Genomic DNA, 132703 nt, shown 5'->3' on the forward strand with positions numbered 1-132703 from the left:
TGTTTGGCTCATCCTTTTTCTGTTTCATATTTAATTCTGTACTGAAAATTCAATGACCTATCTCAAGAACAAAAACAGTAGTTCCAAAAGCTTCACAGTAGTAAATAAATACATAAAAGCAATAACTTCAAGCTTCCCTTTTCTGATTACACAATGGAGTAAACCTGATGAAGCACCGCAGTCTTGAATATTGTCTCATACTGAGGAAGCTCCTGAGATGTAGGTCAACTGATTTCAATGAGCAGAGAACTCTGTGTCCCAGGAATGAGGACTGGGCTTCACATGTCTAATATTCATAGTTCCAAGACCTAGCTAGGAAGGTTCCAGATAGCTATGATTTCTAGACTGAATGTGAAAAATTAATTAACCACATAATATCTTAACRTAAACACACTGAAAAAGACAGTGACAAAAGAATGCTGTTTATATTTTAGGTGATAAAAAATTCCTGCTAACATTTAAGGAAGTTTCAGGTCCTAATAATTGAGGAGCTCTGTTTTTCCACTGGAAGCTTCGTTTTTCTCATGCCCCACTAGGGCTTTCACACCCATGCACAAAGAAGAGGAGAACTTTAACATGTGGTGGGCACCAACATGGGCCATCATAGCCCTCTAGCAGGTTCACCCTGTGAAAAACGACTCTTGGAAGAGCCAGGGAGCTGATTCACAAGCACGGAGCATTTGGCAGAGGGGAGAACTGTGACAAATCAGGATTTTACTTTGCCTAGATGTGATAGGACTATTTAAAGCTTCTTTGAAAAAATAGTATAGAAAATTACTCAAGAGCCTCCGAGACAGCTACATAAAAAAGTCACCTACAAAGAAGCTAGGTGTAATCTGGCATCCATTCCGAAGCTTCACTTCAGAAAATTACTATTCTGGTCCCAATGCAGCAGTAGGCAGATCAGATCTTAACAAAACCATAAAGATCAGTTATCCAAAGCAAATCTATTTTCATTCGTGTTCAAAAAAACCAAATACACACATGAATACAGAATTACATCATGGGAAATACCTATGTTTACATATGCACACACACACTAGCCAATATACTTTACTGGATATAAAATATAACAATTTTACAATAAAGTTTTCAATTCCAACCACAGGGGAATCCACAAAAGATTCCATAAGTTGAAGAGATAATATGTATACCTGGAGGCAGGGAAATGGACAGCTACACGTGAATACAGACATGTATAATCTGAAGTGGAAAAAGCAGCTCTGACACCAGACTGCTGAACTACAGAATGAAAGAGGGTTCCTGGTGCCTTCTTAAAACTTATTTGCTGGACTTTGGTCCAATAATTAATGTGAAATATCAAGAACTGACACTATCTCTACATGAAGTGTCCTGCTGTATACTAGGACAGAGTCTTGCAGAGGACATCTAAAATTCTCACACATTCTCATAATTATTAGATCTAAGAACAAAGACCAATGTCTTACCAGTAATTACATAGGAGAAACTGTCCCATATAAATTCTTAACCTTAGAAAATGAAACATTGATGTAGTTCTTACAGATTATTACTTTCATAGATACTCCACATGTTTTCATTTTCTTCCACAAGCTGCAATAGCCAATTCTATTAAATTAAAATAGGTCRACTTGGAAAGAACCAGTTCCCAACATAATCCAATGGGAAGCCTAACTGTAATATTTTTCTTTTATTGAGGTACAAAGAATTCAAAATCATGACTCTTAAAATAAAGGTAGATGAAATAGAGACTGGAGGAAAAAAAAAAAAAAAAAAGAACGAACAAGAAAAAACTATTTTTTAAAAATACTGCCAAATACATATCTCTGCAAAACAAGACTAAAACTAAAGGCAATGGGGCCACTCGGCTGCTGCCACTGCTCCCAAGATGAGTGGGATTGAGTGATGCCAGGCCGAACCAAACCTTATTTTCCCCATGTACCAGGCAATAATTCCTGGTTTTATTATTTCCCAAATATTTTTGTAACAATTCTGGCAAAATTAGAGATTGCATGGAATAAGTCACGAAATATAAATGCAAGGGTAAACAAAAGCGGCCAAAAAAGCAAACTGGCAACCTAGTAAAATGGCCTCAATTCATCCTTTGATAAAAGAAAAGTAATACAAAAGAGAAGCCCTACAGAATGTACATAATCATTTAAAAAGATGAACTTACACTCTAATGCATAGAGATTTTTTTTCATCCTGAAACAGTTGCTAAACATAGAGGTTAAGTCAAGATCTTGAAGTGACTCAAAAGGCAAGATCAAGCACCTATGTATTAAAAAAAATCCTGCAGGTGAACATCACCAGGAAAAATGTTTAAAACAATTAAGAGTACTGATAATTTGGAAAATAAAAACAAGAACAAAAAAGCAAATCAAACTGATCAATCTCATTAAGACTAAATAGTTATTAATGAAAAAAAGGTCTCTCCAGAGGCCTTCATTAATAAAATATAATATTTCTATTCATCCTTTCTTCTAGTTTTTGTTGATAATTCTAAAAGGATTAATTTGACTACAGTTACTTTAAGAATTTTTAAAATTATTTGTTAAATTCTCTCCCTCCAAAAAGAGGAAGCAACCTGTCTTTACAGCACACGTATATGGTCCGTTTTCTAAGATATTATGTGTGAGCAGAAAGGAAAAAGGAGGGAAATTAGTGAATTACAGTCATTCTTACCACCTTCTACTATGCCAATATTCTGACCCAACTGGTAACGTCAAGGGAAGCATGTAGTGCTCCAGGAAATAACTTACATAAATGAACTTCTAAGCATTACACTCTGTACAAATGACTAGAATTTCAAACACTGAGAGTACTTGGAAGTTTAAAGTCTATTCATCTATCAAGTCTACTCATACAACTGGCTTTACTTTTTAATATTCACACTTTAATATTAATCTTAGCATTTTCTATAAGYTTAATTATCATGGACAGTAAAGTAGGTAATAAATTCCAACATAAAATATGCATTATTTGGTATTCTGTATGACAGCCATATAATTTCTTTAGAAATATAACATTGTCAAATGAAGGGATATTTCCTCATTTAAGACACTTAACTGTCCTAAAAGTTACTATAATATTTGCACTTTTCTTTTTGAATGTAAAGCTGCTAGAACAAAGTAACAAAGAAAAAAAGAAAAGGAGAAAAGAACACACACTAACAGAATTTAATTTAATTATGTCCCCAAACTGAACACACATGCTAGAGAAGAGTTAATGATATGTATATCGCCTGATGGCTCCCCGAGGAGCAATTTGCCAATACAGCTCCATTACATCAGACATAATAAAAATGTCTATGTTGACCAGTAAAAGCCAGGTCTGGTTCTCTTCAAACTCCATCACTCTGGTGGTGTGTGAGTCATTCTTCCTTTTCCCTCAATCCTAGCAAAACTAGCTCTTCAGTAACGATTTACAGCTAATGTCAGGAAAGAAAATTTCATGAAATTCATGACTTTTAAAGATTAACCTAATAAATTATCATTGCTAGCTGCTAAACAGACAAAGCATCTGGCACTGGCTACCGTGCATGTTCTGTAAGAGCTGACTAATGAACTAGTGCAAAGAACTGCCCATTTTATGGAAAAATAAACTTACCTTCACTAAAATTTTAACAAAGTCCACAAGCCCAAGTAATATTAAATACAAATTTTTAAATTACCAGTTTTCAGCTAGCAAGAGGGTTTGAACTGCGCTTAGATTAAAATACACAACAGCTAACAAGGGAAAAAATAAGGCCTTGGATGACAGAAAGGAAAGCTATATGCTACAAAACAGAGGTACCTGAGAGCAGAAAAAACAAAAGGATTTTTATATTTTTTTCCACTGCATCAATCTTTGATATCAAATTTTTGTTTTAAGCATATATCTATATTGAATGCAAATTCCAATTGAAATTGTTGGGCTCGCCCACATAAGACTCCATTCATTTCAGCTTACAGTTTGCTAATACAGCTTGATGATCCTAGTACTCAGGAAGGAGATGGAAAACAGTTGTGGAGGAGCTAACTAACACAAACAGTTACTATAGAAATCATAATAAAATAATTGAAATAAAAAAAATTTAAGGCCTACACGTCACTTACTTTTGTCAGTGAACATTACCTAGAAGAGAATCAGCACAGAAAGTGAAATATGAAAACTAAGATATGGCAAACGAACCTGCATGTCTCTTCTCATACAACTTTTAAAGGCTATTCTCTGTGAATGTATAAATACTGAAAACGTGTGGTCCCAGTTCAAGGCAAGGAGGACCATATGAGAGCAGGTGGTTTTGAAGACGCCTCCAAGCACCACAGCAAATGCTGATTTCCAACCTGGGCAAATGTGCAAAAAAMCACCAGAAAAAGGGGTATAACAGTAACAGTCCCCAACCTAGTGAGGCTCCACGTCTGAACAAGACACTGCAGAACCACAGGAAATCCACAGAGACAATGAGGTCAATCTCTGCCCTGGCTTAACGGACTCTGAATACCAACAAAAGCAGATGAAACTACATTAATTTAATTTTAGATGGAGACCAAGTGGAAAAAAAATGGGTCAACAATAACACACTTGGAGCAAAGCTGCAAGTCAGAAAAGAAAATACAAAGAGGAGCAGAGTATCTCGTTTAGGAGGCTTTAGGAAGTACTAAGTACTAGTCTGTGTGTTTTTAAAAAAAAGCAATAAACAAACAAAAGGCCAGGGACACTTTGCTAATAAATACACAAATGGCCATGTTAGAGAAGTTAGAGCAAAGAACATCGTTAGCTGGAAACAGTGTCATGTCTAGCATTAAGAAAACATTCTCTTAGATCCTCTCTTCTCCTTTTACTACTGTTTTAACCTTATTATTTCTAGTGCTCGAAAATTACATTTTCCATTCTTCTTACAATCTTCTTATAAGATGTGCTTGGGGAAAAAAATAAAAAAGCTAAACAATAACAACTTAAAACATACAGAAAAAGTTTAATGTTCTGAAAGAGACTATTTTGAAAACTTTCACCCAGGCCAAAACATATTTGGGCAGCTAAGCAGATCAAGAAGGCAGTTTCTTACATGCATTCAGGAGAAGGATGTTGGCAATCAAAAAAATTATCTGCAAATAAATATACCTGTCCATGTACTTACATCCCCAGGAATATTTACCATATTATCAATAAATTTCCACAAATGCTATTTTTCAGAGTTGTTACTTACCCCAGTTTTATCACATAGACGTAAAGTATGAAAAGACCCAACAGCAAATAATTCTCCATCCATAGTCCAGGCAACAGATGTTATAGGATATTCATGGGGCTGGGAGCTGAACAGTATACGCCCRTAACTGTCCCAAACCTTAAAACAAACAAACAATAAAACAAAATATTCACACATACTCTGTATGTGCTTTTACTTATTCTAGAAGTATCATTTTCCCCTCGCRTAAGTTAATCATGCAGTATGTTTTCTCTATTTTGGATATACAATATTCAAACCATATAATTTCCCAAGATTTCTAGTTATTACTATAGCAAAAGTATATTCCTATAACAGAAGACAATTATCTCCACTAATTTTAAAAATTCCTTACATTTCTCAGTACACATTATAGTTCTACACCTTTTCACATTTCATTTGGCAGATTGTTTCAACTACATTTTACTTATTTTTATTCTGGCATATTTTGTCTAGCAAACATTTGCAATGCTACTCAACAGAGTGGGATGTATTAACAAATAATACAGCTTAATACATCTTGAGGTATTAAGTTTTTCCTGAAAATTGTAAGACTTCTCCATTAAATTTGAGCTTGAAAGTGTTAGTAAAATTATAAAACATCAGACTGCCTAAAAATATCCCTTTGGGTAATTTTGATTCCCCTGAGAAGTTAACAAATACCTTGTATTTACAGTCTTCACCTGCAGACAGAATAAGATCATTGACTGAGTTCCAGTCAATTTTTAAAATAAGTCCATCATGGGCTTTCCACTGAAATGGGAGAAAATAAATTAATTACAGATACAGCGAGTCTAACAATTCCTAATATTTATCATTTAATAGCATTCAAATGCACAAAATTAAGGGTTTCCAACTATACAAATGCACAGACATTATTCGTTCTGCAAAATAACAGATTAAATACAGTCTAGAACAAGGCATAACAAAGCATAAAAATTTATACTAACATAATGTTCCAAGCTATAATTTCTGTACTGTTTTTCCTTTTCATAAAGGGTTCTRCATTTTCTGCCTTTATTCTTAAAAAAGGAAATGCTTACTGAAAGGCCTCAGGCTTATTAGGAGCAGAAATTGTCAAATAAATTTAATTTAGGAAATGAACAATTCCCTTATTCTCAAAAAATGAAGAATTCTGGTTAAAAGAAGAGAGCGAACAAGAGYGGCACATATGCTACATGGAAAATTCCAACACAAAATGTTTTATGTTTGGCAAGATTATAAAAACTGAAAGACATTTTCACATGGGAAGTGTGAGACAACCTTAGCAATATGTGGTATTATCAGATGTGTATATGATTAATATCAAATCACAATACAGTTTGAATTTAACAAAACAAAGGCATTGCAAAAAGTCAAGAGTGGGACATGACGTGCTAGAATCGCAGGCAGTCATTCTCCAGATGTGCTAGTTTTACCCTGAGAACTGGACTAAGTTCATTCACTGACTTGAACACAGCCCTGATTTTAGCTCCCTTTAGTTTTCACTTGATTCCAAATTAATATACATTTTGATTCCAAATTAATATACAATTCCAAATTAATATACTGACCTCACATAGGTCAGTAAACACATAGTTTTATATTAATGATACCTGCAAAACTTTGGCATTTGGCTGGAGAGGTTTAATAACCAGCTGCTTTCCTGCCGTGTAGAGAACCTTTTCAGAATCAGGTCCCCAGGCCACTGAGTACACTGGTGTTCCTGTAGAGAGCATGAAAGAAAACATTTCTTATGAAGACTTGTCTGATCAAATGGCACAGCAAACGGTACAGCCACTGCAAGCTGGTTACTTAAAATCATGCATCAAAACCCAAGTGTGGGGGAAGGCCAACCTAGGGGCAACTGTTTGCCCCCAGGACTTGTATACAACTGCAGGTAAGTTAGCAAACAGTAAAATACCTACTAATTCCAACTGGACCACTTTGCAACAATTAACAATTTAACACTTATTAAATCAACTACAGACATCATACACACACAAAAAAGACGAATCAACCACTTGTCAAAAATTATATATCAGTTATTGAAAACATGTATGATTTCCCTGCTACTATAGCTACCTAATACACTATGCTCTCCTTTGCACGTGCTGCACCTACCATCTAACTTTTAAGACCTACTTATTTTATCCCACTTGCTCTAGCTATGTTTACCACTTGCTCCTTCAGTTCATGCCTGAAAAAAACATACCTAGAAGAACTCATATCACCAGATATACACCAGATTTCTTATTTTACAAGATTTCCTTTTCTTCTTCTTCACTCAAACTGTCTCCATAGCAAAACCATTCCACTGCTCTGGCTCCACTGAACCTCATGTCTACACTTCCATTTCCTACTTCTCCTCTCAAACAAACAAACAAAACACCTCACCAATTTCTTGCAAGACTTTGAGCAAAATAAATAAATAAATCTTCTATCGGAGCCTTAGGGAGTCTTTGAGCTTTGAGGTGCTCCTCTCCTACTGGGAGGTATGTTCGCCTTGAGCTCATGGCAGACCAGGACACCACAAAGATTTTTGTTGCCCTTCTCCATTTGTTCAAGCTTCTCTACTACATCAGACAAAACCTTTCAGGGCTAATTTACTCGTAAGGCCTATCAGCATCATGACATGTTTCATTAAATACTAAAATGTTAACTCTTCCCATTGATCATCCCAAGGTCAAGCCTTCAATGTCCAGGTCACATCTTCAGAGCTCTCCTGCTTTCCATCGGATTTGCAAATACTCCGTATAAATACTTACAAAACATTTCATGTTTTGAAATGTCCCCTGGAACTTGTTTGCCAGAATACCCACAACACAATTACATCAAGTACCAAGACCACTGCCACTGGTCAATATCTAATTTAAAACCAAGAAATATCTGCATTGAAAAGAAAATAGAAAATCAGGTAGATGMTCCCCCCAAACCATCACCTGGCATTTCAGCGCTGTACTCTTAATATCCCATCTTTCTCTAACACCATTTTAAACACCATTGTCATTTATAGTGCTATTTATTTGTAAAATCTTTCACAATTCAAGTCCTACGCAATTCCAAAAAATCAAACAATAATAGCTACAATTTTTATTTATTTGACTTTATATTCTTTGATGCAATTGATCTTATAGTTGCCATTTAAAAGAGAAAAAAAAATCAGCATGAAAACAATCACGCCAAAACTAATACTCATTGCAGGTATAAAGATGCTTTGTACTGCAACTGAATTATTCTTTGGAAGCTGTTTAAACTTCATAATTAAGTCATTATCATAAAGCATTTTTTGTTMTGATGTATAAGAATAATCATCCCATACATGAGCTACTTAAAAATGAATTAATGGCTGATCAAGCTAGCAGAAGCAGCCTGCAACCTTCACAGATTTTTCCCGATGAAGTGGAAAGATTTTTTTGTGGATTAAAAACTCCAGAATAAGGTAGCAAAATAAAATTGGTTGTTTTGTTCTGAAAACATATAATGTTGCCATTTTTAAAGATATTTGTGAAATCAGAAGTGAAAAATTACATGGAAAAAAAATCCTGAAAAAAMAGATTTATCGTATTTGCCAACTATGCAAGTATTTTCCTTAGTACTTGAAAGAACTGCTCTCCTCTGAATACAAAGAATCAAAGTATTACTCTGCTCAATTCCATGCAAATAAAACTAAGAAAATTAAATAAAAAGCATGTCCAAACATTTATTTCTGTCACAGCACAAGCCCTGCAGCAACGGATAGCAAGTTTCAGCATAGCCTCAATATTACAAGACAACAGGAAACAGTGAATAAAAACTGTGAGGAGGTGGACTGGGTAATAATCCACTCCTGTCCGATCATTCTTTTCATTTTTGGTAGAACTTGCTGCTGTACTTTGGGAAATGGGAAAGAGAATGCCTAGTTCAGGATTCTTTTTCATCTAACAAACTTTATAGTCTCATTGACAGAAAAGAGACCCTTCAAGAAGGGGAAAGAAACTTCCTCCAAGAAACTTGATGATCTAGAGTGGGGCGATGTGCCTGGTGTACCCTAACATATCCGCATGGCACTTATAGGCAAGACATGGGACCTTAAGGAAATCCATCCCTTTCTTGAATAGATCTGGAGATTAGGCAGAATAACCTCAGGAACCTCAAAGGCACACTTCAAATCAAGGCAGCTAGAACTGCACCACAAAAAATCTAGAAGAGAAAACAGGAATCTTAGAAAGAGCACTTATTACAATCTACACAAACATTCGTACTTGACAGCTTAAGCATTTTAGAGAAGGAAAATAGAAACATATTCTCCTTTAGCCTCAGAAATGTGCCTCTTAAGAGATTCAAGTATACTTTAGTTTATAACTGTGAATTTGAACAGATGATTTAAAATTGAATAAATAGGCCAGGTTTAGTACCTCTATCATCTATAGTAAAATGAATCAAAAACAGTCTTCAGAAAATTATCACGGGGTAAAGTTTTCAAAGACACTTTTGACATTTTTCCATTTCTAAAAATGACTCAGGTGTTCTCCTTTGATGGGAGTCTTTGAAGGAGATTTAGACAGTTAAGTGATTGAACAAATATATCAAGTGTCCTAATGTCATCCAGTATCTTACCAGCTCTTCAAAGCCTTCAAATTTTGTCTCTGAACAAAAACTTGATTTTATTATACCAACTTGCTATCAGCTATCAAATCAGCACAATAAATTTTATCTGAGCTTTAAAACACTTAAGCTCCAAACAGAGATCTGGTGTCATTGCTCCCAAATATTCTAATTATTTAGGTATTTTGTTTTGGGAAGAGATTTGTTTTATGTTGTTTATAACTATGGAATGATGTAATTATCATGTATCTTTTTGGTGGGGGGTTGTTACTTTTCAGCCACAGTAAGTCAGTAGGAGACAATTCATAGAAACATACAACATATATTAAGTAAATCTGGCACTAACTGTTTTCCCGCTGGTAGCAATTTGTGTTGAAAATGACATAAATTCTGACACCAGCTGCAAAGAAATTCAAAATAAACTAATTTTTGTCCTGTTCTAAGGCTGATTTAACAGTCAGAAGATTTTTATATTTAAACCAAATGTTTAAATTTTTTATGATGGCTAACTACTTAACCACAATTTCCAGGGCTTAACAGCAGGAGCTGAGTTAACTCATTTCCTTCTGCACTTGGCAAGAACTTGGTTGGGAACGGACAGCCAATATATTGCATTGCTGTGGAAAGAAAAAAAAAAATCTGCAGAAAAACTGAATTGCATTGATGATAAGCACTTATTTCRGAAAAAAAATACTTCGCAAAAAAAAAGCAGAAAAAGTGGGCTGAGGGTAGATCTGAAGAAGGAACATGTGGAAAAAAAGCACCTTGTAGCTTACCGCTCATCTCRGTGCTCTGCTCGCAGATGTTAATCTCAACGAATCAATCCAATCTGTGTAACACAAAGAGCTAAGGCTGGGGGCAAGTGAGGGAGCAGTCACTCACACTTTCAACCATAGCACATTCTTTGCTAATTATACCAGGACGTCTGTATGAGAGATGTTCCACAGTAACAAAAAACATTAATTCAGACAATTTTATGCCTCTCAGCACAAAAATAGGAGTTGTGTCTTAAAGTCCCACTTCACAATAATTAATGTGTAATTAAAGGACGTACAATGCAAGTGGTGTGATTTTGCTTTCAGTAACTAAAAAGGCAACCTATGTTCCAATTATTGATGGATGAGCTAAAGAAATGGTGCTGCAGGAATAATCTTGATAGTAATGAGAAAGGCACACTTGCAGTCTCCTTCATTTTCTTCTTTGCATTGCCATGGCCAATCCCTCTGACCGAGCAGGGGATGAAGAGGGTTAGAGGGCTTCACTCCAAATAATCAAGTTCTACAGCATATCATAAAAGTTGTGCTATTAAAGTTGCTCTTTCTTTGACTCTTTGCACATCCTACCCTTTACAGCTTGGCGGCTTGGTGCAAAGGAGGAGGGATACTTTGAGCACAGTCCTGCTGCCACGCATGCATCACAGAACACGCTGATTCAATCCTGTTTTAGGCACACTCATGTGGGTTACACCAAGATATAACAAAGGAAGCTGTGATAAAATATTACCTCATTCCCATATATCAATGCACAGCATCACCTGGAAGCCCAAAGGATTGCAAATAGAGCAATTTAATTTTATAGCTTTCTGTTAAGGAGAGACAAAGGGAAGAATATAATTTAAGGATGAAAAAGCAAGATAAGACTCAAAGAACAAAGCAGTCTTACCAGCAACAGTACTGCTGGGGCTGAATGCAAGGGAGGCTGCTGGGGCAAACTAACTATTCCATGCATCAGCATGCTGGAAGGACATGGGGCCGGAATACTCTATAGAAGTACTGAAAAGGCTAAAAAAGGAAAGAAATCTATATCCATGTTTTTGTAGTGAAGAAAAATCCGAAGATAGAACAGGCAATGTGGACCATTATTCTGAGATAAGGGTCTGAAACTTTATTTCTAATACGAAGACAGGAATGAGTAAAAAGAGYGGTAGCAATGGTAATCCTTTCATTTCCTAAGAAAATAACAAAAGTGCAAAATTAGCTCAAACATAACATACTTTTTTAAACAATATCAACAAAAAATCTGCAGAATCCTATCGTGAAGCCAAGTATGTCAGCAACTTACAGAATATTCTGTAGGAATCTGATCCTACAAATTAAAAGTTTAAAGGCTTTTGAACCTCATAGGATCTTATCTTAATGCACAAATGCAGTTATTTCATGGGGACACAATTATTCCCTCACACCATATGAGAATCTCTGAGAAATCAATCGAAATTCAGCTTGTACACACTGGAAGGAGYACAATTCTAGCACACTGGAAGGAGGCTCTTGCCTTATAAGCTTCATCAAACTAAGTATGAGACCTCAAAATAAGTACAGTTAAACACAAGAAACTTAAAACACATGAATTGAGAAACACTGTAGAGTGTGTTGTGTTGTTCAATTGTTTTGTAAAAAAAAAAAAAAAAAATTATCTTTTTTACCTTGTAAGCATGAAAAACACACTGCATCTGAATATGAACTTCCTTAAGAGAACTGAAATACATTTTACCTTTACTCCTGTGGTTAAAATGCCTTCAACAGGTTGAAAGAATTTAGATAATTTGTTTTAGAAAGAGATAAGGGTCTGACATTTAACCCAACCCCAGGTGCATGTGGTTTCTAAAAAACGTCAAAAGGTCACATGATTTTAATGTATCAAGTCTGAAAAACAAATCTAGCTTGATATTTTCACTGAAATAGTATATAAATGTTAGAAATTATGATTATAAAAATTTGCACATTTTAAATAGCAAAGGTGTATAAACTGTATTTGTAGCTTGCAGTGCTACTCTTTAAAATAATGTGAATTTAAATTGACTTAAATAACAATAACTGGAATGTTCTGGTGTGCATAAAACTGTAGTTACAAAGCTAAGAGTAAGGTTAGGTCTCACTTCAGTAGGAAGTGGCTCAAGTCAATTGTTAAACCTGGGCTCTTAAGAGCTTTAAAGGACAGAGGAAGTTAACCTATAAACGCTTTTTCTCATCTTTCACACATTTAGGCAATGCTTTTATATTTGTTTTTGCCAGTTTCACCTTAAGAATCAGTGGGTTTGCATTAAAAATGAATGAATTATTTTCAATTCTTTGATTCTTTAGGCTCAGCAGAAGCTTTAGGATTCTTTAGGAACTGAAGCAGTTGCGTGAAAATACTGCAAGAATACTTTCATTTTAGAATATGTGCTTTTCTTGATAATACTAATCTTATTAAAAAACTAAAAGGTTTCCAATACATTTATAACACTAAAAACCCTCTTACGGGAGGGATCAATTTTAACAATTTCAGCCAAAAAGTAAACATTTCAAAACCTGTAACAGAAAAACTGAAAGCTGTAGCAAAATTTATTTTGTGTTCATCACAAATGCTACTTCAATTGTTACCTCAACTCAAACAGTTCACTTATTGCTGTAACAATGGTAAGCACCAAAAAAAAGATAAATATTTTATCAATTTCCTTAAATTTTGCTAACACAACCTGAGCCAAAATAAAGTAAAAACAGCAGTGGAAAGAAAAAAAATACTATGGGTTGTAGTTAGCACATCTGCATGAAAAGAATATGATTATGCTTTATCCTTGAAAAAAAGAAATCATTTGATAAGAAATTCTTAATAGATATGGTAATTTAGAAGCAGACTAAACAGACCATCAGCTGTTTTTCACTTGAGAAGCTCCTCCTTTGAAAACACTGACTAAAAATGCTGACTGAGTAAAGGAAATAAGTGTTATTGTAGTAAGACATAGAGTTACATGATAAATACTATATCTTAAATATAACAGCTGTAGTTTTTCTCTAATGGTAACAGCGATTAAATCAAAAATAATAATAGTCAATATTAGACAAGAATGGAATATCACTTCTGAGAGTGCATAATGATCTCTGGCAGGTCCACAGGAACACACTGGAAGCAGTRAAGGTACTAGAAGGCATTTAGTTTTATTCTTCTAATGATTTTACAATCTAATAATAMGTTTTTTTCCCAGACAAGCATTCTTATTTAAAAAGAGGCATTTTCAGTGTGGTTTTGTTGTGAGAAACCCCAGAAGAAAATGCACCCAAGGCCATATTTTCGCTGCTGTTGCTGGTATGAGAGAATATGGACAAACCAGCAAGTGTTACTGGGACATCATGAGAGAACACAGACAAAAGGAGCAAACGCCGGTTGAAGATGAAGATAAGGACCAGCGTATCTTCGAGGAACTGGCTGARACAGGGCAGTAGGACCAAAACAGGGTCTACTGAGCCAAAATGAAGCCATATGTGGAAGCGGCTTCCTGGAAGACGACCACCAAGGGGTCTCAACAGGACCACCAGAGACCAGCAAAGGGACAGACGGCACATGTGTGTGAGGGTGGAGTATATTGTAATTAGTTCCAGGAAATGGAATGAATACATATGATCATTTCCTTGAATTTAATGCATATGTAGATAATAGAGAAATAGATATAGATAATAGAGATAGATAGAAATAGATAATAGAGAAATAAAAAGTTTTAGCAACCAGCCCCTTGGGCATGCACCATCGGTGGAGCCATCCCCCGTGCATCCAGTGCTGCAATAAAGTGAACGCCGGTTTCTTAACACTACATTGGTGTTAAGAGGTTTATTCCTGGTTTTTGGTGAATTTCAACAATTTCGGTGAATTTCAATTTCGGTGAGTTTCAACAGTTTAACGAGAACACAGCAGTTTAACAAAACCTATGGACAAACTTCTACCTGCCAACACAAACATCCAGTTTCGACTGAATTCAACTATAGTTTTCTTTAAGTGAGCCGATCTAGGCCTTAAATTCCTTAACTAAACCATTCCATTATTTCAATAGTCAATAGCTCATTATTTCAATATGTTTTATACCAAAAATAAAAACTGCTCCGAAACTTAAGAAACTTAGCTTACCTTGCTGAGCTAAAGTGGATCTTAGCATACCRCTTTTAGACCAGATTTTCACTTGACCATCTTCACCAACTGTAAGTAGAAATTTATAGAAATCATCAATTATAAGCAATAAAAGATCTACTAATTATAGTAATTATAAATGTAGGGTGTTTTTTTTAGGAAATATTTAAAGTTAAAATATATTTATTTAAAACACCAGGTCATTCTACTGGTAAATACTGTTTAGTATCCTTCCTAACAAGGAAAAAGATAATATTTTAAGGAAAAAATATTTAAGACTGTATCACCAAACCTCTTCCTCTACTGAAACTCCCAATAGTCTGCTTACTCGAAGCTGCTCCTGAAGAGAGATCCATCACTGTTTATGTATCCCAAGCTTGCTATTTTCTAACCCAGCATTACTAGTTCATTTCATGTATTTATTTACAATTCAAAGGCCCAGGAGCCGATGAAATGAGTCTCTTTGGTATCCAAAGAGAACACATATTAAACTGGACATTTCACAGTTGATAACTGGTGAAAATGAAGATAAATGAAGGCTCCATTCAGAAAATTAGTATTTTATAATKTATTTCCATGTTACCAAGAAAATTGGTTAATTTATTAAAGATTAAGTTGTTATACACTATACAGGAAAGTTAGTTAAATGTACATAAGTAAGACACATCTCAACGTGCCAGCATATAGAAAAATACAGCTCTATATTTAAAGCTCCTAAATTCAGCTAATTGGTAAAAAAGTTCACCACTACTCTTAATATCATTTCCCTTTTGGGAGGTACTTTACTTACAAGATTCTAATGCAAATTTAGCTTTAAACCTTTAAAAAGCATAACCAAAACTATTTAGAAGATCCTATTCAAGCACATCTGACACTGCTAAAATAGAACTTCAAAGGGTATTTTAACTGATACACTGTTCTCAACGATTCCCTATTCCTCCAAGCACAGYTGCAGTGTAAGAGTAGTAGATCTTCTCACAGTACACAGTTTCGATATGGTGATGAATTCACATCTTCCCCATAAGGATCATGGAGTCTTTCCAAAAGAAGATTGAAAAAGCAATTTTGATTTTTTTTTTTTCCTTTGGAGACGTTCCTGAAGCAAATCTCTTTTTAAAAAGAACCCTCTGGGATTTAAGARGAACATGCCAGTTCCTTCAGGCAGCATTTTAGAGTCAGACTGAGTCTGGAGACAAGCAGATCCAAAATTATCTTCAGTACTTCTGGACTGACTTGGAATTTGTACAAAGAAATCAGCTGTGCTAGAACAACAGGAGGCTGCATAAAATCCTGACACCACCAGAAATCCCACTAAGGAGAAGTCTATCACAGGAAATGCAATTAGCTTCTCTTGAACATCGAGTTAGAGGTTTCTGACAGAAATGCCAAAAGCAACTAATTACCAGAAGATTTAGGACAAAAAGACACGTAGTGATACAGACGCTGGAAGATCCCTTTCCCAGCCTTGTTGGAGAACAGGATTAGTTAGCAGCTGGATTTGCACCAGCCAAATAATCAAGAAGCACTGGCACATCCAACGTGTTCCTGAGGCCTCAGTAAACTCCGGTGGCCAAAAAACTCCAGTGTCATGTGCCGGGATACTGAAGTACTGACTTAGCAACCACTTTTGTAACAGATGAGGGGGAAAAAAAGAATTCACTTAAATATGCTTCTTGAAGAAGTGTGCACTATCTATGGAAACGTTTTGATATTCAAAGCATTTATTTTCCAGTAAATAGAATAACCTTTAAGAAATAGGATTACTAAAAATRATAAATGTTTTTACTAGCTTTAATACAGATTAAAATAGTAATTAAAAATTAGAGAATATTCTTCTAAAACAGCTTTGATCAAGTATCACAAAATTAACCTCTTTCAGAAAAGATGATTATAAACTCATTTCTAACGGGAACATTAAAAAATGGAGTTACAAATTTTAATTAACTGTATTTGTATTGTGGATTTTGTGTTTCCATTCCCCCTATCTTACATGAAAATTTAAAGCTAGGTCAGTACATGAACACTTAACACACTCAGTTTACCCATTCAAAATGAATATACTTACAATACAAGACATGAAGTCTGGGTCTACACTTTTTAAATATATGTCAAGGATTTACTTTTAAGATTATTTTCTCTAAAATATTCTATTGCATTTAACCTCAGAAGTACTTCATTTCATAAATACTATTAAAGTAAGCTATGTTTCATAAATTGTGTTTAAGATTACATTTGTGTGCCCTTCCATTCTTTCAGTGCATAACATATGTCAACTTTGTATATTAAAAAAAAAAAATTAAAAAGCAGAAAGGTCTTATTTTGAAAGAGCTGTTCTGCTGTGTTAGTTTGCAAAGCCCTTGCTGTAAGTATGCATACCTGTTACCAGAGCTGTTCCTTCGTAATTCCATCTTGCTGCTAGCACGGCTCCACCGTGGGCCTCTACGCTCTTCTCTAGTCTTCCTGATTTTGAAATCAAGTGGAATTTCCCTAAACAAAAGCTCAGGTTAGAAAKAGTGTATTATTCACAACTATGGTAAGCCCAATCAATCAATCTCTTGCAGAARGACAGTACTTGTAACTCAGCTGCCATGCTGATCTTTATTTTGCCCATACATTTTACTTCCATCCCTCTAAGTGCTTGCACTTTTCCTGAGGACACAACTCCTCAGTGTTATTTCACTGTCTGGAAGGTAACGCACACAAGGTTTGATGCGCTGTACCTCACCTCAGAAAAGTCCTTGTGTTTTCTCTCATATGTTCTGAAAAACCCCTCACCACCAAAAGGAGAAGGCAAAAGGGAGCACAACCTGAGTGCCACCGAGCGCCTCGCTCCGAGGAAATGTTACTGTTTGCCTGATGGGGCTGTTGTGGAAATTCACAGAGACCAAAAACAGAGCTACTAATGAGTTCAACAGAAGCAGGAGGAAGTCTTTTTCTTTCCAAATGAGGGATGTTGCCTAAACCCAGGAAGATCAAATTTTAACTGGACCAAAGAGCAGACGAAGGAAACATGCAGCAGAACAACTGCCTGGCTTAGAATAGCTCGGTGATTCAAATTAACTACTTTAAAATTAAACTCTTTAAAAAATATTTGATCTAATCTGCAAGACAGTGAGATAATACAAGTAATTTTCAGAGTGACCAGAATCCTTGGAGATAAGCAGTACCCATGTACCTCACCCTGAGTGTGTGCAAATGCTCACCTGAGACAGGACGAGTTTTTCATTGAGAACATATTGCATAAGACCCTCTTGCCTGAGGATATGAATGAGCCTGGGCATACTGGGTTAAGCAGCAGTATCCCAGATCAGCAGCATATTGGAGAGAAGGAAGAGCATATTTTCACTTACCAAGGGAATTCTTAAGTGTTTGCAGTCCCTATGAGAGGATTTTTTTTTTAATCATAGCCCTTACAAACAAGCATGAAGGAGAACTGATTGCCACAGGTTAAGCTACCTTCTCTCTGTCTCCTATCAGGAGGAATTAGGCAGAATAGAGAAAGACATTGAGATACCTCAGCTGGACCTGAGCATCTTCATCAACCCAAACAACTTTTAAAAGCCACCAACTAATGCAAAGTTTAACGGCATTTGAACCATATAAAAATACTGTATCCAATAAGCTTACTTGAGAGAGAAGCAGAAACTAAAAACACCTTTATTTAAGAAACACACTATCTAAACTAGTATGCATGTGCAGGTGATAATAGAGTTAAATATGAGCTACACAGAAGGTAAAATGCAGTAGCCCTTCAAACCACAGGCATATTAACATCACAGTAGCCAAGATGGTAACGGTTAAGCATTAAGAAGCCTGAAACAACTTCTTTTGTCTTCTTCCCAGATTAAATTTGGCATATTTCAAAGAAAAGAAAAAGAAAACACAGCAACAACATTTGGTAGACTGGCTATCATTTAGTTAATTCTTAGATTTTTAAAGTTTTCAGTACCAGATCTTTTGAATTTTAGAATTTTAACACATTATTCCACTTTCTATTACACTTGTCTCAGTTTAATCTCAATGTATCTCGCACATACATTGTCTGACCTGGCATTACTGAATCCTCAATTACCTTCCTTCTATTAGCTTCTGTTTTGGATAGAGCAGTGCACCACTTTGCTGAACAAAAGAATATCACTGTTACAGCAGTCTGATTTGTAAAGTGGCCTTTATTTTCTTTCTTTTGAAGGACTAAAAGATATTTTTAGCTGTGCRTTTAAGAAAGTGCAAGAACTCAGAGGTTTGCAACTCCTGGTTTGTTGTACCTCCCTCACCTTCACTGTCTGCAGTAGATGGGTGCCCCATCCTATTCCTTAACTGGAAAACTTTTTGCATTTTTGATACGCAGTTTACACAGCTGCAACTGATTTCTGCATAATCTTTTTTAATTAAGGGTCATGTTGCTAGATGATACCAGATGGCCTTATTCCAAATGTCATCCTTAATTAGAGTCGTGGAATGAAGTTTTATAGAAACATTTATCATTAAGATGATGTGTGGAATATTCTCATGTTACCGGACAAAACCAAATTGTTTGCACAGAACAAAATTGTTAAAGACACATCAGACACACACTGTGAGATCTTCATAAAAGTCACTGTGAGGTCTTCATAAAAGTCATGACTTTTTTTTCAATCTCACACTCATTCATAATGACCCTAATGATAAAACCAGTAATTGAGTCTTAGAATAGCTACGTCACTCACATTAAATCCTACAGATGCAGGGTCTAAACACATAAGAAGAAAATCTAGAGATAAAAATCTACCTGGACCAGAAATCCGTTACATATCTGTTATATACTGTATAATGCAAATTCCAAGGTAGTTGATACATACCTAGCATCAGTATTGCCACCCTAGAGAGATTTTTTTGTTTTGTTCGTCTGTAGTCACAAAAATTTAAATTATTCTTTGAATACGCAATAGATTTTTCATAGTACAGGAAATCAACAATTGCCAATTAAAAATTAGTTTTGTTAGATATTCAGTAATCAAAAGATGTTTTTTTCTAGCATTATTCTCAAGATAGAACCAATAAGAGAATTCCTAGGAATTCTTCAGCTGATGCTATCTTCTGGACAAAATTGTCAAAATGGTCTTCTCTGGCTTTAAATTAATATTTTAAAAACATATATTTTTCTTTATCTGATCATCTGTCTTATTCAATGCTTGGTTTAAAAGAAGCTTGTTCATTCCTTAGCCAAGACATTTTCCATGGCAGACTTCTCAAACGCTTTTTCATCACAGAACTTTTCTAAGAATACATAATATTCGATGGCATTTTGTATATCTGAACTCTACTTTCTATTGCCCCAAGTGGAATCTGAGAGGCCTCAACCCTCCTGTACACAAACCCCTCAATGGGACACACAAAAGAATAAGTAAGTTAAAATGAAACCTGAAGTCCCATTACCAGGATCACAGCGGGAGATGTCACTGAGTACAGGGCAAAATCCTGCTATACCAGGAAACATTCAACAGATCTAACAATCTTTTGCATCCTTCCCCATTCTACAAGCTCCTACTTACATTCTTTCCCACTCTACAAGCTTCTACTTTATTCATGAGGCAGCTTCCAAATAGTGAAGTACAGTAAAGCCCAGCCTAGTAAGAAGAAGATTTTTTCATATAAGAGCAAGTTCCTCTCGGACACTATGTCAGAAGTCATCCAGAAAAACATGATCATGCATTTAAATATTTTCTTGATATACTTACGCCCAAATAGGGCCAAATCAAGTTTTCATAGATATCATCTTTATTTCTGTAATTCTGTATTTCTATATTCCTTTTCCTGTAATTCCTTTTTTTCTGTATTTCCTTTACTGTAGTAAAGGAATTTCTGTATTTCCTTTTATTTCTGTAATTCCTTTACTTTTTGAACACAATAATAGTGGTCAAATGATACGACTCATTAGATTCTGCATTTTCACACGTCATTCACACAGACAATTTGCTCCACAAGCAAAGTTTCAGTGGCTCACTCTATCTTGTTCTGTTCTTCAACTTAAACCTTGCCTTGCAGAGCCTTTAAAACTATAACTTATTGAGTTCTCATATACACTTAAGGGAAAATGTTACCTATACATTTGGAGAAGCCAGGAGTAAAGCAACTGTAACCTTACTTTAAACCTCAGACCTGCAAAATACTGGTCCTTTCTTTTTATTAAGTCCTGAAACCAGAAGCTGTTCTCAAGCTTAAAGTGACTCTCCAGTTCTGGAAGAATTTCAAGTGGGAGATTAGCAGCCTATTCAAATACAGAACATAAAACATGTATGTTTTGCTCATTAGCTTTCACAGACTCCTAAATGCTGACCTAATGTAAAACTAGCAATAACATAGAAAGTTGGGGGAAAAAAAGTTTATTTACTTATAAATTTGTGCTTGATAAGCACTTGAAAACTGAACATTTTATTTACTTTTGTAAAAAAAGGCAGCAACAACCTCAGTATGAATTAAAAGAACATATTCCACAAGAGAGATGCAACTCAGAAGAAAACCCGAGAGGATTAAATTTACATTTGCTCTAATTTCACAAACATCTGGAGTTCAACCAGGAATTAATGCAACCGTGGAAAGACATTATACTCAATTTCCATTGGGTTCAGCAAATTTCCAAGAATCCTTATCACAGAGATGAATTAGCTGTTGCAGGAAAATTGCAGGCTTGACCTATTATATAAGCAACAATTAAACAAAATTTTAACTTGAAAATGTTTTTAAAATAGTAATAAAGAAATAAAATTTGTTCATACACCTACAATGCAGTAATTCACTCAGAAGGGCATCAAAAAAAGAAATCTGTGCACGTCCCTTCTACTAATAACACTATCTTGCACTGGGAGACAAAAATCTCTGAAATTTTGCTATTAAATTTTATCTTAATTTATTCTTTCGTAAATTAGATTAGTACTTTTTTTTACTTCAATTTCACAATAACAGCAATGAATTATCATTTGCTGGTAAATACATCTTATGAGCAGTTTTTCATAAAATAAATGTTTATAGACTGAAGTCATCAATGCTGTGGGCTGCTCTCTTAGCATGAGTTACTATGCGGAACTACTCCACAAGAAAGGAAATAAAGTACTAACGGGAGCAAGGCAAAAAGTGAAAATCTCATTGCCATGAATTAATCATGGTAAAAAAATAACTCACTCCATAAATTACAGCAAACCTAACCAACTTTTGTTGCTGGACTCAGGTGTCCAAGAAGGGCTTCTGCCGAATCGTTTCCCTCACTTAGGGCATTCACAACAACTCTTCTCTGCATGAACCTTTTGCAATCCATGCTGCAAATCAGGTACTCATTAGTTTGACCTTTACCCATCACAGCAGCCCCTTCCCATGATAACTGCAGGGACTGAAGGGGCCCTCGTCTCTGGAGGTAGCTGAAACCCAACAAGAAGCCCTGAAGTTCCTTGTTTCCACCAGACAGGCCCCCTACGACACTGGCCCCAGATGCTGACATGTGGTACGTGACAGCCTAGTACCAAGGAGATGCTCTGAACAGTGGAAATTATCCAAACACAGGTCACCCAACTGAAGACCTGAGGACTGTGCCGTCCTGGGAGAAGGGGCAAGGCTGCAGGCTTTGAGCAGGCAAAACCTGCTCCAGCTACAGCACCATCAAAACGGGAAGCCCTAGCGACTTGTGAGAACTGGGCAATTCTCAGGGCCCACGCTCTTGAAAAAGAAACAAAAAAACAAAACCAACCAAACAAAAGCATTAGAAAAAAAAATCTAAAATAGCAAAATAAAAATACTGCTGAAAAAAAAACAGGCAGGGGTAACCAAATAAGTTAACACCACATGCAAGAAGCTATATTCAAAAAAACYGAAAGCTAACCAAGCTGATCTCCACAAGCCAGGCAATTCTGGGAGTTATCCAATCTAAAATGTATATGAATTCTCACAAAGACATAGCTATGTGATTGTTTATATTTTTCTTTTTTTTCATTCATTTAAAAAAAAAAATCATATGAAAAAGCATTTTTGCTGACCTTGCTYACACTACTACTCGTAGTGGAAATCATTAGACTCATTTGATGACAAATTTAGATTAAACAATGAAGGCTTCTCTAAAAAAGTCATGAGAAATTAAAGTACATGAAAACAAAGGTCTTCCCAAGAAAAACACAGGTCAACATTAAGACCTCATTTTAGGATCYGCTAGTTGCACACTATTAGAATCTACAGCAGAGCAATAAACATCAAGTGAAAAAGCCAGAATCCCTGCCCTTAAGCCTCTGCCCTTGAATCAGGTCACTTTGACAAATTTAACATCTAGCAATTAATAAATACTCTTACACAGGTATCCTAATGAATCCCAAACGAGATGCTGGGATCTGTTTTTACATRGTGCTATTCAAGAATCTTTATTCCCAAGGATGTTTTATGGCTCTTTTCCACTTAAGCCACTTTCAGAAGAGCATACTTCCTGCATACCTGCTAGGGATTATACTTCAGAACCAATCTCTTATCTACAGTTGCATCAGGCTTCACATGCAGATTGAATAAAGGTATTTCAGAGCGCACAGGTCCTATAACGTTCTTATTTGAGCACTCCATAWAAAAACAAAAAATAAACAAAAAAGATTTTCAGCCCCTCTCAACACATCTATGAACATAATTCATTTTCTTTACATATATTAGTGATATAAAAAAAAATGAGTAAAAATACAGTACAGTTTTAAGTCATCTTTTTCATTAAGGTAGTATATATTATTAAATATACTACCATATACTTATCCATTATATAGATATTGAAGAAATATCCATATATATTCCTTCAACTGTCAGAGTTCAACTGTCAAAGTATTATTCAAGCAGAATATATTAGTAACATTATTTTAAAAAAGGAAAGCTGACAGAATAAATTAATAAAAACCTGATAGGGTACAGTTGTCATGCACGTTACTACACATAATTCAGATATCTACAAATATTACAAATRAAAATACTTTGAGAAAGAAAAAGGAAAGGGAAATAAGGGATTTAGGGCATATATTTGATTACAGAAATCCCTGTATCCCATGTCTATCACTCTGGAAAAAAAAGGAAAAACTCATGCTCAAAGACAGAACTCTGGTCAGTTAACATCACTTATTGATTTTGGGGAGAAAGTCTGTGTTTAAATAACACAAAAGAAATAATATAAAACTATGTGTATGTACTATTATTAACTGATATGAATGAACCTTCCTTTTGAGTTTTCACTTTAAGAGCTCTGTGGATAGTGCATCATTAGCCCCAGCTGCCTAAAATCCACAGCAAAATTGAGCATGAGGTATTGCAAAAGTTATGATTCTACTTTGTCAAACTTTTTTCCTCATCTTCCCTTGCCATGTGCATCTAGGAAGTTATAGAGAGCCAATCTGCTAACACTGGCCAAAAGATGTCCTACTTTTGTTCCATAAGTTTAGTGCGTTTATTCCTTGGGAAGTACAGAATACCCTGAAGAAATCTTGGCCTCCGCAGCCTTTCTAATTTTTAAGTGCAACTGTTGCCAGTAGTTAGTGAAAAAGACAGAGTTTCATTCAAGGAAAGATTTTTTCCTACCTTTTTCAAATACATATTATATCTCTCCCTTTAAACAAAAAACCATGCTGGATGCATCAGCTCTAGTCTGCTAATGCCAGGTAACAAACCTTCTGTTCCCAATCAAGCTCACAGCGAAGCTAGCCAAAAAGTCTTCAGTAAGTTCCCCTCACCAAAGAAAACATATGAGAGCTACAAATTCAGTGTTCTAGCCAAAGCATGGGCAGGAGTTAGCTGGGAAACATCCATCAGTCCCATTAAAAACCCAGTAGGTCCCCATGAAGACCATCAATAAGTCATGGGCAGATGGCCACTATTCCCCTGATGGAAAGTCTCTTCAACAACTGCTTGTGATTCTTGCTGTTCTGCCTGAAAAAAAAAAAAATCCTGGTAGAGATTTACAGCAGCATCTTGCTTGCAGTTCAGTGCTGAGGAAGTCCCACCACCACCTGTGTAGAAATACAGCTTTGCCACCAATAGTTTAACCTCTGTCAAAAGACTATCAGCTAAGTTTAGAGTGTTTATACGTTATCCACTTCTTTGTGGCACATACTTGTCACTTCTCAGCAAGCTAGTTTAATTGACTAGCTTGAAGCTAAAAGCTGAAACCTTACACAGCATTTTCAACCGAAAGAAACAGGTATAAAAAGTTAGGATCTGGGTAAAGACTGTCCAACTTCATCGAGCAAATCACAGACCTCTTCCAATGCACTTGTATGCCAAGTTCCTGAATGTAGCACATGGAAATATCAGAAATCACTCATGAACTAACATGTGATTCTCCTCAGAAGGCTTTAGTCTGTGAATTATCAGACAGGCAGTCCCCAATTATACCAAGGTCTTGTTAATTCATAGAATTTTTATTTCAACATAATTTTATAAAAGGAAATTATGTAAAGGAACAGATTTTGGAGAGGATATAACCCAGGTTTCAAACCTACTATGAGCAGGAAGAAACACTCATTTGAACTATAGCTGCAACTTTGCAAGGTCTTAGTAAGAGAAATAAAAAACAGGGTCAAAGAAGAGTTTTTTTAATAGTTATTTTTCATATTCATTTCAAACAATCAAGAAGAAAAGCATCCAAGTCCCTTAATTAAAGAAGAAAAGGGATGAGGGAAGGACAGAGAAACATACACAGGAAGTTCCTGGTGGCATTGAATACTGTTAAGTTACAGTACTAAAGAAAGGAGATAACTCTGGAATTGTATGGAGTGCTTCATAAGACACATAATTGTTTGAACCTAGTGAAACTAGCTAGCTAACATTTCTTCACTGATTTGAGGATAAGTGCCTTTTATGTGCCTTCACATAACAGTTTAACTGTAAGTCGGACAAATTCGACGTCTAGTCTCTTTGAGGAGGGAAAAAAAATGAAGCAATCCATCAAACCTCTCTCCTATGAACCAGAATCCACAAACAGGAATACAGGAACTACTATATTAGACTATGCTRGTGTTAGTATGTTAGTACACTGGACAAGTTGCTGTATATTGAACAYGAGTGTGCCAATATGCTGGACATACAGTGTAGCCTTCTATTCCTCACACAGAACCAGAGGCTTCAGAAAGACATCCAGAGCTTCACAGAAGGCAGACATAAGATACTCCAGTCACATTTTGGTCACAATTAGCTGGAAATGGGATAAATTGCTTAACCATGATGTTTAATATCAATCTCACMAGCTTGGTCATCTTCAGTTTCAGTAACTTAAGGTGATTTGGTATCTGTATAGATATTAAAGCTACAAGCTTATGAACTAGAGAAATGTGAAATAAGAGCTACCAAACGCTAGAAATTGATCCTATGTAAAAAATGATMTCTCTGCTGGTAGAAGTATATTTGACAATGTTGTATCACAGAAAATCACAAGAATTATGTATGAATTTTACAACAGCTATTCACTTTACATGAGTGCAACTGGTCTACAGGTATTTGAACTTGCTTTATTGCAAATTATCTAATTGCAGATAATTTCTCAGGTATTGAGAGACATATCACAAAGTGGTTTGAACTGATAAGGACTTCTAATTGACTTACCATCAGAACTTGTAAGAACAAAGCTCTCTGCATGGGACTGCTTCTTTCCACCTATGCTTCTGGGAAACCAGTGAAGATCTATGGGATAAATATCATCCGGGAGTCTCACCACTTGAACAGTCTCACTAGTTAACAGGTTCCACTTCATAATGTGGTGATCATCACTGCAGGAATATAGCTCATCAGCTGTAGTCCATCCCACACAGCTAACTAATTCCTTATGTATAATTAAATTAAGGAAATCATGAAGCTTTGGTTATTAAAAATAAACTTATGAAAAAAACCATCCAGGCTGTACAAAACTGAAGGAACAGTATAGGAGAATTATTTTAAGAAGGCTATTAAGAAGTTTAAGGAAGATTATTTTACATAAAAAAAATCCTATATAAAAAAATGYGAGTCCTTACTTTCTTTGCTCTTTTGTGTCAAGAAGAGCTGGTAGAATTCTGAATGAAGTAGAAAAGTAGACTGAAACTATACCATGTAAAATTACCATTCTTATTGCAAGGCGTATTTATTGAAACATTGGGTTACACCTGCAAAGGGGTCTTGGTGCACAAGGCAATTGCAAACTGCCCAGCTGTCATTCAAATTGGCTTATGCTGGTTTATGTCAAGAGTTTATACCTGAGGTTGTGCTTAATATCTACTTTATTTAGATAAATTACGATCTTATTTATAGCATCTATGTGTGTGTCTTATTGCATGAACTAGATAAATCAATACTCCTGTTTACTACGTGAGAAAGCATTTAACTTATCATTATAAATAGGGGGAAAAAAAAGCACATGCAATTTACAAATATTTTACTGTAACATTTATGAGGTAAAGAAAACCTTTCTAACAAAATGGCTATGGAGATGTGACAAGCTGTCCTAAGCTTTATTCTGAGAGAAAGGATATGTTTTGGTTCTTTTAAAAGTGAAGTCTTCAGCCTCATTTTGGTTGTTCAGATGGAGCATTAAAAAAGATGGTTTAGGTATAACTGTATTAAAACAAAACAGACACATATATAAGTAGCTAAAATTAAAAAGGAAGATACCAATACCAAAATTAAAAGTTTTTAAATACATAATATTACATTAGTATCATGGCAAAATAATCATCAAAATTGACCCAAAACACTAGATGTGCTGAAGAACAAATAATGTAGAGCAGCATTTTGCTGAAACATTACACGCTGAACCACTAAACTTCTCCWATGCTCCCAGATGGTCATGAAGGCAGCTGGGAGAAACTTAGAATCACAATTTTTTTTCCAAAAGCTTTCATACCTGAATAAAGAATTGTAAGAAAATTCAGAGAAAAGAGCCATGCACTTAAAATAATCCTGTGTGACCAAATGATGACCTTACTCTTCCACGCACAATTACTTGGAAGTGTCCCTGATGTTTTACTGTGACATTGTAATTCCAAAAGATGCTCAGCTGGGTCCCACCCTCTCATTCTCTTCTCTTTGAAGAAGCTTTTGTGAGTCTGTGCCTGGCTAGGAGATAGACACTGATCCAGGTTAAAACCATTTTTTCTCTTTAGGATAGGAAGCAGCAAAAGCAAAATGAGAGAATGGGAGCAGGTAGGATACTCTGAAGAGAGCATCACGACACACAGTGTCATTTTCTGATCTTCTGGAATTTCTTCAGAATAAAAATGATTATGTGTTACTATGCAGAATTTAAGACACCTAAAACATGATTTCCTGGGCCCAAGGGATAAAAGATGCTGTTTTCAATCCTCCTTTCTCGTACCCTTATTTTAAAAATGTGTGGTGACATCAACGTTAAGGCATTTAAAAAGGGCTTAAGTTTATGCTGAACTTTAAAAGCGGCCCTTGAATTGTATTTTTGGTTTCTAGGTGGTGCTAATTGGGCTGTTCAGAACCTGCATTGCTGCTCCACATACACTATCACCAATTGGAAACATTGATCAGATATTCTGGTATTCACACCAGAAATTTCAAAAACAAAAATCTTCCACAAAAGTAACCTTAAGATTGTATATGGCAAAGAAAAAAGGCAGAGCAAAACAGTATTATATATGTCTTCTTCAGCTTAACACAGCTGAATACAAGCTCCAGCTTAACAAAATATTTCACATTTATCTGGATGCACAGACTTTACTTACCCACTTGTTTTCTGCACGTGTCATACATAAACCCACCTTTTCAGGGGCTCCTTGGGATATATTTTATTGCTTACTTTTCCTTCAGCCTTTGAGCAGGCACACTGCCACTGTCAGCTTCCAGTTTCCATTCCCACTACATAGACATCCAGACATTCCCACGCAAACTCTGTGTTCTTTTATTTCCAAAAACCAGAATTTCGTAACAGATATTTGAAAAACAGAGTATTCAGCAGGCTTTACGTGTACGTGAGGAAAAGAAAGGCTCACCCTTGTTTCAGGTATTAAACAGGCGGATTTGCATAGGGATGCAGGGGCACCCGTTGACACCAGCGGGTCGGTGGATGACTGCAGGGCAGCTTGGAGAGCAGTTCCCAGTCCAGGTGTTCGGGTGGCAACTGACTGACACTGTCCCATCAGCTGGAAGTCCTACTGAAAGCAACAACACAAGATGCCGTGATAAGGGGGAGGCCAAAAGCCGCTGCTCCCCCTCAAACGAGGCGTTTTGGCTCAGCTTCCCCTCAGCCGCAAACTCCATTTTGTCCCCTTTTTTTTTTTTTTTCCACTACAATCCCACGTATTTTCCCTCCTCGCGGAGAAGTTCTGGGTCAGGGGAGAGAGGAGCGCGAGCGAGGCGGGAGATTGAGCAAGGCTGCGCGAAGCGCACGGGGAAGCGGCGCTGCGGGAGGAGGACGAGGACGTAGATGGCGCTTCCTCGGGGGAGGACCCGTCCGGGCCGCTTCCCCGGGGCCATGCCGCGGCTCCCCCCCCCAGCAGAGAGGCGTTTCGGGAGCGTTTCGCGGGGGCCGCTGTTGCCTCAGCCGCTTCCCTGCCGCCCGCCGCGGCGCTGACTCAGCCCTGCCGCCCCCTCTCCCCCTTTACCTGTGGCGGCGGGAAGGAGGCAGCGACCGCCGCTGCCCGCAGAGCCCCAACGGCCGCCGCGGCGCAGCCCGCCCCGGTGCCCGKCCAAGCGGCGCCGTCTCTATAGCTACTTCCCGCGAGACTTCTTCCTCCTCCCCCGCTGCTTCTCCTCCTCCTCGTCCCACCGCCACCTCACGCGCCCTCGCCGAGCCAGGTGACACGACTCCATGGCGTCACCGCAACGCCCGCCAGTTCGCGCCGCTCCGGAAGCGGGCGCTGCTTTTTMTTTAATTATTTAACATTTTTTTTTTAAATTTTTTTAATATAAAAAATATATGCGGTGGCTGGTCCCCCATCACCTCTCCGCCGTCGCCGGGCAACCAAGCGCCGCCCCTTGACCTATTTCTATTAAACTAAAATAATAATAAAAAAACTTTCGCCCTGGACACACGCTTCACAGCCAAAAAAGAAACAAACACATAAAAAGACCAAAGTGGCCTCCCGAACAGAGCCTACTCCCTTCCCCCTCCAGCAAATGGGCTTATTTCGCTTTATTTTATTTATATAACCCCCATCCCCGCCCCGCCGGCGCACTAACGGAAAACAAGATGGCGCCTCCTTCGCCTCCTCCCCGCGTTCAAACCCGCGGGCGGGCGGCCGGCCCCCTCCCTTCCCAGCATGCCCCGCGCCTTTCTAACGAATTTCGGTTCGAGTTCGCCGTTTGGGCGCCATTTTCGAGTGTGGAAGCCGCCAAAGCCGCGGCGGGCGCCGGCATCTCCGCTGCCTCCGCCGCCGTCGCGCAGCCCGACCGCGGCCGGGCGCTGCCCGCCGCACTCGCAGGTACCGGCTGGGCTGTGGACGGGGGGCGGCTCGGCGGGGCGCCGCTTTTGGGGCAGAGCCGCCGGCAATTTGCCGGGGGGCAGGTGGAGCCGGGGCGGCGGCTTCGCGGAGAGGAGGCGGCGGCGGAGGGGAAAGAAGAAGCTTCTTTCGCCGTTAGCGGAGCCGCCGTCGGGCAGGTCTCTGCGGGGTGAATTTTCCCCGTGCGGAAGATGCTGCTGGGGGGCGAGTGGCGGGCTTTTTGTCCCGTGTTTTATTTTTCCCCCCCCGCCTTCTTGAGCGGGCAAAAAGGCGGCGGTGGCGGCAGCCGCTTGCCCCGGGTCGCTACTGAGGAGCACCCGCCGGTCCCCTTCCCTTCCCCCGCCGGCGGGGCGCAGCTCCCGGCCCCGCGGGTGTCGGCGGATACGTGCGAGCGGCGGCGGGGAAGGGAGCGGAGCACGGCTCTTCCCTCACCCCTTCCAGCACCTACGGCTGGACCGACCTCCGGAGGACAAATAATTCGTTTTACTCCCCCAATGTGTTTTCCCGGGCACCTGAAATAACGGGAGCCCCGTTTTAATCTGCTTACGAAGCAAGGACTCCTCTTAACTAGCTTTGCCTTCTTCTTTTATGCGGGAAGTGTGCAAGCGAAATCCTAAGGAAGTCTTTCAAATAGCTTTTTTAGATCGTGGCAAAGTTGCTGTAGCGTTCCTCAGAATGACGGATTCCTTAGAATGGATTAAAAAAAAAAAACTGCGGTAGTTCACTGACACTGGCTCTCGCTATCAAATCTGAACAGCTTTTAATAAGGGAGCCTTTCTGCCCGTCTCGCTTTTCCCCGARCCCTCAACAAAAACGACGCTTGGCAGGAGATCATTGAGAGATGCTTTTAGCGAACACCTCCGAGCTGCCTCGGAGCTAGGGCTGGACACGAATACGTTAAGTTGAGCAGAGTCTGTAGCCAACTGATCGCTCCCGCTTTCAAAGCTGAGGTCAAGTAGCTCTGCTTCTCCGTTTTGGAAAGGGGTTGGTAAGGTAAATAGGTCTATATTGCACAACTCTGAGCGGAGAAGCTTTGCAGAGGGGGGGGGGGAAAAAAGGAATCTAGTTCTTTGAGAGACTGTAATTGTCCGAGACAGCCATTGCGGAACACTTCTTAACAGGGACATAGGCTGAAATTGCCTTAAAACGAGTTCTCTCGCGCATTTCTCCCCTCCCCCATTGTCCCAAATGAAGGACTCTCATGAGAGTGTGGGTTGGGGGTAGGTCTGAAAACGTCAAATGATTGGCACCAATTGTAAGATGACTTTCTAACCACGTCAGTTTTTTTATCTTGTGAGAAGTAAACTTTCTCATGTCTGTTTTTCTCCAAACTGAACTCGCCACTTGCTGCATTTTCAGCTCTTTGGGGAGAGCTTCCCTCCTGCAGTTGCCTTGCTTTGCTTCTTATGATCGGTTGCTTTCTATTTGTATTTTTTTGGAGGGGGGAGGGCTCGGGGGGGAGCTGTGTTTAAGTGCCAGCTGATGGACTTTTGGAACGTTTTGTTCCTGATCAGATAACTTTAACATCAGAACTAGATTAAGGTATTTCGTTTCACTTACTGTGTTAAATGTTGAATGCTAACAGTGGTGGTTGTGTTATATTTTGCAAAGTTGAGGGTATTGATCTAAACTGCTTAAGAGTTGAGACTTCACTTAAATTATGCGTTTTTTTCTTAATTGGTGTGGAGTGTTGAAAATAAAATGTGTGTCAGGTTTGAAAGGTGCATGTAAAGCATTTCCAGAGCCAAATGGCTACTCAGTTTGTTACTGCAAATATGTCTTTAACTCTTTTGCCCCCAGCACCACAGTTGCTTTCTCTGATTGAAGTAATGGCTTTGAATATGGCTGTATGATTTTTTCATTAGGTAGATTCACGCTGTTTGTACAGATTAGGGTAGGTCCATCATTTGAGGGGAATGGTCTCAAATCTACTGTTGTGATGCTAAGCTTTAGTTTTTGTTCCAAATTCAGAGTTTTGTCTTCAAAATATATCTTGACTTTGGTTTCAAAATCAGTCAAACATCTGGAYGTTCATATAGATATTTTCCTTAGGGGACTGAAGCTCGATGCTTAGATCACGGGGTTTTCTTGTTTGTATTAGCAAAGGAGATAGACCCCGTCAGTAGTTTGATTGCTTGGAGTTGAAGGGGAACAGCCAACAGAAATCATGCCAAGCAAGAGCAACAAAACCTCTACAGCAGCCCAGGAGAAAGGCGGAGAGCCCTTAGAGGACTCCACCAGTGACATGGATGTGGACAAGGGTGGTGACGGACAGCATGGTGAAGTACCTCCACGAGGTAGGTTTGTGTCTTACGATTCTGTTAGCACACAAACGTGACACTAGTGCCTGTGGATTAATGGTGTTATGTTGAATTTGCAAACTGTTCCAAATACCCTGCCCTTTCTCTCCTAGAAAGGAATATTGAAAGCTTTGGCTCTTGACAGGTTTAAACTGTTTTTAAAATGGTAAGGAAGGCTTGCAGAGAGTTAAAGTGTTTGGACCAGTACTTTAGTACAAGTGCAAAAGCAGTTGGTAGACTTTCTTTTAATAWATCTTGTATTTCATATTCCTGATCTGTAACATTGTACTTAAGATTGTGGTATAACAGAAAGATTTTTCAAATCCATGCACAGCCAACGGTATGGGATTTCTTGGAATGGAATAAATTTCAAGTTTATTTACTTAACTCTTAAAATGGTTTGACTTTCTTTTTCATAAAGCAATGGGKTTTTTTTTTTCCTTTTTGAGTTGAGTTTTTGCGGGAGTTGTCTGGAAAAGCTGAGGTTAGTGAATTTTTAGATTGCCAGATATGCAATTATTAAAGCAAGGTATTTGACAAATGAATTAATATGGTGAAATTTGTGACAAGCTACTGTCTATTTGAAGAAAGAGTTGCTAGTAACTGCTGAAAAGCTGCTTTGCTTATAGCTAGCTGATATCCAGGGGGCCAGTTTGTTTTCGTAACAAACTTCCTGTCTTTGCAGAGTAGTTGTGCTGTCATTACAGCTTTCAGAGCATTGTGCAGCGATCCCCAAATCTTGCAGTGACTTGTGAGCACGCTTGAAATGTGGCTTTGCACTTATTAATTAGAAAGACTTTGCCTGTTTCGGATTTGTAGGCTTATTGTGACGGTTGTAGCTATTGTAATTGTATTCTATTAAAGAATGTTAGAATAAGAATTACATAATGAAAGAACAAACCCACTAGTGAATCGATGGGGCATCTTTGAGTATCTACTTCTGGAAGATTCAACTCGTGGCAAGAAGATTGCTAACTTCTCTTAGTTCATTTTAATAATTTCAGACAAAAGTATGTATTTGATTTGTTTAGAAATAAGATTAGCTTTTGAATTACACATCTTAAAAGGTGACTAGCAATTGAGAGCTTATAGTTGTCTTTCTGTTTCTGTTTTTTTGATATCTTTTAGCAGCCCCAAACGAGGTAGTTGATAATCGAAGTTTAGAAGAGATTTTGAGTAGCATCTCKCCTCCCCCACCACCAGCAATGACCAATGAACCTGGTGCTCCTCGTCTCATGATAACTCATATTGTAAATCAGAACTTCAAATCCTATGCAGGGGAGCAAACTTTAGGACCTTTTCATAAGGTATCTCTCTTTTCCCCCTGTTTAGAAAATACTTAGACTTTGTTGTATGCTAATATTCCTCACTGTATTTCCACATRAGCTTAGCTTAAAATAACTGAAAAATATTTCTTTCAGAATTCCTGCATTGTGATATCCTATGTTTTAATTATTGTACAGTAGAGAAAACACTGAGGTGTAGTCTTATGATACTGTGCAACTGTAATTTATTSGAAAGCCTTTAAAAAGCACCTTTTTTTTTTGTTTGCTAGAGAATTTTCAGGGGTTTTGAAAAATAAGAATATTTTATAGAGCCTACAGGAGACTTAAGTGACTAATCGTGACACTTTCTTTGCAAACATACTTGCTAAATGCAATACTGTTTTGAGTTAACRATTTAAAATTCATAAACCTGAGGTATTTTGTTGTGTGTTTTCACTTTCTTTATTTTTTCCCCCCTTTTCTTTTTTTTTATTTTTTATGGGCTGTGCTACTTTACCTTTGGTAGTAAAAAGTAAGCTATCAAAGAGTCTGCATTTTCCTGTACTAGAAATAATTATATTTTAAGCTGTCCATAAATGAAATGTGTGATGCATACTAGCTAGGATCTATTTCAGTTTAAATATTATTGTTTTTCTTCTTTTATGCAGCGTTTTTCATGTATTATTGGGCCAAATGGCAGTGGAAAATCCAATGTCATTGATTCAATGCTTTTTGTCTTTGGGTATCGGGCACAAAAAATCAGATGCAAAAAACTATCTGTGCTTATCCATAATTCTGAAGAGCATATGGACATCCAGAGTTGTTCTGTGGAAGTCCACTTCCAAAAGATCATTGACAAGGTATGTATTCTTCTATTCAAAACAGTGGAGAATTTAATTTTTAAGGGTTTGAAAGCTTAAATTTTATTATTTTAGTTCAATGTGGAGAAAACTTTAAAGCCTGAGTACTTTACCTTTGAGGTGTAAAACATCAATTTAGTGTTAATCAGCTTAAAGCTTCTTCTATCAAGTGGTGTAGTTTTTAAAATATCAGTAAGAATACTTTTCTATTTTCTGCAAGACTGATATCTGGTACATATGCATTTTAAAAGTATTTAGAAATACAGAAAAATTATTTTAGCAAGAAATCAGAATGCTGTTTTTTCTGTTTTACCTCGAGTGTATGRGTTTTTAGGGATTTTGATAATTTCAAGAATATTTTTTGTAAGTGGACATGTAGATTCTTAAATGTATAATATCAATGATACAGATTAGGAAATAAAAACTATTTAAGCAAAACTTTGAGCCAATTAGAAATATTTTATCTCAATATAAACTTAGAAAAATACAAAATGAATGAGGATATTTACACTTGTGTGCCATAAAAYATTTGTGATTTTTAACATAGATTTTTTTAATAGAAAATTCTGGACCTCACCTCATATCACTAAATATTTTTGAACCTGATGTTTTGTTTGAAAGAAATGTAGTGTTGGAAAATGAAAAAATCCTGATTGTTTRTCACTTTATTTGTTAGTAAAAACTACAAATTTTGTTGATTTATTGTGATTATACTGCAAGCTTTTTTTTCAATGTTTAAATTTAATTTTTATACACTTTTTTTCTGGCTGAAATTAGAGATTAGTCAAAAAAGAGGGAAATTTATTGAGTTTCAATATTTAATAAAATGACAATATTTAGTCTTTGACAGAAACATMAGATTTTTCTTTGTCTTTATTTGTACACCACTCCTACTTTTTTCTTGTACCTAGATCAATCAGATTCAATAATTAAGTACATTTAATAGTTTTTTTTCACTTGACTTCATATTAGTACCCAGCAGCTAACTTTATGATATGATGCAACTCCTGAATATAATAGATATCAAGTTAATTAGGCTCCTAGGGGTTAATTTGGGAGAATGGTAGGCCAGTTTAAGTTGTTACAAGAAGCATGAATCAATTTTAATATTTTAAAGCATAGTACCAGCTGTATCTTATTTGCTGCACTTCAGGTAAGTCTAAGAGCTTCTGAAGGTGTTGATGTCACATTTGTCACATCTGTATTTGATATTTTGCTTTTATATCTTCTACACTTTATTTAGAACCATACAGCTAAAAGTAATCCTATTCCTAGCACTATAAAAAGGGRGGTTAAAATGCAGACAGTAGTTAAAGTCTTTCATGACTTCCTAATGTAAAATTTAAAGGTTAGAATAGCACAGCCACTTTGATTTTGAAGTAGGCCTTTTCTTTTGTAATTTGAAACAGTAGTGAAAAGAACAAATTAAAAATTTTTAAAGCAATAGCTTGTATTGTAGATGGGAAAGACATTAAATGAGACCATTAATTTTAAGCATTTTGAAGTGTTTTCAGACTGGTTTTCAAGTTTTTTCTTTTTTTTTTCCTCCTTGGTAAGGTATGCAGCTGCAAGTGTTCCTATTTTTACTGGGCCCTAGAGTGCAGTTGACTTAAAACCTGAACTTGATAGCATTTCTAGGTTTGATTGTGAAATATGAAATAAACCTGAGATGTACTCATTGTTTTTCTGGCTTTGTTTTTCCTCAAAACAGGAAGGAGACGATTATGAAGTCATTCCTGACAGTAATTTTTATGTATCTAGAACTGCTTACAGAGATAACTCTTCTGTCTATCATATTAATGGAAAGAAAAAGACATTCAAAGATGTTGGTATTCTTCTCCGAAGCCATGGAATTGATCTGGATCATAACAGATTCTTAATTTTACAGGTAGGTATATGAATGAAAGGAATTTTAAGGGAAAAAGAATCACATCAATAGTTATGTAAAATACTATCTAGGTTTTGAGTCTTGGTATTTGAGGCCTTAAAGTACTCTAGCAGCACATCATGGTTTGCAAGCTCTAATAAAGATGCGAATCATTATTTGCTGCTTTAGAAATTTAAGGAAGAGAAACAGTTGAAGCCACTACGTACACATTTTTTTCTATTTATTAAATTGTGTTCCTGACATGTGGATGGATAGAAGAATTGATACTTGTTCCGCCCTAGCAGCACGTAAATATTGGTGTAGTAAAATAAACCATAAACCCCAATATTATTGTGCTGCTTAAGCGTGGCAGAGACTCAACAACTTGCTTATACCAGATAAAAGTGCATCAATATTTAAATCTTAATGATTCTACTTTTATTATCTACAGTTTGACATGGAGATGTGTTTTTGTTTGGTTTTTTTTCCTGCAGAAATATCAACTTTTTGTAAAAATGGAATGTGTGAAAAACCATGAAATGTAGGGTTTTTGTGCCTTTAACAACTGCAGAGGCGAGGCTTCAAGGAATGGCCAATTTTTTTAGGTATTTCAGGGTAAAAACAGTAAAACTACAGCTTACAACCAGTATTGTAAAATAAAAGTAATATTAATTTAAAAAGAATAAAGAATTTGTCAATAGCATTTATATCTACATTTGGGTTCAAAATTGTAAAGTTTGCTGCATACTTTTTTGCTTACAAGGCAACCTAAAGAGAAGTATTCTATATTCTTCTGAATTTAAAATTATAATGGAGAACTTTAGAGTGTGTGCCAAAACAAATTATTTAAAATGTTGAGTTAAGGTATTTGATGAGAATATTTAAATACTAATTAAATTGAGTAAACATGCACATACCTGTAACTTTTTCAACTACTATTGCTAACAGGTCCAGAACTTATTCTGGAGGATCATAGCCTAGAAAATGGGTGAACACGGGAAACATTTCGAGGTCTAAAAGCTTTGAATTCAGATTATTTTAGGTCTGTTTTTGTCAAAGGAGCTTCCAGTTCCCCTCTACAAAACAAAAAAAAAAATCTAGATAAGTTGGTCTGTTTGCCTCACTTCCTCAAGCCTTCTCGTGCAGTCCTTTTTTACAGTTACACCCGCAAAAAGAGGATATATCTGCTTTGAAATCTGTATGCTAATTTATTATTCCCTCTTAGCACTTCATTCCTGTACATTGTGTTTTAAGCAGCAAAGAAATACCTCCAGCAAAATAGAACTCTTTGTGCCTTCCCTCCCACCCCCACCCTGAAGCTGCTCTTCAAAAGTAGCAGTTTAGGTCAATTTCTAAAAGGCAAAGAGTGCGGAGTCAAAGATTAATCTAGGCAGAAATTATAGTACAGAAGTATCTCAAGCTTAATGTTATAGTACCCTCTTTCCTCCCTGGAAAGAGGAAAAGAAATTGTAAAATTTGAAAGAAGGAAAGGAAATCGTCAGTTTTGTGATGAAGTATAGCCAACCTTTTCCAAATATGACTTGTTTTGTTCTCCCATTAGTCCCGAGAATGCTAGTTATCAATGGAATATACCTCTTCCTGAAAGTTAGTGTCTTATTCTTCACCTGTAGCATGAGAGATGAGGGGGATGTGTAAGCAATGTTAAGACATAAAGTAATAGTTCTCTCCATGTTTTTTCCTTCTGTTAGATGTTTTATGGGTAAAATATTAGCAAGAATTGCACAGGAAAGTGCTGAGACTTCTATTTCCATAGACTTTTTGACAGCGGCAAAGTCATTTCCCTTTACATAAAAGTCTGAGTTTGTTTGTTTTTTTGTGTTATTCTTAAAGGGATTCTATTGATTGTGTGTTACAAAAAGGAGTAGTTTCCAGTTGGAAGATGTGGCAGTGTTTTCCACATAATTGCAGAAGAAYTTCAAAGCCCAAATACTAAAAAATTGTAGTTAGAAATTAGTGAGACTGTGTCAGAAGGCTAAGGCTACRTACTACTAACACAAGGATTGTCCTTTTTGTCAGTAGTGTTTTTCAAATTAAGTGACAATTCTATGTAATTTCTTACTTTCTCTTGCTGTGGTGAATCTAAATTTAGTCTGTTCTATTTTGATACTAAGTCAGAATATTTTCACATTTAAAATAAACTGTTACCTCTCTGATTTTGACTATGCCAGTAGGCTATAATTGAAATACTTCATTCTTTGTTATAGACTTGAGGTAAGTACATTAGTGATTATGAAATACTATTTTCAATCTGTGACAGGACATTAATATAAATGAAAAAGATGCAAGAGAAGATTTTCTACCTACAGTAACACATTCTTTAGTTGCTTGGTTAGTGTCCTACTAGCATAGTTAGCATTACTCAATGGAAAATACTTGCTTTTCAGAAGGCTGGTTTCTGGTTTTGGTTTCTTTCTCGCACCCCCCATTTTCCCAGCATATTTCGATGTCTTAGAATAAAATTTGAAAATTTATGCCAGACTGAATTTTTTAGAAGTTCGGTAGGTCATGGTATAGGTTCTTTTGTGGGTTGCCACTCTGAGAATATTTAAAATTAGAATAATGGCATTGAGTAGCATTACGAAGAACTCTTAGGGGTCAGAATAGATTATTAGACTAAATAATTGAAAATCTTGTTCAAAAATGGTTTTGATTACAAAAGGATATTGCCAGTACTTAACAGGAGACAAACGTCACTTCTTTATCTGTAAGTTTTAATACTACATGTTTTATGTTTTTTATAAATAGCTACGCACTTTTAGGACTTCAGGAGTAGATGGCTGTTCACTGTGTAGTTGCGAGTTTGCCAAAGGCACAAACTGCAATTAAAAAAGAGCAATTTACTACTTAATGTGCTACACCTTTCTTATCCTAAGCACTGCAGTAAAATCCAGCATCTTGCTGCTATTTTTCTCTATTTCCCACACTTAATACTCAACTTTCATAACTTGTGGATTTGTAAATAACAAATTTATACTTGTTTAGCTTTTTTGACTTGGAACCTTGGTATATATACTGAGATCTTGCGTGGGGTTTRTGCTCTGACCGTGCTGGGCAAAACTCAGAAGGTAAGTATGTTTGCTCTTGTTCGATAGTGATTCCTCCAGATTAACTTTGAGGCCAGAAAGCTGGCTTGTCTTTTTTATGTCAACTGCTATGGCTCTAAGGGGCTATCAAACAAATGGGGATAAACTGAGGGAATATGAACTGTGGATATCCTTGGGGGTAGGCACATCTAGGGAGCAAAGTATATAGACTAGACTGCAAATATTAGCAGCACTTACTGAAATTGGCTCTTGTATTTTCTTTCTTGAGAGGACAGTTTCATAGGCAACTCCCATTCAGCTACCGTGCAGATTAAGGTTATAGAAAAAGTAATAAAGTGTCCAAGACTTTGAATTCAATATCTGCTAAAAGACAGTACTATAGACTACTTTTATGAGTTGCAAAAATAACTTCAGAATCTTTGAAATAAACTATTTTTAAGAAATTATTATTTTATTAGAATATTATATCACTTAAAATATTTGACAGTTTAATTAAAATATTCTAATGTAACTTCAAGCAGAAAGAGCTACAATGATTTTTTTATCTTTACATGCATATATATATATATTTTATCTGACTGGAACAGCATTTTGTAATGTACTAATAAGTCTTATCCTATGGCAAGATTATGTTGTCAGAAAGTTCAGTCAGGTTTTTCACTTTGTGGAAATAATGAGAGTTGCTCTCATGTATTGAAGAGGAAATGAGGGGGAGCTGACTTTCTTCTTTCTTTGAGATAAGCTAGAAGTTCCCAATTGTTGAGCTGTGCTTCCCTAATGAGGCACAACCATATTTGAGCTAAAGCACTGAGTGGAGCATGAGCTCTACTGGGATTATAAATGGAGATGTACCCTGCCAACATTGGTGGTGGTAAAGTTTGTTATAAAAAGTCAAGGACAACTGGACTGTAGTGGTAGGAAGAATTCAAACAGGTGCAATAAAGTAAAAGCAGATTGTTCAAGTAAAATACAATGTAAAAATAAAGCTTCACACTAATTTGTAGAATACAAAATTTTTTCATTGCTCTCCAATTTTTAAGTTTCATGCTGTAATGAATACAGAGCAACATGAGGATATACTAATGCCACTAAATGTGCAGTTTCGAAATTCATTATGTCACTGAGAAAACTTRTACTGACATTGTTCAGATCTTTGGGCACTTTATGATTTTTGTTTTGTTAATTCTAACACGTAACCAATATTTTTAAACTTTCTTTTGAAAAATGGGGAAGTAGGGAAGCAGAAGATAATTACTTTTACCAGAAAAGTGCRTTCTGAGTGATTTACAGTGCAATAGTTTGCATAGGATGTATCAGTAATCTTAAAGCAGTCCAGCTTTATACATTAAGTTTGACAGTGACTTCCAGAATGACTCTAGATTTGCACTCGATTCAGTGTTTTACTAAATCATGTCTTTAAAGCTTCTAAAGTTAGACAGATGTGCAAACAGCTTGACAAAGGCTACTTTTAAATTATTTCCAGAATGCAGAATAGTAGTTTTATGCTAACAACAGAATATTTTATATCAGACTAGTCCTAATTTTTTCCTCACCCTTGGATAATAGTGGTCTTGTAAATTTGTGTGTTATTACTTTTTTAATTTTCTGCCTAGCTTAACACTTTCTTGGAAGGCATAGCATGAAGCTGAGTATTTTTGATRCTTCTTCCCCTCCCCCATATTTGCCAGCTGGTAAAATGAGGGATAGAAATGAGATATGACTGCAAGCATTAAGTAACAGCAGCAATAACATGGAATTGTGACTGCCATGAACTATATTAGAGTCTCATTTGTAGAAGTAATATTACAATGATATAGTTATTTGTATACATAGTTTTCAAGGCCTAGTATTATGTGGAATTAGCATTCTTGGTCATATTCTACATGGAGAGATGATTATGGGCATGCTGTTAATTTAAAGTTGAATTGAACTTTACCTCTCTAGAGAATTTAAAAGGAATTAAAATTTATCACTGTTTTTTGCTATTCTTTCCTATATTACTGCTTAAAAAGTGAGTAGTATCCTGATGAAGCAAAAGGTGCTAAGTATGAGCACTGTCCTGCTAGTGCAATATAAGAAAAGTGAAAAATGGAAGAGGGGTTAATACTGCTGAAGTAGCATTGCGAAGTAGAAAGACATACCTTGTGTTGCTGCTTAGTGAGTTATATAAAATGGAATTGTGGTCTTATAGTTTTTATAACAACAAGAAATCAATTACATAAAAATAACATTTCAAAGCAGGCAGTGTCAGATATAGAAATAAGGAATTAGGCAACTTCCAAACTAGCATTTATGAAATGATAGGTTGCCGTTGCTGACTTTCTTCTGATTTCACTCCTGTCTGACTTTTACAGCAGTTAGTTGTCAGGTAAATTTACAGAACTTACAAAAAAGAGTTTGAATCTTGCATTTAGTGTTRGTGCTAGTTATAATATGAATGATAAGAAGTGGGATAGAATAGAACACTGTATAAGGAAAAATGATAACTGGAATTTCCTGAAATTAATTTTTTGTTTGTTTTTCCTTTAAATAAAAACTTTTTTTTCCATAAAGCTTAAATGGTACGCATTTTCCTCTTAGTAATAGTAAGCGTTTTCCTCTTCAGACTGGAATCTGTTCTCATGTGTTTTTTCCTTCAAGCACATCCATGATGTCATTCGTTTCATTCCTCTGGCTGCATTAGTCATTGCTCTTCCTTATGCTGATGATGCTAAAAAGAACTCCTTGTACATGCCAATTTTGCAGCTCCTGTTTCTGGCTGGTGAAATACTTTCAATGTCTCTTGTTGACATTCCCCTTGCACTGGGAGAAATGCTTCACAATTTAAGGGATAAATTGAAATCTAGCTGTATTCTGTACAATAAGATTCATGATTCTAACCTTTGCATTCATGTTACTAAGTGAAATTTGCCTTATGGCAAGTCTGTGTTGTCTTCCTAATGTATGAGAAGTTTAGAAAAGAATTGGAATGATGTTTTAATCCTGATTAATCTTTTTCAATAGGGCAAATAAAATACAGAATAAGAGATTTTTGTCTGCTACTACTATAATCCACCACAAAACTTTGGGTTGGGGAAGTGGTTGTTTTAACTGTTTCTTGGCATTCTGGATACACTGGTTATAAATCTGGTGCTTGCTTGAATTTAGTACTTAAAGGGCAAGTTATGTTGCATGTAAAGAAAGCATATTGTTTTTCAGTTTACCATAGTTTGTGTCCTCAAAAGAGCTGTTTAAGTTTGGGAAAATTTGATTGTTCRTCTTGGAGCATTTTCATCTAAAATATTACATTATGTTTATATTCTTATACGTCCATATATAGTAATACATTGTTTACAGCTATTGCAGGATTTAGAATCACGTGAGGCCTGAAAGAATTAAATGAAACATAACATACTGACCACTTTTTGTGCATCACCTAAATGGGTGTGATGCAAGAGAACTGACTAGCACCATAAAGTTGCGAACTGTGGTTCCTTTAATCAGGTAATCTAGTCTTAAAGAAGCTATACATATTGGCAGTACTAAAAAGATTATTGTAATGTATAGTAGYGGGAATAACACTGAATTACTGCATAACTTGCTGATACTCATATATTTATTACTAAAAAATTTCTAGGCTCATTATCAAAATAACTTCACTTTAAGGGTGTTTTAAAAACAGATTTACAAGCATGTGTGTTATCAAAAGTATGCTGCACTCATAGTGAAACCAGTGCAGTTTGGTTCTGAGTCTTTAGAAATGCAGTGACTGTCTTATAATTACCAAGTAAAGACTATAGACAAAGTCATATCTAGAATTCTGTGATGGTGTAATGCAATCCTGAAACAAAATGATCTTGTTTCAGCTGTAAACTCACCTAATAAATTTCCTCTCTAAAAATAGTGTAACACTTCCGTTAGAAGGCAGGAATTTCTTTTTTTTTTTTTTTATTTTAGCAAAAAGGAATTACAAATGGAACTGATTGCAGTAACTATTCTTATTTTACTTCAAATACTGGTGGCATAAGAATTCTGAAACAACCATTTATCTTCTATTGAAGATCAATCAACAACAGATAGGAAGACCTTTTTTTGTGTGTTTTTTTTTTTTTAACATACAAGGAGTTAAATCCTAACATCAAAACTTCAGTGCACTTATGTGATTGGAAAATAGAGTGAGTAGAGCCTCAACAGTTGTCTTTTGCACAGCTCGAAAAAGTAAGAAGACYTTACTATTATGCAGGATCTCAGAGAGAAAATATAAACAGATTTTTTTTTATAATGAATTTGCCCTTATTAGCCATCATCCTCAGAATGTGTGGCTGAGCCTGGATTCAACTGAGAAAGCATGTAGAAGTTCCATAAAGATTCATAGGATTTTTCTTCTCTTTTCTGCAATCAGCAGTTGAATTAGGAAACTGGGACAAATGGGATTCTTTGCTTTCTGAGGTAATGCCTCATTTCAAGTTTCATGGTAACATGTGGAAGCCTGGAAGGTTTTTCCAGCATTGACTRTTGCAGACATCTTACTGTATTTTCTCTTAAAACTGTTGCTCATGAGTGAAACTAGTCTTAAATTTCAATTTGGAATCCAGTTAGATTTTACACTATGACAATTTTGAATTGACTAGTATCAGATTGCTCTGCTATGGAAGAAGAAACAAAAGCAACTTCAAGTRTAACACCCCTCAATTTCTGCTCCCCCCCCCAACTCCCCAAAATATTTATTACTCCTCTTAGAATTTAATATATTTCCCTCTACTGGGCTCTAAGCTGTAAAACTGCACTATTTCAAAATGTATCTTAGTGTGCACCTGCCTTAAGGTATTAAAAACTCACTTTTTTAACCTTCAGACATTCATTGAATAGGACATGCTAATCCATCTTAAAGTTTCTAGTTATTAGAAAGTTGTTTTAAAATTTGAGATTAAATGCTAGAAAATAAACAGCAACCCTGAAATCACAGGAAGTTGTTTTTGTGGGCAAATAATTACCTGTTTTATGCTATTTTTCTGTAGGACTTAGAGCAAGGTGGATCTGTTAAGACTATTAACAGTTACATTGACAAACCGATCTGCTATCTTCAAGTTARTTTCTTGCATTCTCAGAGCTTTATAGAGGCGGTGGTAATTAGCAAGCAGACATCTTTCTCTGAAGACTCACCAGAAATCCTTAGAAATAGTGCTGAGAAGTCTCTTCTTATTATTTAATATTTTTTTAAGTACAAATTCTACCTTTGTGGAAAGTTTAAGATTACTTTTAGTAGATAGACTTTGTAATTACTATTTTCAATTGGAATYTGAAGGCTCTGCTCTAATACACCTCAATCGTAATTCATTATCACAAAGCTGTTAAACACAGCACAGACTACCATCCGGGTCAATTTATGACCATTTGAATCTGGATAAAGTCAGAATTCCTGTCTTATGCTACTTTTCTTAGCTTTGGAGTTGCTACTTCAGTCCAGAGACTCCTAACTCAATTAAAAAGAGAGTTGCTGGAAAGTGGTGCTGCTGTTTCCCAGGAGCAACAAACTGGGAATTATCTGCAGAAGTAAAAAGCAGCATCCTATTTCYAGACCAGTGATGCATACCATAAAAGCTTGAATAGCTCGGATTTACASCTTTCTCTATTGATAAATCAGCTGTTTAAAGAACTAAATGTATAAATGTAGAGAAAATTGCAGTAGGAATTTGAAGCAATGAGGTAATARAGAGTTTAGACATTTTGTTGCCCCACCTTTTAAGGGCTGCTAAGGTGGGGATACTAGAGATAGGCTAGTTGTAATGAGAATTTTAGTCTAGCAAAATACATGTGCACTGCAGGAACTGAAATTTGATAAATTCAGTTGGTCATAGATTTTTTTTTGCATTGAATATACAGCATTTCCAGGGTACTCCCAGGATGTAAGTACAACTTCTGCTGCTATTCATAGACCTGAAGTAGACAGATTCCTGACTGGGCAACCTCAAAACTTTGAGTGATAGATTGTACTGCTCATGTCACTCGCTGCTTTTCTCAGTTCATGAGACATCTTCATAGCCATCCACCCACTGCATCCTCATGGGCTTGAGCTCAAGAGGCAGAACAAGTCCAGGCAGGCTGAGCTAGGGTATTTCCCACTGCTTCTTCRCCCTTGGGTTGTGCTGACCCTCTTGAGGCTTCTCAGCTAAAGCTTTGGTTTCAGACATTTCTTTTCATCACCAACAAGTCTTTGGTTGATCTTTGAAGACTGCTGCTATTCATGTGCTTGGTAATTTTACTATATATTTATGCACACTTACAAGTTATGCARATTTAAATCTAGAAAGTAACTTGAGCACAATGCCAGTTAAACAATCTCCTCAAGAGTTCGGCTATGCAAARCAAGTTCCTTGAAATTATCCCTTGTGTTTTTTGACTAGAGAAAATGACTATCGTTTAGAGTGGCTCTTGACTTCCCCCATATTTTTTTATAACTTCCTAGCCTTCTGTTAAGTGACTTTATGATTATTTACAACAACTCTCTCTTAAACAGTCCGTTAACTTCATTACTAAAAACATCTCTAGTGATAAATATTTTCTCATTAAAATTGCACTGACAGTCATTTTCTGATAACTAAACTGAGGCRTTTGCTAGAGACCAGATGTTATTTAGGCTTATATTAATATACTTTTGTATAACATTGTGTAAGTCTATATGTTAGGCTTACATTAATATTCATTTAAATCATCTACCCATGTTGCCAGTGATGTGCTAGCYTCCTAGCATAAATGAACATATATGCAATATAGAAACTGAAATTTGGTTTGTAACTCCACTTAGAATTCTTGTCTTCCCAAAATAGTCATAAAATATGTGATTGCTTAACAGTACCATTAGTGATTGCTTATAYTTCTGTAAATGTCTTGTTCTTTGTGAGCAGTTTGACAGTGTCATCAGTTTCCTAATGTTAACATCCATTTTGATTGTCTTCAAAGATTAGTTCTTTTGTATGTTACTCCCTCTCCCTTTGTGAATTCATGCCTGTGAGCCAGAGAAAGACAGCAAGACAAACAGTTACAGAGCTTTCTTGGAGGTCAGTTTGATGGCTTTTTACTTKTAGGTGTGACAGCTACACCAAGCTTGCCTGAGCATGTTTCTTCTCCTTTTCAGCAAAAGCCTGCCTGCTGCCGTTAGTTTCACTTTCAAAAATGCTCTCTGTATCTCGAAAATTCATTTGCTGTATAAATGAGCAATTTTAATTTTTTTAAACAATATAACTCCAATAATAAAAATGGTAAAATGAAAGGTACAGTTTAAAGGTTAGGAAACAGTTGTATTTACTGTATCAAGCTTTAAGACAAAGCRAAGTTGTGAAACGTTTTCCCCCATTAATCACTCTCATGATTTATTTGCAAAAGAGGAGCAGGTAACTACTTTCAGTCTCCTTTGCTAATGAAAATAGTTGGAAACGTTTCAGTTTCTTCATATATTAACTGTAGGAGATAAAGAGTTTTCTTAACATTTAGCTTGGTGAATAAGGAATAGCTATTTCATACTGTTATTATTTGATTATGGCTAATATATTCTGAAGGTTGCCCATTTTCACTTCTAATATGAAAAGTAGCTAAGTATTTAAGTAGATCATCTCTAAATCTCTTCAGATGAGAAGAATGTCATTCTAAACTTTCTTGCTTCTAAACAGAGATTGCATAGTATACAACTGGCAATACCAAGCCCAACAAGTTAATTTTTGTTCATCGTCTTTTTGACGAGTACTTCGTTGAATTCAGTTTTGCAGAACTTTCCTGTATGTGCGACTTAAACTGAGGTCTCTAGTAATGCTGCATTCCTGGTCACAGGGTGGTGTGTTCACCACGAAGACCAACAAAAGCCTAACTTCTTAATTTATGAGATTATAGATTTATATAAAATGTGACTAAATTTCATGAGTTGTGTACTCATCTTATTAGACATGTTATAGCCATGTTGCCCTGTAACGTTAGTGGGCTACAGAGAACCCTTATAACTACATTATCATCTTTCCTAGGTAGCCTTGGCTTAAAGGGGGAATTTATGCTTAGCTGGATCCAGAAAAAAAATGTTGACTTACTTTCCTTGCTTGTCTGCCTAAGATAAAGTAGAATATCCCCTGCTCGTGTTAAGTCCAGGTGATTGATTTGAACCAATTCAAAATTAAACATTGCATCAAACTGGAAGAAGTGCCCTGAGGATACTGTGTATATATGCAACTTCAGAAGATTCCTAGCAGATATGTTACTGCTTGATGGTCAGTACCTGAATTTACAAATATATATTTTGTGACTTTTTTTTCTTTTGAATGGAAACAGAGACTACTTTAAGGCAAGAGAAAACAAAAATGAGACTTGTGACAGCACTGCCAAAATTTAAACTCTTGCACAGCGTGCCCTGCTAATGAGCAGCATGTGGCTGACAGGTGTAGGAGGCGTACTTCAGTGGCATGGAAACAAACATATAATCTAAATGGTATCTAATGCAGCTGAAATGGTTATGAAACTAACTGCTTACCTTTCTGTTGTGTGTAAGCGGTAGCAATACAGAGATGAGGTTTTATCTGTCAAACCTGCTGATATTTTTGTGAAGAGTAATTTCAGAAAGTAAAAGTTCCGATGTATTTAATATCTGGAATTTTAAAATGCTCCTATTTTTTACCTCAACGCAGGAATTTCTTACGTGCAAGAAAGACTTAAATAGCTTAATACATACAAATTCTTACTTCATGTAATTTGCAAAAATTTGCTTTTCTCAGCCAAATGGTATCACCTAACTATACAAAAAGCACAGGACCACTAGGTGTCATTGTGTACTGAACAAGTAGAACAAAATCAGAAAATTTGTAGTAATTTATCAGATAAAGCTCTGAAAAAGTATCTCAACTTCCTAAGCAGGACACGGCTCTGATTTACAGTCCTTGCCTTGAACTCTTGCCCTTGACTTCTATGTCTGGGTCCTTTCTGGTTCCCCAGGTGACTCATTAATTGGTCTTCCTTGTATGTACTAGAGATTCTTTGTTGTGCTCCAAATCTGTGTTCTTTGGTAAACTCATCCATTAATTTTAATATGTTTTTAAATGAAGAACTCRAACTTTTTTAATGCCAGAATTCTAGCCCAGATTCAAGGGTGGTTTTTGCAGGGGCTTAGCTGTTAGCTCAGCCAGGACAGCTCTGTCTTAAATGAATTCTGGGTTCTTTTTCCTAGAGTAAGCTARTTTAAGACCATAAGGTTCTAAACAATCTAGAGGGCATGCTTCATTCTCCTCTTCCTTTTTTAGATTGGGAAAATACATTCTGAATCCTTAGAGAAACGAAGCAAAGTTTAGACCTGACGGTGGTTTTCAGAAGGGATGTCGCTTTTCTTGCAGSTCATCACCATGTACGCTTCGGAGGAATTTACTATTCACTTTGAGCTTTGTTGCCCCAAATATATTGCTCCTTTGATTAATCAGATTTGATTATTACATTATTTGGTTCTTTCTTTCATAATACTTGAATGTGGCCACATACCTGCATTCCAAAGATATTTGCACTTTTTTTAGGATACACTTTCCCTCGGWGGGGGAGGAAAAAAGTTGTTAATTTAGAGACATAGATTCAATGGCACTTCTTTTTTAAGGGTGAAGTTGAACAGATTGCAATGATGAAGCCAAAAGGCCAGACTGAACATGATGAAGGTATGCTCGAATATTTAGAAGACCTAATAGGATCTGCACGACTAAAAGATCCTATTCAAACACTGTGTCGCAGAGTAGAGATTTTAAATGAACAGAGAGGAGAAAGGGTGAGTCTCAAATTGTTTGCTTTATAAATCAAAAGTAACTTGCAGCATTTCTGGATTTGATTCTACTTTAGCAAAGCATTCAAAAATGTAACCACTTGTTTTATTTCACATATCTGGTATGATATTGAGCACAGAGAAATAGAGTTTTTTACACCCTATTGCTAAGGGGATTACATTGTTTTGGACATACAGAGTTAATATAAGCTTTGGGTACAGCATTGAGTCTGGAAAAGAGAAATCTTTCAAAAAGCCTTGCATTATATGATGACCTTTATGCAAAAAATAGAAAAAGGCAAGCAAAAAGTCTGTAAAAACAATTTCTTACTATCAGTAGTTCAGATCTCATTCTGACAAGATGATGATTTTAAAGCAACTTCTGGCCTAGTGAAAAAACTTATACAAACTGTACAAAAACACTCATAAATGTTCACTTTTCAAGTCAATTTGTCTTTCACAAACCTTGCACACCGATGCATTGAGAAGCATGTCAAAAGCTTTTAGGGGGATTAATACCATGTCACTGACATGTGGTAGTAGGATACAGGCAAACACTTTTTTCCTTTGTTTTGCTTGCGAATGTAGTACTGCATTGCCAAAATCCACTGTTTTCCTTATTTAATTTAAAATAAAAACAAAACAGCCCCGTGTATGAAACACTTCTTAGAACTATGAATATGATCTTCAGGTCAGACAGGTATTTTCAGTTTTGAGTTTCCATGTACTTGTAAATAAGCTGGTATTATAAAAAATAAGAACTTTGTCACTTGCAAGCTTTTCATTTCATTTCCAGTGGGGAAATGCCATGTAGAGTTAGTTGGGGAATGGTACCTTTTCAGAGGATGTGATGTGGTGGGTTTATTTTTCATCATGATTTGTTACTATGTAATACTAGCAACAAAGTCAATTCTCACTCTCTTATGTCATCCAGCTAAATAGAGTCAAAATGGTGGAAAAGGAGAAGGATGCCTTGGAAGGGGACAGGAATAAAGCCATTGAATTTCTCTCTTTGGAAAACAAAAAGGTTAAAGAAAAGAATCGTATTTCTCAATACTACATGTAAGTACTTCTGTGGGGTTTTGATTTGGCATTGGTGTTRGCCTCTGCATATATATCTGCTAATTAGAAGTATTGTTTTCTTAATGATTTTATCACTCATTTAGAATAACTGAATACATGGCTAGTGATTTGTTTCAATTGTTCTGAAAATGAAATTAAAAATTTAAAGTAACAATAGACCATTTAAAAAAAAAAAAAGCTGCTTGCCAGCTTTTACAGTGAAGCAGTTTGTCAGATGAACCTCTCAGCTTTATAAGCAAAGAGAAACTAGATCATTTGAAGATTATTTTTGTTTGAAGTGTCTAAATTGTTTTCCTTGCTCATTATTAAATTAGCAAAGCTACTCAATATTTTTTGTAATCACTTTACCACTCTTAAGATTGTCAGAAAAATACTAAAATTTTCAGCTTTAGAAAAAGATGGGGTTTTGTAATCTTCCCATAAATTTTTGTCTAGTTATGATCTACAGAAGCGAATAAATGAGATGGAAGTACAGAAAGAAAAGATTCATGAAGAAACAAAAGATGTTAATGAGAAGAGCAGCAAACTTGGAGATGAAATGAAAACAAAGAATAAAGCACTAAAAGAACTTGAAAAGTAAGTACTTTATAAATCTATAAGCAGAGAAAATGCATTAGTTATTGTACTATTTATGTTCCACATTTCATGGAACTCAGAGTAATTTCTGTATTGATGCTTCACTGAGGTATCTGGTAGCCTGCAGTCTATATTATTGATGTTTCAAGTGAATACTTTGGTTCTAAGCACTTCTGGATTTGGGAAGTGGAAGGCTGACCAACTGTTGTTATCCTGTCATTTTCTTGCTCATTTTTCTGGTTTCTTTCGGATGCTCATCTCCATGGAATGTTAACTTCCTCAATATTTGGAGAACATGGTAGCTTTTAGAGTTATTGTGATTTTCAGAACAAGCTGGGKTAATTCTAGCAAAAAAAAGCACCATCTTAGAAAGCACAAGTACATCCTAGTTGCATAGAGTAATGACCAGAAAAAAAAATATTTATTAATGTTATCTTTTTAGTTATCCTTCACCAAAAACTTGAATGATGAGCAGGGTTGCCTTGAGTATAAGAAGCACAAAAATATACAAAAATAATAAGTACCCTTTTTTGTATGATTTGTTGTTGTCAGTTGGTTTGAATAATCTGGAAATATGAATGAAATCTAYAAATAACAATAAGAAAACTTACTTCTGATAAAATTTAAATGCATACTTTTTATATCGAGTGTGCAAAAAATAATTATTTCAGATTCTTTTATATATATATATATATAAAGCTTTAATGCTTATTTACAGGAATAAGTATTTTTCTCTGACTTCCTTGATTCTCTAGCCATAGATTATGTGTGTCTATAATTGATTTGTCTGTATTTTAGTGTCAAATCTTCAATCTGACTACAGTATCAACCTTATCCTCTGAGACTGAGAAGTTTTAAGATTTGTGAACTTTAAAGAGAATCCAAGAAAATAAATTTCAGTAATTTGTGAAAGTATGGTTAGCATTGCTTTCTTAGTTGACTTCTTTYTCTTGAAGCATCAATGCCCTGAGAAAATACTATGAATATAGTAGAAGTTGGATGTGAATATTATAAACCAAATAGTACTATCTTAGAAAATGCTAAAAGTTCTACTGAAATTATCTTATAAGCTAAAAACTTGATGGTTCTTTCTTCTTCCCCTTCAGAAAACTCAATAAAATTACAAAGTTTGTAGAAGAAAATAAAGAAAAATTTACTCAGTTGGATTTGCAGGATGTTAAAGTAAGGGAAAAATTAAAACATGCCAAAAGTAAGGCTAAAAAACTTCAGAAACAACTTCAAAAGGACAAAGAAAAGGTAATGTGAACTTTCCATTTTCAAAGATGTGTATTTGATTGAGCTAGATGAGAACATATTTGTGCACATGGGTAAGAACAGCAGACAAGTTCTGCTTTGTGCAACAAAGAAAACCTGAAGCATGTTTAATTTTCCTTTGACTGGGTATTTTCTGTTATTTAAAGCATCTGGAAAACAGTCTGGTATCAAAGAGCTTTTGTTTGCAAATCACTTACTGGTGTAATGCATTATTCTTCTTCAAATCATTGTTCGTTGCACATCTTAACTGTAGAGACCATGGACCAGCAGTACTAGATTCTTTTCTGAGATGAAGACAAAGCTAGAAGCTCTCCTTCTCAGTTCTTTTGAGTGGTCTCGTGGCTTGAAAGGGGTTTTTTTGACATGTTTGAGAATTCTTRCTCTTAAAAGGTATATTTGTTACTTTTACATTAATTACCTTAAGGAGTATATTTTACCAAATGGATTGCTACTAACCRTTACAGACGTTAAATCACACTCTGGATGAAGAATCATCTTGTGAAAGGAGGTTTATAAGATTTCATGTCATGGCAGAATTTAAGGASGAGATAGGACTGTTTCACTTCAGTGGGGGAGGAAATTAAAATCTCTACTTCATATAGGTAGAAGAACTGAAAAGTATACATTCYGATAGTGAAAAAAAAATCTGCGAAGCAACATCTAAGAAACAGCTCCTTGAAAAGGAGAAAGAGAAAGAAGAGGAAAAGCTAAAGCACGTTATGGATAGCCTTAAAAAAGAAACACAAGGACTTCAAAAAGAGAAAGAGGTTTGAAATTATTTTGGCTTCATAAAGTTAATATGTAGCTCATGTATAGGTTTTATACTGACCTGCTGAGTGATCATAAGATAACTGCAAATTACTGTTTTACGTGGCAAATATACAGTTTTGGATATGAGTTCATTGGAGGCTAATTGAAAGTTTCAAAAATCAGAGAGCTATTTTTTCATTAAGTTGTTTCCTTTTTATAGTTTTTATAGATTATATGTTATCAAGTGTGTCATTCATAAATGTATATTAAATTTCATACTTTTCCATTATTTGAACACACTTTAACTTTCTATTATCTGTTCTGCAGGGCAAAGAGCAAGAGCTCCTGGAGTTTAACAAAACAGTGAATGAAGCACGTTCGAAGATGGAGGTAGCCCAGTCAGAGCTCGATATCTATCTCATGCGCCATAATACTGCTGTATCTCAGTTAAATCAGGCAAAGGAGGCCCTACAGACTACTTCAGAAACCCTTAAGGAAAGGAAGGTCACTATCAAAGATATACATGCAAAACTACCCCAAGCTGAACAGGAATTAAAGGAGGTGAGACCTAAGTTTCACACATTGTGTCATACTCAAAGAAACAATCTTGCAACMCAAAAAGCAAAGTTCCACTCTGTTYAGCAGCAATCATGGTGCAAATAAATAGAAAAACTGTCTCCAGTGAAACACCTTTTAAAAACTAAACCTTGTTTATTAAAGTATTTTATTTCAAACAGATTTTGGTTAAGCAAATGTTGCCATTAGACACTTGTAATTAAATCCTGCATAGTCTCTGCAAGGGAATTGGCAAGTATCATAATGAAACATGTAAGGAAAAAAAGAAGTAATACAATTATAATATCACTGTTAATTCATCWTACTATGCACTATGCTTTTTTCCCCCTGAACTAGGTGTACTTTTCCAAAAAAATGTAATGATTGTCTCAGAACCTCTCTGATTTTTTTTTGTTCTGCTCTCATTCCTCAAAGACAAATATCAATCAAAGACAAAAATCTGATACCTAKTCATAAGCTGATGTTCAAGTTCATAAGCTGACATATTTATAGGAAAGTGAACTTTTGGGTTTTATGTTTAATACTAAACCGTACCAACGCACATCCACACTTCTAGTAAACATTATCTACCTCTGCTTTTCAGTGTCTGGATTCATTAATTGCACAAGCACATATYTGAGTCTACCTGAGCATAGTACATTTCTTGAAGCTAAGATAACTTTTTTTTCTTTTCTCTTTTTTTCTTTTTCCCACCTCCAAACTGTTAGAAGGAGAATGCACTTGAGAAACTGGGAAGAGAAGAATCAGATGCTAAAAATCTTGTTCGAAATCTACGTCAAAAAGTAGAAGAAGCCAAAAGTTCTTTAGCACAAAGTCGCAGTCGAGGAAAAGTGCTTGAGGCTCTACTTCAGGAGAAGAAATCTGGAAGAATTCAAGGAATATATGGAAGACTGGTAAATTTTAAAAGGCTGTTAYATATTTACTCTTACAGTTTCTGGATGACAGAATAGGACTTTGAAAGAGTATGTTACTGTGATTCAGTGAAGGGTAGAATTCCTCGCTTGCCTGGTGCTATTAATTTAATCAGTAACAAATCCTGTAGATTTCTTATAAATAATAAAAAGGAGGTAATAGTTGATATTTACTTGGGACTAAGCAGAGTGGCTCTCAGAAAGTGTATCTTTTTTTTTGTAGGCTGATCCTTAACATAGAACCCAACTGACTCCATGTTCAAAGGAGCTAAGTTTTTGTAGCCAGGCATTAGTCCAGCCTGAGCTGTGACTGCCAGTTGCAGTGATGTTGATCCTGCTCATTAGGGCCACCTGTACCCCCAAGTACTTGGGTGGAATGGTGCCTTCTGTTTTCTGGTGCTACAAAAGGTGGAATCAATTAGTGTTGTCACACTTTGTAGAACTACCATGCAACATAAAAGCATATTCTCTCACAGTCTGTATGTAACTCAATGTTCTTTGTACATGAAAATGTACTAAATTTGTSATCAACTGTACAGTATTTCTTTAAAAATACATAATTTTTATCGGTGGTTTCTTTGTTTTTTTTCTATCTTACACATATATCAAAACAGAGTGGTATAATCTTTTTTAGCAATGCTTTTTTCCCGCAGTACGAAGCAGTCCATGCGTATCAGTGTAAATGTAAAATGGTCGAATGCTGCGCTTTTCTTCTCTTGCTTTTCCCCACTTCCTCCTCCAATAAGTATCTCTGTTTCAGAAAGTGAGTATGTTGCAGTAGAAGTGAAAAGGTTGTAAAGAACATAAGAACATGATGTGACTGATAAATAGGACTGATTCAGCTATTCAGAGTAACGTGGCATGGTCTGTCAAAAATATGAATAATGCTGAGCATGTGTTCTTATAACCCAGTTTATCTATTTCGTGCATTCATAGTTGAAAAAAAGTATTAAAAGCTTCATTAAAAAGGATGTAGGCTCAAAGAGCAGGAGACCACTGTCTAGTGCAGTTGGGTGTGCCCTGCTCTGTGCTGTCACTTGCTGCAGAGAGCAGTGAGACTCTCTGTGGGTAGGCGCTCTGCGAACGCACAAGGGAGTTCTTATGTTTCCTCTTTTTCTGATGGTCGCAATGTGACACACAGGAGTCGGTGACCAGCTCCATCTCACCCAGATGACCAGTGGCCGGACTGAGCCTGGAGCTTGTTAAACGATTTTTCAGGCCGGTTGGCCTTGCCAAAATGGTGGCATAGAAAATGTGGTGTGGGTCTGTAGAAAATAAATTGGTGCTACCACGTCGCCCTACCACAAACTCTGTTCAAATCCTAACATTTATGAATTTCTATTTTTAAAAAAAAGTACATTGGAAATGTGTAGATAGCAGTATGCAGGAGTATGTTCTTGTTTAAAAACTTTGAATTAGAGCATAATTTCTTCCACAAAAAGTCAACTGGAGGATTTGTTTTCTGATTTTTCACATCACTTCCCATTGCAATAATTTTAGTTATCCTTCTCTTAATGCCTAGGCAAAACATTGTTGTCAAGCTGATTAGAGTATTTCTGCTCTTTCTCCACCTTCACCCTACTTTTTAGGGAGACTTAGGAGCTATTGATGAGAAGTATGATGTTGCTATCTCATCCTGCTGTGGTGCCTTAGACTACATCGTTGTTGATACAATTGATACTGCACAGGAATGTGTGATTTTCTTGAAGAGAACAGGATTTGGATTTGCCACCTTTATAGCCTTGGACAAAGTAAGTATTGGAGCAAACACCTTCTGTTTTTTGCTTATTTTAAGCTGTGCAGTACTGATGTCTATAGATAAAGCCAAGCTAGAAAACATTTCAATCAGATGGGGATACTTCAGAGTTTTATACAGCCAAGCAATAAAGTTTATGTACTATGACTTAAAAAATCTTTTTAGATGCTTGTATGATCATCACAAATGTTTGATGCGCCTTTTAATCTATTATATCTTTATATTTTTTTAATAGCAAACAGTAATCTAGCAGTTGTATGAAATTTACACAGCAAGTATTAGTAGCTAGGAGAGCAGTGAGTTATTGGGTAGGTTTCTTATCCTAAAAATAGAGAGAGATCCCCAAGGAAGCTTTGCTATCAATTGTCAGTCTGAAGAGAATTGTAGTGATACTTTTTTTTTTTTTTTTTTTTATGTAGATGGCTCAATGGGAAAAACACCAGTTGAAAAAAATTTCAACTCCTGAAAATATGCCACGGTTGTTTGATTTGGTGAAGGTGAAAGATGAGAAGATTCGCCAGGCTTTTTACTTCGCCTTAGGTGATACTATAGTAGCTAATAACTTGGATCAGGCTACCAGAATAGCATTCCAAAAAGAGAAAAGATGGAGAGTTGTAACACTGCAAGGACAAATCATAGAACAGTCAGGTATTTAAGTACAAACTTGCAATTCTAATTCCAGCATTTTATTTTATAGATACTATCAAATCAAAATTAGAATGCCAACTTTTTTATTTTCATCTACTTTAGGAACAATGACTGGTGGTGGAGGTAAAGTAATGAAGGGAAGAATGGGGTCCTCAGTCATAATCGATGTTTCAGAAGAAGAGGTTAGTGTATATAACCTTAAATAAAAGGTGAATTTCTTAGCTGAGAGAAAATACCACTTTTTAAATCCTAGAGAGTTTGACATGGAACTTTTGTCATGTCTGTGTGTGAACTATCAAGTAGTGCTGCACTTCTAGCCATTCCGGATGGCTCTCTTGTAGAGACCAAGGAATTGAACTTTCAAATGTCTTCTAAGAAAACGTGTATTTTATTACTCCACAATTTGTTAAACTGTAACAGGGAAGAAATGAAGCATCTGGGAAAGGAGTCTTACTTCTGCCTTTTAAATGATGTCTTTGTTCACACAGAGTAGGAAGGAAAAGCTCTTTAAAGACTTGGATCATTTCAGAGCACTCCTGCATTTCTGTCCCACTCAAGTGTCGGTGTCAAGAAAGTTCAAAAAGGATTCTGTCAGCTGGTTAGAATAAGTTTCTCTGCTCTGTACTTGAAAAGAGATCCCAGGCTAAGCCATCAGTTTTGTATTTTTTGTGATGAAGATGGATTAAGAAAATAGACTACCTAATCTGTAGAGCTTTACCTGGGCACTTTTTGTGAAGTAAAATCATCTTTCTTAGTGACATTATCCTTCCTGTCTTTAAGTTTCTGAGATTCTAAATTAATGTGAAGAAAAAAAGGTTATGATGTGAAATTGAGCTAAATCTTAGTGAACAGCTATGAATTAATGGGATGTAATTATGAACAGAACTTCATGATTGAAAATATCAGAAGTGCAAAATTCATTTAATTGATTTTACAGGAGATCTCTTCTGGGACTAACCATAAAAAGTCAGCTAGCCCCTTTTCTACTTTTGTTCTGTAGGCATAAAAAGAAACATTCAGAGATATGAGAAGGCTCCTCTTTTTACCTTCATGGACAGAGGAGTATTTTGCTTTAGACTTGAAAAAGGTCAAAAAATATATAAACCAGCTCATATTTAAATCATAGTTATAGGCCTTTGCTGTTCTTATCTTCAGACTTCAGACTTATTTGCAATGTATTCTGTACACAACACGTGTTTACATGCTGAGTCCTACCTGGGCCATGATAAATACTGTGGCTCTTGAGAAAGATCAGTAACTGTAATTCAATCCTCTGATTTTTGGCTGTAGGCCATAGTGGCACATCCAGGTGGAACAAGTGTTCTGATCTGGGCATATTAAACATGTTTTAATTATGGAAAAGCAGATAAGTGGCTGAGATCTGAAATATGTTCTTGTTCTCTTGATGGTGAATTGTATGATCCAGGCTCCTAAATTGCTGCTACCTGTCTTCCCAAAATAGAATATCACAAAAAACAATAACCACTCTGCAGCTGTTTGTATCAAGTCAATAAACAATAGTATAATTGCTTCAAGCTTTTGCTTATGTGGTTTTGGATTCTGCCCTCATTATTCTGACTCTAAGCATTTCTAGTTTAATCTAGCTTTATTTCCTTGRAACCATTTTTCCGTTATTAGCTATTTTAAGGGGAATTCTTCAGCTTATTTTTGTGCCTTCTACTCTTGTATTTCATTGTCATGATTGATCTTCTCAGCCATCAGTCTGTATGTTCTTTCCAACTCCGGCAAAGTCTTTATTTTCTCCGTGCGTTTTAGGAGTCCRTAGGCTGCGTAGCATATGAATGAGATGTTGCTGTACATTGTAGCGGTGACTCCAGGCAAATGACTGTGTCTCATTTCTGTATAGGTTAGTAAAATGGAATCTCAGCTGCAGAAGGATTCAAAAAGAGCAATACAGTGTGAAGAAGAGAAAAATCAACTTGAAGAAGCTATAGTAAAACTGCGCCAAAACATTCGGGAAATGAGAAATACTTCAGAAAAGTATACGGCAAGCATCCAGGTAAAGAAACATATTATGGAAGCTATATCTGTCTGCTGTATAATTGTACTGCAGGACAACTTCTCGGTGAAAAGCCTCAACTTCACATGTCCTTGTTAGAATCCCATAGTTTAGAGAGATCTTGGAGTACTAACACAGTTGTATCTTCTGTAGGGATTATCCGAACAAGAAATTTATTTAACAAAACAAGTTAAAGAGTTGGAAGCCAATGTAATTGCTGCTGCCCCAGACAAAAGCAAACAGAAAGAACTGGAAAAAATCCATAATAATTTTAAAAAAGGTGAGTGTTGCAGAGGGGAAATTAAGCAAATGAATGTGAGAATATGACTATAATTTTCACCTAGCACAGGAATGGAGGTTACAGCTTTGTTCTTGCACTGCTATCATTGATCTTGTTTTGGAACCTCCTTCCTTCCAAGGGAAATAATGAGTTTGGAATAACTTCTGTACCATTTTGTGCATTTAGGTACTTACTATACATTAATCCAATTAYTTTTTGACAGTTCATGCCAAATATGTTTTGGTTGTGTAACAGAATCACAGAGATGTGGATAGTACTTCTGCTTTTGCCATGTTAAAAGCATATTTTTCACAGTATAAAGAAATTTTGCAGTATTTTCATTCAGCAGATTTGTTTCACTTAAATCTGCTGTATTCTAAAGAATCCAGTGTTCTTGGGGACGGCCCAATGACACTTCTTACTCCATTTGTTTACTGGCAGATTATGATTGCATTGCTGAAAAAGCTGGCAAAGTAGAAAGTGAAGTTAAACGACTGCATAATCTCATCGTTGATATCAATAATAATAAACTGAAAGCACAGCAGGACAAGCTCGATAAGATCAACAAGGAAATAGATGAATGTGCTTCAGCTGTTACGAAGGCCCAAGTGGCAGTGAAGACTGCAGACAGGTAACCACGGGTGTGCTCGGCGCGAAGCGTCCGGCTGTAACTGCCTGTTGCTCTGGTTCTGTTGCTCTGGGAGACTGTCAGGCTGGCAGAGGTGACTTTCACCTCTCTGCGGCTGGACGCTGCAGGCAGCAGGTCGTAACCTTTTTCTCTAGACTGATTTACCTCAAATTTAGACAGAAATGTTGAGAACCATGTTTCTTGACTAAAAATGTTTTAAATGCAGAGGGATCAGAGAGCAAGACAGCTTAGTGAAACCTAATCAAGGAGAGTCATTTCAGCTTTCAAACAACTGCCTCTCTGATGCTGGTGCCTTCAGGACATGTTTGCTTCAAGTAGTCTCGATAGCTATAATCTATTAAGCTGTAAAATCTTAATTTTTAGTGGCATGTCTAATAGGCTTGTGTTAAAGAGGTAAAGAGAATTGCAAAGACTTGTAATTTAGTATTTCTAACAGCCAATAGAAAGGTCACATTTATTTATATCTGATTATAAGTGAAATATAGTATTTCAGAATAAAGAATCAAAATTGCACTTACTGACATGCAATAAATTCAAAGCTAAGCAGTTCAAAACTAAATGGTCCAAATTTTCCTAAGGAGGAAAATTGTAAGCGTTTTTCTATCAGCCTAGCAGTGTATACTCGCACGTTCATGAGGTATATAAACATCTTGGTGTCAATTCAGAAACCTGAAAAAATCTGAACAGTCTGTGCTACGCACGGAGAAGGAAATTGGAGATAATGAGAAAGAAATTCAAGACTTAACACAGGAGCTGACTACACTAGAAGAGAAAGCTACCGAGGTTATGAATGACTGCAAGCAAGCTGAGGTAAGCGGACATCTTCAGAGGGGATGTGTTCATGAATACCCTGTAGATRACATCAGTTGTGCCAGTGTCGTCCTAAGCGCGGATGAAAAATCCAGGTTTAGCAATATGGAAAGGAGTTGTATTAGCTATTAGTACATTCATTAAAATGTATGACTCCATCTAACCATTTAATCCTCAGTTTTTCTAAGCTCTACTGCTCATTCTCCAAAAATTCACGCAAAGTCTATATCTTGCAATATATTCCTCAATTTCTTAAAAAAAAAAAAAAAATCAAACTGACCTTTAAAACTGGATGTGGCGTGGGGGTCAGGAGGGGGTGGGGGGGACACATCGGTACTTAGAATTCTGGAGAGTTCATTATGCAGATAATATAGCAGAAACAAATGCATAACCCAAGCAAGTGGAAACATTCCACAAGCAAGTGATTACCATGTGCATTTGACATTTCTGTTTAGGAGGCATTACCACAAGTTCAGGAGGAACACCGCAGTTTACTCCAAGAAATGAAAGCCCTTCAAGATGATGAACATGCACTTCAAAAGGAAGCTCTTAACATAAGACTTAAGATTGAACAAATCAATGGCCATATCTCTACGCACCAATCAAAGATTAAATACTGGCAAAAAGAGGTAACAACCAAGGGACTGCGCTTGTACCCTCTCTGCATCTCTTATCATGTTTGTACCTACTAGGGAAGCGTCACTGGGGAAAAAAGAAGCTGGGTAACATCAGGTTTTGTCACTCCCTGTCCCTGCCTAAGAAGCAAAGTGTCTTGTCTGCTCTGAAAATCCTGCCTCCTGTCCATGCCAGGACATCCTACGTGCCATGTACATGTCCGTGTACAGCTTACATGCTGTACTAGGGATGTTTGGATATCCCTAGTGCAGCTGCTTCATCAAATGATCTTTCCCTAGCTCTGTAAGGAAGCAGGCCCATGCGAACCCTGTGGGGCCAGGAGGAGGCTTTGCTGTTCAGAGGCTGCCCCTGTGAACCGGCTCAGCAAGKTAGTGTAGAGGCAGTGGGAAGGACCTGCTGCCCCTCTCGGTGCTGCAGCGCCCGGCTTCTCGGTGTGTGTTGGAGCAGGAGAGCCCGGCAGCCTCCTAGGAGAGCACAGCTGTCTTGGGATCAACTTCATTGCTTGCCATTCAACAGCCATCCTGCCCAGGCTGGCTGCCAGGGCCTCAGAGCCCTGAGTCCTGCTCAGAGCCCTGCCTGGTGTTTGGGGTCAGTTTCAAAAATGTCTCTGCATCAGCCTCCCTGAAGGACTTTTAATTCTTCTGAAAAAATATTGGCACAGAAACTTGATTTTTATTTGGCCCATAGATTAGCTGAGTCCAGAGAGCCAACAGAAGAGGGGAAGATTCAGTGATGGTATTGTTTGTTTTCCTGGTTTATGGACATAAASATAAAATTAAGTTCTACAAGATCAGTGACAGACAAGTGACTTTGACTACTGTGGTTCTTCTGGAGAAGCTGCCTCCTGTTGAAAGAATCATGTACATAATCTTCAGGAGCAGAATAGCAGGATAAAAAGGATGCTTGGTGTTATTTCTCAGAACTTATCCTTAAAGGGATAAACTCAGTTTGGACTTGAAACAAATTAGTGAAGAAACAGTGAATGTTTTGAGATTGGAAGGTTCAGTACTACTACAGAAAACCTTTATCTTAGAAGTAAGTTCATTTGATAATTAGTCGATCTTTAAAGACCTTTAACAAATTTTTTTTAATTTTAGATATCGAAATTATCACTGCGCTCCATAGATGATGAGCCACCTGAGGAACTTCTGGTCTTAAGTCAAGAAGAGCTTGAGGCTATCAAAGATCCAGATGTTATCATTAAACAGATAGCTCTCCTGGAAGCCCAATGTCATGAAATGAAGCCCAACCTTGGTGCTATTGCAGAGTACAAGAAGAAGGTAAGTTTAATAGTGTGTAGTAGCAGCATAAATCTCTCTAATSTAGTATTTTCCATCGGCATAATAGCAGCGTGTTCCCTTCACCCAAAGGCAAGCTTTGTAAATACAGCTTTACTATTTTCCATTACTTGCATCTGTTAATATGTAGGATTAACGTAACTGCTTTTCAAGTATGTGCATAGCCCTTCAATTGTGCATTTTTCAAGTGGCTGCTCACACAGATCCTACACTTGAAGTGTGTGCAACATCACTCCCTTCAGCTAAGGGGCCAAAGAAACTGCCTTTATTTAGGGGCATGCCCGGAGGAGGCGGCTCTGTTGTTGCTCAGTTTCTTTTTGTTTGGCTTGAGAAATGAAATGGATCCTTGAATTTTCCCTTTTTTCTCCCTATGCCTTGCTGCTGTTCACATCCTGTCTCCTTAGCTCATGTTTAGCTGAAAGGTTAAAAGTTGTGCCTAGGAGGCTACACACAGCTGCTTTGTATCTGGCACCACAGATGTGAGGTGAAGATGATTTTTATCTGTCAGTTTTCATTTCAGTCCCTACTGTCTCAAATAGACCCACAAACACAATACTAGGATTTTTTTTTACTCATAATACTCCAGTAATATTGGTCTACTTAATCAATATTTTTCATTTTAAAGTGGATTTTTCCATCAGCTCTAATAGTCATCTCACACACCAATATAGACCTGTTTTTTTGCCACATCATGATTGGATTCCTGAAGAACCTTAGAAATTTAAGATTAATTCCCCCTTAGAAATTTAAGAAACTTGTACTTCTAGATAGTTCTCAAAATCAGACACTCGATCTTTCTCTTGGGCAGTTTCATTTGYCCTGCACCAGTAAGTTCCTCTTTAAAATACCAGCTAGGCTGTCCGGGAGGCTGTAGGAAATTTTGTGTAGGCCATAAAGCTTCTGAGGAACAAGCTGCTCCTTAAATCTCAGCCTAAACTCGTGTCCTTGGACACCTTAGTTTCATAAGAAACAACTTGCTCAGCTCTGTGTTTTCTTTCCCAGTTTCTTTTAATCCAGAAAAAGGAGAGCAAAAAGAAGGAAAAAAAAAAAAAAAAAAAAAAAAGATTCCTGACAGTGTAAAGACAGTGTCTCTATGCTACTAAGTAGCATCAAGGATCAGTTCTTGCTGTTTGTAAAGTAAGTGCAAGTTAACGAACTGTGTTAGCAGTAGGGCCAGCAGGACTCTGTGCTCGTGCAGGGTGTTTCTGACATGCGACTCTCAGCAGCTACAAGCAGCATTTGGAGGCTAAGGCTGCAGGAGCTGCAAGCAGGCCCCACCACAACAGACATTCCTTGTTTAACTAGGAGTTCTGCTCTATGAGATGGCCGTGGCAGCCCATGTTGGGAGTGAACAGAGAAAAAAGAGGTTTTTTTGTTGCTTGGGGTGTTTTTTCTTTTTTTTTTTAAAGCTGTTAGCCATGCTGGGAAGAATGATTTTCAAATGGTAGAAGCAACTGCTTTAAAATAGAAATTAAGGGCACAGCTTCTTCAATTGCCCTTTTGTTTTTTCCTTCCAGGAAGAGCTGTACTTGAAACGTGTGGCTGAGCTGGATGACATCACTAATGAGAGAGACAACTTCAGACAGGCTTTTGAAGATCTCCGAAAACAAAGGCTAAATGAATTCATGGCCGGATTTAATGTAATAACAAACAAGCTGAAGGAAAATTACCAGATGCTTACTCTGGGAGGAGATGCTGAATTAGAACTTGTGGACAGTCTGGATCCCTTCTCTGAGGGAATTATGTTTAGGTTTGTCAAAATACTTTGTACGATTAATCATGGTATTTTTAGCATCAGCTAACCAAGGTAGGCCTGCCTCTCACTTTTTATGAGTTCATGAAGAGGTTTATCTCTTATGAACACAAATAAAAAACAGCATGCAGAATGCTTTAATTTCCAAGTTATTTCTTGGATTTCCCTAATTCCCAGCACTGATGAGCCAAGTTAATTCATTTTGCCTAGGGAATTGGGTCAATCATTATGATAACTGGGGAATACTCTCTGCCTGTCATAAGAGATCCTAATTTATTATATTCATTACATGTGAGTAGGGTTAGAACTCTTGAAAGATAATTAAAGAGGAGGCCTTCAGTGTTAGGGTCCCTGCAGGGAATAGCTGAGTGTTGCAGCAGTCCAGCTCAGGCGCTCAAACATGAACTGATTGCACAGCTATTGTGTGCAGGCAGATGCTCCACAGCGAGCAGAAATAATGCACCCAGCTCGTTGGCCCTCGCTTGCTGAGGCCCAAAGGTAACAAGTAGCACCGGCTGGTTGTTGTCTTAGCTTCTTCACCTATCTGTCTTTCAGGAATTCCCTCCTCTGTCATGACTAACTCATCACTACAAAAGATTTTCTTTAATCATCAATGGAAGTAATTTTTAACTCTAAACTTTTGCAGTGTTCGGCCCCCAAAGAAAAGCTGGAAGAAGATATTTAACTTATCAGGAGGAGAGAAGACTCTTAGTTCACTGGCTCTCGTTTTTGCTCTTCACCACTACAAGCCGACTCCGCTTTATTTTATGGATGAGATAGATGCAGCACTTGACTTCAAAAATGTATCTATTGTAGCATATTACATCTATGTAAGTATTTAGTGGAAACCAGTGTAGCCTATGTTTTTGAAAATATTTTCTCCTCTGCCAGAAGATACAAAGCGATAACATAATAGCCTGATAATATTATTTTAAATTTTAAAATCTGGCTGCAATTACATTTCAGAGTTATCCAAGATATAACTCCAAAGTGGTAGTTTTGGGAACACCCTACAAACGTTTAAGATAATTAGSAATTGTCACTGGGAAGCACTTCAGAGAAATCTATCCACAACTATCAGTTTAAATTTTGCTTCTCCCATACCTGTATTTTCATGAGGGTGAGTCCAAAAGCCCACACATGATTTGATAGAGTGAAGAGTTTAATTTCAACCTGTGGCTCCCAGCTGCAGCTCTGCTGTGAGAGCCAGAGCTCCTGGGGCAGCTCCCATTGTTCCCCTGTCTTAAGGATCCCACGAGCCCTGTGGGGCTCAGGACGTTTGAGAACTTGCACTGTTATTGCTGGAGTTAAGGCTCAAGTGGTGTTTATTTTTCAAGTAGCACCAACACTGGATGTTTTGTTGGTAGTTACCATTCTGCTGCAGGTCACAAACTGGTGTCCTTCAAGGCCTGTGCTCTTTTGCAGAGCATTTCCTTTCCCCTGCACTCAGCGCATGGAAATAGGCTTGGTTTCCTCTTCCTTCTCAAAGTAACTGTTGTTAAAATAATTCTGGTAACTACACTAACATAACCCATCTTACATATGTGTATGTTTAATTGAACATGTGTATGTTTAGTTCTCTCAAGTAGAGTGGGTGGCGGGGTGGAAAAGCCCAGGCATAAGTTCCTGGCAGTGCTTCACAGTGATAGCCATGTGCTGTGCCAGCCCTGCCTGCAGCCACGAGGAAGTCTGCGTGACCAGCACTTTCAGACTTAGGTATAACCTGCATATAATAAAATATTTTTATTTTATATATTAACATACATATAGATCTATGTATGTGTATACCCTGTAGGTGGAAAGGAACTATTTATGTATCTGTGATTTCCAAGATCTGAATATAGGGATCATATGAGAGAAAAGCTTTTTGAAATACTGTGAACTAACACAAATAATTTCTGTTTCAGGAGCAAACAAAAAATGCACAATTTATCGTCATCTCGCTGCGAAACAACATGTTTGAGATGGCAGACAGATTAATTGGAATTTATAAGACTCACAATACAACAAAAAGTGTGGCAACAAACCCTAAAGTTATCGCATCTAAAGGGCTAGCTGAACTTGGCACTCRTGGGTGTAGTATAGATCAAAAATAGAAGAGGAAAGAAAAGTTTCTCCAGTGTAAATTTACTTTCTTCTTGCTGCTGTTTACTTTTTTCCTAATATATTTTTGTGTTCTGTGTTCAAGTTCCATGGAACTTTGAAACATCTATTTGAACTTGTTAATAAAGACTTTTGTTAATAAGGCCTCTGAATTAAATCCTCTATAGAGTCCYTATTGATCTTAATTACATTAACTGATTAAAACCTGTTTTTCAAATTGTGTTTCTACCTGCATTTTAATATAGAATTGGTAGACTTTATGCCAGTAGTTTTGGCTGTGTTTGGTGCGTGTGCATGCTCTCTCATATATACACACACACACACATCTAAAAAAAAAAAGCAACTTCTTATTAAATGCCACCACAATGTCATTTTTTAAATAGCAAAACACTGAGGAGRTCCAGATAGCAATGTCACCATACAAATAGTTTAGTTTGATGTTAAAAGAATACATCCTGGAAATCCAACTACTTTCCAGTTTTGTATCACAGTAATGTTTTATGATATGAGAAAACRGACATGTGTAGCCATTTTGAAATGAACAGATTTTGCTGCTTCTCCTTGGCTATTTCCTGACTGTTTTCTTCCTGGACTTGGTAAAACACCATTCCCTCTTTTCCTGGCATCAGACTGTGCCCATGCTGCATACTTGCATTTTACTGATGCCYCAGTAACTGCCCTCTACTAGTGCCATCACTTTCCCTAAGGACTAAGCTCYTAGGGAATAGATCAGAATCTGTAAAGCTATTCCTTGCTCCCCTTGGAATACAAAATTCTTTGTTTTCCTGTTAACAGTYGCTGTTAATACATGTTTTGCTTTTAATTGTCTGGAATCTGTGCGTATTACCCCAGGTAGACACCAGCATCTTSTATTCTGGCATTAGTGGGTAGCCAGAAGACTCTCAGATTTTGATGGTATTTTTCACAGGTGTGTCACAGCAACATTTCCTCTGATAGGGAAAAAGAAATACCTTACTTGGTACTTGATTTCATTTCTGTTGTTCAATTATTTCTCATACAACTCAGGTTGTTATTATTGCTATTAAAATCATTTATAGCCTGCTTTTAGGGAAGCGATTAAGGAAAATAATTAGTAAGAGCAGGCCTAGAATGATGGCTCACTCTTGTGTGCTATTAGCCTTTGTTTCTATTTCCCTTTCTGACTATTTTTTGTGCTAAACAAACTTTACAAAACTTCAGGTAGTTGTTCCTCTGYTATCGTAGTCTTAAAGTGGTGGAACTTACGTGTGTGACTGCACGCAAAGCTGGGGCTGCCTCTCGCCCCCGSCACAGCTCTCGGCTCTGCTCTCCTGCACAAGCACAGCTAAGAACAGGCGCGTCCAGCCCTCTGCGTCTCCACCTCCTGCCTTCACTAACCTGGGATCAAAGACATGATCATCAATAGAGAGCTGATTTGGGGGAGGGGGAAAAAAAGCAAGATATCATAAATAATTTGTTATAACATAAGGAGATTAAAAAAACATGCAAGAGCTTTCACTGCACTGTTAAAACAACAAAATTACAATAAATAAGTGCACATTAATATAGTTAGAATGAGATGAACTGTATGTTCAGTCTAGATCGTTATTCCTCAGAACACCCCAGCTCTGTGTCAGTTCAAGCAAAGCATGTTAGAAAGTACAAAAAAAATGCAAAGCATTTCTCTGCCACCGTGTGAGCTCCAGCTCAAGTGCTGTGCGTGGTTTTGGTGTTTCCATATTAAAATGAAGCTATAAAACCTTGCAGTACAGCTTCAGAATAAATTTATGAGTAAGATTAGCCAAGAACTATAATGTACAGTACAAAGAGGAAGCTCTTCTGAAGAACAGTGCAGGAATAATTAATAAACCAGCTGCAGGACCAGAGGAGAAAGGCACAGAGGCAAGCTGAGGACAAACGGGAGCACTGCAGAGAAGGAGACAAGTAACAAAGAAGCTTCCTTCTGAGCTTGGACTGAGACGATATCTTAGAAATTTGCTGAGGAGTAAGAAAAACTATGCCAGGATAAGGTAATTAATTATTAACGGTAGGAGATAGTAAATAGGGACAACTGTTTGTCATTTTCATCTGCAAGAGTAGATCTTGGAAAAGGGGTTCTCCAACAATACTTAAGTGCTCGGTGACCATCTTCAGCTCTCCTTACCCTTGGTTACCACACAGTGAAAAATGCCCTGTTCTCTATCCAGTTCCCACTATTGGCTCTTTTCTGCACCATCACAACAGTAGAAACAGCATCTTGTTGCACAGAAATTCAGTACTGGCCTCTCAGGCTGCTCAATAGGCTGGGAAAGATGTTTTCCAAGAACCTGGATTTATGCATGGGATGGTTCTACTCCATGCTGGACTGCAGACAGCAGCAGCCTGACAGCAGCCAAACAAGCTTCACCAAACACTGGGATTTACTCTGCTACAGTCACCAGCTTCTGYCTTGTGCATCAAACGTACAGCTACAGTGCTACAGCCAGACACTTGCCTTTAGCCAACAGGTCCACACAAAGGTTCAGGCAGGCACCTTGTTCGCCTGTATCCCCCAGAGCAGCTTGAACTAATAAGACACAAGTCTCACCAGAACGAAGTCTTACGTGCAGCTCCACGGCCTCGCTGCAGGCATCGCTCCCTCGTCGCGTGACGGGTGTTGTGGCTCTGCAGCACCACACGTAAACACAGGAATGAAGACCAAAGCTCACCAGAAACTGCACAAAGCCACATTAACTCACCACTACGGCTGGAAAAAATAAGTAAAAACAAGCCTGGGCCTGGCAAGATGCAATAGCACAGAGTCCAGCTAGACCGAATTAGAGGTTGGAATCTTCCTAAATTCCTGCTGCAGAAAATGGTGGGAGCTGGGAGGAGAATCTGCTACTCCCAGCTCACAGTTCAGCCCTGGCTTTCAGCGCTTTGTAGGATTACAGGGAGGGTTCTAGGCAGCAAGGAAATCAAGGTATTCGCCAAGCCTATTGTAAGAATACATTTTATTTGTATGCAAACTTATTAAAATATATAGTACATTGATAAGTACAAATACTAAGTGTTTTAATCAGTGGTAAAGGTATTTTATAAATTCATAGCATCTGGAAAAATAAAATTGCATTATAAACTACATATGAGATTTTAACTGTCAGAAAAAAAAAAACAAGAAGCCTTATTTGGTAGTGGATATACACTTAGCACCAGGTTCAAGACTTACATGTCAAATAATAACTGACCAATGGGATCTCAAAAAAAAAAAAAAAAGTAGAGACAAATGCAAATAATTGATTTGGAAATTAATGAGTGCATGTGAAATACTCCTAAACACTGTCCTTCGCAGTTAATGGGATTTGCCTTTTTATCTCTAACAGAGATTACAGGCAACTTAACAGGTTACTGGAGCTGTTCCTTACAAGCAGGCAAAGGCCACTGCTCTCTTCCTGCATTTCCTTCCAACAGAAATAACAAAAGCCATCCGGCTGCCCAGTATCACGGCAGGCAGTATTTGTTTGCCTAGGCCTAATTGCCACTTTATCAATATCAGGACACCTGTATTCTGAGAAGCTTCATTTTGACTTAAATTGATTTATCTCAGCTCCAGAGTCGGGGATTAACCTTGCTCAGCTCGGCTCTCGTCCTTGCAGGATGCCCGTTACCGTCTGCTGCAAGGAAGGGGCAGATTTTGCTTCCAAAGGGTTTTTTTTTTAAATGTCAAGCAGCTACTGCCTAGGCACAGAATCCAATCTCTATTTAAACAACTTTTATTATTTAAAAATATAAAAATAYGTAACAGCCAAGGAATCAGTATATATTTCTTTTCATTTTCAACAAATCAAATACAATTAAACATGGTAAATACTTTCTTTTTTTTTTTTAATAAGCATTAGTGAATTAATTGGGAGCTCATCTGTGTTCTGATATTCTAATTGCAACACTTAAAGGCTATCCCAGTACACAATGTAATCATCTTATTAATAACTGAAGGTCAAAAATTAGTTTCACTGGGAGTTTTACTGCTGAGCGCAGTTCAGACTGGAGCATCTCATCAAAAGAAACCAACTGCATTAATAAATATTTGATTATAGAATAAAATGGCATCTTTTCTGTTCAACATCAATGTAATGATCCCCCATTATTTGTGATGAAAAGCTGAAAATAAAYTTATATTCATTCTCGAATTATTTTATGGCTTCTTAACAACATTTCACATCCTTATACCACTGATTTCAATGAGCATTTTGCTATTTATTACAATACTTATCTATTTTCACTACAGATTAAATGATATTGCAAAAAATCAGGGCTCATTTTTGTAAGCAGTGAGAACTTCCTGCTAGACTAAATTATATATAATTTGTACACACTTGGAACCAAAAATTGTATTCAGCATTTTACCAGAAGTATTATAGACACTGATCTGAAAAATGGTGATAACTACTTGAAAGACACGAGACTATTAGACACAATTTTTTTTTAAATGACGGAGTTATATCATCCGCTAATAATCAGGAATCAACAAAATGAAACCCAGGTCAGCTAATACATGATWAAAAGACCACAGATATATGAATTAAAATACATTTAGAGAGAGGTCAGTAAAATACAAAATATGAGCTTTATGTACACCAGAACTGGAGACAGAGTGATTCTTCTCAGACTAACCTGTTTGGGGGTTGATGTTTTTTCTTTCTTTTTCCTTCATTAAGTGTTGTAGTGCTTTTATTACAAAACTACATAAACTAGGTTAGCAAGGGCAGGGGGAGAATAGGAGGTATTTGAAGAGTTTCAACAAACTCTTCTAGGTTATAATTTGAAAGTTGCTTAGAGCTTTCTTAGACAGACATGATTCCTGACAAGCTTTTGGTTTAAGCAAATAGAAAACCAACTATTTGTTATCTACAAACCTATCATAGTGTTATGAGCCTCTTCATTGTAAGTCTTCTCGTTCAATGAAGAGTTAAATTTTCTAGATGTTCTACCTAGGTGAAATGAAAAACTGAACACAACAGTAAAAGAAAGGTATGGAAAGAGGAAGATGTGTAATACTAACAACCCAGCTTTTGAGCAGAAGCCTAAAATGGGTATCATGAATTCTTATACCGACCTTCAATCCAATTATTTGCATTATTCAAAAATAGGCGATTTTCCCTAAAAAATTCATCAGTAAATTAAGCATATGGCACAGTGCATCCACTACAGTCTGCAAATGGGTGCAGAAATCCTCATAAACAAACAGCAGGAATTCCGAAATGTAAGTGGGAGTAATTTCAATTATAATTGATGATACTGGCTTGTGTAGTGAAAATAAAGTTACTGCTATTATTATAAAAAGTAGCGTGACTGTTAGTGGATTTATAACTTGAAATAACTCTTTAGATTTTCCTCCTCCTTTTTCACTGCTTTTGCTGCATAACTTCCTTTTTGGAATCAGTTTTATTTTTGGAGTAAGGATCTTGTTGATCTGGCCGATTTCAGTTTTAGACCACACATCCTTGAGCAGGTTCCCTACCCTTGGATAGATCTCAACAGGCTTAATGTCCGGCAGCTCCTTTTGTTTCAGAACTTTTATACGTTGATGCAAGTCATCAACCTTCTCAAGAAAAACAAGCGGCGACTCTTCTTTTTGAATAGATGTATTCAGGGACATTAATTCAAGCTGTTCTTCCCTTATTTGTTTCAACTTTTCAATTAGAGGCTCATACTCTTCCAAGATGTGCTTATTAATTTCATCCAGTGCAGTCAGCAGTGCTTGTTTTTTATGCTCCAAAATATCATTAAGTTTCTTAAAATACTGCAATACCGCCTTTTTATCATCTTGAATAGTATTTTCACACTGGGATTTCTGATCTTTCAACTTTTCAATCAGCAAACATACATCGGACCAGTGTTTATCTGTCAGCTGCTCAAGAAGTTTTCCAGAAGTCTGCTTTTCTTTTATATAGGCACTTTGAAGGTCATCTATGGGATGGCCATTGTGTTTTCCTATTGTAAGACAGTGGCCACACACTAATTTTCTATCCAAAAGACAGTAAACGTTCAACGGTTGTCTGTAATGTTCGCTACAGGTCGCGACCTCAGGCTGATCCTCCTGCCGGTATTTTTCAATAATAGCTTTTAATGCAAAGTTGATGGGCAACGACTCAGTACCAGTTGCAGGAATTTCAACGATGCTCCTGCAGTTTGGACACTTCAGTGGAACCCTCAGCGGTCTCCAGATGGAAAAGTTGCTTGAGAGCTGAATAACCCCTTCCAGACAATTTCTGCAAAACGTATGGGAACAAGGCAGAACGCGTGGATCTTCAAATATACTATAGCAAATGGAACATGTTAATTCTTCCTCAAAGTGATGCATGTCCTGCAAAAGAAAACAAAAAGCAAATAATCTCTTTCTACAAAACAATAGTTAAAACAGTTTAACATATTTTTTATCTAAGCACCTCAGCATAAAATTTAGCAGCAAGTAACCTAACTCATATCAGTATTTTGACTGAGGTGGGCAGAAGGGGCAGGCAACAGTCTAACATATATATCACATTACAATCTGTATTTAGTGACTAGATACCGGTCTCCCATTTCCACCTCCTACTTCYAAAGGTGGAAGAAGAAATCTAGGAGACTTCTGTCTGGCTAGGTGATTTTCTTTGAACATTAAGAACCAGTAGCAGAGAGCAATAAAAGTCAGAGCTAAAGTTTCTAAATAACCCAAGAATTAGGAAAATTCTCTTGCACTATGAGTAGCTTTTTCCACATAAGAACAGAGTAATAGTGACACTAACCGATTATTTTTTGTAACTTTTCTCACATACTACTTTTGTAATATAAATAGTCATCAGAGTATTAAGCAGTCAGACCTCTTAAAAGTTACATACAGCTTCTGGCACAAACAAGAGTCTAACTTACTTGTCTTTAAATACAATAGTATTAATTGCAATTAAATTTATAGTGTTACTGCTTTAAGTCCTGGGATACTCTAACCACAAAATCAAAAATATAGCTTTCATTAATATAAGCTTTCATAATAAATGATTATGATTTTTTTAAAAATAATTATGATAAGGAAAGTCGTTCCAACTTTCATTATCTCTGTGTCACATTTTCCTGYCCCTCTTGTGAATTCTAGATCAAGCATTTAGCTATACTTTTTCAGCTACACTGCAAAAAGAAACAGTCCAGGGATTGATATTTGGTAAAGACTCTCCTTTCTTAGGGCCTAACCCTGAATCCCAGAGCGACAATCATGCAGCTTCACAGCTTCACASAGTCAGGAAAATAACCGGCTATGAGCTATACTTAAGGAGGCTAATGTGCCCATCTTTTTAAATGCAGTAACATACTTTTATTGATTGCTTATCGACATCAAGACTAGTAAGATTTGCTTTATTTTAAATTAACTTATTTTAAATTGTATCATTAATCACATTTTTCTTTACAGATAAAATCATAAATTGCACTTGGAATAATGAAAAACAGTAAGGATTAAATTTGGCACTACGCACTGAACAATTTACAGTAAATAAGTGGCATATTTCCTGCAGAAGTCACAGAATTAAACTGATGAACATCAAAAGCTAAATTCTTAAGACTCAGGTTCTTTGAGGGTGAAGTCAGTTATTGACTTCAGGAAAGCTTATTCTGGTTGTAAATAGAATGTCCTGCTACAAACATGTTTATCTCCCTATATTCAGATTATTAGTGTACCCCAAAGAGAAAGTGTGTAAGCCTGAGGGTTTGAGAATATTTCTTTTAAACCATGATTAAGAGAGTGATTAAAAATCATCCAAAGTCATAGGTCATCATTACCCAAAACATGGAGTGCAACTCRAAGAGCTATTATATGTTACCTTTTTTAGTAAGTCGGCTTTAAATTCAACAAATATTTTGATTAATTTAAAAAAAAAAACTTGAGATAGCTTTTTAGCTAATTAAGTTAAAGCACTAGTTCATTTATTTGARCTCAGCTTCTCAAACAGGTCTTGATAGAAGCTGGAAGAAACTAACCCACTAAAAACCGACACCATTCTTAAATCTACTCCTTCAAACCTGAATGATAGTGCTGGCTTTTATTGCTGACCAAAGAGTGTATTCTCCCCGCTACACAGAATTAGTATACAGTACTACTAGTCATTTAGCAAAGACATTCACAGCATTTTGACACTAAATCTATTCAGCAACATACCATTCTTACTAAAGACTAGGAAATATTTGTCTTTGTACCAGACAGCCACAGCCCTTTATTTTCCAGCTTTCCCAATCAGTCACTATGGCAAAAGGAGGTGGTTTCGGTTTATGTTAATAGTTCRTATTTGTACAGGATGTGTTCCAGACACTGAAACAAAACTAATGAACCAATAATAAAAGTAAGAATAACAATAAATTTACTCCACTAAATAATCTTTTGAAAATTCAATGCATTACCACAGTAAATAGATGTATGAGTTTAACAATACAGATTTCAAGTTAGCAAGACTCTCAGGAACGCCACCTTCACTTAATTAGGATTTGTTACGTTTTTACTCACAGTTACGAAAAACCGTCCTAGCAAATACCCTCGTTTATTTTTTCTCCTATATATATGGGACKAATATAGTTCAGAAAACTCCTTATATTTAAAAATCTATTCTTTCCCAAGTCAAGCTTTCGATGCATTTTTCTCCTAGATTTAAGGTATTTGTTCTCTTCAAACRAACTGCTAAAAGAGAGAAACTTTCCTTTCAATGCATGGAGGTTCAGATCTCTTGAGTTACACAAAGGACAAGATAAAATGACTCTGTAAAAAATGGCTTAAACTGCATAGGATTTGCTTGCAAACTTCCAGAAGAGAACAGCCTTTAACTTAACGGTGTCCTCCCCTCGCAAACACCTGCATCCTGCTGCGAGCGCTCCGGTGCRCACAGCCCCGGGCACGGCCGGCGCACAGGCTGCGTGCACGGCAGTGCTGGGACTGTTTCGTAAGCCGGGATCCTCACAGCCGCCAGCCACAGAGTCAAATCCCCATTTCCACAGAAACAGACTGCCCTGTTTCCCCGGCAACTAAGAAATCGGAAAGTGACAGCAGCTGCCTGCTCCGAGCAGCCCAGAGCAAGTGGAAGAGCAGCCACTGAGGCCAGGGGCTCTGGCTTTCAGCAGCCGCCACTGCCAGGGCCCCCAAGGCAGCAGCCGGTGTGGGACCCCCCGGCTCCAACCGCGCGCCGCCACAGAGGAACCAGCTTCATTTCCGTGCTCCCCATTCATTCATATATTTCAAAGCACTCCTCAAATGACTGCGCTGATCCTGGCTGTGCGTACCCTGCAATGTTTGAATTCTTTCACAATAAGCAGTGCTCCTGCTTGTTCCCCCTAGGATACCAGGAAGGCAAGAGGTGGAAATGTCCCCACAATTTCAGCCTGCTCTGGGAGCAGCACAAGGGAGCGGTTCCACGGACAACAGTGGAAATAAATTATCAGAAACAGAGACAAAATGCACCAAGTAAAAAAGACAGGGGCAGACCATAACATCACACAGCGAAGAAAACAGAAAAAATAAGGTGTATATGTTTTCCAGAAGGAAAAAAAATGTATTAAGAAGTGGACAAACTGCTCTGCTACACAGATATTTCTCCTTAGGTATTCCAATAACTTTGGTAGAGAAACAAAGAAGAATCACAAAACTTCCCAGTCCTCAATATATCTTTTTAAGTACAAGAAAAATCACAGATTAGAAGGAATTTCAAAAGCATAGTTGCTTTCAGAAATATTTTAGCAATAGAAGGCCTGCTAACTGGCTAGGATTTTATCCTCTTAGCGATACTGTAGACTAGTTCAAAACACGTTAACATACCAAGTACATACACCTTCTGCAGCCAAAAAAGTCCAATGTTTCATAAAACAGCTTTTCTTTGTATACATTTCACAAGTCCCAATTTTAAAATAATACTTTAATCAGTTCAATGTTACACGGTGTACTCATCAATAACAGTGCATTCCACATCTACAGATCCGGCCACTGTCTTCCTAACTAGTTATGTTGTTTAGAAACAGCTRTAACTGGAATACAAGGCATGCCCATTTAGATGAGCAAACATCTACCTACTTTATTACAAAAGTCAACTCTAACAAGGACTAGAACAGTGTAGAACACCACCGTTCTACACTGAAGGATATTGAAAACTATTGCTTATTTTTTTTTGCTTGACTATCACAAAAGATGACATCCGTTTTCCCCTGAAATATTCTCTATTTTTGTTCTTAAAACATATGACATTGATACTTTTATGTTCTCATACCTAACCCCACTTAAATACTAACTCCCTGTAACATAGCAGTCTGTGAATGTCCTCCCGTACATTCACTAGCACAGCAATCCCAGTTCACACTATGAAAAAAAAGAGATTAACGACAGGGACAGTGTTTTCTATTTACAGGTCACCTTTGTGGTAGAGGGTGACAGAACTTGCTCTCAAAAAAAGTGGCCGAGCTGCAGCTCCAGCCTCTGTCAGCTATTCCAAAGGACGGGAATGTCCTTTGCCAGCACTGTCTGAGTTATGACAGCAGTAACAAGATACCAGGCACCAGAAGTTAGAAACAACAGCCACAATTTAAAATGCTGCTTCCAAGTCCGTTTCAGTTGGGCCGCTTACTCCATGCCACAAATATCCCACCCTCGGGTCACAGCGACTCTCAGTCAGGAATGTTCTAGTCTTGATCTTTTTCTGCCTTAAGAGTTACATTTCATCACTAGCTCCCATTCCTACCACAGCTCCTGTAAATCACTTAGACCTTTATGCAGCGTTTTTCGCAAAACGGGAAGGGATGGACACGGTTGAGGAGCCTGTCTATCTCATCAGGTTGATGAGGCAGCTCCCTGTTTGACATCGTTCCGACAGCTCCTCGGCTGCTCCTACCAACTTGCACGAGTTACGGCACTCAAAAAACGCTCTGCTGCTCGGCCCAGCCTGCCCTTTCCAGTCCTCATCTCTTGCGCTSTCCCAAAGCTTGTGGCCTGCACTGCTCCTCTGTCACCTGCCACGCTGTATCACACARCGGGGCTACGAGGAGGGGCATCCAATGCCTTAACCTGTCACCTACCACCTACCTACACGTGGATGTCAGGGAGACCTGTGCCAGCCCCTTCCTACCCTCTGACACATGGCAGCCCCCACAGAGGAATGTCTCCATCAGTTTCCCAACTATTTTCAGCACAACACACCTCCAAACTATTGCACGCCCTTGAAGATGAGTTTACGAGTCACGTTAAGAATCACAGCTGTATTAACGGCCATTAAAAAAAAGGATAACATCAGCTTTGAGGTCACAGAGATAGCAGGGAGAATGAGGAATACGGAATAAGCTTTTTGCTGTGCGACACCTGAGCATCATCCACAGCCGTGCCCATCTMCTAAGCCCAGGTTATTGCCACCGGATCCTGTTCCACAACAGGCACGGATGAGGCACGTCAGGGCTGCGGCAGCAGGTCAAGCACWTCTAAAACACCCTTTTACGCCCCAAAACAAAGTACAACCTCAAAGACACAGCTCTATGCGCCTTAGCGAGCGCGGCAAGGCAAGGGGCGGCACCAAAACCCAGCGCCGTCCCCGCAGGTCTCCGCGGAGAGGGGAGCGAGGCGGCGAGCCCCGCTCCGTCCCAGCCCGGCCCGGCTCACGCCTCGCTTGCCGGGGAGAGCCGCCGTGGCCGGGCCGCACGGCCGCTAGCCCGCCCGCCCCCTCACTCACCGGTCCCGCAGCGCCGAGCGGAGCGCAGCGGAGCGGAGCCGCCGCAGCCCCTCGCAGCGGCCCCGGCGCGCGGAGACGCCGCGGCGCTCGCCTCAGCGCCCCGGCCGCGCACGCGCATGCGCCGCCAACGGCCGCCGCCAACGGCTCCCTTCGAAAGTCAACGGGCGGGGCGGGGCGCGCGCCGCCGATTTCAAATCCCGGCGCGCGCGCAGGGCCGGCGGCCGTTAACGGCTGGAAGRGCCTTGCGCCCCCGCGGGGTTTTTATAGTTCCTGCTTGCACAAACGGCCCCGCCGGCGCTCAAGCCCCAGCCCCGGGCCAGGCCGGTACCAGGGCCGGCGACTCTGCTCTCGCTTGTGCTTTTCCCACAGGCTACTGGGGCTCTTTTYCCCCAACAAGACATAGGAGGCTTAAATAAATTTGAGGAGCTCTGCACAGTGAGGAGGTAGGGAGGGCTCCAGCAGGGGACTATAAAGAAACCTGTTTACTACTGCGCTTAGGACTGGCGCAGGTAAAGGGAGTCATAGCTGAACAGTGAGTCTGGTTACTCGCATCATTTACTGTAATGCAGACGATGAGACAAGCCCAGAGGAGCCACCAGGAACCCTCAGGAGCAGCTTCCCAGGATAGYAGTTGCACAAATAGACTGCTCAGGTGGTGACGTGAGTAGGAGAGCAGCTTTTGCCAATAAGGTCCGAGTGTTTTGAAATGAATGAGCTGTAACAGTTGAGAAACACACGATTTGAATATGCAAGAGCACAGATGTGTTTGACTGCCCCAGCTTAAGGTGGACAACCCTCGATTGGTGGAGCKGAGCATGCTGCTGCCAAAGGGGTTCTAATCAGGCATCTCCTACAGCTGCTGCATGGTATATAGTCCTCTTGCACCAATCCCCAGAAAGGTAAACATTTAAAATGGTAAAATCAAGTTAAACTAACAGTTATGCAAATACTGCTGATACTTACCCTTTAAAGGGTAACACAGGAAGTAATTCATGAAGCCCCAGGGCCTTCAGTGACTTCACATTTGATTTGCAAGCTATGACCTAGTGAAGCAGGTATAGTGTCATTTCAAGTACCTACTTGCTAAAATGCATATTTTTGTCTGGAGTTTAAACTAAAATATGGTGTTTTTAAGCTGAATTTTCATTCAGCTAGACAAAGAAGAAAACAAACGGTAAGAACCAGGAAAATTGCTAATGAGGAATGACTCACTTGCTGTCACCACCATCAGTACTGAAATGCAGTGCAAACAAAAGTGAAAATACCTTGGCATTATCTGTGTTTTTCTTTTGTACTGTTTTGTGTACTTGTAGTCAACATTTTACCAGACAGATTTTTCTCTGCAAGACGGAAGAAATTCAACCTGARGCTAGAAACCAGGAGGCATGAGGAAGCATCTACTTCAGTAGAACAAACTCTCAGTTACTAATTACAGAAGTTCAAAAAAAAAAAGTAAGTAATAATGTTCAGTTCCCATTTAACCATACTTACCTAGTTTGGWTACAGAAGATAAGGTTGAGAAGCAAAATTGTCTTAATTTAAAACTAGGTGGTTATAAATAAAGACTACAGAGCATCTTGTCCCCTTGCTAAGCAAAAACAGACTGTGAAAGTAATAGAAAGTGAACATATCAGCATTATTCTTACTGATGACATGTTACTGGTATGTTACACTTGAAAATCCCAATGTTTTATCTGTCAAAGTACAGTGTTTTGTAAAATTTTCAGATTTTTGTAAAATATTTCAGATTCTGTATTTATTAATTGAGCTACACTAAAACTGCAAAGTTATTCTCAGACACTATTTTTACAATAAATTTGAAAAAGCCATGTAACCCATTTAATATTATAAGGTAAACTATAACACATCATCATTCTAGAGTTACCTCAACATCTGTCTTAAGGGAAACATTGATATAAACTTAAATATCTTGGAAAACATCTGGTCTTACGTTTGGAATGATAAAGTTTCATGCCATAGTGGATTAACCTTAAAATTTGTTAGATACAGTTTATAATGCATATAGCTATAATTGGTCTTTCTGTGTGTGCAAATTCATTACAACTTGCAACATAATTTTTTACTTTCCTATGCAGTGAATTAGCTATAGCTCTAAACCACTAAACTGAACATTATTTCCCTGCAAGTGAATATGTTATCAAGCTTATTCAGTTTTTGATATAGTCAGACTGCCAATTAATGATTTTTATAATGCAAGCTACTTTTGCAAAATTAATTTATCTAGGCCACTGGCTGATTATCAGAGAGCCACTATCATTTTCAAGTATATTTAAAGTAAGATTTTGGTTACAACTGTAATCTGTTTTGTTCTGGATTATAAAAACAGATCTATGAATAAGTATGAAGCAGTATCAGTAACTTGGCAAATAGACAATAATGCTATATTTTCATTCAAAAGCCTGCCAAGGAAATGAACAACTTAAAATATGGATAATTGACTTGCTACTTTTGGTAATACCAGAGCTTCARTAATTCCTTAACATAACCCTCACACATGGAGCAGGTCTGCAGGGCACCATGGAAGCAGCAGGCAGCTCCACGAAGGGCAACAAGGACCTGCACAACGACTGCTTGGTGCGAGGCAGGAGAGGCAGCCTGGCAGCCGCCGTGGCCCAGTGCCTGTCCCTCAGCATCATGTGCACGGCCGGCGCCTACCCCAGCTGGGTCGTGGTGCAGGGCAAAAGCATCCAGTTGGTGCTGGGGGCTGCCTGGACCCTCAACCCCAGGCACCTCTCGTCTCTCTCGCTGCTGCTGGGCTGGACAGAGTTCACCCTGCTGCACCTGATAGCCATGTGCTGCCTGCTCAGCATCCTGAGCGGCTGCAGCGCTTTGCTGCTCGACTTYGTGGGGCTGCCACGGGGCAGAGTGGTGGCCCCGCTGCTGCATGGCCTGGCCGCCCTCTTCACTGCCGTMGCTGTGGCCACGAGCGCCAGCCTCCTGGTGCTGATAAGGAACAACCTCCGCACGAAGCAGGAGCTGCAGCCTTGGGGCCTCTCCTCGAACCTTGGGCCGAGCGTCATCTTTTGCATCATTGCTTTTATCCTYGCAGTCACTGCGACAGGCTGCAGCTGCAAGGCCCTGGCGCAGGTGGAACCTGCTGCGTCCCTCTGCCATCCTGGGGTCAAGCAGCAACAGAGCAGCTCATGCCCCACTCCTGAGAGAGATGGGGATAGCAACCTGTGCTGCTTTTCTTCCTCACTGCAACAAGAGACCACGCTACCCATGGCTGTGAGCAGTCGCTTCACCCGGGGGAAAGCTGAGCTCCAGGTAGAGAAAGGTCTTCCCTTGAAGCAAGGAGAAATCGAACTCCAAGTGGARGAAGGCATCAGTTTCATCCACAAGGAAACTGACTTCCAAGCAGAGGCAAGTCTCTCTTCCAAACAGGTAGAGATACAAGCCCAAATGTCACAGTATCCTTAGCATCCATAGCAAAATTACCCCAAAATGGAACGGCCTTCAGAGAAAGAAAGAATGAACATGAAGCAGAGAGAAACTCTCATTAATGAAGAAAAAGGCCACTCTGGCAAAGGAAAGACCTTTTCTCTTCCTGGAGATGCCAACTACATTGCCCCATGAAGCCTGCTCAAATCAGCTATACAGACACTTAACAGTAAGACTTTTCAAGCAAGCAGTATAAATTAAAATTTGGAAGGGAAGAAACTTACGATATGTTCATAAATCAAATCCTTCCTAAAAACAAATGGTTAGAAGAAAACATTAGGTCTTTCCTTACCTGAGAACAGGACTTTACATGTCTTCCAGAAGAAAATAATATATTTTCTGGAAGAGATGCAACAGGAAAATGAGGAGAAAAAAAAAAAGCAAGATCAAATACTTGGTTAAGTTTCTTAACGTTAATCTTAAAATAAGGGATATGGACCTTCAAATAACCAGTCCAGTTGTTCAGTTTAGCTCTTAGGTTTGTTTTAAAACAGTTAAAGAACAAAACAGCATGGATGTTTTATTCCGGCTGCATTTCCATACTGAAACAGGTCTGCATATTGGTAACATTGTAGTAGGAATGAAAATATTTTATGTATTTATTGTGCAAACTTTTTTTAAAATTTACAGTGTATTTATTTCTCAAGCTCTCCTGCTTCATTTTATATTCCCTCAGACCATTCCGTATGTCTCAAAGCAGCAATGTTCCTACCAGCCTTCATCTGGCTTATTTCTCAYTCCCTAACTATTCTCAGAAAGGGGTCAAAGAGGATGCTACAAGACTGCAAGTGCAAGGAGTTGTTTTGTTTCTGTCATTACTTGGTCTGTAATAAAATATAAGCCATCCGGAGCTAGTGCTGTTCATTATTTTCCTACTTTGCTATGTAGCAATAGATACATAAGATCAGTTCATCTCATGCTGTTAAGTTTTATAGCATTTTGGGGTAAACTGGGGAAATTCTCCCCTTCAGTTTCTACCACCTTACCATATCATTCTTTCAAGCATGGAAAACTGCAAGTGTTGACATCACCAGGTTTTAAAAGTTGCACAAACTTAGTCCACAAACTTATCCATAGAAGAGGAGCAGGTCCCTGCCCCTTGTACTTATCTTGGCTTTCGGTACTTATGCACTCTCGTACATCCTCCATACCCTTGTACTCAAGCCAGAAAGATTATTTCCTTTTCATGTCTGGTTAGTTACCTTGGTTCTGATCCAGGCCARAAAAGTTCCAGGATTCCTAAGCCATTACAGGAAGGATCCAGGAATTCACAGCAGGAGAGAAAAGTCAGGACCATGAAGGCCTAACTTAGAYTCAGGTGCTGAAGAATCTCAGCTTCATGACAGATTAAGTTTATCCAAACACAATTCAAGCACAGCATTTAAGCATTTTCAGCAAATAAGCATCTCGGACACAGAGAGGCAAAGGATGTTATCAATGGGAGAAGTAACAATGYTATTCATCTATATGGGACACATGAAATATGGGATTACCACGGGAAGGACTCTGGAAAATGATGATATGTGATTAAAACATACCCCTCACTACCATGTCTCTGATTTTTCCATGGTTTAGTAGGATTGCAAGTTCTCAGGCTCATGCTTGAAAGCTTTTTTCAAGGATTCCCTTTAAAGCCAAGCCTGAAAGTTAAAGGTGGAAATAATAGTAGTCTTCAGAAATATTTCATCCATTTTTCTGTCTTAACCCGCAGAAAATATTCTTGCACAATTGTTAGTATCTACGCAGAAACATTAAACTTGGGAGCCCAGACACTGTCGCGTTCACCGCAACAACTGCATCTTCGAGGGCCGCAGCTTTCTGCAGCGTCTAAGCTGACAGTAAAGGACTACAGTGAATTCAAACAACTCCAATCCTTGTCTGCAGAGACATCCTTAACTCAAATGCTGAGGATAATCTTGCTTAAGCAGCTCCCATCACTCATATTTCAGGTGTAACTAAAGCRGGGAAACGCACACTACAAACGGCAGCAGTAAACATGGTGGAAATGTTAACAACCCAGTACTGGAAATGCCCCTCAAAGATAATATCCAGCTTTCTGAATTGGGAAAGATTAGTCGTGAACATTCTGGAAGCACAGAGATATTTGGAGCCAAAGTACTTGAGCTTTAGTCTGTGCTCACAGGCTGAATGGGAAGTATAGATTCAAAAAGTACATCTAATTTGCCTGGTGAGGCACATCAAAACAGTATAGGAGCCGAGAAAGATATCTGTGGCAGTCATTATATTTAAAAACAACCCTATTTTCCAGGCCAGAAGGCTGTAGCTGTCCATGGTATTGGAACAGTCCCCCAGCCCCAAGCTGAAGGTCTAAATCAGTTTCATGTTTCCTGGAAAATGTTTCTCCAGCTCATCAATACCCTTAATTTTTGAGGCGGTGCTAGGAACGCATTGCTATGTTATTCAAGGACCTAAATATCAGAGGAGCCCTAGTCCTAGAGGATCATCAGTGTCCAAAAGAGAGACCAAATATCACAGATGCACAACTTGAGAATGCTTTTGTTTTTGTACAAAGTAGAAAGTAAAGTAGTATTCACAGCTTCCCTCCGACCCACAACCATCCGCCACCAACAGAATGGTCTTGAGGAAAAAGCTGCAGAAGCAGATCTAACAAGGGAGCTTTTGTCAATTATGTTCAATATTATTAACTAGTGCTCACAAGAACATAAGCCACCTTTTTGTTTTTTGTTTTGGTCCTTAAATGCATGCAAGAGTCCTCCAGATGAAGCAACATTTAATGTGAAGAAAAATGCCATTCTTGAAAGGCCATCCTGCTTCACACCATGATCTGCTAATGATATGGTGTGTGACCAGCACCTTCCTCTCAAGATAAAAAGCTTCTGTAAAGCATTTATAAATGGCTGGTGTCTTAAAGCCTCCCACATCTGCCACTTCCTAGTAAGTTTCATGCTGTCTTCAAAAAGTTTAAATATTTAAGTATCAAAGGTATTCACGTACAACAGCATCAACAGCTTGTCAAAAACAAATCTTAGCTTTCAACCACTTCAGATCAGCAGAATACACAATCCCCTTTTCACAAGATTTACAAGCAGAAGTGGGGCTTCTTTAAGCAAACTAAGATTTCAGCCACGTTTGTGGATGCTGAAGTGGTGTTAACTCTTTCAAAGCACCCTGTGTGCCTTCTGAGACCTGTTCTAACAGCAGCTAGAACTTATTGACTACTARGCAAGAGTTAGTAAACTTTACACGTTTTCTGCTACTAAATTTCCTTTCATAAAGTCTATTTGATCCAGATGTATGACTTCTGTAATTGCTTCCAGCCTTGTGACCAGCCTTCCTGCCAGTGATTTGGTGACACCCAGAACTGAGAAAMCAGAGTAAGAAGCTGCAAAGTCTAGAAGTACTGATGCAAACAGATTAATTATAAACCAGCAGAAGTAATCTAGCAATTTATGCAATATAGCTTTCCTTTAGCTAGGAGGAACTGCTAAAATACAAATTTCTTAAATTTAGTTTGGAAAGAGAACCACTCTCCTTTTTTTATGGCCTATCTACCACTTTCAGTAGGCATTCAAAATCCCGTGAGGGGAGCCCTGGTTACAAGGAAGTGATCAGGTTCTCCTGCTCAAGGAGATAGGAGACATTTAATTGATATTTTGTTATCAAATCCTTGCAGGCTGTTCACTAACACAGGCCTAACACAAAATAAAGACACTAATATTTCTTACAGGGGGACTTGCTCTTCCACCACCAAAGCAGCAGGAGGAGACAACTTACTGCAAATGCTGGTCATCTGCCAGAAAATACACTTTTGTGAAGAGGTATTTTTCTACTCAAATCTCCATTTATCCTGCAAATGGCAAAAAGACTTCAGAGGATCAGGAGTTACTCCACTTCCAACCAGTACTGGGAAAGAGGAAGAAAAAAAAAAAAAAAAAGAAGGGGGTAGGAAGGAATTTTTAGGTGAAGCTGGTTGTCATTTCTATCCCATGCACTCCCCCATATAACCACAGCTTTCAAAAAACAATATTAGACAAACTCACCTCAGTTTTACTTCATAGCTCTGCTCCTGAAGAACCAGGAAGGCTGCCACCCTGTGGAGGCCAAATATTTAAGCTTTAAATGCACTCGTAGAATAATCAAAYAGAGAAGGGACTTGCTCAGAAGCAGGTGAAAAAAAACACCAAGTACTTGGATGTCAACATGGAACTGCGCAGGTTGCAGGTAATGAGAATCGGACGAAAAGGGCAACTTGTCTTAAATCTACCAGAGCAAAGGAAGCGCCAAGAGGTGACACTTCCTATGGGAAGGAGGGGTGCCACACAAGTTCTTTCCCAAGAGCTTTTTTTTTTCCTTCTCAAACATACACATTTCTACAAATACATCTCTTCTTCTGCCCACCCCCACAGCAAGCAATTGGAACAACGCTACAATTTCCTACTGCACACCCTTCACACGGATCTTTTAGGGTCTTCAAAGTTAAAAAGCATAATTCCAGCTCCTTCAGAGGATACCTACACTTTGCATGGATAAAGCTCTAGTTTATTTAGAGAATATGCACTATGTAATCAGGTAAAAGTAAATATTTTGTAACATTTACATCAAAGTAACTATTCGTCTCAACCCTGCATAGCATAGTACACTTCATAGAGATATGGGGCAGGCAGCATCAACCAAAGACTTGGCAGACCCATGAGGAACAGAGCTTTCTTCAAAAGTTCACCTGCCCCTTTTGAGGAAACAAAAGGTACAAAAAGACACACCGGATACGATACTGTTGCAAGTTTTAATGTTTATTTCCCCAAGACAGCCTAGCCTGCACTCTACTTGGATAAATTTCACAAGCTAGTTTCCGCTGCTTCTAGTTTTAAACTTTAACCATGTTTCTGATGACAAGGAATGCTGCAAAAATACTCTAGTCCAACAAAGAGTTATGATCACAAAATAATCTTTATCCATTCTACAGTGTTTCAGAATTACCAGTTGATTTTAAAACACAAGGTAGATATAGATGCTAATGGTGGCTAACCTGGTATGTTTTATTATAGCAAACTGTTGTTCATGCAACACTTGTGCTCAAAGGGGAAGGCACAGCATTTCCTACAATGAGCCACCTTATAAAGAGTTCATTTTGTACAAATTTGTAACATCACTTTTAATTTAGTGTGCAGAACCTCAAAACTGAGGCATTACTCCAATTATAAAAACACTTGCATCCATTTTATGCAAGTTTTAAAAATACAAAGTTGTCTCTCTAAAGTGGCTCAAAATAGATTGTTCATGGCTGCCTACATCTAAGATAAAAAGTCTAAAACAATTGGATTAGGCATATTAAAGGTGTTCAAACCATGACTTGATTTGTACATCTATTCACACCTCTTTCGGTCTTTATTCAGCAGTACATATGCACCAAATTTCATTTTTAGAAGTTTCCATATCATTTTCATAGAAAACAAAGTTTGAAAACAAGTAACATTGAAACACAGCACGGTATTCTACCACAACGGAAACATTTGATTACAGGACTCAACAAAATCTAAAAATGAACTATGCTGTAGATTACCACATGCAAAGGTCTTTATGTTATCTTTGAAAATGAAAAGGATGAGATCTTTATTACCACATTTTACCGCTTTCTACTATTATGGCAAATTGTGTACTGCAACACAGTCTATTTGAAGGGAAATGTATGATTTTTCATGCAAAAATCTACAAATTAGTTTTGATGATATGGAAAGCTTTTCGTAACATCAAACATTCATCTGGTGCAAATGCACAGGGAAGCCTTCCTGAAAATTCTGACTTTACGAACAACTAATAAGCCATACAGGAAAGAAATTAAAAGTAACTAAAAGAAAAAATAAGAGGGAGAAAAAAAACAAAAAGAAACACAGGCTGCAGGAGTAAACCAGAGTCTGCTGCTAAAACGGTTTTTTCTTTTTTTTTTTTTTTTTTTTCCAGTGTAAGTTAACACTTATGTACTCATTTTGATGATCTACTAGGTTTGTTATCAGCCCCCTGAAGGTGAATCAAGCTTGCATGCGTTCACATACAGCATCACAACCATACTCTCGTACACACGCCACTCCAGGACTAGGAGTCTGCTTCATGACTGAAGAGCCCCGCATTGGAAACGTCAGCCTGGCTCCACAGCATCGAGTCCAGACATTCATTCAATGTTGTCCATTCACACGGTGCTTCATAGCAAGGCCTGGGCTCATTCTCCTTGGGCTTATATGGGCATCCTATTCTCTTATGCTTACAAGGCTTGATGATGATAGTACTGCATATCCCCCCAATTGCTCTAGTAAGTCATTGTTCCTTCTCAGGCACTGGAGATCTTTGACCTGTAGCCCTTTTTCTTTGAACAATCTAAATAAGCATTCAGTGTGAAGTTTTTCATTACATTTTGCCACTCATTCTCACTCGCACCCACTCGCCATCTTGACTTCATTTGGGCTTTTCTGTGATTCCAAATGAAATCTTCACATTTTCTTTCCCGATTTAATGCAGCAGCGGATCCCATGAGCCAAGATTGATGGATCAAACCTTATTTTTTTTTTTTTTTATTCAGTGCTGCATTGTACCTAACTTCCAAAACACCACTCTAAAACTGGAACCCTTCTGCTGGTACATTGGCAGATGAATTGAAACCAAACGTTCCGCCTTGTATTGCCTCTGGAACAAGGCTAGGATCTTCATCAATCTGCAAGAGAACAAGGAAATTAAGTAGGTACAGAGGAACTAAAGCCTAGCAAAAAAACAAAACAAAAAAAAACAAAAACTGCCATACAGTCCTAACGAACATCTCATTTCAGCTCAGTTTACTACATTGCATTAAAACAGCTTAGCAAAGTTTCCAAGTCCTGTAGTGAGTTTTCCAAAATTAAAGCTGCTACTAACAGTCCTCTGTTTTACTGTCATTTAAGAGATGACCACAAAACACCTTTCTGGCATAATATATACTTCCTAGCAGATAGAAGGGATGAGTTCTATTGAATTTTACCATTTTGCTATATCTGCTCTTATAAGATCTTCAACCAAACAAAAGACAGTTTTCAGGCTCACATGTGTCCTTCCGTGCAAATAAGTTCTTACTTAAAATGCACATACATCTAAAATAACTTTCTGCTGATTTACATTATAAACTGAAAACCAACATTCTAGGTCAGCACATCCTTATTTTTACTTGAGTAAGACCACCTACCTCTGTCATTGCTAAAATATTCAAAATAATTTGTTTCTTAAGCAGCAGGAAACAAGAGTTAGCATTCAAGACAGCAGATAGCTTATCAGATGTGAGAAGTCAAGTTTAGTGAAAAATTGGCGGTTACAGAACTATTTTAGGTCTCATCCTCAAGGGGAAAGGATACTACGATTCAGCTAGGCATCAGATTGTCACATGCTTCATTATGAAGCAACAGCCATGCAGCAGGCTAACATAAGGATTCATTTTTCATCAAATTTAGTAAGTTTACTAGGTGGGTCTTCAACATCTTAAGCCCCACAAGCTTTAAACCAAATAGTAATTAGCAAAAAAATGCAGGACTTTCAACAGTGCAGACAAACGCACATGAAGATGAACTATTAGCATCACACTATTCTTTAAGACACAAGCAGCAGCAAGCAGAGCAGAAGTACTCTTTAACAGCATGGCTGCAGAAGATGACATGCTCAACAGCAAAGAGTCAAAAATCCTTCTTTCTGATATGGGATACCCATAATGTGCTAGATTTTCAGTAAAATAGCTATCCTAGAATACTTAAAGTTATCACCAGGACGTTAATTCCAGGTTGTACAAAATGCAATCTTTAAAATACATATCTGTTCCCTTTTAACTGTATATACCACACCTTATCTGAGCAAGTAAATTCAGTAAATAAAGCACAGAGGAATGCAGATTAGAAAGTATTCATTAGAATGTATTTCTTTTAAAATGATTAAGATGTGCTTCAAAACCTCAAGAAATCTCTCTCTCGTTACCTGTAATGAACTACTCAGGCTGTGACATCAAGTTAGAAGTTTCATGAGTTCAACAGCCCATTTTTAGTTTTGTATTTGTTCACACTTATAATTAGCTTTATAATCTGTCAGTATTAGCCTAATGGAACTTTAATAAAGGATGCTAGTTACGGTTTCAATGAARCATCACAATTAACATCCCTGAAATAAAACTAGTTTTACATATAAATTATGCACAACAGAACTGTAAGTGTACATCAATAAGCCGGGTGCAATAAAAAATCCTTAAAAAACAAAGAAGTATCACAGCAGGTATTGYAAGAGTTGTTGTGTCTATCCTGATTCGTCTTTATAAGTAAACAATTTCAAAAGCAGATTTCATAGCTATCAGGCACTTACATCATCTGAAGAGAAGAACTGATCAATGATCTCATAAGCCAGTTTGTAGATGTCTTCATTTTCATGATTTTGTAGCTGTTCAATTTTCTCCAGGCCTAAAGGAAACACACAGAAGACAGAACAGAGTCAGAATTCAAAGTTGAGTCAAAATCATCTTCCTCTCCCTGAGGCCTCATTATACAAAATAATCTAGGAGTTGAAGCCTCATATCAGCTGCTTAAGCATAAAAATTTCTTAAGATATTCCAGGAAATACATAAAAGACTGCGGCATACATATTGCAACAACAACTTATAGAAGGTCTATAAATCTAGCACTCATAGGATTTCTCTCTCCCCACGAGTGATTAAGTTAATTGGGGAAATGTAGCAGAAATCAAGAGTTTCACTCATGTTTCAACACCTGGTGTGGCAGCTCCTGTCAAAATGCAAGGCCACTCAAAATCCACTCACGCTGTCAGCAACATTCACACCAGCAGTTACTGACCTGCAGCTCAAGTACAAACCAGTAGCTCCAGTACAATAAAATTAGCAGATATGACCAAAGAATGCATATAAATATTAGAAACTTCTGGCCATTCTCTTCATGTTTAAAAAAACTCCCTGAACAAAACTTTTAGAATGAGAGCAGTGAGAGTCACTGCTCTCTTTCCCTGAAGAGTTTCAGTCAACTTAAAGAGCAGCAAGACTAGAAAGTCTGAAGCTATTAATGAATTTCTACAGCTATTATACTTCAATGTTTTTTATGTAGAAATTCTTAATGATTCACCTGGACAAGGAAAGGGATTTCAYTGAAAATGCTTGCTCCAAACAATTGTACAAGACACAGTCAAGCCCACAGAAGCAAAATTATTTCTAGAAATTCTGCATAGAAACATCAAACATCATACCTCCACACTCTTCTATAAGATTGGCTATGGTTTCCGCTTCATCTTCAGCCATTTTTAATATATTACTTAGTCCATCCAGAACAACTTGCACAACTTGTGCATCTTTTACTGTTAGCAAATTGCAAAAGGGAGGAATTACATTTTGTTGAATTAAGTATGCCACCTATGGAAAAAGCAGAATTGGTTCAGAATCACGAGAGAAGGAAGCAGTGCAGCACAAAAGCACACAAACTACTGAAGACACTCAGTTACACAACAGCACAAGACTCCAGCAATTGTCATTTTCAGATACGTCTTCTTACGCCTCGACTATTATTTATGAGTTAGGTTACAAACATATTACAAGTCTAGATCACTTAGACAAGCAGTAAATATTGTTAACATCTTCATTTTTAGAAATGGAGTTTCAACTTGATCTTTGAAGAATGACAAACTCCCTCCTGATACAGTAAATAACCTGGATTAACAAGAAACTGGAGTATTTGTACTCAATGGCTTCTGCCCAAAACTAAGAATTCATCTCATTTTCATTTAACTTGCTGACATGCAGGAAATACAGTCTATTTGTAGCTTCCAAACTTGTACTTATCATACTCTTCCTCAAGGAAAGAGGCAGGGCAGATGCTGAATAATCGGGAGCTTTATCACAGCTTCTGGGGCATATCAAATTCCCACTGATAATCCCAACCCACATCATTCCAAAACTGGAAACTGAAATCCCTTTACAAAGGGAGAAACAAGATACTGAGCAGGGGAGGAATATACACTTTCACAGTCCTAAGCTAAGCAACAGAAATCTCTCAAATGCACTTAACGACTCTTCAATAAGACTCTTAAATAAAGGACCCTTTCTAAAAATTTCACTCACTTGGTCTTTTCTTCCACTGATTGTTAAGTTGCTTATTGCCCAAGCAGCTTCTTTCTGAGTACCAAAGTCACCCTAAAATACAACAGTAATTAGAAATAATCATTCCAGTTTGACAAATCCATCCTGTTCAATGTAATACTCGTAAAAAAGTTATTTGTTAGTCATTTCCACACAGTATCACCACATCACTTCAGCTAAGGAGAAGGGTAACTGAGAGCCTGTAGATGTTTGTGTTCACAGTTGTTTTCACTCCTCCCTTGTACCATGTTCTTAATACTCCTCTAAAGCAAGAGAAACTTGTTTGTGTCCAAGTAAAGGAAAACAGCTGCAGTACTCTTCCCTCTTACACTGCTTATCAACAGCTGTCATAAATAAGTGACAGATAACGCAGTGAGTGGCAATTCTGATAAAACACTGTGCACTGAGCTAGCCAAACAAAGCAGGGCTCTGAAGTTAGCCAAYTCATCTGAGGACCAATACTTAGCAGCAATAGAACCATTCATGAACAGCTCTATATTATTGGGGAAAGGACACAAGCACTTCTTCAGTCACAACCCCAGCCTGACACCTGATCCTGCATTTTGCACTGGCTGAAAGCATCAGGCTGCTATTTCACTTCCTTCCACATTTCAGGAAAGCAAAGTCAAGCCATGAACAAAGGAGAAAATATTTGAAAGACTGAAGTGTTGCATACTTTTCCCTCATTTATAAAAACCCTCTTGGCTACATTTTATCCTCACAGCAGAGTTACTGTGAGCACAACGCAATCCAGAAAGTGATGTTTTAAAAAACAGTGAAACTCAACAACTGAAATGGGATACAAGTATTTGAATGTCAGCTGGATGAGCCACTGGCATTCAACTCCTGGTGCTGAACACACCATGAGAGACTTTGAGGCAAAACAAGAATGTTTTACCTACAACTACTTCACCTGAATAAAAAAAGTAAATAATCACCCCCCCCCCAAATAAACAATATTCATCTTAAAGGCTTAATCTACTACTGAAAAGAACACATCTATACATGCATATATGTACATGTTAAGCAACAAAAAACAGTGAAMAAAAGCTATATGCTCTAACAGATAGTCAGTTTTGGTGCAGTTTTACCAATTAAAAAAGATCAAGTTAATAAATATCATCACTGAGCACCTCCTTATTTCCCATATAACAGAATTTTTTTTTTTTTAAAAAAAGGACAAAGCAGCCAGGAATAGGCAAAATGCTGGGAACTAACTTAGCACTATTCCCAAACAGATCTCTCTATACTACACAAAAGAGTAAATTTTAGCATCACTGTTTACAGAGGCAGGAAAAAGAGTAAGAAAAAAAAATACTGAGTTTAGAAGGAACTCGGAAGGAACTTTCCCAATGCATTCAGATACATCACCTGACAGCACTTTACAAATACGTACTGCTGGTTCAGATATTCTTTTATCTTGAAGCAAATGAAAATGCACATGGAGCTAGTTTACCAGCTGGTCAATACCACCATAGCTTCCACCCATATCAGATTTTACAACATGATGTAAAAGGTAAAGCAAGAAGTTCAATGCTACTTTTCCAACTGAAGAAAATAAACAGTTAAATCCTTGTTATCTAACCTTATCTAGAAGATGTATTATCATTGGAACAAGGTTTGCATCTATTACTGCCTGAACTTGCTGCTGATTTCCGGCAGTGATGTTAGATAGGAACCACACTGCTTCCTGCAAAATAAAAGGGTTTACTGAAATTAATTCACAAAGTCTTCTATACCATATTCTATTTCCAACTCAGTTACCTTTTATACAGTCACATTTTTACAATTGATACAAGAGCCATTCTGAAACACAATTAAAGACTTTAGGTCTATTTTGCATACAGAACTCCTAATAAGTATAAATGTAAACTACTCCGAAGACTCCACAGAGCTCTTTGGTCTCTCCTTGTAAAGAAACTACAACCCAATACTCCAAATTCATAGATCAAACGGAAAAGAAAGTCACAAGRCTACAAACAAGCACTCAGAATGGATTCTGTTACTGAATGTTGGTGTTTTCAGCTGCCTGCTAGATCAGCTCCAAAATGGATCACAGCATCATGCATTTCACAAGGGATAAATAATGTTTTTCTCCTGTTCAAAAGGGTGCCTCTTTGCTAGCTTCAAATGATCAAGTAAACGCAATACATAGAAATCAATTTAAATGCACACTTTTCAAGAACACTGTGAAGTCATATGATCCGTTATGATCATTCTACCCAGAAGATCACATGCCCATGACACCCTCTTTCCAGCAATAACCACTGGCAGATGCCTAGGAAAGAGTGTGCAAGAAGAGACCTTTTCCCCTGTGCGCTCTCCTAGGCCTTGACAGTTGACATTTTGAATTGCGCCAAATGCTGCATTTGGATTYAAGTGATCTATACTTCTAGTGACAAGAAATAATGCAAAGACATAAAATTAAGTACACAAAGAATAAGTTCTTTATTCTAATCTTTTAGTTGATGAATTTCTCCTTATCCTGCATGACCTTTTGTATGAATATTTAAGTCTAACACAAGATCCAGAAATTACTGTATTTGTGTATGTGAACATTCATCTGAGTCTCTTGGATCAGATCACAGGATCATTTTCACTAATGAACCTGTTAGAGATTTCTAAGATGCCTAGGCTAGTCTGGTGAGCTTGTTTTGGGCACTAATCATCGGCAATGTTGAAAAGCAACGCCCCAGAATTCAACAACATGCCTCAGATGCACTCCGSAATCAGCACTTCATTATCAGTGCCCCCAGTTTATAGCCTTTTATATACCACACACAAACACACACACTTCTCCCACCCCCCAAAAGTTTGATTTTAATTAAATGCTATTTACCATACACACTCCATTCAGGGAGACATCCAATTATCTCTATTTCATCATTTCCAAGAGAGTCAGCTTGATTAATATAAGTTGCATTTACCTCACAYATCAGGAACTAATTTGTATGTCAAGAAGTAGCACTACAAGATATAGCTTCATTTCCAGAAAAATTTAGTTTGAATAACAGAAAAATGACCATTCCTTGTCAAGGACAAGTTGGTAACTTCTCAGATATTTTAAGTATGTTAAAGAGGAGGGTATTCAGCATCCCAAGTATCTCAAAGGCAGTCAATCGCCAACAGCTCTATCACATTATTTAATTCAAAATTGCAAAGTCAAATATCAAATAATCCTCAAGCAGGCACAGGCTCTGCAGTTACATACCTTATTAATTTTTTCTTTGGGATGTGTCAGAAGTGCTGGAAAATGTGAAAGAGCTTCACAATTCAAAACTACCTGTGTCTGTTCATCGGTACCAGTGACAATGTTTCCTACAGCTCTCAGTGCAGCAGTCTGAAACAGAACAAGTTCTGTTGAAGTTCTTTTGAACAAAAAAAAGATATTTCTTATAAACAGAAAGGACAAAGAACTTTCTAATCAAACAATCTGTATCTTCAGAATAAGAACAGTTAGGGTAACTGTTAACTGCATTACACATGAAACTCTTTCTGGTAGTTATCTGAACATACCTGCACTTTAACTTCTTGATGACTGAGAAGAGGAACCAAATGAGGAACTATTCCAGAGTCTATCACCATCTGGATCTGTTCATTGCCAGCATCCGTTAGATATGAGAGCGCCCAAACTGTATCTACCAATATCTAAAAAATAAATTAAAAAAGCATACAGATCATACTCTGAAGTCAAGCCTTTGAAGCAATGTAGCAGATTCACATTCATAAACCACTTTGTCTTACAAGCTTTGCATGTTTCTTTTTTTTTTTCAATCTGAAACATCTGCTATGTAATCTGTTCCTGCTTCCAAAAAACACATAGAAACAAATCAGCTAAGCAGCAAAGACTGCTACAAATAAAATCTATAAAACTATGCAACAACAAGAGAAATTMAAGAATATTTGCACATTTCATGAAGCACTGGAAGGACAATATGAGTTATAAAAGATTGATCCCTTGAAGGGAGATTAAGTCTTAGGAAATACAGAACTGCCAGCATCTGACATGCTTACAAATCAGCAGCCTACACTTCACATAACCTTAAGTTGTTGTTCCTAGAGCTCCTCCGAGTTAAGAAAGACTCTGAAATTCTCTTTAGAACCTAGTGMTGCAATGTCTCATGCTGGATTTCCTAGGGGTATTTGTGTATACAAACATTCACACAGAGAAGCCAGTTAAAGTAGAAAAACAGAACATTTCAAGTGACAGCTTGCAAATCAGTTGACAGACTGAGCATTATTTCAGCTGACAACTCTTGACCAACTGATCTGTAAATACAGACTAATCTGTAAATATAGACATTTCAAGAAATTCAAAATAAGTTTCTTCATTTTCACCTTATGGAATGATTAAAATATAATCTATATCTGTGTCTATCTATATATTTTCCCCCCCTCCCCTCAAGAATTTGGAATTAAACTTAAGATGCCTAAACTTCRATTTTCCTAAAAGGCAGAGATAAAATCCTGATTAATTCCACCTTTTGTTTAGGCAAAAACAGGCTTTAGGTGGAGCAGTTTAATGACTTCAGTAAAATCTCCATCACTTACACKTCACTGGGGAAATAAGTTAAAGTTAATATGTTAATACCTCATCATTTTCATATAATACTTGCTAGTGTTTTACATTAGCACCAGTTATTCATATTTCTCCCTGGATTACGGGACACTTCTGGGTTACAACCCCAAGTTGGCAATAGCTGTACAAACTTCTATGTTTATCTGTGTCTGCAGAAATACATACAACTGCATTTTCACTTCCTGTGAGTACAGAGCATGAAGAAAATAAGCTGATTCTCTTAAGCAYAGGAAAAGCACATACAATTGAGTACTTGGGGAAAAAATGACAAAAACATAACTGCTGCTTAAAAATATGTATGGAGATATCAAAATAGGCTTGCAACAAGCCAAAAGAAAATGATACTTTTTTGTTGTTTTAACGCTATCTATGATAAATCATATACTTCACCTAAAATGCTACAGATGAGCACTAAACTTGCTGAAAGTGGTGCTACTTACATTTACATCTGTGTGGTGAATTAAAACGCAAAGGGCTGGAAGGATCTAAGAAAGAAAGGAAGCATTTAGTATTAAATAGTTATGTTTAAGGCATTCAGATATTCAACTTCATTTAATAGCACTGAGCAGTGAGTAATTCAGTTACCTCCTGAATGGTTTCCATTGGTGGAGGAGGATCTTTGTGACGACACAAGTTGACCATGACCCAAGTAACATTTCTTAAGAAAGTTATGGGAATCGATGGGCTGATGAAGGACAGCAGTGGTTTCACTACTCCAAGACTAATGACATAATCTCTACACTGGGGTCCATCACCTGTTTAAAGGACCACACACAAAGAAGTATGAAGACAAACCATCCCGTGCCATTCACAAAAATGGTACCAAAAAACTACTCTCTTAACATTAAGCTGTGAAATTGTGCTTGAGTCTTGGATCCTGTTGTAAGGTGCTCCAATCTGTCCCACCTCTTGGTTCATCATACATTCAACAAAAAAATTAAAACATGAATATTAATGACTTAGTAAGTAATAATGCATCAAATATTCAGCACTTGCAAGGGAGTCAGCCCACTATCTTCTGTACATTTAAGACTGCTTAAACATTAGAAATGTTTACTGATGTGAAGTTAAAGATGATTGGCCAAGGGAGATTCATATAGGTAAACACAGACACACATCTATCAAACTGCACTCTTAGAGCAGATCTGCAGGACAAGGTAGAGGCAGGGCAAAGAAAAGGGCTGGAAGATACTGCAAACAATAGTTGATTGTCCAATACATTCCTGAAGATCACTACCAGCAGATTCATTAGCTCTAAAATATCCCACAAACAGTAGAGACTTGCCCGAAAACAGATGACTTCAGACAGATAACTAGACATTGTCATCTTTTTATTTGAGAATAAACGCTACTGTCACTACCGATGTACCACTACAATTGCCTCAGACACATCACCTAACTCATACAACACACAACACTAGGAGTCACTCTAGGCAGCTACAATATTGGACTCATTGTTTACATTCTAATGTTTTAGAAATGCCTACATTTTCTTTATATTGCAGAAAACTCAGGATCTTACAGCCGATATTAGCTTTCCAGCATAGTAAATATAATCAGGACTATGATTACATACACTGTAGAGCTCACAAGAAAGATCAAGTTCACACAGAGAAAGGACAATCAAATGAAAGCTTCGGTGATCACAATCAAAACAGAATTCAACATACACAATGTATGTGAGCTCAGGCTAAACATTACAGATCAAGAGAAAATAAATTTTTTATTTTAATAATCTGCTTGTCTGTTGCATGTCAGTATTTTTTTCCTGTACCTAGAATGAAAGATCTAAGGGCACTAACAGGAAGAAGTTAAGAACAGAGTGTAATTATTGACATTCTTGACACCTCRGCATATCAAAGTCAGTCTAAGGACTGCATTCCATAGTTGAGCACACCTCCACGCTCTAGCAAAAAAAAAACCTAGCTATTTTATTCATCTGATTTCAAAATGAGCTTAAGTGTTTTTAATAGCAAAAGTAACACAAACCTATGATATTGCCTAAAGCCCACACAGCTTGCTCACAAACATTTTGATGAGGAGAATGCAGCAGTCTCAGGAAAAGTGGCACAGCATCTGAAAAATACAAACAAAAGAAAACATGCCCTTGTTAAGAAAAAGTTTGCCTTTGAGATGTAACTAACATAATCAGCTCTTCCAGCCAAGTATTGGTCAAAGCTTTAATACTAGCTTTCTAGATGATATTGAAAGAAAACACTTTGCAACAATTATTCCTTTATTAGTTTCATRTAAGAGCATGCAGTTCAGAACTCTAAGAAAGTAACTCTCTCCATTTAATCTGCTTAGTCTTAATAAAAGTTTACTGAAGCTCATCAAAACTCCATCCTTAATTACACTAATTGGRGAGAATTTGCAAATTTAGTGTCAATTTTTCTGTCAGAACTAATTGGCAAGTACTAACTGTTTAACATCAACCCCACCGGTCCCCTTAGCCAAGCTCAGGYACATCTGCATTACTGAAGACAGACAATGTAGCCAGAGGGAAGCACACRGGCCTTGATTTGCTGCAATGTTAGTATTCAAGGACCCTCTGTAACCCATCACATTTTCACTAGCAGAGAACCACGCACCAGTAGCTGGTCTTAACGTGCACAGTCAGGTACTTGAGGACCTCCCAACACATTGCAAATGGGAAGCTCCATGTTTCAGCAAGTAACTTCAACCTTATTCCTTCCTGCCTTATTCCACCCACAGCTGAGCACAGGCACAGTGACCTCCAATGCACACAAGAAGGTAAACTGCACCAGAAGAATCCCTGATGTTGATGCAAAGCATTCACCAAGCACCAAGGCACTGTGTACTTTTCCTACTATTTCCAGACTCAGTTTTACTAGTGTATTTTGAAGACAATACCTATCAAAGCATCTGCACAGTAAGAGCAGTTGTTTCTACAAATCCATTCTGCTCAGTCTCCCAAAAGCTCACACAGATCATCATCAAGTATCCTTCCAGATCAGTACGTTCTGACTCTCTGCYGGAGAACCATTGTCTGAAATAACATTCTAATTGATCACCACAGAGGAGATCCTTTAAAATGCCAACACGTGACCAAAAAGAGCCAACTGCATGAGCAGTGAGAAGCGGATTCAAAAGACAACACACTAACACAAATATAACATAAATCACAGAATCATTATCAAGAACAAGGCAGCTGCTCTTCTGCCCCATGCTGYGGTCAGACAGGAGAGTGCTCCCAAACCGCAAGAGATACTGAGCCAATATATGGCTGGACAACTCATTTAGATCCTCATTCTTGCTCCAAAACTTAGTATTTAAATTACAAATTATAATCTGAAAGTAACTTCAGATCACATGGGATTTCAATCAATGCTGGTATTTTATAGATTCTCAGTATGAATATTTTTGCTATTGTGTTAACAATTACAAGAGTCCTTACTTTTTCTTAAGCAAAGGCACTTGCAATGCCTCTAAGCACTGCCTGGGAAAYATTCCCAGCAACTACATTATTTCTTTCAGGAAGATGATTGACCACCCTTTTTCATTTAAGGAAATCATTACAAGAAACAGTCTCTTGCAAATCACATTTCTAGAGTTTGCAACTATTAAACTGGCTAATACAGMGCACCCATGCAGGCCTTGCAACATCAGGAATCATCACCAAAATTAACTGCTCTAAACAGTGCTCAGCTTCAGTCCATCAATAAGGTATAACTTCTTTCTGCTAACTGTTTAAATCTAAATCAAGCCATGTGTAGCACAGTTTATAAATCAGCTACATTTTTCGAAAGGAAACAAGATGCCATCGGGAATCACACAGTATGTTTTAGAAGCATTATTACGCAAGTTCCATGCAGTTTAAAAAAAATCCAATACATGATGGTAGATGGGGAACCTACAAAAATAGGGAGTATAATTCGTCTTTTCACCGTTGGAAGGACACAGCACATCCAATGGAAACAACAGTTCAAGCTGTAATACAGTACTGCGTACAACTCTTAAAGCTGCTATCTCACTTAATGGAAGTTCTGTGGATTTTGTTTTTCCTCAAGTTTTAAGGAAAACTTGTTTTAATATTTGCTTAATTCTATTGTGGGTCACAAGAAGCTCAGCTGCGTAATTCACCAAGTTCAAACAAATGGCTGACACTTCTATTTAGCTCCGTTTGACCAACAGGAGCACTGCTTCAGCTCAGGACATGTTTCACATACAGACAATTGTTTTGCTTGGTAGTTCAGACTCCAAGTACAACAATTCCTTCCCAGGCTTCGGAATCCTCAAAGTACGAAGCACAGCATTTTATCTTCAACATTATTTTGGAAGCAAGTCTGATGAGAGGCACAATCTGAACTTGGTCCACACCTTTTTCCTCCCTCTTCACAGTTAGACAAGAAATCTCTCCATGGGAGGTTTTTAAAAAAATTGAAAATTGGAAACCAGCAGATATCATCTCTGCTAAAACAGTGAGTTCCCAGAAGAGATTACTCACCATCAGGAAACCCAACTGAATTTAAAAYCTGAGAAAATGAAGAACAAAAGCAGGTGTACGCTTCAAGTGATGCTGCTTGCCAGAGAAGAGGTAGAACTTCTGGCAGGAGACTTCAGGGGCAGGTCCTTCAGCGACGTGCCTGTGATTGACAACTCAATTTCAACCATCCTGGCTATCGCATGAAAGGACCAACCCTATCATGTGGATTGGTGAACATGCTTGAGACAGAGAGAACAGGAGTGTGGATGCTCTTTACGGTATCATTCAGATCTTCTTAGTTTTGTGGAAGTTACAGTGCCCATTTTATCAATGATCAAAACCACTATTTGACTTACTAGATTGAACTACAGCCTGTGTTTGTTCAGAGGTTCCAGACGCAATGTTTGTCAAAGCCCACGCAGCTTCAAATTGTAAAGAAGGACTACAAAATAAGAAAAAATGTTGTAACATGATTCTACATTCAGAATCCATAGGCATTTTAATTGAATACCAAAAATTCTTGTGATAGTTGAACTATTTTAGTTGTAAGAGTACTCACTTGTCATCTCTTTCAAGACAGTGCACTAAAATAGGTAATATTCCTGATTTTATTAAATCATCAATTGGTGGGTTGCGATCACTGGAAAGCAGCTTTCTGTTTAGAAACAAAAAAATAAAAATGAAAGACTTATCCGGGGAAACACAGCATGAAAAGTGATGATTGGAAAGGCTCTCTGAAGTCATCTAGTTCAACCTCATACTTGAACTACTGCTCACACTAGATCAGGTCAGTCATGGTTTTGTGAACTAGGTTTTGAAAACCCCAACTGTGSAGATTCCACAAGTTCTTTGGGAAATATGTTCTAGAGCTGTCAAATCTCATACTCTCAAGGGACCAAGCAGGCTTTATTTTCTCAATGTCAGTGAGAAATAACTTAAGTGCCATGATAGAAACCACTGAACTACTGAAAAACATACAGTGTCTACTCCAGTTACCATATATTCYTGTTTTGGAAGAATATCACCAGTCAGACACTACCGACGTTATTCGGTTACACCCTTCTGCAGCCTCTTCCTCCTCCACCTGCCAGGGCGGATAGGCAGCCCCTGGCTGCCCTAGCAAGACTGTCAGAAGGTTGTTTCTTTCCTGCTAAGGATAAACTGAGAGGCCAGGGGTTCACAAAGTGCTGCTGTGAAGAACAGAGTATGCAGATTTGTCCTAACTGCTGATCTCTTTAGCTTCACCTTTCCCACAGTGGAGGAATTTAAGGGGAATGCAGAAAGGTTCCTGGGGGGCCACTTAAAACTTCTTCCTAAAACTTATACAGGTAGTGAAAAGAGAAACTTTCTAGTCATCTCTTCATATTCCGATTTATTCACAAATAATAAGCTTCTCATAACAATAAGCAAGATATGCATTTTACGCTTCCAACTGAGCAAGGCAGATTCCTTCTAAAAGTGATGACTTACAGGTATAAGCTTACAAAAATTAAGAATAAAAGATTTTTTGTGTCTTGTGTCTCTTAAGTACTTATCAATTTGTATGTTTTTAGGTTCAACTTGGGCAAGATTATTCCTTCTCATTCCAGCATCAGACTGAAGACATGGAGTAATTAACACCGATACATACACATTTTCCTCCGTAAAAATTCAATTGAAAAAGTATTTAAACTAGTAAAAATTCCATGTGGATATTTCCAGACTTAATTCAGTGGACTTCAAACTAGCTTATATTAGCTATAAAAAAAACACAGGCTTTTTCTAAGTGATATTATTTCAAGTTGATGCATTTTATTTTAAAGGTAAACTCCCCTGATGACAAGGCATAAAAACTGCTTTAGCACTGATCACATTCAAGCGCAGTAACTGCCATAAGTAGCTTCCTATTCACTTTACTTCTGAGCTGGAAGTTCTTACACTTGAAAGACCCCTGTCTTCAGAGAGAAACAGCTGCAAAGCTGTAGTGCACAGCTACAGCAAGACTTATACAACAGCTAAACAGTGAATTTATGCAAACACAAATCAATTCTTAGCAGTATTTCTGAAAATCTACTCAAATGAATATCTAACTATACATATAACAACTATGCATAGTTCCCCTTAAAATGAGAGGGCCTCTTACAGGCTTAATTGATGTAAAAATATGTAAGATTTTTATAGCAACTTGTTTCTCTATTTTAGATTAAATACTGTTTATAATCCTGCTAATTGTATACTATATTCCACTTGTGAGAAGCATCATGCTATTATTTAACTAGTATTCATTTACACCTAATGAAATTCTGACTACTTTGAATACTCAGGCGCTTGGATCTTTCTTTTATAGCCTTCTTTACTGAGAATTTTTTTGAAGCTTAAATAAAAAGTAAATGACATCCCATTTCCAGTTCAGCTAAGYTAGAAGAAAAAAATGTCTTACCTTGCAGCCTGCACAGCACTTAGCTGTATACCCTGGTTGTCACTTGAAGCATTCTGAAACAAGAGAGAAGTTAGGCTGTTCACGTACTTATCACTATGTTATAATGAAGTTCAAACACAATTAAGAATTTTTACCTGTACTATCGCCTCCAAGGAAGTATTTTGCTAGAAAACAGATAGAAAAAAAAATAGTTAAAAGTCTGAAGAGTCTTACAAGTTATTAAAAAAAATGAGTTGGTTCTTACCACTCTAAAGTCACCATCTATATCAGAATCTTCACAGATATCTTCTTGGGGTACGTTCCTCCTCTTTAAGAGATGCTCATCTCTTTTGTTCTTAAAGAAAAAAATGATTTACTGTTTTTAAAATATTCAATGAGTAGAGCAGAGAAGGAAGAAAAGTTTCTTTAAGCTACTATCGTACACATGCTTTCATCAACACGATCAAAATCCAGCATTTAAGAAGTTACAAAGTACAGTAAAGGGAAGTAAAATCACTTCATAAAAAAAGAAGCCACACTTCCATCCAGCTTTACCTACAGCAGCAACTGCACTTTTTCTAGAGGCTTCACATGCTCAAATTCATCAGCATGAATACTTAAAATCTACTTGTCAGAATTTCTAAGCAAGACAAGGCAATTTCCAGCATCTAGTTTTCTTCTCATCCAAGAATATCAAGTAAGCATTTCTTAAGAGCTAGAATTTTGACAATTTTAAGCAGTTTTATCTTCACACACATCCTCTCCTCTGCACTACTTCACTTGCATCTCTGTTTCGGACTGTTGYTTTGGGCAAGAACATCTTTCCGCCTCTATCTTACCAGGAATTACTCATATTCAAAGGAGGAAAAGAAAGTTTAATGCTTATCTTAAGAACCTATCTGTAGAAGTAAAAATTACTCCCTTGAGTGAATTGCAAATAAAAACTATTTGTCAGTAAAGATAAATGATATTAATATGAAGTTTCTAGTAGCAGGTATGGTAAATTTAAAAGTTCCTTCTAAATTAAAAGCACCTACACAGAATTTGTAAAACAGAAGTACTTAGCAACAGTGTTCAGTGGCCTGTAGAACACACAACAGTATTTTTAAGCCTTAAATACAAGCTTTTACTGAAATACAGCCAACTCCCATTTGGTAAGAATAATACCAGTTCATCTTACCTTTCTCAACTCCACAACCACTTCATTTCTTTGTCTTCTCATAGTCTGAAAGGAATCAAGATCAAAGAGAGTACATTATATTCTGAATCTGGATCAAATAAGAATAGGCTTTACAAACCTTTTTTTTTTTAAAAAAAAAAAAAAGCTTATGCACTTTAAGCAGCGCTTATACAATATACACCTTTACATCCTGTGTGTAAGTGTAAAAAATCAATAGCAAATAGAGATACTGTGCTAAATTACGCTTGACTATTATTTGATAGGCAAACACAATCCCCTCAGGTCCTTGTATTGAAAATGAAAAATAAGACAGTAAACTGAATCAGCAAAGAATAATGTCTTTTAAGAGAGGGTCATGATTAAAGTGCCATATATAAGTGCAGTAATACCCAGAATACATTATAAATACAGGAGCCAAACCAAAAGCATTTATTTATCAGGTGTTTCTGATTTCAAAATTTGACCATTATTTATAGCCCTTTCTCCATTCAAGTCTTAACATCTTTCATGCTACTAATAATATGATATTTCTGCAAAATACACAAAACAGCATTCACCCAGTAAAACACATCCAGATTTACAAGAGCACGATCCTCAAAGCTACCTAGTACCTGCAGGTACTATTAGTGCCATTACTCATCAAGTTACTTGAGGAGATGCTCCCAAATCCAGCATCAGTGTTTCCCAAAAAAACAGGCCAGAACAAGAGATAGAGCCTAAGGTCAAACCCCATACACAGCCAAACCTGCCACTTTATTAAGAGAGGCGGAATACAAAGGGCTACCTCATTTCAGACAAGGGCAGACCAGTAAATTAGGAAGCAGTAAAGTCTGGTTCAACCATCTTAGCTCATCTCAGGATTAAAAGTTGGCACCTCAGGGCAGCCTGAGAACTGGGTGACTGCACAGGCAGAGGCATTTGATATAAAAAATACAACTGCTGAGCTAAAAAGAACAAGGCAATTATTCAAAGTAAATATATCTAGACAACACAGTGATCTATTTTTAAATCACGCCTACTTGGATTAGGCTTGGCTTCTCATACAGGCATTGCACCAGTAAATATACTTTTCCATACAAGTGATGCAATTTTTTTCTACCAAATAGCCACAGTTCATGTAACAAGTTTCACACATTTCTGCTGGGCACATTCTCTTACTGTGTGAAACAGTAGTGGCTGGTACCTTACATAATGACTTTGTATACAAGTTCAAATGAAAAGACCTAATAATCAAAGCTGATCTGCCAAAATATTATTTATAAATGACAATCACGAGAATCTTCTGCACAGACATCAATTTAGATGGTTCAAAAATGCAGTCTAAAGTGTGCACGTTTGGTTTACTCTTCTTGTTACCACAGGGCAAAGTTTAAATTGAAGAGTCTAATAATTTTCTTCTGCTTCAAAATCTACAGCGAGTCAGAGTAATCAAATCTAAACTAAGTGAATTTTATTGTGACTTAAGAAAATTAAAATTCCAGAGCAAAAGGGGTCCCAATAAAGCAGAATACAAGAAAAAAAGAGTTAAAAGCTTCTGTATAGCAATAAGGAACAGTTTTGAAAATAAGAATTAAAAGCTTGACTTTCAGTAGCAGTCTTTTACATGAAAATGAATGTGCATTTCATTATAATCAATATTTTTGTTCAGTTTTCTTTCTCAAAGGAATACACTACAAAAAAAGGAAGGGGACAGGAATAGAGGTAAGAGGATGACTCCTTGCTACTTTGGAGGTAGAGCGTTTCATCGCTCAAAGACCAAAATGCACTTCACTATGAGAAAAACAGAGGAAGGAAAAGAAAACAATGAAAACAAACCACCCCACATAGTTTCCCAGTCTAAAAAAGATAAAGCACATGGACATAGCCAATGCAGATGAAGTACCCRTAACTAGATAAGAGTCAACAAGCAAGTGCAAACTGTCCCACACTGAAAAGTACCAAAGCGAGTATCCAATWAATGTGTCTTTAAAGCATGCTCTTGTAAACACAGGTCAAAGTTAAAATTAAAGATCAAAGGTACTAGAATAAGAGTCTAGTGCAACTTCAATTCGTAGCTTTCATCTAAATTGTCATTGTAGTCAACAGTAAAACTTAACAATGTTAGAATGCAGAGAAGGAGATTTTACCAACATCTAGTACAGATTTGTTCTCTAACATCATCTCATCTACCAACATCTAGTACAGAGAAGGAGATTTTACGAACAAGTAGTACGGATTTATTCTCTGTGGCTGGACAAGCTTTTTAAACACTTCTCAGAACTTTTAAAATGATGAAAATTCTCAAAATAATCTATAAATAGCCAAAAAAGAAGTATTGACACTGGTCTCACCAAACAGCTATTTCTCTGACTTATTCTGATACCTGTTATAAACATACAAGTTTATAAATACATAAGCTTTTTCTTATATTTCAAATGTTTTATAATAATTCCAACTCAAGAGTCTTTGCTAGGGAAAAAGAAAAGTTGAAAACAACAAAATTTCTCCAGGTACCACCTTTCTATTTCTATATACATATTAAACATACCAATACAGAATCCTACCACTGTCACCTGGCAGCTCATGCTTCAGCTTTCAAACACGGGCATCATCTCAGTTCTCAAGGGCTAAGTCCTTTACCAGCAGTKGCCTGCGCTGCAGGATGCTACCAACTGCCTAAGTCAGCACTAGATAACTGGAATCCAGAAAACTGTAACCCAGGATACTTCAGTAGAGACATTTATTCCAGCTGGATGATGAATGGTAACTCTGAAAAACAGAGCTGAAGGCAAGAAGCACTCACCAGACACGTACCTGAGCTTGAAGGGCCACTCCCTTTCCAGAGAAGCCAAAATCAAGCACATTAGTGGACACAACTTACCACATGGCACTTTACAGACTGTGCAACCCCACAGCTGACATCTGCTGGAGCTATCAGCCTGCCTTCACTGTAGTTTCTCCCAAGTTTATTAACCCAACATATGGAAGTAGACATTAAGATGAGGAAAAGCTTTCATTTAAAGATTCCAGAATAGCAAGCCTTCGTCATCTCAGAGGATTAATTGAACCCCTTTCTAAACCTCAACTACGTTAGTGCAAACTAATGAAAGAAGCACACCTGAGGAAAAGCTGCACTGCAAGCAATACTTTTCTTCACAAACTTCAATGACATCACTGTTTACAGCAAAGCTGTTGCCAACTAAGAGCCAGACAAAATATATAGCATCTCAAGGAGCACAAGACTTCACTGCTGGGGCATCATTTGCAAATCAGCATTAAACCATAACAGATACTAAAAGATAATACAGTTACTAGTAAGCCTGAAAGGGAATATATTCTGACTCAAGTGGAACGTTCCTTCAGTAGAGCAAGCACACACGCATGTATGTGAGGGATGGAGAGAATAGGAAAAAAATAAATAAGGAAAACTGTTCAGATACGTCTTTTGAAAGTTTCACCATCTGAAGAAAAAGCATATATATAGTCAATCAGACATAAAAAAAATCCTGAATCAGGTCTGTCTGAAAAGGTGCTTCTCACAGCAAAAAAAGACTGTCCCTCAGTTTTGATTCCTGCCTGCCTCTGAAGACATGAATACCCCTTAGACTAACAACAGCCTCTCCATGAAAGYCAAGCTGGAATCACCAGTAAAAACAATTTACCAAAATAGGGCTCCTTTAAAATAATTTTCTGTATGAACAGTATTTGTTTGACAAGCTGGTTATTACTGGTTAACTCTATCACTTCCTCCTTAAGAGAGAGCCTGAGCAATACAGGAAGAACTGAAACGAGCTTTGTCAACAAGTTTCACAGCACYATCACCCCAACCTGGAAAGGGAATTTTTGGAAAAACACACCAACAGCAGAAATCTAGATATAAATGTTTCTTGGCAGACAGCACCATAAAACCAGATTTTCTGGTGTTACTTTCTGCTTTGCAGAAGATCCGGCTTGATTATCAGACTTCCCCAAACTCATTCTCAGCCTGTACTAACAAAATCGCAAGAAAACAATCCCAATTTAAAAGTTTCTAGAAACAGAGAGTCCAGACTGGTCCTTGACAAATACTTCCATTTTAAAATATGTATCACTTTAGCACGACTTTTTCTGGCTCTTTCAGTCACTGAATCTTCATTTGCTACACTGAAAATCAAATTATCGTAATTCTCTCAGCCTGTGATTGCCAGTCTTCCAYCCTCTTTTTTCTATTTCCTCGAGTATATACACATACAACTCCAAGTTTTATCATATATTTTATCATAAAGCAGGCCATTAAGCACTCCGTATCCCTCCAGTTTATTATTACAATGTTTCATCAGCTAATGGCAGCAGAATCCTGATACTAATTCGTTTCACAACACCAAATACAGAGGAAACACTCTATTCTCCACACTTGTGAGCTGYTCAGATCTAATAACCCTTTCTAAATATACTCCCATACATCTGGAGCTCATGCTCAGCTGATGCATCACCATCCCTCTTCAAGTTCTTCCCTTGAATCACTGCTTCTCAAGATCTCAGCCTCTAGCACATATATAACCCATCTCTACTCCTTTGTGGGTTTTGCTATTACAACTTATTTCACCCACAGAGCTCTTTCTGCATCTCAAATATCAAGACCTGCCTGCATACAAATAATGTGAGAACTTCATTTATGCCTCCCRTTCCAGAGAACGGCTTGCAAAAGCAAAAGCTCGCTGTTTCCATTGCAAAGGGCAACAGCAGTTATTGTAAAGCAGAGCTGCTTGACCTATCTTCTTCCCTGGCAACTGCTGCTGTGCACTGGCATAGCCAGTCTGATCTAGGATTCAAAATACAAACAAAAAATAGTGTGGGAGAAAAACTAACTCCTAGTTACCTCARCCTTTTTGGGGGCTGTATGGTACATTCAATTTTTCACGGAAAACACCACGGACTATTGTCCTGTGCAGCAGCTTACCCATTAGTATTGGCCCACAAAGCACTCGGTCTGTAGAGCACTTAGGGAAAACTGGTCCCTAACTCAGGACACCCAACACAAAGAATACAAATTTTCTTGTGTTTCACAGGAACAACAGGCTAATGAACTATAAAACAAGGAAAGACCTCCTCAGAGACACATGCAAGTCCACATTTAGATTTCATAAAAATTYATTCTCTTCACATTCAGTTTAATCAGGTGATTCAGGCTCTCTTTTATCCGTTAGTCCTCTAGGCTGGTTCTGGTTCATTTGCAAACTAGAACAACAAAGTTTACATCAAGATTACTGATAAAAAATGCTACACAGTTTTAAAGCAAACAAACTTTACAAGATAACACTGAAAAACACATCTGAGCAGCTCTTCCTCTCGTAGAATTATAATGGGGTCCCTCAGTTACAAAAATCAATATGCTTCTTCCTGGAGAAGGTGTGCACACCAAATAAAGCATCYCGCACAAAGACACCAACGTTATTTTTTTAAACACCTAAATGCACAAGCTTCACCACAGAATACAAGTCAGTTTAACAGGATCTATTTTTAACCAGCTCACAGTAGGTGAAGTTAATGCCCTCTTCCTTCCTACTTGAACCCCAAACAAACTTAGTATTTTGTGCGGGAGAGTCAGTAAAACCAAGTCATGAAATTAACTTTCTATTCTCTGAAACCTTCTTGGTATCCCCAAATATCTTTTTAGTCTGACAAGTCCAGTGAACTCCTTTGGAAACTCTTTAAAAACTTAAAACAGGTTTTGGGGCTGTGCTGATTTTAAAACAGAAGAGATCCAGTGGCTTTTCCAAGTTCTGTTTTGAAGCATCCTGCTTTACAAGATTATGACTGTGTTATATCATGTCCCTCTCAAATACAGTGGTATTACTGGAGATATTAATACTATAAATAATGAAAAGGACAAGGAGTCAATCTGTATTTCTGGTCACAATGAACTCCATTCCTAAGCTAGTCATCAACATCATCTTAAAACTTACACCAGTAGTTGTTCACAGCATGTTCCTGCATACATATCTACCYAATACTTAAGGGTATGAAGAACTTTTATTAAGCATACATTTTGCAAGTTAGTGTGAGTTTAAGACCAGATTTATATTTTTAGAAGTACGATGAACTAGAAAATTTAAGTCAAACTTTAATTTTTATCCGTGCAAAGGACTAAATTTATGCTTAATAGTTTGAGACAGAACTGTAAAAAATAATCTTTCCGTCTTCTGAAAAATAAACAAATAGCCTACTATGAGGTGGTAATTTATTAGCTTTATTAACTTGGCATTCCCCAAAACTAGAGTGAATGTAAAATAGGGGAGGAGTGAAGGAGGCAGAMGGGAAAGAGATAAAGATCAAATGGTGGTTTTTTATATGAAATARATAGACATTTTTTCTGTCAAAAGCAGGGGAGGAACACACTTTTCTGATGAATTAACTGAATGCTCATTTTAGTAACTGTTGCTGCCACTGGATACCTGACTTCAAGCAGGCATTTCCAGCATCTCAAACTCTAATGAAAAACGTGGGGTGTAAGCAGTTAAGCAAGAATGATAGCCATAAGCCTGAGCTATTGTATGAAAAATAACTGTCCATGGTAGTTATTTTTGGTGGCAGGCATATGTTCCAAGATTTGTTGGATAGCTGTCAGTATCTAAAATGTAATATTGCTCAACAGTGTTTTCATCACTGTAGGACACCTAAAACACATGAGCAAACACAAAAAAAAAAAAAACACTTGATTATCTGCTTCCTGATTCACATACCCAGGGTTCTTTCTATTCGTGCATGTTTGCATGTTAAATCTTCCATACTTTGTCCAACTTAACTCTGAGTGATACAGACACAATTCGATCTATTCTTTTCTACAAAGTTCACCTTTTAGTATGTCATTGTATACTTGACTGCACTTTCACAAATAGTCTCTTCCCCTACAGTCATCCGTTCAGAAATAACTAAAGAAATTGGACAAAAAAAAACCCCATGAACATCTAAGGCAAGACCTTACTAACAAAGGTAACAACTCTGTTTACTAAACAGAGCAATAACTGCATTAATTATTGTCATTTCCAACTATTTTGGCATTTGGCGTTGCCAAATATTTTACGGAATGGAAGAACATATTGTTAAGCCAATACAACTGTTTCCTAGTAAGAACTTTCCTTAGATGTTTCTTTTTTTTTTTTTTTTTTTTTTTTTTTTTTTTTTTTTTTTTTTTTTTTTTTTTTTTTTTTTTTTTTTTTTTTTTTTTTTTTTTTGGTCTAAATTGTTTCAAGGAGAGGAAAAAGAAAAAAAAACACAAGATACTATTGACTTCTAGATTAGCCAACTTCCCAGGAGGAGGAAACATGGCCAATATTTTCCATGAGTGAGAGCAAAATAAACACATCCTTTATTTTGGGAAAAAAATAATTTGAAAAAAAAAATAAAAAGGATATAAGAACATCATCTGAGCTGCCCCTTTGCATGAAGGTATTCTTGTATTCCACCACAGGGACACACACTGGGGTTAATGGAAAATGGAAGTGAGAAATCGCACTCCATGCGACCGTGCAGGGGTTCCCCATCCAGCCCTGCAAGCAGGCGCCTATGGGTGAGGCTCCATACGCAATTTTGGTATTAGAATACTTGCTAGGAAGCCCTAAATTAATTATCTCCTGTACCGCGTTGACAAGCAGCTTTGCAGCTGAGGCAAACAGCACGCACGGCCTCCAGAAAGTTTGGAGGCTGAGCAGTACCAGCCACTACCGCTCCCACGTGCCATAAATCCAGCGCCGAAACGTTAACGTTTCATAAACGCTTAATTAATTTAAAAAAATATATATTTTAAAGGGGGCGTTGAAACGGATAGGCATCGGGTATATTGAAGATTAGGAGTTGAATAGCTTAAGGGAGGAACTGCAGAGCGCACCAGTGGGCCCTAATCCCTGACTCAGGCTTTTCGGGACTGCTGAGAGAGGAAAAAAAGGGAAAAACAAAAGAAAAAAAAAAAAAGAAAACAGAAAAAGAAAAAAAAGGCGGCGCGGCTAAGCGCTGCGCAGGAAACTGAGGAAGAACCACGCGAAAGCGGCACTTTTTCCGGCGCGGCGGGGCGGAAGCGCCTCGGCGAAGGGCGGTTTTAACGACACCCCGGCGGGCCCGACAAGCGCCCGCGCGCGGCGGCGGCGGGAGGGGCGGGGGGAACGGGCGGGGGCGCGTGGGGCCCCGCAGAGCCGCCACCCCACGCGTGGGGGTGGGGGAGGGGCGGCGCGCGGCGCCCAACGGCCGCGCCCGGCACTCGCAGCGCGGCCTCCCCCTCCCCCCCCGCCTCCCCGCTCCGCTCCCGCCTCGCCCGCGCGCGCCGAGGCGGCGGCGCCGGCGCCCCGCGGCCGTTACCTCCAGGTCGCGGCCTTTGTTCTTGAAGTTCTTCAGCCGCTGGTTGTCCAGTTTCTCGTTGTCGGCCATGGCGGGGGGGAGGGGGTAGAGGGGCCGCGCGGCCTCCTCCTCCTCCGCCGCCGCTGCCTCTTCCTCCTCCTCCTTCTCTTCCCTTCTCGTCACGGCCCCTGCCCGCCGGGTGCCCCCTCGCCGCCGCGGGGGCCGCTGCCTGCCCGGCCGGCGGAACGTGCCGGTAGCGACGGAGGGCGCCGAGGGGGAGGGGGAAGGGGGGGCGGGAGGAGGGGGGAGCAAAGAGGGGCAGCCTCGATCTGGGCCGTTCGGGCGCGCCCGCTGATTGGCCGCGGTGCCCGCGGCCGGCGGCCAATGGGAGAGGGGAGGTGGAGGGAGGGAGCGGCGCTGCGGCGTGATGACGCATGTACGTGCGCACGCGCGCGCTGAGGGAGGGGGCGCCCGCGCGGGGAGGGGGCGGGGCGTCGGGCCCTTCGAGGAGGTTCGGCCGCTTCCCTGAGGCGCGGCCGCCATTTTGGGTGGCGGGTGCGGGGAAAGTGACCGCGGGGCTGGAGCGGACCCATCTGCTTTCCCTCTCTTTCCCTTCGCCATTGCTGCTTATTGCTGCTCCCTTAGCAAAAAGTCATTATCGAGGTCGTTCTTCGTTTCATCTGGTTTCATGTTAGTTGCCCCGAAGGGGCGACTTGGCACCTGCCGTGTCTGACCGTTCCCCTTCCCCCATCCCACCGATACAACTTGCCAACAGTTCGGGAAAGGCAACGACAACAAATTACAAGAGTTGGTCAAACGCGGTCGCTGGGTGGGCCCCTGAGGGTATGTTTGCCCAGCTGGTGGCAGGCAGTGAGTAATAGAGTTGCCTCCGCTCCTTCACTGTTACCTGCACTGCTACCCTCCTTGCTCCTGGGGTTGTGGGGAGAGCTGCCGGTGTCATTCAGCAAAACTTGACCAAATATTGAGCGAAATGTGGAACAAGTTGTTAAAAAATGGGCTGTWGTTTGGCACCATCTGGACTTCAATCCACTATGATTTATCTAGATTTCTAAGAATTCTAAGAGTTCTAAGGCATCTGATTCTGGAAGGAAGAAGTAGCACGCAGGAAACAGCAGCAGGTGTCTCGGCGGTTTCCTGAGAGACTGGGTAAGCTCTATTGAAGAATCAACGCTGCCTGTGTGCAGACCCGTCTGCAGGAGTGCTGCAGTTCATGTTATTTGCCAGTATTCTCATTATCCACTCAGCAACTGTGGACCAAGCCCACAAGCAAGAACCAGGGGCCCTATTTCTCATAGACAAGAAATGACCAGCGCAGGGAGCAGAATGCTTTTTCAGTAAGATCAGATTTCATGGATCTTACCAGCCTCTTAGCATGTGATAAGGATTGGCTGTACTGGGTCAGAAGTAAGTTGCTGTTGTCTTTTTGGACCCTGCTGTCTCAGACGGGCCCATGTCTTACCAGTTTGATGATGACAGTCAGGTTTTGTGGCAGTGGGTTTTGGCCCATAGCAATTACAGTATTTCATTCTCAGGTAGTGTAGCTGGACTGTGTTCACAAACTAATGAGGAGCTTTCATCGGGTAGGCTTCTCACATTTAAGTATAATTATGAGAGAGCTTTGCACACATTTGTTAACTCCCTGCTTCYTTCCAGGGTGCTTTGTAACTAGTGTTACCTATGTATTAGGCAAACTGAGTGTTAGAAAAGGTTGTTCCTGGGTTAGCGTTGGAACACTCCAGTAAGGGGAATGGTATTATGAAAATTCCACAGTGATACTTTTCTTGAATGTAGCCAAGGCACTTTTTTTACACCAAAATGTGGAGCTTGAAGCTTGTCTTCTATTTTAGTACATCCAAGTTATCAAAATTAGGAATGCAGATCTGATAAACTATTGCTTGCTGACAATGACTTTTCTGGAACATGACACTTGGATGAAATGGTTATTTTTTGAGGGGAAAAAAGCTCAGAGTAGTACCCGTTCCTTCCAGTCTTCAGAATTTTAGAAAAAAAAATTGCTATCCAAATTATTTAAGCTAACTTTGCTCATCTTGATTAAAAGGAGATAGGAAACATTCAGACAAATAGATGTGCTTGCAGAGGAAAGGGGATGGGAAGCTCTCAAACTTGATGCAGAAAAGAGTATGAGCAGTGATGGAAGGTGCAAGTCTCTCAAGTAGATAGAGTTAAGGCAGAGATTTATGAGCATCAGAAGAGAGAACATGGTTTTAGTTTTGTTCTCAAGAAGACACAGGAATAATGATCTGTGCTACAGGATGTTTTGTCTCTGGAAGATTTTTCAGAGCAGGAGTCTCCATTCCTAGATAGAGTTGTAATCAAGCCTGAAAGAGACAAAAGTCACAGTCACTACAGCCGTGTTGATTTCATAAATCAATTAGTCAGGATTAATTAATCCAGGTGGCGTTCCACATACCATAACTAGCTGTCTACCAATACATAAACTAGCTTGTTCAAAGCTGACTTGGGTGCAGCTACCCCACTAGGAAGACAGGATGTTAAAACAGTACAGTCATCTCAATATCATATATTCAGTAAGTAAAATATTTTTCATTTCCAAACTTTTTTTTTTTTTACTGTGGCTTTTGTTACTGTGAGCTTCTTTTTTGTAATCTGTTTATACCTGAACAGTTTTAATTAACTGAAGGGAAACTCCCTACTTTTGCCTTAATTTTCAAGGATATTTTAAATTTCCTTACTTTCATGATTAAGGCTTGCATTGTATGTTTCACTGGGATAGTTAAAACCCCTTCTTTTTTTTTTTTTATTTTCTGTCAGCTTTGAAATTTCCCTAAATAAACATACCTTTTGTAAGCTCATATTTGATATGATGGAAATAGTATTACACTGGCAACTGTGTGCTAGTACTTTTTGCTGAACCACAGCTTTTTACATGTTAAGGGTATGAAAACCCAAAAGAGAGACCTAAAAATAACAAAGGTTTATCTAATAACCATTGCAAAAGATGTGAAAATTTAGGATGCAGCACTACAAGTCTATTTCTATGACTGGCTCATGCAGATAGCATCTTGAAATTTGAGCTCCTTCTGAGGAAGTTATGTATTGAAAGAAGGAAAAGATGAGAATTTTAAAAAATCTGTTAGTTTTGCAACTGTATCTAAAAATATAATGAGAAACATTGAGAAGTTACCATCACAATATAACATGAAGTCATTGGGCACAGATTTAAAAGGTGACAGGTATTTTCCAGATCTACAAATATCTTGCTGACTGGTTGTAATGTCAGTTCCTTTGAGAAGAGAATGTCAGTGTCCTTGAGAAATGTGTCTGCAGAGTGTTTTTTTTGTTTGTTTGGAGGTTTTGTGGCTCCAAAAAGTTTTGTTTGTGAAACAGTATCATAAAGCAGAATTGAGGTTGTGTCTCTTCAAACCATAGTTGTTTATAATGAAATCGGACAAGGTCCTGAGAATATCCTGAGATACCAAATAGGTTATGAAAGTTAAAAATTATATGTGTATGTATAGGTGTATATATATATATATATATGTATAGTGTTTAAGACTCAAATCAACAGTTGTCTATGAAAASAAGGGGGGAAAAAAGGACATTTTTTCTTGACTACTTTTGTTTTTGCCTTTTCTAACTCAAATATGTGCTCATCCCACTTCTAACACCTCCTGCTCTCACCAACCGTAGCACTGCCTAGCATATGGTTTGGGAAGGTTAGAATTGGTAAGACAGCACTTTTTTTTTTTTGTGACCAAAAGTGACTCACTATTGAACAGTGACCTTTAATGAAGTCATCTCTGTTTTGACCCTCCCTCTACATTCTTGGAAAAAGGTTCACAGAAACAAGGGAGTGAGCAGTATCTCATTTTATGAGTAACCATTTGAAAATAGCTGAGAATCACTGAGTTAGTGTTCCTTGGAGACTATTCTGTCAAATCCAGATCTGTCTTAAAATCACATTACTGCTTGCATTGTCAAATCTAACATAGCATTTTGGTGCGTATGTATGAAATATAAGAACATGCTTAGTTCTTATTAAATTATGTATGTTCAGAGGAATGCTACCCTTCAGGAGCCTTTGATCTGTGTTTCTGGTTTGATATCATCTAAAGAATAATTTATAGTGTGACTTCAGTGAAGACATAATCAGAGATTAATCAAGTGCATTTTGTTTAACTGTAGTCTAATTAATCTGTTTAGCTCTCAGTGGGACAATTATCATGTTATTTTCTTACTGACGTGATTTTTACCTCAGATCTACCGTGCTAATCTAGTGCTTGGATGTCTAGTTTTGAAGAGCAGACCAGTTCCCTTCTGAATTCTTGATCTTGTGGCATTGGGCTGTTTTAACAACAACAACAACAAAAACAAAAGCTGACATTTTGATTATAAATTAGTCTTTCCTAAAAGAGTATGGTTTGACTAAATATAGGTGCCCAAAACATAATAAATTATGTATAGTATGCAAATTCATTTGGTATGTTAATCTTCAAACCTCCCATGATATTACAATACAAAGCTGTGGTWACTTTTTTCTGTTTTGCATATTTATCAGCTTGGAAGATAGAAATAAGATTCTGTTCCAATTTTATACCTTCAAGCAATAAAAAAATGACACTGAAAGCTGGCTTAACCTCTAGGTTAAGTTACTGTTGGTGGTTCTGAATTATTTGATTGTGGCATCTGAACATCAAGTTAAGATGATCAGCACAAGTCAGAGTAACTTGTGATTGTTATAATTTCTGCAGGATTTGAGTTGCCTCTGCCTGGCATTGTATAGGAGCTAGAAATGAGTTACTGTTTGACAAGGGAGAATTTTTCTTCATAATATAAATTTCCAGTGAACCTGTGCAGACCATTTYGTTACTTTTCACAGTTTTTGAGACAGAGGGTATCTGCATGGGCAACATGCTCYGTTTTAGGAAGATTCTAGTCTGCAAAACAGTTGTAACATAGGGAGGACAGTCTGACTTACAGCAGTGGTCATCTGGATCTCTGCAAAAAATGCAGAATATGTACATCTGAAATGCCTTTTAGCTGCTGTTATCCCTTCCTTGTGGATTGTGGCTTGTGTGTCTCCTACAGAGTTTTTGCAAAACAATTTTTCTATTTTAGTATTGCAGATCATTGCATGAGCCTCCATCTCAGATGTTGGTATAACCAGCTAGCTTAACTTATACCCTGGTCTCTATGTCCCTGGGCAGTATATTTTACKTGTCACAAAACTGACTGCTGTGTGCTCCTGCAGCCTCTCTTTTTCAGCAGCTTTTCCTTGGGGCTGGAGCAGGTGCCAGTATGAGAACTCAGCATGATCTGGGTCCCTTTCACAGGAAATACTCAGAAAATGAAATACTTGCAATTTTATACCCCTTTACTCTCTCAATCCAGTGTAAAGGTTGTGCTTTAGAAAGCTTGTCTGAACAGAAGTTAAACATTGAACCTCAAAATATTTTTAAGTACTTTATTTCTTCAGCTGAAAAAGCATACMGTTTATTGACATTCATGTATGTATATGTAGACAAATAATTCACATTCACAAAAGTGTAACTTATTTGTAACTTTCATTTGCTTTTCTTTGCACCCGATTAAATAGTGAGAGAATGTTTAGATACATAATTTTCTTGATAATCTCCTTTAAGTAATTATGTGGATTGAACTGAAACTTTTTAGTAATATAGTTTCCTCTAAATATTCATTTATATGAAATGAGTTAACTGAGAATGCTTTTTCATATCTAGTAAACCTATCTCCTCAGTATAAAAATATATAAAGCTGAGAAGATTTGTGTTGCACATAGAAAAATTCTCATTAATCCTGCGGCTTATCTGCCCTTTCAGACTCAAAATGGAATAGCTAGTATTAAAAAAAAAAAAAAAAAAAAGTGGACCACTGATCTGCCGGTAGAATGTTTTAAAATAATCTTTCATCTGGTATGCAAACATAGAGCTACTTGTTTTCATTTTACAGGGAGCATCCAGGTCTGGAATTCAGCTATACTTGGCTGGACACTGTAACATGCATATCAAATAATACCTAAACTTAAACTGGGATGAGCTGTGATTAACAGTCCACTTGAAAAAGACATACAAAACCAACACAAATAACAAATKATCAACTTCTATGGGACAGGGATTTTACTTTAAAAAGAACATAGTTAACAGGAAACACACTAAGTAGGATAAGGATGAATTAAATAAAAAGTACCATGACTTTCTTGGGGCACATCCAGCAGCTCAAGCTTTTGTGGGCTTGTTTTCACTGTTCTTCGAAGCGCTCTGCCGTAACTTGTTAGTATAAAAAGCCCCTTCTAGAAGGAGCTGGAGATGTTCATAGAGCTTTCCGAGCGAGGCATAGTGCGTGCTCAAGCAAGTCAGCACAGGACCCTGAGCACGAGCACGAGCACTGTCATACCGTGTAGCAGTAGGTCATGAGCAGCAAATGCCACGCTCGCATTTCAGGCTTATGTCACTGAAGCGACAACAACCGCTGACTGGTTGCAGGGGAGCCAGCTCGAATCATATTTTAGCAATATACAGCGCGGTTTTAAGGTTAAATATAGGAACAGAATGGATTTGTACTCTMTGAAAGACACTTTCCCATCTTGTCTCCTCCTATGTCAGTATATTAGAACCTTTTTTCCATTTTTTTTTGCAACTGCCGTTAAGCAGGTACTACCTCCAGGATGTCACCTTTTAGTACAGCTCTTGCTTTTTGATGAGCCTTTCAATTCTGTCTTCTGCTCTTTGCTTATTTAAGCTTTTTGAACTTCTTGGGYCAGATTTTTGTTTTTTCTTTTAAAAAGTGCTTATATGAAGTTATCATTCTTTCCTGAGCTGTTGCTCTGTTAATTGGTTCTTAAATAGTTGATCAGTTTTTCTTTACCTAGTTTCAGGCTAGTTTGCAATAGAAGGCTATATGTCAGGCTTTGAAGCAACTACTACAAATCCAGTAGATCTCGTGCTATCATCATTTTCACTCTCAGGAGGGACATTCACTTGTGAGTGAGGCACTGTGTAGTTCATTTCTGCTGTATTCAAGAGATGTTTCCTGTGTCTGTCCACTTTATTTTCCAGATTCCTGCCTGTACTATATTTAGCGGGTTTTTTGTGGGTCTAGAAATACCTTTTTGTATTTGTTTTTGTACTTAGTGAGGCTCCAAGTCACATTCTAGCAGTGTGACTGCTAATACTGAACTGTAACATAGTTACTAAGTACTGAGCTGCACATAATTGAAAAAAAATAGTTACAAGTATACTAAAATGCCCCAAACTTTGTGGAATTCAATATATTTCTATTTATAATCTTTTAATCATGTTGTACAAGACTGAAATTACAGAGAGATGTTCTTGAACTTAGTCTCAGTGCAGCCTCGTATCAGATGTTAGTAAAGTCAAAGGCCTGTTGATGTCACTRTGCCAATTTAGTTTTATTACTCTCAGTCATTTAGCACTGGTCCTTACTGGGCTTTCTTTCCTGTTCTTATTTAGGCCCTGAATATCATAGGTGCCTTGAGAATCTCTTTCCTTCCACCCCTGTTGCCTGTTTGAATTTAAAACACTTCATCTTGAGCAGTGTTGTTTTAGTTAAAGAGCTCAACTATTTTCTCATTTTATGGAAGCTACTGGGTGATAAGATAATGCACAGTATCCTTTCTTCAAAAGGAGAGACTGGAAAAACAGATGGTGCAAATTAAAGGTAGTTCCTCCGACTTCAGTGGCGGTTTGCTGATTCACATCAGCTGAACATCTGCTCCTGTGATTAGAAAATAAACTTAGGACTCCCACATGACTGCAGACACTAAGCAGCAGGCAGTCATGTTAAAATTTATGATCCAGAGTTTCAAAGCTGTTTCTGAAATAGCACATCAGCCTAGCCGTGACCTCTATTATTCTGATTTAATATAACTTTTTCTTTAGTATAGTCTATGTTTGGGTTTTTTTTATTTACATTGGTGACTTTTTTTCTGCACTTTGGCCTGTATACATGATTTTGGTGTGTTCAATCAGACTGTTTGAAAACAACCTGATAGGTCATGAAATGACCCTTGCCAAAAGGTTTCTTGATACAAGAGCCTGGATTGATCACAAACTCCCGTCAGCTACAAACAGTCCAAGAAGAGGGATTTGCAGATTTTGAGGATGCACTTGCATGCCTTTGTATTAAGCACTCCATCCTTCAAGTAGAACACATTCCTATTAAGTACCAGAAAAGAACTTTTCATTTGAGATGAAAAGTGAGCAAATAGTTGATGAAATGAGCCATTTCAGTGTTCCAGGCAACATTCAGGAATATATTGCTTCATGCCTCCCCCTGAAAAAAATACTTCTTAAGAAGCCTCTGGAACAAAGTTATCTTCTGGTAGCTTCACTGATGGTAAATCAGAAAAAATATTTTCTGTTGCAAACAGTTCTCCATGATTCTAGCTTGATCTTTTGGTATCTCATACAAGGGAATATTCTTGTTTCAGCTTTTCTTTTGGGGAAGTGGGGAAATAACGGCCATGTGATTTTCCTGCAATTACGTCTAGAGTCTTAGTAACTTCAAGAACTGTCTACCTTTGTCAGATTTTATTGATGTTAACTTGTAAGTTGAAAACTTAGGAAAGCATAGATAAGAATGATACAGAGGATATCATTTTCCAAGAAAAATTACTAAAAAGGAAGTAAAACACTAAGTTTCACTAGCTTACTGGGAAGTGTTTCCTAGTAATGTTAGGAAAGCAACACTTTTCTGAAGGCAGATCTTCTGAAAGGTACCCTCTGAATTGTCCAAGTATTTTAATGTATAAAAGTTAATACAGCATAGTAAAATTTAAAATATTTCTGGTAGCATTTCCTATATATTTTGTTGTTGTTATTAAGAAAAATATTTTTGACCAGTATCAAAACAATGTAAGTTAAAGGTGTGTAATGAAATTTTTGGCCTATCTAGCAGGTGTAGTTCCTTCTRTTTTCATTGATTATAGGGAGTTTGGGAGATATCTTCAACTTGCAGTGGACAGCATCTTTCACACACACCAGATTATGATTTTAATGTAGGATAAAGTAAATGCAGAAAAAAAAACTGTTAAGAGAAATAATGCTTATTTGGATGCAAATTGAGTAAGAGCAAAAAAGAACATGTAACTACAGAAAAAAAATAGTTTCTGCATTTATATAACTGCTCTTTTTTTTTGAGACATTACCATCTGGGATAAACAGCCTTTTAAGATGGTTGGGACTGAAACGCAAGATTCACCTAGATTTTTTTTTTTTTCTTTTAATATTCATTATTTTGTATTAAAGTCTGCTTTTAGTTATGAACTATGATTCAAGGTTCTTAAAGATGAGTGCCTACCTGAGTATAAAAACTAATTGTAAGATTAAGGGCATTTCTTGTTTAAAAACACATAACAAGGATTTCATCTAACAATTTAAACAATAGCTACTATCCTTTTCCCACCCTGATATTTTGAGTTCTTTGAGGTGCGTAATACAGAATGGTGCAGTGTTCCTGCAGGAGTACTCTAATGGAAAACAAACAAACAAACAAACAAACAAAAACGCTTTGAGGGAAAAAATGAGAGAGAAAGGAGGAGGGGAAATCTCTCGCAGCCAGGAAGAGAAGCAAGAAGGCCCCCAAATAAGCATCTTCCTCTGTTTTTTTTCCCAGGGCTGCACCTGTGCTCCCACACTACCTTTCCCAGAGTAATTAGGTAACATTTGTGTCCATCTGCTCAACCCCTTATTGGTTGTTCCTCCTTATGATGCTCTTGATGCTGCTGACAGGAGCACGCTTTAATTAGGGTTATGTGCTGCACACTAATTGTTAAGATCAGACATGCAAATTATTGGATAGTGTTTACTGCATGTTTAAATGGCTATTTTCTGCTTTATTTTCCCATAGTATAAACTAAAGGTAGGAAAAGGAGGGGAAAGGAGAAATGAATCCCATGGTGGTGGCAATAGCTTCCTCTGGGGACTCGCCATAAGGACAATACCAGGATCCCAAGTGTGACAGCCCAAGGTGGGACAACAGCGAGTGCCGGGGAAAGAGCTGGGGCAGAGCTGCAGAGGGAGGACCCCCAGGCTCCTGCAGGTCAGTTGTACAGAGCGTTGGCCGTGCTGGGGAAGGCTGAGATGATTCAGAAAAGAGAAGGGGAAGGTCAGAGACTGTAGTGTCTTCATCACAATAAGGAACTTCAAGATGGGATACTATTTTTATATATTGGCTAAAAAAAAAGTGGAGGAACTACAAATACTGCTTGAGCTATGGGTCAACTAAAAAAATACCTTTTCTCCTTTTTTCTTTAATCAAAGACTGAAGTAGCAATGAATCGGGTAGGAAAATGTCAGAAGTGATTTTTTTCAAAATAATTTGCACTTTTGGGAAATCTTTCCTCAAAAAAAWTTTTTTTGAATATTTCATTTCATAGATGTTCGTGTGGAATTAGCATATTTACATTTTAAGTTACTGCAAACAGCACAAGTTCAGATCAGATAAATAAAGCATCAAAGTGCCTTTTTCTGTTGAAACACARTTCCTTAAAGAAGCATCTGCTCAGACATGAGTCACTGATAGGGGCTCATTTCCATACAGGGCGGCATCTCCCATAATGCAGGACCTATATTGCTCTTAAAAGTGTGTTGGAGTTATATGAGCTATGGAATTTATAGCCCAGCCAAGGTAACTAGCCTGAGCTACCATAAAGCAAAATTTTGCCACTGTGGGTCATAATGCTACTTATCTTCTATTCAGCACTATTTTTTTCTGCAATGAAATTCAAAACAATAATAATAAAAAAGACTATTAYCCCTGCTGTATGCATGTGGAAACTGAGGCAGGGAGACTATGAGTTATTCAAGGACATAACAAAAGGTAGTTGCAAAGCTTGGAATAAATGTGAGGTTTTCCTAGCCTTAGACCTATGCTCTGAACACTTAAATATTTCAAATAAAGCATTTAGTTTAGTTAAGTAAATGGCAATCAGACAACTAGATTCTGGAAAGCTGATGAATTGAATTGTAGGCATCACTGAAACTTTGAATTCCAGTGAAAGCAATACAAATTTTCTGTTCCACAGAATGATGTAATTTTGAATTATTCATCCTAATGTGGAATGAAAAYCAATGTGAATATTTATTAACTGCAATATATCTAATATGCCACAAGATGTCTCAGTGCTGAAATACTAAAACATATATTTTTCTATGATATTATGACATTTGGATAAGGAATAATTATGGTTTATATTTATGGATAAATTATTATAAAAGGTCAGTGAACCTACTGATTCCTTGGAAAATCTTAATATTGAAGAAGTAAAGGTTTAGTTTATAGCTCTTACTAAATAGGATATCTCTAAGAACTATGAATATTTTCCTGTGTGGATTAAATTGAATTTTTCTACTATTTTAACTATTGTTATGATTTCTATAACATTTGATTTTAATAAAATGTTACATATTTTAATTATTTGTACTTCCTTGGGATTATTATTGTTTAAAATTACTGTCACAAGGCAGACAGTTATTTGTATAAAATTGTCTTTAAGGGTACGTTKTCTTACTAAAATCCCGCAGTGGATCCCTGTACATGAGACCTGACAGGTTTGTACAAAGATGAGGGGCTAGCACTCATTTGTTCACAAAATGCAATRCATTTTTTCCTGAATCAGAATGAAATCAGCATCTGTTGCATAAATTTATGATGATCCTAAACAAAATTAGAACTTTTTAGAATTATGAATGCTAAGAAAATGTTGAGAGACTAATGTTTTTCAGTGATTAATGTGTGTGCTCTAGATAAAGTAACTGCAAACTATTGATTGAGGCACAGTTACCCTTTAACAGTCAAGGACAATTGTTAGGGAGATTAGCCTTTCTCTGAATCAATGAGGTAGTTGCTCATACTCCCCAGGTGTATTTTCTAAAAATTAAAAAAACACACAAGGCAAAGATTTCAGAGCTAGATTATTTATTTAAGATCACAAAACTATTTATTTTAGCAGATATTCTGTGAGATTTGAGTTGCTTATAGCACTAGTATAACATCTAGAAATCCTTCTTATCAGTATATGAAGCATGGAATAAGATGATCTTTGCACCAGAAAATGCACAGTCTAAGGCTAAAAGGTGAAAAATAAATAAAGGGCTGTACAAGGAAATAATAGAAGAATACGTATGGGAAGATGTAGTTAGAGGCCTCCTCATAAAACATGCAACGATATATAACTATAGTCAGGATTGTTGCGTACATCATGGGAAAGGAGTGCTTTAAGGAAGGAGCTGAAGGAAAACAAGTGATTTTGTAAATGTTTGTGGACAATTGCTTCCAGGTATAAAGAGCCAGCAGGAAAGAAAGCACAAAAGCAGTCGATGAAAATCTAATAAAAAAGACCATGGAAACCAGCATGACCATTCTGATAATCAGCGAAGGAGAAGGCAAGTGAGAACAGCTCTGCTGTGCAGGCACACACAGCTGGAAAGGTGTAAGTGAGGAGGAAGGGGGGACAGAGGGGAAATGCTGGGCATGGAGAGCTGTCTCCTGGTGACAGCCTGACTTGGCATTAGATGCTGCAAAATGTGAAATTGCACTGCAAATACACCATAGACCAGTATGGGTACTGCAAAAATATTCTAAGCTTAGAAGCTGATTGTTGTAGAGGCCAGTACACAAGATAATGCACAATTTATTGAAATCATATAAATTAAGCATATTCAGCATGTTACTATTTTATGGGTATGTATTTGCAAATAGTACCTGCAGTACAAGAGGTGTTTTATTTGTAGAGCCTCCCCCCACAAGAGTTTACAACCTGAATTGCAGAGACCTAACTAACCTAGACTTGGTGATCTGTTGAAGTATATACCTAGGGTCTGTACGTCTGTACTTCAGAGTGCAGTGTAGAATAGCAATGCTTGAGCTAATTTTAAATGTAAGAAGTCTAATTGTTGCAGCACAAAACTTAGCATGGGTGATKTACTTTGCCAAGAAAGCCCATTCAAAATGCTTTTACATACATGCAGGGCTTCAGAATTGCTCTCTTTCAGTGTACTTAGGGCTTATGTTTTAAATGGASAAATCTATTGTTTGAGTTAACTCAGAAAGGAGGAGGAGATGGCAACAGAGGTATTTTGAGTAATTTACACAGCTGTAAAATCTCACATTAGCTGATGTTGCAAAAGATTTGCCCTGTGAACATTCATATACTTATGTATTGCTATACAAAAGAAATATGTTCCTTCACTTTTGGTTGATTCACAGAGTATTCAATTACTGAGATAGTTGTCTCCAAAGGGAAGGGCGGCGTGTTCACTGTCCAAATATGCAATSGATTCTTGTCCTGCCCCCTACCTTCCCTTGGAACATCCTTTAACTTACTGGGTTTATTATTGGAATTCTTTTTAGCTCCACGACAGCAATTTCAAAACTGAGAAAGCTCACTGTGAGCTTATGCTGCAGTCATCTTATCAATGAATGATCAGCAAGACCAACCCCATATTCCAGATTTGTCAGCTTTTAAGCTGCCTTACCCAAACATGTCCCAGTGGATAGCCTCAAATGGGGGCAGGACACAACATGCCTCACAGATCAGGATCTGTACTCTCTGTATTTCAAAATCTGTGATATGTGCCATTCATTTATATGCGAGTGACTGCTCTGTCAGCAGAAATAARCAGGTAAACGTGCAGGAAACGTTAGCTCACGCTGAAGGACTCATCCAGTTCAGCTCTAATGATTTTACAGTTTTTATTGTGATTGCACAAGACTTCCAACATGGCTGAATCAGTAGTGCAAGAAACATTAGATTGTGACTGTTTGTTGCTAGTTTGTGACTGAGGTGTGATTTATTAGAAAATATAGTGAAAGACGCTCCAGAACCAGAAGCCATATAGGCAGCTGACTATGCTTTAAGCTCTCCAAAGGCTTCCTTTCCTCCTGTGCAAACGTTTCAGCTTGTAGATCACTTCATCTGCTGCTCTGTCTGTGAGTCTGCAGGCCTTGTCACTCCAGCCTCGGTTCCACTCCTGAGGAAGGCAGCACTGTTCATGTTCTGATTCCTGTCTTTCTCAAATCACCCTGAACCCTTCAAAAATCCTAGGCTGTTTTTAGTAAGTGGTCTGTATACGTTCTCACAGAGCTTAGCTGTCATCTGACAAAAACAGACAATTGTCCAGGAATGAATGATGCTTTCAATACAATGGATTGTATTTTTAGCTCAAGTAAAATTCCACCTTGTTATAATCAGAAGCATAGAGATAATTCTGCTCATGATATTGTTCAGCCAAGAAGTTAAAAATGTTAAGTCTCGCCACGGCAGGATTAAGTTGGAGAATGCCTTTTTAACTTTCTTCTTATGATTGTAACACGTAATATATGATGGGACCAGATGTCAGGGAATTTCTAGGCTTCCAGTAGGGACTGGATAGTGCCAGGGGGAGAGCGTGAGAGCAGGGACACTGGGCTGTGCTCCTTACCTGYACTTGTGACAAGTGACCTTCCTCCAAGATGAGCCCTGTGTGGCTGTGGGCTCTGCTCTCGCAAAATGTGGCCAGAAGTTCCACTTTCTCAGCATCTTCAGGGAGATGCTTTGCTTCAAGCGCAGGGAAACATGAAGTTTTGTTACAGTGAATTCTATATCTGCTAATTCCTCATCCTAAAGAAGCCTCCAATTAAGCTATTTATTCATCAAATATGGGGAAAAAAAAAGAAAGCAACTATCTCCAGCAGCAGCAGACCCATTTAAGTCTGGATTCTCTGGATTTATGGCTGCTTGCTGGCTTTCTTTTGACTAAAATGGAACATTTATCTCCCAGGGGATTAGTGTCTGGTATCTTATCAGCCTTCCCTTCAGTGGGGCCACCAGTATGGTCACCTTTATCTCACTGCTTTTCTTAATTAAACTTTTGGACATGTAATTCCTTTGCGAATCCTTTCTGTCCAAATCTATTGATATTTAAGGTTGAAAAGTTATCCAAAAAGTAGAGGTCTAGAAGAACTGATAAGATRGCCAAAGCAACATTTATTTTGCACACCGGGCCCGCAGAAAACCCAGTATTTAATACATGATATTCTGCAGAGTAAAGGGAATAATGAAAAAAAAATCTTCAAATCAATGTCAGTATCTTTTCATCTAATTTGATAACCCAAAGAAGGAATTGTGTTCCTGAAAGCTTATTCACTTTTTTAGCTATATTAGCTGGTCTGTTATAATACATTATTTCTGCCTTCAAAACTTGCTTCTTGTCTAATTAGAGACCCTGGTGCATTCTCATTAAATCTCCCAAGTATTTCTCCCTGAGGAAGTCCTGAGGCCAATGAACTGGATTCAAATTTATAATAGATACATGATTAGATTAAACTAGTGGGAGAATTAAATATGTAACATGCAAATGTTTATAAATGTAGTAATCTAAAATACTACATTATTTAACATTGAATTACTGGGATTAGAAAAATCATATTCCCATTTCTCAGTCTGTTGCAGACTATTTTTTTAACTTTTTGTGAACAGATGATATTTTGCATTAACCCTAAATTGTCAGACTGGGCAATGACAAGTCTGAATACTTGCTTTACATTTAGAAATGTAGTCTCAAGATGACGTACAATCTAGCCCACGGTATTTACTGTCAGTACTAATAACTTCTGTTGAGAAACCCTCCTTTGTTTACTGTTTCAGCAAATGCACCTGATGACTTTTCATCTTTGAATAATACATGCATGAAACAACAGAGCATATCTGTTCTGCCTTCTGCTTCACCCTTCTAAAACTTGAAATTCTTGCTTTTTATTAGTAAGAACTACCTGTAAACGTCTCATGTGAATTACTGGGCACATTATCGTTTGTCGCAGGAGAAAGGCACACACGCAYGCTGACCTGTGCCACAACTTTTTGGGCAGCATAAGTGGGAAGCTCATTTTGGCAGGGACCTATTGAGGCACCGGGCGATTAAATGACTAGCCCGTGGTCAAAGATTGTGGTGCATTTAGAGAAAAAAAAAAAAAAAAGTACAGCTACCTAAGCAATCATCCTAACCACTGTGTCATCCCCCCTCTGCACAGCTTGCTCAAGAAGGCAAAAATAAATAGCCTGGATTAGCAAAAGGGAGTGTTTAGCCAGTAATTAGGTGGTATCTTTTTCCTCACTTTTACAAGAGCAGGTTCTTTTAACTTTTTAGCATTTAAACTACTTTTGATGGTTGATACAGTTTAATTSAGCTTGTTCTAGTTACCAATCTATYGTTGCCTTAATGGCATTGAGAATACGAATTTACCACTTAATGAATCAGGAAATCCGAATGGAAAGGTTAATTTGGAGAAATTTCCACAAACTGCAGTAATAAGATTACTTTTTACTTTGAAATTAACCAGAACAAAATTTACCACTAGCAATCTCGGGTGGCTTTAGTAATGGCAGGACACATTCTCTCAAGATCAATAAAAAACTTAGGGAGCAGCCTGCGTCCCTGCTTTTCCCRCTTTGCTGGGCTGCTCTTGTGCTGGCTTCTGTTGCACTGCTGGTGGCTAGTGACAGCACATGGCTCTGGGGACACATGGGCACCTTTAACAAAGTGACACCAAAGCTGCACCTTACAAATAACACATGAACTATTGGTTTTATTCTGTGTCTTGGTGAAGACTTCATCCTGATTGTGAAAGTTGATATGGAGAAATAGGTTCTAAAACGCAGTACATTTGCACTTGCCATACATTTGAAACAAGTATTTCAAATTCATAGGTTCACTGGTACATAGCTAAAAGTTCAAGCTCAAAAACAACTATTTACATGAGAAATACATCCACAGAGCACAATAACATTGAAATGAYATTTTATCCCTTGCTTTTCTTGCTGAATTAACCCCTTTTCTTGGCTGTTGAGCTTTTTGATAAGACACTTAAGCATTTTAAGCACTGCTCACCTATTTTGTTTCCACTTGCTGAAGTTCAGAAGCTCAGTTCTGTCTTTTTTACTATCCAGCTGCCACATTCTTGCGTTGAATAACCCCACACATGCTGTTGATAATTAAAGTACTACAGAATAGTATATCAGAAGCATATGTAGGTAGAACAATATAATTTAAAAGTGCTTTATAAATATTTATTTAGAGTTTCTCCAAGAATGTTCATATTTAGTCTGTGCAACAACATATGTTAATTAGCATTCAGCAGAATTTGATAGAAATTCTTAAAGTTTTTCATTTTGCTTAAAAATTGTAGAAGTATCCTTTGATTTCCTGTGGATTTTTGCAAATGCAGTTATTCTTTTGAGAGCTTCTGACAAGCCTTCTCCCGTGATGGCACAGCAGGGTTGTACATACCAATTTCTGTCACTGCAGTACTTCTTCATGTTGAATCTCCTGGTTACTTCCTCAGCATTCAAAGCCCCAGGCAAATCCTGTTTGTTTGCTAGCAGAACTACTGGTACATTTTTTATAAATTCATTCTTTAAAACGCGTTCAAGTTCTTTCTTCGATTCTTCCAGCCGTTGCTGATCAGAGCTATCCACAACGTACAGAAGCCCATCTGTATTTTCCAGGAAACTGCCCCAAAGCTGCCTCATTTTTTGTTGTCCTCCAACATCCCAAAAGGTTAAGGTAAAATCTTTCTGCGTTTCAATCATGTCAACGTTAAAGCCAATTGTCGGAATTGTTAGAAAATGATCATTGCACTTTAACCTGTACCATAACGTAGATTTTCCCGCAAAATCAAGTCCTAATATTAATATATTGCCTTGTTTGACTCTGGAGTCTTTGGTGTGGTGGAGGCCCATTTGTGCTGCGGTTTCCCGTATTAAGCCCTTAGCAATGGTATTTGCAGTCTTCTGTGAAGCCAGTTTTTGTCACTAAGCCTTCTTTCTTCCTCCGTGAGATGAAGCACAACACTTAAGGAAGAGGAAGAAGCAGCCTTGTGCTATGAAAAATAAACAAAAGCTCTGTACAAATACATTCTGGCTTTTATCAACTCGATAAAAAGCAAATGATATTTATGAAGGTGTAACGTTCAGTGCCAAGCCTGTGGGTGGAACGACTATGAGTAATGCATCGATTGGTCACAGAGCCCAAAGGTTGCAGTCTTTGAGCGTGTTTAAACAGTGAACCATAGTTACACGATCGTTCTTCTCTAAAATTTAAGAACTGTTCATCTATTATAAAACTGTGCACACTGAACCAGCAGTGGTCTGGTGGTACTCCACAGTCCCTGGAGCTAGGAATCATTAGCTCTTTCCTACTGTTCCAGTGTACGCAGCGAGAAGTTGCTTTATTACTTTATCGGCATCCTTTTGGAAAAGAAACCTGCTGAAAACACAGCCATTGAGGAGAGGAATTCTTACAGGTTTGTCCTTAATTAACAATCCATGAAATGACAAGGTACATGGATTTATCAGTGTCTCRTCTCCCAGCAACAGATTAATCTCAAGTGGTTTCTAATATAAATCTGTATAGATACATGGACTAAATCAACCAGAGCAGAACTTGATTTAAGCATTTTCCTGCTCTGAAGGTGGTTAACGTTTCCTTCCTGCATATTCATACGGCAGGCTGCCTGTTTTGATTGTGCTATTAGAGGTTAGGTTTTTATGAAAATGTTTGTCACCTGCACTTTGCACATTGGAGATTAAATAACAGGTCTTACAATCTGGTCRTGGCTGAGATCCAGCTACCTGAACTTAAAAATACCTATTAGTGTCATTCTGCTGTTGCCTGCTGATATTATGACCAGATTTTATCAGACAGGATTAAGAAAAGGGGAAGTAGATGAGTCTCAATCTAAGGATCATTTTTGGCAGCATTTGAAATAGCAAAATGATGAAGAGAAGGAAGTGAAAATTGAGTCTAATATTACTTAATACACACTGAGTCCCAATTCTTTTTGACAGTAGTAGATCCATGTAGGGCTAGTATAATGCAGACTGATTATTTTTGTCATACCTATTTGTCCTTGCACTCGGATGGAGTAGTAGTTATTATTGCCACTTGTCGTTGCTTCATTACTGACATAAAGAGCAAACACATGCAAAGACTACTGGCCAAGTGAATGGCTCACTGATAGGGCAGGCATTTTGTTAACTATGGCACTGTATAGCATGTATGGAATATGTATAGGATTTCTTTCAAGAGAACATCATGATAGATTAAACCATGGAGGAAAGTGTTTGCCTCTCTTTATAAATAATGTATATGAATGAATTGAAAGATGGGAGACAGGAAGCTATGCAAAGCACATTGTTAGCTCAGCCAAATGAATCATAATTCCCTGCGAAGCAGCATGTCATTTCCTTTGAAATATGGTTATCTTGGTAAAGGGCAAAACTTCCCTTCTGTGCAAGCTCTGATGGAGTGGATGGGTTATCTGTACCTTGCTTAGTGCTGTGATCTAAGGATAGCTTGCATATATGTTTGCTCCATCTTTATTTGATATTTATGGTCTCAACTATCTTTTTATTAAAACAGGGYATCACTTCAAAGAAAGTCATTAAGCAATGTCTGTCTTTTTACTGAATGAAAGGACAGGAAAGCTAATTTCTGAAAACAGTGTGTTTTTGCAATTTGTAACTATACTCAAGCCAAGCACCAGTTACCTGGTTCAGATACAGAGTTTGTCTTTCTAATAACAACARCTTTGAATCCTGTGCCCTGCAGCCCGCAGCAGGCAGGTCTCTGAGCTGCCATTTGCGAGGCCGACTCACTGCTCGCACGAAAGCAGCCAGGAACTGCAGCTGCAGCACGTCCAGCCAGCGGCCGAGAACTGCRGGTTCTAATTCGCAGTCGCTGAGCAGTGTGGAGCTGCAGCAAACCTTGCTGCAGACCACACRTGAACCCAAACTATTGAATGTAGGGAGCAGGGAAGCAAAACCGTGAGGTGTATTGAGGACGGCATCCTCTGCAGATACTCTGCTACGCTACCATAGGGATACATCTGCTAGCAAGTCACACACAGCTATTACCCCTAGCCATATCAAGGGAAACTTGAATAAATTTGCAGCAAACTGTCCTCAGATGTACAGCAGGCCGGATGGTTCAAACCATGAGGAGTGATTAGCATTTGGAGAAGACAACAAGTGTTTGAGAAAAGGAGAAATGCCTTTGACTTGTCCAAAGGTGAATTTGCTTAGTAGGGGCGAGGCTATTTTGCTTGCTGGGTTTGCCTTTTTTTATTTGGTTAAAATATATATATATGGTAATAAAGTTGGGGCAGGTGATTTGCCATAAACATAATCCAAACTCATACAGGCAGGGAGAACATAGACTGTGCTTAAGGGGAAAGCTAAAAAGCCATTTATT

General features: G+C 37.8%; 5 protein-coding genes and 1 non-coding gene across 9 annotated transcripts in view; 1 reads left to right on the top strand and 5 right to left on the bottom strand.

Annotated features, from left to right (window-relative positions):
- IFT80 (intraflagellar transport 80) overlaps positions 1-29587 on the bottom strand; it is a 52161-nt gene extending 22574 nt beyond the window's left edge. The window contains exons 1-9 of one of the 3 annotated variants that reach the window (XM_026045257.1): positions 29212-29267; positions 28600-28761; positions 27115-27196; positions 26213-26434; positions 17009-17119; positions 14633-14701; positions 6784-6893; positions 5852-5941; positions 5171-5308 (exon numbers count right to left, since the gene is read on the bottom strand). In XM_026045257.1, the coding sequence (XP_025901042.1) occupies positions 5171-5308; positions 5852-5941; positions 6784-6893; positions 14633-14701; positions 17009-17119; positions 26213-26434; positions 27115-27151 (777 nt within the window). In that variant the 5' untranslated portion in view covers positions 27152-27196; positions 28600-28761; positions 29212-29267. Of the gene's footprint in view, positions 1-5170; positions 5309-5851; positions 5942-6783; positions 6894-14632; positions 14702-17008; positions 17120-26212; positions 26435-27114; positions 27197-28599; positions 28762-29211; positions 29272-29549 lie in introns of those variants that run through there. The other 2 variants (XM_026045259.1, XM_026045258.1) reach the window with 2 other exon arrangements.
- A 1862-nt stretch (positions 29588-31449) lies between these two features.
- On the top strand, positions 31450-66602 carry SMC4 (structural maintenance of chromosomes 4). Of its 2 annotated transcripts, none has more exons than XM_026045266.1 (24): positions 31450-31461; positions 32150-32345; positions 33477-33655; positions 34282-34473; positions 36185-36361; positions 49001-49165; positions 50094-50221; positions 50678-50818; positions 51925-52075; positions 52696-52860; positions 53171-53404; positions 54127-54312; positions 55920-56081; positions 56506-56734; positions 56837-56916; positions 58602-58754; positions 58908-59034; positions 59476-59665; positions 60349-60493; positions 60949-61122; positions 62227-62409; positions 63945-64177; positions 64827-65010; positions 66088-66602. In XM_026045266.1, exons 2-24 carry the CDS (start codon positions 32216-32218, stop codon positions 66274-66276), a joined length of 3897 nt encoding a protein of 1298 aa, XP_025901051.1. In that variant the 5' UTR covers positions 31450-31461; positions 32150-32215; the 3' UTR covers positions 66277-66602. The 2 variants fall into 2 exon arrangements, with proteins under 2 accessions (XP_025901051.1, XP_025901053.1); XM_026045268.1 differs by having other exon boundaries at positions 33480-33655.
- A 3702-nt stretch (positions 66603-70304) lies between these two features.
- Positions 70305-78004, bottom strand: TRIM59 (tripartite motif containing 59). Its single transcript, XM_026045269.1, has 2 exons — positions 77962-78004; positions 70305-72608 (listed from the first exon to the last, which is right to left on the bottom strand). Exon 2 carries the CDS (start codon positions 72603-72605, stop codon positions 71382-71384), a length of 1224 nt encoding a protein of 407 aa, XP_025901054.1. The 5' UTR covers positions 72606-72608; positions 77962-78004; the 3' UTR covers positions 70305-71381.
- Positions 78005-86246: 8242 nt separating this feature from the next.
- KPNA4 (karyopherin subunit alpha 4) lies at positions 86247-112561 on the bottom strand. The gene is made up of 17 exons (XM_026045449.1): positions 112452-112561; positions 104142-104186; positions 103227-103316; positions 103117-103146; positions 102983-103035; positions 101123-101218; positions 100920-101005; positions 98106-98192; positions 96702-96871; positions 96557-96601; positions 95054-95185; positions 94749-94877; positions 93123-93227; positions 91520-91591; positions 90652-90814; positions 89764-89858; positions 86247-88108 (listed from the first exon to the last, which is right to left on the bottom strand). The coding sequence occupies exons 1-17, from the start codon at positions 112518-112520 to the stop codon at positions 88010-88012; spliced, it is 1566 nt and encodes a 521-aa protein (XP_025901234.1). The 5' UTR covers positions 112521-112561; the 3' UTR covers positions 86247-88009.
- Positions 94110-94429, bottom strand: LOC112952589. Its single transcript, XR_003250430.1, has one exon.
- A 17045-nt stretch (positions 112562-129606) lies between the features above and the next one.
- Positions 129607-130206, bottom strand: ARL14 (ADP ribosylation factor like GTPase 14). The gene has a single exon (XM_026045423.1). The coding sequence runs from the start codon at positions 130189-130191 to the stop codon at positions 129607-129609; it is 585 nt and encodes a 194-aa protein (XP_025901208.1). The 5' UTR covers positions 130192-130206.
- Positions 130207-132703: the final 2497 nt, after the last annotated feature.

The sequence above is a fragment of the Nothoprocta perdicaria genome, unplaced genomic scaffold (genome assembly GCF_003342845.1).
Source record: "Nothoprocta perdicaria isolate Ctin4 unplaced genomic scaffold, notPer1 scaffold_4, whole genome shotgun sequence".
In the NCBI taxonomy this organism is placed as follows: Eukaryota; Metazoa; Chordata; class Aves; order Tinamiformes; family Tinamidae; genus Nothoprocta; species Nothoprocta perdicaria.

Bases quoted from the DNA above. Each gene is read 5' to 3' on its own strand.
- ARL14 (XM_026045423.1), bottom strand. From the start codon at position 130,191: ATGGGCCTCCACCACACCAAAGACTCCAGAGTCAAACAAGGCAATATA.
- KPNA4 (XM_026045449.1), bottom strand. From the start codon at position 112,520: ATGGCCGACAACGAGAAACTGGACAACCAGCGGCTGAAGAACTTCAAG. The intron at 103,147-103,226 runs GTAAGAACCAAC...TCTGTTTTCTAG, and splicing joins TAGATGGTGACTTTAGAGTG to CAAAATACTTCCTTGGAGGC. The intron at 89,859-90,651 runs GTATGATGTTTG...TGTTTCCTTTAG, and splicing joins TCTTATAGAAGAGTGTGGAG to GCCTGGAGAAAATTGAACAG.
- TRIM59 (XM_026045269.1), bottom strand. From the start codon at position 72,605: ATGCATCACTTTGAGGAAGAATTAACATGTTCCATTTGCTATAGTATA.